General features: G+C 51.1%; 8 protein-coding genes and 2 long non-coding RNA genes across 13 annotated transcripts in view; 4 read left to right on the top strand and 6 right to left on the bottom strand.

Moving 5' to 3' along the window:
- The window catches only part of LOC128337284 (protein S100-A12-like), a 2245-nt gene extending 1228 nt beyond the window's left edge, over positions 1-1017 (bottom strand). The window contains exon 1 of the mRNA XM_053278078.1: positions 868-1017. Coding sequence (XP_053134053.1) covers positions 868-1017 — 150 coding nt within the window. The remainder of the gene's footprint in view (positions 1-867) is intronic.
- Positions 1018-3392: 2375 nt separating this feature from the next.
- LOC128337283 (protein S100-A12-like) lies at positions 3393-7692 on the bottom strand. The gene is made up of 3 exons (XM_053278077.1): positions 7561-7692; positions 6167-6312; positions 3393-3582 (listed from the first exon to the last, which is right to left on the bottom strand). Exons 1-3 carry the CDS (start codon positions 7690-7692, stop codon positions 3393-3395), a joined length of 468 nt encoding a protein of 155 aa, XP_053134052.1.
- Positions 7693-11949: 4257 nt separating this feature from the next.
- Positions 11950-22814, top strand: LOC128337282 (uncharacterized). The gene is made up of 5 exons (XM_053278076.1): positions 11950-12029; positions 13447-13905; positions 19822-19938; positions 21730-22104; positions 22256-22814. Exons 1-4 carry the CDS (start codon positions 11950-11952, stop codon positions 21818-21820), a joined length of 747 nt encoding a protein of 248 aa, XP_053134051.1. The 3' UTR covers positions 21821-22104; positions 22256-22814.
- Positions 22815-32013: 9199 nt separating this feature from the next.
- Positions 32014-37634, bottom strand: LOC128337394 (uncharacterized). Of its 2 annotated transcripts, none has more exons than XR_008312249.1 (4): positions 37449-37634; positions 34918-35034; positions 32751-33125; positions 32014-32562 (listed from the first exon to the last, which is right to left on the bottom strand). It is a non-coding gene; the product is annotated as an uncharacterized LOC128337394 (long non-coding RNA). The 2 variants fall into 2 exon arrangements; XR_008312250.1 differs by lacking the exon at positions 37449-37634 and adding an exon at positions 36179-36614.
- Positions 37635-46831: 9197 nt separating this feature from the next.
- On the top strand, positions 46832-51352 carry CFAP126 (cilia and flagella associated protein 126). Of its 2 annotated transcripts, XM_053278325.1 has the most exons (5): positions 46845-46995; positions 47875-47937; positions 48416-48496; positions 49373-49549; positions 50229-51352. In XM_053278325.1, the coding sequence occupies exons 1-5, from the start codon at positions 46969-46971 to the stop codon at positions 50877-50879; spliced, it is 999 nt and encodes a 332-aa protein (XP_053134300.1). In that variant the 5' UTR covers positions 46845-46968; the 3' UTR covers positions 50880-51352. The 2 variants fall into 2 exon arrangements, with proteins under 2 accessions (XP_053134301.1, XP_053134300.1); XM_053278326.1 differs by lacking the exon at positions 49373-49549 and having other exon boundaries at positions 46832-46995.
- Positions 51353-54021: 2669 nt separating this feature from the next.
- SDHC (succinate dehydrogenase complex subunit C) lies at positions 54022-64027 on the bottom strand. The gene is made up of 6 exons (XM_053278327.1): positions 63950-64027; positions 60698-60754; positions 59772-59873; positions 57739-57800; positions 56385-56548; positions 54022-54221 (listed from the first exon to the last, which is right to left on the bottom strand). The coding sequence occupies exons 1-6, from the start codon at positions 63967-63969 to the stop codon at positions 54117-54119; spliced, it is 510 nt and encodes a 169-aa protein (XP_053134302.1). The 5' UTR covers positions 63970-64027; the 3' UTR covers positions 54022-54116.
- Positions 64028-68918: 4891 nt separating this feature from the next.
- On the top strand, positions 68919-82144 carry MPZ (myelin protein zero). The gene is made up of 6 exons (XM_053278980.1): positions 68919-69053; positions 75075-75241; positions 76469-76682; positions 77411-77546; positions 78230-78287; positions 79197-82144. Exons 1-6 carry the CDS (start codon positions 68987-68989, stop codon positions 79299-79301), a joined length of 747 nt encoding a protein of 248 aa, XP_053134955.1. The 5' UTR covers positions 68919-68986; the 3' UTR covers positions 79302-82144.
- On the bottom strand, positions 77423-108276 carry LOC128337701 (uncharacterized). Its single transcript, XR_008312402.1, has 4 exons — positions 108130-108276; positions 107563-107767; positions 94888-95157; positions 77423-77641 (listed from the first exon to the last, which is right to left on the bottom strand). It is a non-coding gene; the product is annotated as an uncharacterized LOC128337701 (long non-coding RNA).
- On the top strand, positions 87754-107617 carry LOC128337699 (uncharacterized). 2 transcript variants are annotated; one of them, XM_053278977.1, is made up of 9 exons: positions 87754-87922; positions 92905-93039; positions 94466-94645; positions 95035-95160; positions 97345-97506; positions 98001-98099; positions 99953-100366; positions 102882-104627; positions 105728-107617. In XM_053278977.1, exons 2-9 carry the CDS (start codon positions 93012-93014, stop codon positions 106249-106251), a joined length of 3279 nt encoding a protein of 1092 aa, XP_053134952.1. In that variant the 5' UTR covers positions 87754-87922; positions 92905-93011; the 3' UTR covers positions 106252-107617. The 2 variants fall into 2 exon arrangements, with proteins under 2 accessions (XP_053134952.1, XP_053134953.1); XM_053278978.1 differs by lacking the exon at positions 87754-87922 and adding an exon at positions 92123-92240.
- A 1281-nt stretch (positions 108277-109557) lies between the features above and the next one.
- Positions 109558-136355, bottom strand: PCP4L1 (Purkinje cell protein 4 like 1). The gene is made up of 3 exons (XM_053278883.1): positions 136168-136355; positions 116202-116256; positions 109558-112087 (listed from the first exon to the last, which is right to left on the bottom strand). Exons 1-3 carry the CDS (start codon positions 136174-136176, stop codon positions 111939-111941), a joined length of 213 nt encoding a protein of 70 aa, XP_053134858.1. The 5' UTR covers positions 136177-136355; the 3' UTR covers positions 109558-111938.
- Positions 136356-138399: the final 2044 nt, after the last annotated feature.

The following is a 138399-nucleotide window of genomic DNA, read 5'->3' as shown; positions in this document are numbered from 1 at the left end:
TGGGCCAGGTCGGTTCGAATCCGGTTCAGATTTGAACCAAACCAGCCAAATGGCCAGATCAGCCCCTTAAACATTGTATTTCTGCCTCGCTCCCTGGGTTTTGCTTTACTGCCTAGGATCTGCCTGGCTGCCTGGGTTCAGTCTCACTCCCAACCAACTCTGAGTTCGAGCCTGGGCTGGGTCGGTTCAAATCTGGTTCAGATTCGAACCAAACCAGCCAAACAGCCAGATCACACACCCCCTACTCTGGGAGACTCTGGTTTGGGGGATTTAGGATAAATCATAAGACCGATGACAGGTTTAACCATTACCATCAGCTCCCAGAGAACAGGAATCTTAGCTTGATCCCAGGATGGAATAGGAATTTCATGGACTATGAGTGTTAGAGTGTAAGGCCACCAAAGAAGGAATCCAAATCAAAATGCATTTGGCTGCCTGGGTTCATCCTCCCTACCAACCAGCAACTCTGAGCCAGACCAGGCCAGGTCGGTTCAAATCCGGTTCAGATTCGAACCAAACCAGCCAAACAGCCAGATCATACATCATCAGATCATACCAGATCTGACCATCACCAGATCATACATCATACAACCTGAGACTCTGCTTTGGGGGATGTAGGATAAATCATAAGACTGATGACATGTTTAAGAAATACCATCAGCTTCCAGAGAACAGAAATCTTAGTTGATCCCAGGATGGAATAGGAATTTCATGGACTATGATTATTCAGCTGTAAGGCCACGGAGTAAAACTACTCGCACGCACACTGGAGAATGTGTAATAACAGAATCCCTAGAGGAGATATTTCGGAGAAGAATTTGGGGGAGGATTTTTTGTTTGTTTGTTTCTAGTATTTGCCACACCCACCTTGACACAGTTGGGGAACTGCTCTTCAATCATCTTCTTAAACTCCTCTTTGTCCAGGGTGTCCGTCTCCCGGTCCTTAGAGAGCTCCGAGTACTGGTGGTAGATGTCGATGATCTTGTCGCAAGCCAGCTGCATCTCGGTCTTAGACATCTTAGATGGGGTTTTGCTCCTAACCTGGAAGAGAAATCACAGAACTCCGTGGGCCACAAGCTTGCTGTGAGGCTCAAGTCCTAGGGTCGGGGAGACCCGAGTTCAAATCCCCCGTATAGCCCTGGAACTCACTGGGTGACTCAGGGCCAGTCCGCCTAGCCTGCCTCGCAGGGCTGTTGTGAGGATAAACAAAACCATGCAACTCCACTCTGGGCTCCTTGGAGGCAGAGTGGGATGTAAATGAAGTAAATAAAGAAACTGATCAATTAATTAAAATGGAAGGATGTGACAGCTCTTCAGCCATTGGCAGATGCCTACTAAAGTTCACGCTGCGGTACATCTGATGGCTTTAGGGTTTTCTTGCTGTTGAACACAGCTAAGAACACAGAAAACTGCCTTCTACTGAGTCGGACTTTTGGTCCATCTATCTCAGAATTGTCAACACTGACTGGCAGCGGCTCTCCAAGGTTTCAGGCAGGAGTCTTTCCCAGGCCTACCTGGAGATGCTGCCAGGGATTGAACCTGGGAGCTTCTGGATGCAAAGCAGATCTTCTGCCACTGAGCTAGGACCCCGTTCCTGGAAATTTCATTCAAACAGATTGCCGGAATCTGGGCAAGGAAGCCTTCCGCAAAACAGAAATGGACTTTTCTCACCCTGTCATCCGCCGGGCCTCTGGATGCGGAGCAGGGCAGAAGGAATCTTCGCTCGAAAGCCTGAACGAACTCACAGTGTCCCGGAGGGGGATGGAGGAAAAGAAAACCCTTGTCGGCCCAATACGGCAGAGACTAAGGGAGGACCTACCTTGCTCGGAACCAACCACACAAGACGGATGGGAGGGTGAGACTCGGGTTCGATTATTTATACCTCAAGATGCTCTCGGATTGCTCAACGGTTCTGCCTCGCCTCACCGATCTTTGGTCTTTTCATTCCTCCCCGCACACCCAGTACTTGTGAAGGTTTATTTCTGGCTGGATATTTGGGCCGGGTTTTTTCCCCTGCAGCACCATCCTTGTGCACAAAGGACAGCGGTTCCGTTGATGCATCACACCCAGCCTAATCACTGTGGAAGAAATGGGTGTCTCTGAGATTTACTTGCCTGTCTTCTTTGACGTGCCGAAATCTCGCAACAAACCACGAGGCTTACGCCCAGCTTTCAGCTTGAAGACGGGTGTTCAGTGAGCGGATTAGGTACACATTCCTTGGTTATTTCTACTACAAACTGTGACAAATATTTATTTGTTGTATAAACCGCTTTTCAACAACAGTTCCCAAAAGTGATACATTAGATAAATAAAAATAAACAAGATGGTCCCCTGTCCCCAAAGGGCTCACAATCTAAAAGAGAAACATAAGATGGACCCCAGCAACAGCCCTTGGATTGTTAGGGCTGGGGATGGATAGGGCCAGTTGCTCTCCTCCTGCTAAAAAAAAAATCACCACTTTTAAAAGGTGCCTCTTTCTTCAGTTAGGGTTTTTGCAGTTAGCATTCCATGTTTGACTTCCAGCTACTGGGCCATATCGTTCTGACAACGTGTGTGTGTGTGTGTGTGTGTGTGTGTGTGTGTAAAGACAGTAATCAGTCTCAGCTTTTGAAGCCTGTAATTGCAGGCTTAAAAGCTTTGGTGGCTGTTGGCTACTGGCTTGTGCATGCACCTTTTAAGCTGCGGGCCAAAGGAAGCGGTTTGCTTATTTTTATTTATTTGTTTTATTTATTCCCTGTATATGCCGCATCACCATCAACCAATTACAAAAAGCACCTTGACTGGGAACAGCCGGTATTCTGCGACGATATCTATCACAACAGCAACAACGTTGACCATAAAATTCAGCCATCCCAGGTCCTTGGGAAGGACTCGATGTCTGGATAAAACAAACCAGTCAATGACACTTGTCTGTCTGTGTAAACAACAACAACAACAACAATAATAGTAATCAGAGGATCATCGAGTGAAAGGGCCCAGAGAGGCAGCCGTGAACTTGCTGAGTCGAGAGGTTTTTGCAGCGGGCAGGATAGAAGAGAGAGCGGAGAGGAGAGCTGGTCTTGTGGTAGCAAGCAGGACTTGTCCCCATAGCTAAGCAGGGGCTGCCCTGGTTGCATCTGAATGGGAGACCTGAAGTGTGAGCACTGCAAGATATTCCCCTCAGGGGATGAAGCCGCTCTGGGAAGAGCAGAAGGTTCCAAGTTCCCTCCCTGGCAGCATCTCCAAGATAGGGCTGAGAGAGATTCCTGCCTGCAACCTTGGAGAAGCCGCTGCCAGTCTGTGAGGACAATACTGAGCTAGATAGACCAAGGGTCTGACTCAGTATATGGCAGCTTCCTATGTTTCCTATGTTCCTAAGGATGCTAGGGAGGGCGTTTCAGGGGTTAGGCGAATTAGATGTAGCGAATTAAATTTGCTAGTCTCTCAAAGCCAGGCGGGCACAGATGATTGCAAAGACGCTCTAGGGAGTTGCACAGGACCTGGCTGATCTTGGAAGATGGAGCGATCGGCAGGAGATCAAACGGGTAGGCGGCCAGGACGGCGGCGGCGAATTGCTCAGGAAATGGCCGGCGTTGCCGCAATCTGTTGAGGGGGCATGACAAATACTGCCTGATCAGTATCAGGAGCCGTTTTTTCAGACTGCTTTTGGCTCGCTCTGGGCTGCTCCCACCGCTGGCGTTTGGGCCAGCCTTCTGCATACCTCATAAAACCAGAAAAAATGCCACCTGGCCGGAAGAACAAGAAAACGTCCTTTTTCTTAGCATGAGCGAGACTGCACCCAAAGGTCAAGGAGACGTCCGGATTTGCAAGCAGGGTGGGATAAATTTCCCTTGCCTCATCCGCGACCACATGGCATGCTCCTGTGTCTTCAGCGGTTTTCTCATCAGGGATTGCTCAGCCCACACCCATGCAGAGAGCAGGGCTTTGGCACTGGGCGGGTTGCATTCTGGAAATGGTTGCATTCTGGAAAAGTGGTTGCATTCTGGAAATTGGTTGAAAAGCGGTTGCATTCTGGAAATTCACTGGGCCTCCTCGTCAGGGCTTGCAGGAAGACACGGGTTCCCTTTCCATTTCTCCACATGGTTTGTGGCCAGAGGTGGTGCCGTTCAAAAAATCAAGCCATGCCAAAGGTTGGAGGTGTGAAAAGTGACCGAAACGCAGGGTTAAAATTGAGTGGGTAGCCCAGACTCCTCTTGAACCCAGACCCTGATCCAGAGGGAGGAGTGCTGTTCTGTGGGATGCTGGCAAAGTCGGAGCCAAATGAATCTCATGGGGCGGGTAGTTCCACAGACCAGGCGCCGCACCAGAACGAGATTGCTGTGTTGGTTGTAAGGTTATAGTCTGTAATCTTGAGCTGTGACATTTTTTGTGTGTAGGCACTAAGGACCAGGGAGGAGAGCTGGTCTTGTGGTAGCGAGCAGGAATTGTTCCCTTTTCTAAGCAGGCTCTGGCCTGGTTTGATTTAGGATGGGTGACTGCATGTAAGGGCTGTAAGATATTCTCCTTAGGGGATGGGGCCACAGCTCCGCGGGAGGACATTTGTTTACTTGCAGAAAGCACCAGGTTCACTCTCTGGCAGTATCTCCAGGTAGGCCTGAGAAAGACCCCTGCCTGAAACCTTGGAGAGCTGCTGCCAGTCAGTGTAGACAATCCTGAGCTAGATGGACCAAGGGTCTGACTCAGTATATGGCAGCGACTGGGGGCAGGGGAGAGAGAGAAAGAATAGCCAAAGAAGATAATTGGTCTAATTTGGATAGTTTGCCCATCCTATCCCAACTTCTGTGCTTGCTACTGTTTTGGATTCTGGGTTGCTTTGCGTCTGGCTGATGGCATTGATTTTCTTCATTTCCATTTATACTAGTTGCTTGATTTCTTTAACCTCTTTGGACTCCACATCAAACACTGTTTTGGAAGCCTTGGGATGGAAAGCCAGCCGAACCTGTTTTGACCTCGTGCTGAGTTTTTGCCCTGCCTGCTTTCTCTGGGTGGTCTTAACGGTGGTTCGCCAAGATGTTTAATGGCTGGATTAATTTGTCTAATACTTTTGTATTGTCTCATATGAACTTTTGCAAGCTGAAAGCCAGGAGGCACCACCCCTGCTCATTGGACAAAGATGCTTCCTTTGGGATTCTGTAACCTCTTTGGGGCAGGGAACCATCGTCCGGCCTTGTTGTGGCACACAGTTTGGGAGCCCCCACCACCACCACTCACTGGACAAAAAGGCACCTTCTTAAGTGAAGGCACTCTTATATTTAGCAAGGGGACTCTATTGAACCCCAGCAGAGCGTCCCTCCCAGTGGCTGCTGCTGGTGCCTCCCTTGGGTTTCTTTTGAGATTGGGAGCCCCTTGCAGGCAGAGAACCATCTTCCGTTCCTGTTGCTATGGAAACTACTTTGGGAACCTTTTGGCTGAGAAGCTGAGTGGGCAGAGTCTAACAAATAATAAATGAGCTTTTCCCCCCCTCAGGCCAAGGTCGGCCTCGTGGAGTGGCCCTAAAGAAGCACCTTTTCAAAATGGAGGCGCTCTTGCCTTTCACAGGGGGAGAGCAACTGGCCCTCTCCAGCCCAGCATAATGTCCTTCCCGGGTGCGGTTGTTGGTATCTCCCGTGTGCTTCATTTTGGGGCTATGAGTCCCTTTGGGACAGGGGACCACCTTTCCATCCTTTTTGTTACGGAAACGTGGTGATTCCATTTTATTTATTTATTCCAAATTGAATTATTATTATTAATAATAATAATATTAATAATAATAGACAGACCTGAGCCGGCATGGTAGACCTGGTAGACCTGAGCTTCCCGTCTAAAGGGAAGCTGTGAAACGCTGCCATCTAATGGCTTAGTCTGCAGGCACATCATTTATTCTTACTTTTTTGTGTAAATGGTTTTATTGGATTCATTCCATTTGTCTTGCTGCGGCCTGATGACCAAACACAAAGAAAAGCCACTCTGTCCTGCTGAGGAAAGACGAGCTGGCACCCCAGAAACTGCATGGAAGGAACCTCCTTTACTGAAATCTCACCACACAACCTATCCAAGCTTTTCGGATTCGAGGCCAGCTCGGTCCCGGCCCGCCGCCCGCCTGCGACGCATTCACCCCTCTCTCCTTTCGTTCGCCACCTTTCCCCATCGCCTCCAATTCTCCCCCGGGGTCAAGCAGCGTCCTCACTGCCCCGGGCCGCTGTGCAGCGTGGTCTCAGTGGCAATGGTGACCTTAGTGACCATGACTATGAATTCTTCAACGCTAAGCTCTTCGTCTTGGTTTTGGTCCAGCTGTCTGAAGATTTTGTCAATGCCGGGGGGGTTGGCCTGGTTCTGGGCAGATGGAAAAAAAGAAAACCCTTAGCCACTTTGGCCCTGCCCTGCTAGGTTAGAGAAGATCTAATCCTTAGAGAAGGGATTCTCAACCTTGGGTCCCCAGATGTTGATGGACTTCAACTCCCATAATCCCCAACCAAAGGCCATTGGGGCTGAGGATTATGGGAGTTGATGTCCAGTAACATCTGGGGACCCAAGGTTGAGAATCCCTGCCTTAGAGGCTTGCTTGCTTTCTCTCTCTCTCTCTCTCTCTCTTCTTTTTTTCTTCCTCCCTTCCAAATTTTTTCATGTTCAGTCTATGTCTTTCTCTCTTTCTCTCTCTCTCTTTCTTTTCCTTCCTTCCTTCCTAATATTTTCATGTTCAATCTATGTCTTTCTTTCATTATCTTCCTTTCTCTTCCTCCCTTCCTAATTTTTTCCTGTTCAATCTATTTATTTACTTATTTATTTTATTCAATTTATATACCGCCCTTCCAAAATGTTTGTTTACAATCAGAGTTTACAAGAAGTCTTTCTTTCTTTCTTTCTTTCTTTCTTTCTTTCTTTCTTTCTTTCTTTCTTCCCACTTCTTTCCCACTTCTCCAACCCCTAAGGGTTCTTTAAGGGGAGGAAAGCTAGTCTTCTTTCTTTCTTTCTTTCTTTCTTTCTTTCTTTCTTTCTTTCTTTCTTTCTTCCCACTTCTTTCCCACTTCTCCCAACCCCTAAGGCTTCTTTAAGGGGAGAAAAGCTAGTCTTCTGGTCACAAGCATAAAATGCCCCCTTTGCTAAGCTGGGCCTGCCTTGGTTTGCATTTGGAGGGGAGATGACACGCGAGCGCTGTGAGATGCTCCCCTTAGGGCAGGGGTGTTCGGCGATGGCCTTCCAGCTGTTCTTGGCCTACAACTTGCCGTTCTGACAAGCCCTATCTCAGGGGATGGCTCCATAGCTCAGTGGAAGAACCCCTCAAGTCCCAGGTTCGAGCCCTGGCAGCATCTCCAGGAAGGGCTGGGGGAGACTCCTGCTTGCAACCTTGGAGAAGATGCTGCCAGTCTGGGTAGTCAATCCTGGGCTCCATGGACCAAGGGTCTGACTCTGGTTAAAGCAGCTCCTTCTCTCCCTAAGTCCCTTCCTACTCTAACATTCAATGAAAAGGGGTGATGTTGTATGATCTAAAAAGAAACACTGCACCTTGCCACCCTGCTGCATTACCAGCCCCTTTTCCTATCTATTTATCCACACTTCCGACTCCAGCCTGACCAGACTCACCTTTAGGAACTGAGCCAGCTCCTCCTCAATGAGCTCCTTCAACTTGTTGAGCTTGTCTGGATGGGGCGTCTGGCTCGAATATTGGTGGAAGACGTTGAGGATGGTTTCGAGTGAATTCTCCAGCTGGGACATGGTTCTGGGGAACCTGGGGAAAGGGAGATCAGAGGTGCTTAAAGGGTTAAGCCGAAAGATGTGCACACCGCCTAGAGGTGTACATCTCAGGCAGTGTAAAAATAGGATCAATAGAATCAAAATGAAAATAAATGAGCCAGTCTTGAAGTAGCGAGCCTGAATGCTAAGCAGGGTCTAGCATGCTAAGCAGGGTCTGTCTTGGTTTGCATTGGGATGAGTCACTGAACATGAGAACTGTAAGACATTCCCCCTTAGGGGATGGAGCTATCACTCCCTAGAAGAGGGTCTGCTCCCCATGCAGAAGATGCCAAGTTCACTTCCCAAGGGAGTGAACCCCAAATACAGCTGGTTCGGAGATCACATGGAAACCTGGATAAATCTCGGTTCCTGGCAACAGCTTTGAATCTTGCGAGGGACACACTTCCTTGCCCATATATGAGTCCCAAAAGAAGCCATTTCTAACCGCAGTCAGAAGTGGGATTCTTTCAACTTGGGCGCAGACAGCAGAAGGGGGTTTTCATGGCCGTTTTCTGACCCGTATGCTGAAACAGGTTTGAAGCCGGCTTGAATTTGCCACGCAGATGCGCCCTAAGATGTTGAAGTAGAATGTGGGTTCCATGGGTGCAGAAAGTGGCGAATAGGGGTGTGCATGAAACCAGTAGGCGCCAGCATGAAGAGGCCCAGAAAGGGGTGGGAAATGGCCAAAAATGGCCCATAAACCACCTGAATTGGGCTGGATTGAGGCCGGCGGAGGGAGGGGGATCTGCTGGAGACACACACCATGGCTGCTGCTGCACCCTCGGAGGCAGTGAATTCTTCTTTTTTAAAAAAAACAAGCTTTTTTTGTTAGAACTCCTGGACAAGCCGGGGGGGGGGTTCGGGCTGGCCAAGTTTGACGCCAAACCGACTCAAGCTTGAACCAATTCGCACACACATCCCTTGTAGTGAAGCAAAGAACAGCTTTAAAAAAACAACCACCACCTATTCATTCCTTAAGGCAGGCAGTGCTTCAGATGAATTCTGCTGTCACAACTTCCGGCAAAAAAATCCTGGCAACCGTTGTTTGGTGGAAGCACTGGGAAGTCACAGTTAGAGATCTGTAGCCCTGCACAGCTGAACTCCACGTCCCAGGTTTCCCTGGGCGACTGAATGGCTATTCGGCCCATTTAAGGGAATGAGCTCCATTGAAGATAGCAAGACTTCTATCTGGATAAAAATGGACAGGATTGCTCTGCGAGGAAAGTATTGGGCCGTCCAAAACCCTTCAGTTGAAGCCAAGAATTAAGATGCTTTACATTTTCACTCGTGCTCCAAAAAGCGTGGCAATTTCAAGTTAAGTTGCCCATCTTAACATCCGTCCCATATACGCTGCAAAGACTTTGTATAGTCTGGTGTACCTTCTGGCTTTAGAAATGAGGTCTCATGCATACACCCACACTTTGCCTTGGTCTTTCAGCTGGAAAGTGGCTGGGGGGGAGCAGATTCAGGTAGTTATTCAACAGGTGCAGCTTCCTCAATCACATCCTAGAGATACCCCCAGGTGAATTTCCGTCCAGTGCATCTCTACAAGGCCGAGGCCTGCTCCAAAATGTCACGCTTTTCCCAGGAGTGAGCGCCACTGAATACAGTGAGGCTTACTCCCAAGTAGATATGCCCAAGTTCAGACTGCGGATGGACGGACATTTCACTTACCTGTTCTCGGAGAAGTCGTGACGTTCTGTAACGATGCGGAGAGAAAACAGGAGCAACTCTGGTTGGCTCCAAGGGACTTTTATACCCTCCCAAGAACAGTTCCAGATAATGTTGCAATCGCTCTGATAGTGATCAGTGGTCAATAATCTGCCGGCTTATCTCACTGAAGTTTTTCCATTCATGTTCTCAGCACATGTCACCTTTGCCACCTCCACCCAGCGGAGAGGAAAATTTCTGTGGGGGATTCTGCTTCTGCAATGTGCTCCGAAACCAAGTAAAATTCCACACCCGTAAGCTCTTGCCTTTCATCTTTGTAGGCACTGAAACGCTTTCCATTTCTGAGCGAAGATCTTTGTAGACAAGGGCCCATCCTTGGGGGACCCCCAGAGGCAAGTCACATGACTGGCTCCCCCAGCCACACACCCGCCCGGGCTTCCTTCAATTGTATTCATCCTCCAAAACTGATGTGAGTGTTAAGACCTGGAGCTACCAGAATAGCATGTCCTTCTCAAGTACCATTAAATGATTTGCATTGTCCACAATTTACAAAACCTTAAAAAAAAAATTTAGGATGATGTTCTATTGTGGCACATAGGGGTGTGTGTGTGTGTGTGTACACACACACAATTTTACTATGCTTTTTGTTAAAATGGCTCTTTCATTTGCAGTAGCCCGAAAGCTGAGACGGTATGTGTTCCAACAGGTCCCACTTCTCTCGGTGGAAAGCAAAATATTTGTGGGGCAAATATTTCACTTTCCCGCTGTTTGGCTTCTTCGCTTCCCGCAGGCAAACTTTGCACAACTTTCATGGCGAAACCTCTGTTTTAAAATGCAGCCGACAGCTTTGGGAAATGCAGCTGTTATTTCTCTCTTTTAGAAACAAGACACCCTCGAGGGCAAAGAGAAACAAGGACAGTGGCTTACTGGAGGCAGATTTTGGAGAATGGGGACCTGCTGAGAGATCATTGGAGCCTATAATATCATGGCGTTGGGTGTGATGGCTCAGAAACTGCCACTTGGAACTATGCTTCCAGGCACAAAAGTGAGACTCCCTCCTGAGTAAATGTGCCCCGAACTGCTGAATTCCATGGCAAGGCTAAGCTGCCACAGAATTCGAACACAGCTCCTTCAACCACACCCGCTAGGGATTTCCCAGCATGGATTGCTAGCACCATCACACAATACAGAGTTGAACTCTAGTTTCTCAGATTATTCTGTTTTCTGCCCCAAACTGCTGAACCCCCGGACTGCTGGATTCCGTGGCAAGGCTAAGCTGCCACGGAATTCGAACACAGCTCCTTCAACCACACCCACTAGGGATTTCCCAGCATGGATTGCTAGCACCATCAGACAATACAGAGTTGAACTCTAGTTTCTCAGATTATTCTGTTTTCTGCCTTTATAGTTGTAAGGGGTTTTTGGCAGATTCTCAGCCTACACTGCACAACCGAGCAATGAGACACCTTTTTAAAGTGGCGATTCTCTGTATTGAGCAGGGGGAGAGCCACTGGACATATCCAACCCCAGTACAACATTGTCCCTCCAGGGACTGTTGCTGGTGTCTCCCTTATATTTCTTTTTAGATTGTGAGCCTATGGGGACAGGGAGCCCTTTTGTTTATTCTTATTTCTCTATGTAAACCGCTTTAGGGGTTTTTGTTGAAAAGCAGTATATAAATATCCGTCGTCTGTACAATTGGTTCATTAAGGTGTCCAGCCAAGGGCCCAGGGTGCGTTGATCACTGAGCGGCTGTGTTCCAAGGGCACAGGCCAGCTGGGACCCCTGGGGAAAGGGGGTGCCTTGGACCCTGTGGGGTGGGAACCTGCCACAGACACTGCCAATGGCTGCCTGTCACCTCGCACCTATAGGCTGCCTCAGGGCCTCTGGTTCTCAGCAGATCTGAACTGACTTTTTGCTCGCTGGGCAAAGTGGCACCTTTTTAACACAGTGATTCTCTTGTATTGAGCAGGGGGGGAGCAACTGGCCCTCTCCACCCCCAGCACAGTATATCTCCAGTGACTGTTGCTGGTGTCTATCATGGTTCTTTTTTAGATGGTGAGCCCTTTGGGGACAGGGCTCCATCTTATTGATGGATCATTTCTCTGGGTACACTGCTTTGGAAACTCTTGTTGACAAGCGGTATATAAATATTGGTTGCTGCTATTCTGCCTTTGCCGGGGATCTGTGGGAGGTCCTTGGCTTACATCATCAACTCCTTGATAGAGGAGATTAATTGAATTAAAAGGATTCCGGAACAGACTTGCCTTTCCGTGTCGAAGGGCTGTCCAGCAGGTCAGCAATCCAGTTCCTAAGCACGCAGGAGCTGTCCGCTAGAGTTGGTGCTGAAACTAGAGACTTCTCCTGGTAAGGTGTGGTGTCGTCAGCAGGCGGCCTTCAAGAGGTCAGCTTTAAAGAGGCCCAGTTTCCCACCAGTTCTTGCCACCTTGGTCCAGATCCAGTGCATGCACTTATACGCTGTCATCACCGCACGGAGCAGGCCTGTGCGGGATTGGAGTCATCTCGCTTCCATCACCCCTCTCCTCCTCTGTCCAGAGATTTGTTTTGATGGCGTTCATTGAAATTTCTGGGCATTGCTTTAGGGATGGGGACATTGCTCAGAAGGAGAGGTTCTGCTTGATCTCCAGGTAGGGCTGAGAGAGACACCTGCCTGCAATCTTGGAGAAGCCGCTGCCAGTCAGTGTAGACAATCCTGCGCTAGATGGACCAAGGGTCTGACTCAGTATATGGCAGCTTCCGATGTTCTATGACAGTACGCCTTAAATATCAACACCGAACTAATATCTGATGGGGCTGTAGCACTGTGGTAGAGGTCTATGCCCTGCATAAGCCACAGCAATAATAATAAAAATAATAATAACACCACATCTTAATAATGAAAATAATACACAGGCAGCTTAGTCGCCTGAAATAAGCAACTTGCCAGAATGTAAATGTCCTGGCTTCCGAACAACTCTGAACCACAACATAAATGTTTTCCAGTTATTTCGTAAGTGACGAGGTTTGACGGTGTTTCGGACACAATGTTCCAGGCACTGGCAATGATCATAATTAATTTTTATAGAGACTCCGCTCTGGGTTCATCCGCTGAAACAAGCAAATCTGAGGAACTCCCATGTACCTTGTTAAAACAATTTTGGAGAACATTCTGCACGTGACGGTAATTTAAAAGATTAATGTTTTGGTCTATTGTACATCAAGCTGTGTCTGTGTTTACAGCAGCTGATCTGTACATTTACATTGGCTGGTGTGACTTCAGGGATGACATCATTTCCTGCTGAAAATCCCTAACAAAACTGATATCCTGCCTTTAAAGCTGGAGGCTCAACACCCAGATCTAGCCGAAGGCTCCTTGGGGTCACCTTCCTCTTACCCACAGATCTGCTCTTTGTAGACTGAAAGACAACACCGGATAGCAACCTCTCAAGAGATTGAGGCAGCACTGAATGTCTTACATAGGCACATAGGAAGCTGCCATATACTGAGTCAGACCCTTGGTCCATCTAGCTCAGTATTGTCCTCACAGACTGGCAGCGGCTTCTCCAAGGTTGCAGGTAGGGATCTCTCTCAGCCCGATCATGGAGATGCTGCCAGGGAGGGAACTTGGAACCTTCTGCTCTTCCCAGAGCGGCTCCATCATCCCCTGAGAGGAATGTCTTACAGTGCTCACACATCAAGTCTCCCATTCATATGCCACCAGGGTGGACCCTGCTTAGCTAAGGGGACAAGTCATGCTTGCTACCACCAGATCAGCTCTCCTCAACTAAGACAATTGAGGCAGCCCCTAAAATAACTCCCTTAGAGGGATCATCTTGATCAGAACTCATAGGGTGGGACCATCACCCAGAGGTTGATCTTCTGCTTTGCATGCTGACAGTTTCTGCTTTCAGTCCCTGGAAACATCTCCAGGGAGGGCTGGGAAAGATTCCTGCCTGTTGTGCAGACTCTGCCGTTTCCTTCCTTTGTCCAGGATCTACTCAAGGTTCTTGTCTTACACTGTGCAACCTTTTATTGATTTTTATTATTTTTATTTTATGATTTTAGGGTTTTTCTTCTGCCTGCGCAGAAGCGACGCTGGGCCAGAAGGCAGGCTCGGCGTCGCCGCCTGCACTCCGCGCCGCCGCTCGGCCGCGCCCGCTACATCTACACTGAGGAGGAGGCCATCCCATCGCCGCCAGGCCAACCACCACACCAGCCACCGCCGCACTTGGCGCGGCGGGCCAGCCGCCGCCGCCGCCACTCCGTGGGTGATGCGCCGCTGCCGCCACGGCCCGCCACATCGCCGCCGCTGCGGCCTGCCACATCGCCGCCACCGCCGGCGATCTGCTGCCGCCACTGCTGTTTCCCCCCCAATATGCCACTGGAGGGTGGGGGTAACCCATCATGCAACAATCTTGTCGTGGGTGTCTGTGGCAAAAGGGCTAGGGAGATATGTAAACCGGGAACCCAGCTCTCCTCGCAAAGCCAGCTCAGCAGGGACACACCTGGGCATCAGCTGAACAGGTCAGTGTCTTTCAGTCTTTTAACTGGGGAGTCAGACCCTTGGTCCGGCTAGCTCAGTATTGTCTGCCCAGACTGGCAGCAGCGTCTGCTGTGTGAGCACTTTAAGTTATGGGGCCGCTCTGGGAAGAGCACCTGCCTGTTTGCATGCAGAAGGTTCCAAGTCCCCTGCATGACGGTATCTCCAAGACAGGGCTGAGAGAAACTCCTGCCTGCAATCTTGAAGAAGCCGCTGCCCGTCTGGGTAGACAATGCTGAGCTAGATGAACCAATGGCCTGACTCAGTATACGGCAGCTTCCTGTGTTCCTATGATCGTTTTGGGGCCCACAAGCAGAGCTCAGTTTGTTCAGGATGGTCCTGCAGGGGTCCTTTAAGAATCCTCCCTCTATAGGATGGGGATTTACTCAGGGTGTGTAAGGATCGGGTCCAGCTGTGAGTGGCTTGAGAGCAGCAGGGTTCTCAGGAGCAATGTAAGTCTCTCTTTTAATGGGTTATGTTTGATAAGGGAAGCCCTGTTCTTTATAGAAATGTAGCTGTTGATTTGTAGAGTTTTGCATACTGACTATTTAGAAAATATTTGGGTGGTGTTGCTTTGTTTGTTTTTGTAATTGATACACTGGTGGTTTTTATTTTAAATAAGAGGAATGGGAGAAAACCTTGGGGAGGGACTCTTTCTCACAAGAGTAACTTTTTCTCTGTGTGTGTGTCTGTCATTTCACCGAGATTGTAACCAGCCCACAACAGAACTGGAGCTTTCCACGCTATTCCTTCGATGCCCAGCCTAGAGGGGCAGCAGCATCGAGATGTCAGTGACTAGAGAGGTGCCACTCTGCGCCCCTCCTGGCTCGCGGCTAATGGGTACTCCCGAAGATAGGACGAGAGGAAGGGACTTCTAACGGGAGCTCCTGGCTCTCGCTTTTTGCCGGAGGTGTAGGGATGTGTATGCGCTAGCTTCACACCCTTACCTCTTTGACCTATATTGGGCCGCAGGATGCTCACGGCTCTCACTTTTTGTCAGAAGTGTAGGGATGTGTGTGCTAGCTTCACACCCTTATCTCTTTGGCCTATGTCGGGCTTTTTGCAGAAAGTGTACTGATGTGTGCGTGCTAGCTTCACACCCTTATCTCTTTGGCCTATGTCGGGCTTTTTGCAGAAAGTGTACTGATGTGTGCGTGCTAGCTTCACACCCTTATCTCTTTGGCCTATGTCGGGCTTTTTGCAGAAAGTGTAGGGATGTGCGTTCCAGCTGCACAGCCCTATCTCTTTGGTCTATAGTCAGCTTTTTGCCAGAAGTGTAGCGATCTGTGCATTCTAGCTGCACACCCCTATCTCTCTGGCCTATATTCGGCTTTTTGCCGGAAGTGTAATGTTGTGTGTGTTCTAGCTGCACACCCCATCTCTTTGGCCTATATTCGGCTTTTTGCCCTAAGTGTAGCGCTGTGTGTGTTCTAGCTGCACAGCCTTATCTCTTTTGGACTACATTCTGCTTTTTGCTGGAACTGTAGCGGTGTGTGTGTTCTAGCTGCACACCCCTATCTCTTTGTCCTATATTCAGCTTTTTGCCAGAAGTGTAGTGATGTGTATGTTCTAGCTGCACACCCTTATCTCTTTGGCCTATATTCTGCTTTTTGCTCGAAGTGTAGCGATGTGTGTGTTCTAGCTGCACAGCCTTATCTCTTTGGCCTATATTTGGCCTTTTGCCAGAAGTGTAGCGATGTGTGTGTTCTAGCTGCACACCCCTATCTCTTTGGCTTTTTACCAGAAGTGTAGTGATGTGTGTGTTCTAGCTGCAAACCCCTATCTCTTTGGCCTATATTCAGCTTTTTGCCGGAAGTGTAGGGATGTTTATGTTCTAGCTGCACACCCCTATCTCTTTGGCTTTTTTGCTGGAACTGTAGCGATCTATGTTCTAGCTGCACATCCCTATATCTTTGGCCTATATTCGGCTTTTCGCCAGAAGTGTATCATCCTGTGTGTTCTAGCTGCACACCCCATCTCTTTGGCCTATATTCAGCTTTTTGCTTGAAGTGTAGCGATGTGTGTTTTCTAGCTGCACATCCTTATCTCTTTGGCATATATCTGGCTTTTTGCTGGAAGTGTAGCGATGTGTGCGTTCTAGCTGCACACCCTTCTCTCTTTGGCCTATATTGGCTTTTTGCCAGAAGTGTAGTGATATGTGTGTGCTAACTGTACACCCTTATCTCTTTGGCCTATGTGGGGCTTTTTGCGGGAAGAGTAGCGATGTGTGCGTTCTAGCTGCACACCCCTATCTCTTTGGCTTATATTCGGCTTTTTGCCAGAGCTGTAGTGATGTGTGCGTTTCAGCTGCACACCCCTCTTTGGCCTATGTTCGGCTTTTTGCCAGAAGTGTATCATTGTGTGTGTTCTATCAGCACACCCCTATCTCTTTGGCTTTCCCGGAAGTGTATCATTGCATGTGTTCTAGCGGCACACCCTTATCTCTTTGGCTTTTTGCCGGAAGTGTATCATCCTGTGCGTTCAAGCTGCACACCCTTATCACTTTGGCTTTTGGCCAGAAGTGTATCATCATGTGTGTTCTAGCTGCACACCCTTATCTCTATGGCTTTTTGCCGGAAGTGTATCATTGTGTGTGTTCCAGCTGCACACCCCTATCTCTTTGGCCTATGTTCGGCTTTTTGCCGGAATTGTATCAGTCTGTGTGTTCTAGCTGCACACCCTTATCTCTTTGGCTTTTTGTGGTTAGTGTATCATCGTGTGTGCTCTCGCTGCACACCCTTATCTCTTTAGCTTTTTGCCGGAAGTGTATCATACTGTGTGTTCTGGCTGCATACCCGTATCTCTTTGGCCTATGTTCGGGTTTTTTTGCCAGAAGTGTATCATTCTGTGTGTTCTAGCTGCACACCCTTATCTCTTTGGCTTTTTGCCAGAAGTGTATCATTGTGTGAGTTCTCGCTGCACACCCGTATCTCTTTGGCCTATATTCGTTTTTTTGCCAGAAGTGTATCATTCTGTGTGTTCTAGCTGCACACCCTTATCTCTTTGGCTTTTTGCCGGAAGTGTATCATCCTGTGGTTCTAACTACACACCCTTATCTCTTTGGCCTATATTCGTTTTTTGCCGAAAGTGTATCATTCTGTGAGTTCTGGCTGCACACCCTTATCTCTTTGGCTTTTTCCCGGAAGTGTATCATTCTGTGAGTTCTGGCTGCACACCCTTATCTCTTTGGCTTTTTCCCGGAAGTGTATCATTCTGTGTGTTCTGGCTTCACACCCTTATCTCTTTAGCTTTTTGCCGGAAGTGTATCATTCTGTGAGTTCTGGCTGCACACCCTTATCTCTTTGGCCTAGGTCCCGCTTTTGGCCGGAAGTGAAACTCTGCGGCGGCGTCTTCGGCTCCGCCCTGTTCCTATGGCAACCGCCGCCCCTCCCAAGGGCCGGGGCGCCCAACCTTCTCTGAAGCGGAGTCGCAGAAGACCCTTCCTCTTGTTTTGGGGAGGGGGCTCGCTCTGACTCGCCCCTCCTCCGGCTGCCCGGTAGGCCCCCCGTATTCGAGCCCCCTGGCCCCCTCCCGAAGCAGCAGCGGCGGCGCGTTGATCCGGCCCTTTGCAGGGAAGGAGCGAAGGGCGGGGCGGGGGGAGGTGGCTGATCCGGGTTGATGGGGCGGGCGGGGGGGGTGATCCACGGGGGGGGGTGATTGTTGATGGGGGGGAGTTGATGCTCCACTCTGGGGCGGGGGGGGGGGGGCGAGTGGCGGGTCCTGCTGGGGTTTTGCTCTGAGCAGCTGCGTTAGGAGCCGAGTTGGCTGCGCACGCAGCACTTGGGAGGCGGAATGAAGCCCTGCTGGGTGTGTTGTGTGGTGTGGTGTGTGTGTTGTGAGACTCAGCAGAGGGGCTGGGCAGAGGTTGCCTGACAGGGCGGGGTTGTGTGGCCCCCACAAGCTGCTTCTCGCCCTTATTGGCGGGGTGGGGGTTGCTGCATCTCCCGCGTGCGCCGTCCTGGGTGCGGATCCTGGTAACAGCTTCGGGCAGGGAGGGGGGAAGCCCCTGAGACCCCCGCAGAGCTGCTGCTGCTGCTGCTACCAGCCCGTGCAGGCCACCCTTGAGTTAGAGGGGCTGAGGGCCTGACTCGGTCCCAGGCGGCTTCTGCAGCCTCCCCTTGTGTGTTGTCTGCCTGTTAATAAGCAGAAAAAGGCACTTTGTGGTGTGTTGAGAGGCAGGGCATCCTTGGACTTCACTCTCACACACAGAAGCGGCCAGCAGCCAGCCCCACATGCCAGGAGAAGAAGTTGGCAGCCATGCTGCATCTTTTAAATAAGGCAGCTGGAGCCTAGAACCACTCTGGTAAAGACTTTGTGTAACTTACTTGCTTGTGTTTGCGTTAATACCCCTTGTGGGGGGGGGGCAGGTGGAGATTTGCCCAGGATGCATCTGGCTGGAAGCGTTGTGTTGGGCTAGTTGTGACCTCAGGGGGTGGTGGTTGTCCTCCTTGTTTCCCGAGGGCTGCTTCTGGGGTGCTGCTTCTGCTCCCCCCCTCCGGTTCCCAGCAGCAAGAGCGGAGTGAGTGGGCAAACTCCTCTCCAGCCAAGCCTGCCTAGTACCACTTGGCAAAAACTCTCCTCTTGGGGGGGGGTATTTCCAGCTGCTTTTGGTGGGGGGGATTCCTGGCAGGAGACGAAAAATAGGACAAGTTCCAGCAGGACCTGCCTGGTGCCCGTGTCCAGGTTCAGCTCAAGCTCCTTGCACAGATGCAATCTCAGAGAAAACTAGCCCTCCTGCCCACCAAAAAAAAGGTAAAATATTCTGCAATATGTCTAGCTCACTCCTTGGTGGTGGTTCTTTGTTTAAAAGGTGGGTTTTTATTCCCTGCCTCCCAGTGTTGACCTGGGTCCTCCCTAGATGTTATCACACTTTCCCTCCAGCTTAAGGCAAGCTGGCTTTCCCTGGTAACTCCCAAAGTGTGTGTTTGTGTGTTTAACAAATATCTTTACTGCCCCAAACTCATGTCTCTGGCTGGTTTACAATAGAAATAGCATTAAAACAAAATTGAAATTATAGTGAGGTTCCAGTGAGATGCTGAGCAACGTTGGTGCTTGTGAAAAGGATTAAGTCGGTTTTCCAGCCCTCATTGAATGCTGGCAGGAAATGCAGAATCTCTCGGTTGGGTCTGCAACCAATAGGCTCTATTTTGACGCTTGGTTTGGCTTTTCTTTGAGTCGTTCATCCTCTTTCTCCTCACTACCCCCTGCTCTTACCGCGTCACGGACTGCTTTAACATTCATGTTAGCTTTTCATGCAGTTCCTCATACAGGAATTCTAGCTGAGGGTTTTAAAACAAAAAAACAAACAACTGAAATGCTCTTATTCGTTCAGGCTTTTACCCCTCAGGGGTTGCCAATTTCTTCTTTCCGGCTGCTCTGTTTCCTTTTTATGGCAGTTGCTTTCGGTTATGTGGTCCTGATCCATTTTTAATGGATTTTAATGTACGGACTTTTGTAAACCGCCTGGATGAGTATATAAATCGAGCAATTAGCATGATAGCTTAATGATAGATTTCAGTTAAAGTAACAATGGAGCCGTGGGTCTCTGTGACTATTAGCTTTCTGTTAAGAGGGGGTGGGAATTCTGACACACTACTGGTTAGATTTATGGCACTGACTTTCGTTTGGAGGCAAATCCCTTGAAAAGATTTCTCAAGTCAAGCCCCGTGTAATCAATGCTATGCTCTGATGCCTGCAGCTTTGTCTGTTCACGCCTGTCTATGCTGTACCTGAAGCTACAGCTCTAAAAGATTTTTGTAGAAGCTTTCTCTTGGCTAGAGGAAGCAGACGCATCTCCAAGGGAGTGGCTAACTCAGGGCTTCATGTGTTTGTTCCATTCTGTCCTCCCACAGTTCAGCAAAACGATGAAGAATCAACGCTGGTCTGCTTTTATCTTCCAGGTTAATGGGACTTCTTCTTCACCAGAAGATTCCTCACGAGAGCAAAAGCATGCAACAGAAGGCCAGCCGAACGATGTCCAAGGAGGCAACCAAGCAGAAGCCAATCTCTGCCGTCAGGTGAGGGCTTAAATCTTCATGACGGTGTGTGTGTTCAACAAGAACTTTTCAAAGCTGCTTAAGAATCAGAGAGAAGAGTGCCCTGGCCAAAGGGGTCATAGTCTTTTAAAAAAATGTAGACACCGGCAACAGCCACTGGAGGGGTGCTGTGCTGGGGTTGGATGCGGCCAGTTGCTCTCTTCCTGCTCACTGTAAAAACAACTGCCACTCTGACCCCTGCTGGCCATGCAAAGAGGCACCCTTGGGTGTTACAGATTCGCCAGTCAGGCTTCTTGTAGAGGCTTCAAGCCTGCTTTAACTGCTGACACCAAACCTAGTCTCTAAGAAGCTGCGTTCTGAGGACACTGAAGCCCCTTCGCCACAGTGACTCACTCACAAGCCCCGGCCCCCACTCTCCACAGTTAAAGCCTGTTTCTGCAGAGGCTAAGGCGATATGTGGCGGGGAGGCTGATGCTTCCTGGGAGGGGAATGCTGGGGTGGCAGAGTTCTGCACTGCCGGAGAGCTGGTCCACAAGGACGGCAGTCATCTCTGGAGATGCAGGGTGTCACTGTCCCAAGTGCTGAGTGGCAACTGGAGCTGGGAACCAAAGCGATACCAAAGATCAGAATACGGGCCTAGCTTAGTACAATAGAACTACAGAAGAGAAGGATATAAAGGGCTGTGTCAATAACGCTGCATCCAATGGCTTAAAACTCAATAAGGATTGTTTTAGGAGGTCATCATACAGTACATGGTCCTCATACATATGCTGGTTAGGTAATATTAGTTCAAATATTGTACCAGTCTTCAGACATATGTTGACTAGATCACGTGGTCTTGTGATTCCAAGTGATCTTAGCTCTTCATAAAGTCAGACGCATTTTGACCCGTCCTCCTCCCCAGCAACTTTCCACGTATTGGTCTCATGGGGGCATAGCACCTCCAGAGACTCCTTTCAATCCAAAGACATTTTCCTACTATTTCCAAGGTCCCCTTCTCACTCAGTGGCACACACGTTGCTTCTGTAGTGCTGAGCCCTGAGTATAAAAGTCTTAGACAATCAGAGCTGCTGATCCGAATACCGTGGCTTAAGGTTCAAACACCTCGTAGAGAGTGTCCAGGGTTACAGCCCGGTCACGCTACCTACCGCTCCTGCGAGTGGAAAAGAGAGTTGGGGGAAATTCTGCATCATGATGGATTCTCCCCTTTTGCCTTGATAACTCTGGAGTATGGAGTTGCCAGGGTCAAATTCAGGCAAAGAATATATGACAGGGAGCGTCAAATTGGGTGGGTGGGTCCATTTGGGCAACCAAGCTCTGAGTTTCGACCCTGCTAGATATCTGAGCTGGATAACGGTCCCAAAACATCGCAGAGCTTCGACACAGGCAGGCATGATGTAATAGAGATCCAAACAACGGCACATGTGCACTTTTATTGCCCATTTTGCCGAGATATACAGCATAACTATATAACTCCTCTTATTAACTGCCATCCAGGCTGCACAGAATCGTTTTATCTCAATTATCCTTCGTAGTTGTTTGTTTGTTATTGCTGGTCAGTGACTGAAAGAAAGATCTCTGCCTATCAAGATGTTATAATGTGGCTAGGTTCTGTTTAGCAGCCCATAAAATTTGCCAGGAGTTCATTGAGAATCATTTCTAGCCGATCTGTGTGTGTAACCCCCGTATCATATAACCTTGTTGGGTGATTTTGCTGGACTTCTGTCTGCAAACTCTGCTGGTCTGTGTCTGTACTAAAGGATGGCTGGGCTGATGGAGCTCTGTCTTGCTTTGCTTTCCCTTTGGGATCAGGTTCATCATACCCTGCTCTGTTTTGTGTGTCGGCTGGAGCTCGGAGCCCCTGTGCACGTGTGTCCGGCGTCCTCAGTTCTCCCGCGGCTGAGCAGGGCGAGAGTGTGGCTTCTCCAGGGGGCTTCTTTCTGAGCCAGACCTCCTCTCTCTAAGCGAGAGAAGAGAGCAGCATAACCGTCAAGACTGTTAAGTGCCTGGAGGGCTTCATCATCTGCGTCCCGTTCTGTCCTCCCACCGGTCCAGGGTGGCAGCTTGAGCAGAAAGATGGTCCACGCAGGCTTCCTGCTGAGCTGCGTGCCGGGTGGCAGTCTGGAACCATTTCGCCTTTCCAACAGCCCTGCGGAGCAGGCAAAGTTTCAAGACTCAGTGGAGCAGGTAAGGAGAGACAAAGCCCATTCCTTTTCCCTAACCTCTAAATACATGATATACCTTGTTCTGAACCCTGGCTTTTGAGAGCCCAAGGATCCAGAGGAAGCCAAGGTGGAAATGACAAAGCCAACTTGGGTAAAAATGCTGCTCTTAACAGAGCTGGAGAGAGCAAGGCAGCCGGGGACACGGAGGAAGTTGGGCTGCACGACACCAGTGAGGAAGTGGCCAAGCTGTGCCATGCCAGGATTGTGAGAACTGGACACGCTTGATGCTCCCCCTGTCCAGTTATGGTGTGTGTCGTCCGGGGAGAAGAATGCTGTGCTTCTTCCTGGGATCAGGACACTGGGGCACAACAGCATCCTGCATCCTGACGCTGTCTACAGAGAAAAGCTTGATCTCTGGAGCCCCACACTGCAACCGTGGGTGGTGGTAGGTGGTGCTAGGGGCCTCTCAGAGTTGGGTTAAGTTGGGACGTTACTCCGTATTTGGAAGGCTTTGTAGCTGATAAGTACTTCACAGACGGTTTCATTGCAGAGTGAGTGTGTGTGAGATCTATAAACGTGTGTATGAAATGGATAACCAATTGGCTTGAGTTTGGGGGTGAATATTTTTGTGCAAATAGTCTGAGTTTGCTGGAAACCCTCTGTATAATTGGATTTGGAAAAATAATTGTGTTTTGTGGCATTATTTAACACGTATAAACTTTGTAAAGGATGTTTTGGCTTGTGCTAGATATATTCTGTTTTATGCGTCGCACTTATAATCTGCCCAATAGAAAATCTCAGGGCGGTTTTACAATTCATACCAAACGGCAACTAAAAACGAGAAATCACGGACAGATTAAAATGACCACAAATAAAACTTAAAAACATCAAAACTAAAAACATCAAACATCAACATCAAAACTAAAAACATCAAAACTACCTTAAACTAAAACATAAACGAGATTAAATTGATCAAACCACTCTAAACATACAGAGCTAAACATCATCAGTCTGTGTGTGCTGTCCTGTGGACGAATCCCTATCTGGGAGGATATTGCAGGAGATCACTCAAGAGGAGGAGAGCTGGTCTTGTGGTAGCAGCCTGGATTGTCCCCTAGGCTAAGCAGGGTCCACCCTGGTTTGCATTTGGATGGGGAGACTACATGTGAGCACTGTCGGCTATTCCACCCTGGGAAGAGCATCTGTATGCCTGCGTGCAAAAGATTCCCTCCCTGGCATCTTCAAGACAGGGCTGACCCACACCTGCCTGTAATCTTGGCACCATTGGTTCATCTGGGCTTTTAAAAAACGTGTTGGTATCTCTTTAGCTGCAGACTTTGGTACACTGTGATCTGCTTTTCCGTGTGACATACTCAGGGAACAATTATGGGACAGCAAATAAAGCTACTTCTGAGCAAGAAACGTAGACTCTGTCCCTCCACAAAAATATTTGGAGGAGATGGGAGTCAAACGTTTGACTTTTTAAACTGTGTCTTCCTTGACTGTTGGTGTGATGGTGTGTTGCCTCTGTCTGTGTGAGCAAGCAGTGTACTTAATAGCTCTGCAGATACCCAGGGACTCGAGTGGTGTGTGTGTTTTCTTGAAATATTATACATGCTTGAAAAGTTTTCTAGTAAGAGCCTTTTCCACCTCTCTCTTCCATCTCTGCATTTGGTAAACTTCTGAACAACTTCCTGCCAGGGTTCAGAGCAAAAGGACCCTATTTCAACGCGCTTAAACACTAGAGTCTCATAGAGTCACACACTAGAATTCTATTATAGAGAGTGTGTTCATTAGACACTCTAGACACACAGAGTCTAATAGAATTCTTGGGTGTGTCTAGAGTGTCTGATGAACACACACTCTATAATAGAATTCTAGTGTGTGAATCTATGAGACTGTAGTGTGTGTGTGGAGTCTATTTCAAACATACAGTGTTTGTCTGCTGCCTGTCAGATGTTCCTTGTCGGAAGGGGAGCCGGCATGCTGACAGGCAATCTGACATTACTGCACTATGAGCACGGCTTGGGCGCCTGGGGTGGAAAAGCAGAATAAATCTTTGCTGCGGCAGGTGCTTCATGCTCTGGGGGCAGAGAGATCTGAGTGTGTTTGGGGGGGTGGGTGGGGGGGGTCAGGCAGGTGGGTCCCCTTGCATCTCTCCCAGGAGACCTCCTGTCTGGGAGAGAAGAGTCAGAATGGGCAGGATTGCAGCCTTCCGTCCACACGCTGCTGCAGGTCAGGTAAATTGCTGTGGCCTCGGCTGCGATGATCCACCCCCCGGGCTACAAAGGGAAGCAGCAGGAAGTCAGTGCGTGTCCAGAAGCAAGTGTCGAGCCTGAGCGGGAGGAAGGAGGGTTCTTGCGGGAGTGCAGAATAGAACAAGGTGCCATCCAGTCCCAGGGGCGGGGGACGCATCCCGGCAGCCTTTCCCACCCAGTGCCAGCCCCCCTCCGGCACGTGGAGGCGGGGACTGCTGCCTCTTCCTTGCAACTGGGCGTGCATCTGGTTGGGTGTCGCAGCCAGGCGGAGGGATGAGCGGGTCCGATAGGGCGGGAGACTGCCAGTCCGTGCTGGCGGCCAGCATGAAGCGCCCGCCCGCGCGTCCCTCGGAGGCGGAGCCTGCCCAGGCACGCTGATTGGCCAGGAGCCGGAAGGGGCGGGGTGGGGCGCGGCCGGAAGGGGCGTCCCCGGGCGGGGCTCCTGCCATAAGTTCAGAGCGCGCCTAAGAAGAGGAGGACCGGCGGCCCCCGCCGAGGCCGGGGGAAAGAAGGAGGCAACGGCCGGCAGCCCAGTTCCAGCTCCCGCCCTGTCGGATCTAATCGGAGGTCATCATCAAGCCGGGGCCGCTGCCGCCGCCAGAGCCAGCCAGCCAGGCGGGAGAGGAGGAGGAGCCGGTGGATGGAACTCCTGGAGACCAGAGGCGAGCAGGAAGAAGCGGTGAGGCTCCATCGTACTCTCCCCCCCCCTCCTCCCCATTTCCCTGCAGGTGCTGCTCGGGGGCTCCTGGCTGCGACCGAGAAGAGGATCCCCGCGCAGGCTGGGCTGCTTCGGGTGCTGGGGAGAGAAGAGCCGGAGTCCCCGCCTGTGGGGGCTGCTTCTCCTGATCGGTGGTGGAAATAAAGATGCTCCCCTCCCTCTCGGCTTTGTCTCCTTCTTCTTCCCGGAGGGAAATCCTCCTCGGCAGGCACCACTAGGCGGAGGGGGCTGCCTGCCGCGGCCGGCGGGACCCTTCCAGAGGCGGATCTGGTGTCTGCAGCCCCGGGATAGCCAGTCGGTGTGCTGGGCTCTGGCAGTCAGACGCTCAGGCTTGGAGAACCAGCGGCTGCAGACCTGGGTCCGCCTGTGGAGGGGCCTCCTCGACCCCAGCAGCAGCAGCCGCCGCCAAGAAGACCCTCCGACTAGTGGCGTCTGGGGAAGAGACACTTGCATAGCGGCACTTGGGCCTAGAGACAGGTAGCATAGAGGTGGGCACCAGGGTCTGTATGTAGACTGCAGGCTCTCTGTGTGTGGCCCACTAGTTGATGTCTACACACTAGCGTCTGCAGAGGAGTGTGTGTCTATTAGGCTTGTGTGTACACACACTCCTCTGCAGGCGCTAGTGTGTAGACATCAACTAGTGAGCCACACATAGAGAGCCTGCAGTCTACATACAGACCCTGGTGCCCATCTATATACAGAGAACTTAGTGTCGCTATGCAAGTGTCTCTTCACCAGAAACACACACACACACATCTATAGAGTGTGAGAGAGTATGTGTTCATTAGACTCTATTAGACACTCTAGTGTGTGAGAGAGCCTAATGAACACATATGTTTTATGACTTTGTGTGTGAAATAGACTCTCTCACGCACACTAGTGTAGTAGAGTCACACACTAGAATTCTATTATAGAGAGTGTTTTCATTAGACACTCTATACACACAGAGTCTAATAGAATTCTTATGTGTGTAGAGAGTGTGTGATGAACACACTCTCTATAATAGAATTCTAGTGTGTGTGTGGAGTCTATTTCAAACACACAGTGTAATAGATAGACACTATAGAGTGTGCTTGTGTGTGTAGAGTCTATTTCACACACACAAGCATTCTTTTTCAAGCAGTCTGTTAGACTAGTGTGTGTGTAATAGAACCACACGAGTCTAATAGAATGCTTGAAAAAGAATGCTTGTGTGTGTGAAATAGACTCTACACACACAAGGAATGCTTGTGTGTGTGTAAAGTATTTCCCACACACAAGCATTCTATTAGACTCTAGAGTGATTCTATTACACACATTAGAGTCTAATAGAATGCTTGTGTGTGTGTCTGATAGAATATGTGGGTGAAATAGACTCTACACACTAGAATTCTATTAGACTCTAGTGTGTGTGTAATAGAATCACTCTACACACAAGCATTCTATTAGACTCTAGTGTGATTCTATTAATCACACTAGAGTCTAAAAGAATGCTTGTGTGTGTGTGTCTAATAGAATATGTGTGTGAAATAGACTCACAAGAATTCTATCAGGCTCTGTGTGTATAGAGTGTCTAATGAACACACTCTCTATAATAGAATTCTAGTGTGTGTGTGTAGTCTATTTCAAACACACAGTGTAATAGATAGACACTCTATATACACACAGAGCCTGATAGAATTCTTGTGAGTCTATTTCACACACATATTCTATTAGACACACACACACAAGCATTCTTTTAGACTCTAGTGTGATTCTATTAAACACATTAGAGTCTAATAGAATGCTTGTGTGTGTGTCTGATAGAATATGTGGGTGAAATAGACTCTCCACACACACAAGCATTCTATTAGACTCATAGAATAACACAAGAGTCTAATAGAATGCTTGAAAAAGAATGCTTGTGTGTGTGAAATAGACTCTACACACACAAGCATTCTTTTTCAAGCATTCTATTAGAATCACACTAGCGTCTAATAGAATTCATGTGTGTGTGTGTGTGTAGAGTCTATTTCACACACACAAGCATTCTTTTTCAAGCACACACACACACACACACGTATTCTATTAGAGAGATATTCTATTAGACTCTAATGTGTGTAATAAAATCACACTAGAGTCTAATAGAATTCTTGTGTGTATAATAGAATTCTAGTGTGTGAATCTATTAGACTCTATATAGAGTGTCTCTCTATTACAGTGTGTTTGAAATAGACCACACACACTAGAGTCTAATAGACTCACACACTAGAATTCTATTATAGAGAGTGTGTTCATTAGACTCTCCACACACACACAAGCATTCTATTAGACACTAGTGTGTGTGTGAAACAGACCCACAAGAATTCTATTAGGCTCTGTGTGTATAGACTCTTGTGTGATTCTATTACAGCGTCTAATAGAATGCTTGTGTGTGTGTGTGTGTCTAATAGAATATGTGGGTGAAATAGACTCTACACACACTAGAATTCTATTATAGAGAGTGTGCTAGTGTGTGAATCTATGAGACTCTTAATAGAGTGTCTTCATCAGACACTCTACACACACAAGCTTTATAGAGAGTGTGTGTGTGTGTGTAGAGTCTATTTCACACACTTACACACAGAGCCTGATAGAATTCTTGTGAGTCTGTTTCACACACATATTCTATTAGACGCTGTAATAGAATCACACACACACTAAAAGAATGCTTGTGTGTGTGTCTAATAGAATATGTGGGTGAAATAGACTCTCCACACACACACAAGCATTCTATTAGACACTAGTGTGTGTGTGTGATTCTATCAGGCTCTGTGTGTAAGTGTGTGAAATAGACTCTACACACACACACACACACTCTCTCTCTATAAAGCTTGTGTGTGTAGAGTGTCTGATGAAGACACTCTATTAAGAGTCTCATAGATTCACACACTAGCACACTCTCTATAATAGAATTCTAGTGTGTGTAGAGTCTATTTCACCCACATATTCTATTAGACACACACACAAGCATTCTTTTAGACACTAGTGTGTGTGTGTGATTCTATTAGACTCTTGTGTGATTCTATTACAGCGTCTAATAGAATGCTTGTGTGTGTGTCTAATAGAATATGTGTGTGAAACAGACTCACAAGAATTCTATCAGGCTCTGTGTGTATATAGAGTGTCTAACTATTACACTGTGTGTTTGAAATAGACTCCACACACACACTAGAATTCTATTATAGAGAGTGTGTTCATTAGACACTCTATACACACAGAGCCTGATAGAATTCTTGTGAGTTTATTTCACCCACATATTCTATCAGACACACACACAAGCATTCTATTAGACTCTAATGTGTTTAATAGAATCACACTAGAGTCTAAAAGAATGCTTGTGTGTGTGTCTAATAGAATATGTGGGTGAAACAGACTCTACACACACTAGAATTCTATTAGACTCTAGTGTGTGTGTAATAGAATCACTCTAGAGTCTAATAGAATGCTTGTGTGTGGGAAATACTTTACACACACACAAGCATTCCTTGTGTGTGTAGAGTCTATTTCACACACACAAGCATTCTTTTTCAAGCATTCTATTAGACTCGTGTGGTTCTATTACACACACACTAGTCTAACAGACTGCTTGAAAAAGAATGCTTGTGTGTGTGAAATAGACTCTACACACACAAGCACACTCTATAGTGTCTATCTATTACACTGTGTGTTTGAAATAGACTCCACACACACACTAGAATTCTATTATAGAGAGTGTGTTCATCACACACTCTCTACACACATAAGAATTCTATTAGACTCTGTGTGTATAGAGTGTCTAATGAAAACACTCTCTATAATAGAATTCTAGTGTGTGACTCTACTACACTAGTGTGCGTGAGAGAGTCTATTTCACACACAAAGTCATAAAACATATGTGTTCATTAGGCTCTCTCACACACTAGAGTGTCTAATAGAGTCTAATGAACACATACTCTCTCACACTCTATAGATGTGTGTGTGTGTGTTTCTGGTGAAGAGACACTTGCATAGCGACACTAAGTTCTCTGTATATAGATGGGCACCAGGGTCTGTATGTAGACTGCAGGCTCTCTATGTGTGGCTCACTAGTTGATGTCTACACACTAGCGCCTGCAGAGGAGTGTGTGTACACACAAGCCTAATAGACACACACTCCTCTGCAGACGCTAGTGTGTAGACATCAACTAGTGGGCCACACACAGAGAGCCTGCAGTCTACATACAGACCCTGGTGCCCACCTCTATGCTACCTGTCTCTAGGCCCAAGTGCCGCTATGCAAGTGTCTCTTCCCCAGACGCCACTAGTCGGAGGGTCTTCTTGGCGGCGGCTGCTGCTGCTGGGGTCGAGGAGGCCCCTCCACAGGCGGACCCAGGTCTGCTGCCGCTGGTTCTCCAAGCCTGAGCGTCTGACTGCCAGAGCCCAGCACACCGACTGGCTATCCCGGGGCTGCAGACACCAGATCCGCCTCTGGAAGGGTCCCGCCGGCCGCGGCAGGCAGCCCCCTCCGCCTAGTGGTGCCTGCCGAGGAGGATTTCCCTCCGGGAAGAAGAAGGAGACAAAGCCGAGAGGGAGGGGAGCATCTTTATTTCCACCACCGATCAGGAGAAGCAGCCCCCACAGGCGGGGACTCCGGCTCTTCTCTCCCCAGCACCCGAAGCAGCCCAGCCTGCGCGGGGATCCTCTTCTCGGTCGCAGCCAGGAGCCCCCGAGCAGCACCTGCAGGGAAATGGGGAGGAGGGGGGGGGAGAGTACGATGGAGCCTCACCGCTTCTTCCTGCTCGCCTCTGGTCTCCAGGAGTTCCATCCACCGGCTCCTCCTCCTCTCCCGCCTGGCTGGCTGGCTCTGGCGGCGGCAGCGGCCCCGGCTTGATGATGACCTCCGATTAGATCCGACAGGGCGGGAGCTGGAACTGGGCTGCCGGCCGTTGCCTCCTTCTTTCCCCCGGCCTCGGCGGGGGCCGCCGGTCCTCCTCTTCTTAGGCGCGCTCTGAACTTATGGCAGGAGCCCCGCCCGGGGACGCCCCTTCCGGCCGCGCCCCACCCCGCCCCTTCCGGCTCCTGGCCAATCAGCGTGCCTGGGCAGGCTCCGCCTCCGAGGGACGCGCGGGCGGGCGCTTCATGCTGGCCGCCAGCACGGACTGGCAGTCTCCCGCCCTATCGGACCCGCTCATCCCTCCGCCTGGCTGCGACACCCAACCAGATGCACGCCCAGTTGCAAGGAAGAGGCAGCAGTCCCCGCCTCCACGTGCCGGAGGGGGGCTGGCACTGGGTGGGAAAGGCTGCCGGGATGCGTCCCCCGCCCCTGGGACTGGATGGCACCTTGTTCTGTTCTGCACTCCCGCAAGAACCCTCCTTCCTCCCGCTCAGGCTCGACACTTGCTTCTGGACACGCACTGACTTCCTGCTGCTTCCCTTTGTAGCCCGGGGGGTGGATCATCGCAGCCGAGGCCACAGCAATTTACCTGACCTGCAGCAGCGTGTGGACGGAAGGCTGCAATCCTGCCCATTCTGACTCTTCTCTCCCAGACAGGAGGTCTCCTGGGAGAGATGCAAGGGGACCCACCTGCCTGACCCCCCCCACCCACCCCCCCAAACACACTCAGATCTCTCTGCCCCCAGAGCATGAAGCACCTGCCGCAGCAAAGATTTATTCTGCTTTTCCACCCCAGGCGCCCAAGCCGTGCTCATAGTGCAGTAATGTCAGATTGCCTGTCAGCAGGCCGGCTCCCTTTCCGACAAGGAACATCTGACAGGCAGCAGACAAACACTGTATGTTTGAAATAGACTCCACCCACCCACCCACCCAAGAGTCTCATAGATTCACACACTAGAATTCTATTATAGAGAGTGTGTTCATCAGACACTCTAGACACATACAAGAATTCTATTAGACTCTGTGTGTATAGAGTGTCTAATGAACACACGCTCTATAATAGAATTCTAGTGTGTGACTCTATGAGACTCTAGTGTTTCAGCGCGTTGAAATAGGGTCCTTTTGCTCTGAACCCTGGCAGGAAGTTGTTCAGAAGTTTACCAAATGCAGAGATGGAAGAGAGAGGTGGAAAAGGCTCTTACTAGAAAACTTTTCAAGCATGTATAATATTTCAAGAAAACACACACACCACTCGAGTCCCTGGGTATCTGCAGAGCTATTAAGTACACTGCTTGCTCACACAGACAGAGGCAACACACCATCACACCAACAGTCAAGGAAGACACAGTTTAAAAAGTCAAACGTTTGACTCCCATCTCCTCCAAATATTTTTGTGGAGGGACAGAGTCTACGTTTCTTGCTCAGAAGTAGCTTTATTTGCTGTCCCATAATTGTTCCCTGAGTATGTCACACGGAAAAGCAGATCACAGTGTACCAAAGTCTGCAGCTAAAGAGATACCAACACGTTTTTTAAAAGCCCAGATGAACCAATGGTGCCAAGATTACAGGCAGGTGTGGGTCAGCCCTGTCTTGAAGATGCCAGGGAGGGAATCTTTTGCACGCAGGCATACAGATGCTCTTCCCAGGGTGGAATAGCCGACAGTGCTCACATGTAGTCTCCCCATCCAAATGCAAACCAGGGTGGACCCTGCTTAGCCTAGGGGACAATCCAGGCTGCTACCACAAGACCAGCTCTCCTCCTCTTGAGTGATCTCCTGCAATATCCTCCCAGATAGGGATTCGTCCACAGGACAGCACACACAGACTGATGATGTTTAGCTCTGTATGTTTAGAGTGGTTTGATCAATTTAATCTCGTTTATGTTTTAGTTTAAGGTAGTTTTGATGTTTTTAGTTTTGATGTTGATGTTTGATGTTTTTAGTTTTGATGTTTTTAAGTTTTATTTGTGGTCATTTTAATCTGTCCGTGATTTCTCGTTTTTAGTTGCCGTTTGGTATGAATTGTAAAACCGCCCTGAGATTTTCTATTGGGCAGATTATAAGTGCGACGCATAAAACAGAATATATCTAGCACAAGCCAAAACATCCTTTACAAAGTTTATACGTGTTAAATAATGCCACAAAACACAATTATTTTTCCAAATCCAATTATACAGAGGGTTTCCAGCAAACTCAGACTATTTGCACAAAAATATTCACCCCCAAACTCAAGCCAATTGGTTATCCATTTCATACACACGTTTATAGATCTCACACACACTCACTCTGCAATGAAACCGTCTGTGAAGTACTTATCAGCTACAAAGCCTTCCAAATACGGAGTAACGTCCCAACTTAACCCAACTCTGAGAGGCCCCTAGCACCACCGACCACCACCCACGGTTGCAGTGTGGGGCTCCAGAGATCAAGCTTTTCTCTGTAGACAGCGTCAGGATGCAGGATGCTGTGGTGCCCCAGTGTCCTGATCCCGGGAAGAAGCACAGCATTCTTCTCCCCGGACGACACGCACCATAACTGGACAGGGGGAGCATCAGTTCTCACAATCCTGGCATGGCACAGCTTGGCCACTTCCTCACTGGTGTCGTGCAGCCCAACTTCCTCCGTGTCCCCGGCTGCCTTGCTCTCTCAAGCTCTGTTAAGAACAAGGCACAACTAACTAGTTTGAAGTGTTGGCCATAGCAGCAATTTTACCCAAGTTGGCTTTGTCATTTCCACCTTGGCTTCCTCTGGATCCTTGGGCTCTCAAAAGCCAGGGTTCAGAACAAGGTATATCATGTATTTAGAGGTTAGGGAAAAGGAATGGGCTTTGTCTCTCCTTACCTGCTCCACTGAGTCTTGAAACTTTGCCTGCTCCGCAGGGCTGTTGGAAAGGCGAAATGGTTCCAGACTGCCACCCGGCACGCAGCTCAGCAGGAAGCCTGCGTGGACCATCTTTCTGCTCAAGCTGCCACCCTGGACCGGTGGGAGGACAGAACGGGACGCAGATGATGAAGCCCTCCAGGCACTTAACAGTCTTGACGGTTATGCTGCTCTCTTCTCTCGCTTGGAGAGAGGAGGTCTGGCTCAGAAAGAAGCCCCCTGGAGAAGCCACACTCTCGCCCTCCTCAGCCGCGGGAGAACTGAGGACGCCGGACACACGTGCACAGGGGCTCCGAGCTCCAGCCGACACACAAAACAGAGCAGGGTATGATGAACCTGATCCCAAAGGGAAAGCAAAGCAAGACAGAGCTCCATCAGCCCAGCCATCCTTTAGTACAGACACAGACCAGCAGAGTTTGCAGACAGAAGTCCAGCAAAATCACCCAACAAGGTTATATGCTACGGGGGTTACACACACAGATCGGCTAGAAATGATTCTCAATGAACTCCTGGCAAATTTTATGGGCTGCTAAACAGAACCTAGCCACATTATAACATCTTGATAGGCAGAGATCTTTCTTTCAGTCACTGACCAGCAATAACAAACAAACAACTACGAAGGATAATTGAGATAAAACGATTCTGTGCAGCCTCGATGGCAGTTAATAAGAGGAGTTATATAGTTATGCTGTATATCTCGGCAAAATGGGCAATAAAAGTGCACATGTGCCGTTGTTTGGATCTCTATTACATCATGCCTGCCTGTGTCGAAGCTCTGCGATGTTTTGGGACCGTTATCCAGCTCAGATATCTAGCAGGGTCGAAACTCAGAGCTTGGTTGCCCAAATGGACCCACCCACCCAATTTGACGCTCCCTATCATATATTCTTTGCCTGAATTTGACCCTGGCAACTCCATACTCCAGAGTTATCAAGGCAAAAGGGGAGAATCCATCATGATGCAGAATTTCCCCCAACTCTCTTTTCCACTCGCAGGAGCGGTAGGTAGCGTGACCGGGCTGTAACCCTGGACACTCTCTACGAGGTGTTTGAACCTTAAGCCACGGTATTCGGATCAGCGGCTTTGATTGTCTAAGACTTTTATACTCAGGGCTCGGCACTACAGAAGCAACGTGTGTGCCACTGAGTGAGAAGGGGACCTTGGAAATAGTAGGAAAATGTCTTTGGATCGAAAGGAGTCTCTGGAGGTGCTATGCCCCCATGAGACCAATACGTGGAAAGTTGCTGGGGAGGAGGACGGGTCAAAATGCGTCTGACTTTATGAAGAGCTAAGATCACTTGGAATCACAAGACCACGTGATCTAGTCAACATATGTCTGAAGACTGTTACAATATTTGAACTAATATTACCTAACCAGCATATGTATGAGGACCATGTACTGTATGATGACCTCCTAAAACAATCCTTATTAAGTTTTAAGCCATTGGATGCAGCGTTATTGACACAGCCCTTTATATCCTTCTCTCTTGTAGTTCTATTGTACTAAGCTAGGCCCGTATTCTGATCTTTGGTATCGCTTTGGTTCCCAGCTCCAGTTGCCACTCAGCACTTGGGACAGTGACACTCTGCATCTCCAGAGATGACTGCCGTCCTTGTGGACCAGCTCTCCGGCAGTGCAGAACTCTGCCACCCCAGCATTCCCCTCCCAGGAAGCATCAGCCCCACCCGCCACATATCGCCTTAGCCTCTGCAGAAAGAGGCTTTAACTGTGGAGAGTGGGGGCCGGGGCTTGTGAGTGAGTCACTGTGGCGAAGGGGCTTCAGTGTCCTCAGAACGCAGCTTCTTAGAGACTAGGTTTGGTGTCAGCAGTTAAAGCAGGCTTGAAGCCTCTACAAGAAGCCTGACTGGCGAATCTGTAACACCCAAGGGTGCCTCTTTGCATGGCCAGCAGGGGTCAGAGTGGCCGTTGTTTTTACAGTGAGCAGGAGGAGAGCAACTGGCCGCATCCAACCCCAGCACAGCACCCCTCCAGTGGCTGTTGCCGGTGTCTACATTTTTTTAGAAGACCATGACCCCTTCGGCCAGGGCACTCTTCTCTCTGATTCTTAAGCAGCTTTGAAAAGTTCTTGTTGAACACACACACCGTCATGAAGATTTAAGCCCTCACCTGACGGCAGAGATTGGCTTCTGCTTGGTTGCCTCCTTGGACGTCCTTCGGCTGGCCTTCTGTTGCATCCTTTTGCTCTCGTGAGGAATCTTCTGGTGAAGAAGAAGTCCCATTAACCTGGAAGATAAAAGCAGACCAGCGTTGATTCTTTATCGTTTTGCTGAACTGTGGGCGGACAGAATGGAACACACACATGAAGCCCTTAGTCAGCCACTCCCTTGGAGATGCGTCTGCTTCCTCTAGCCAAGAGAAAGCGTCTACAAAAATCTTTTTGAGCTGTAGCTTCAGGTACAGCATAGACAGGCGTGAACAGACAAAGCTGCAGGCATCAGAGCATAGCATTGATTACACGGGGTTTGACTTGAGAAATCTTTTCAAGGGATTTACCTCCAAACGAAAGTCAGTGCCATAAATCTAACCAGTAGTGTGTCAGAATTCCCACCCTCTCTTAACAGAAAGCTAATAGTCACAGAGACCCACGGCTCCATTGTTACTTTAACTGCAATCTATCATTAAGCTATCATGCTAACTGCTAGATTTATACACTCATCCAGGCGGTTTACAAAAGTCCGTACATTAAAATCCATTAAAAATGGATCAGGACCACATAACCGAAAGCAACTGCCATAAAAAGGAAACAGAGCAGCCGGAAAGAAGAAATTGGCAACCCCTGAGGGGTAAAAGCCTGAACAAATAAGAGCATTTCAGTTGTTTGTTTGTTTGTTTTAAAACCCTCAGCTAGTATTCCTGTATGCATGAAAAGCTAACATGAATGTTAAAGCAGTCCGTGACGCGATAAGGGCAGGGGGTAGTGAGGAGAAAGAGGATGAACGACTCAAAGAAAAGCCAAACCAAGCGTCAAAATAGAGCCTATTGGTTGCAGACCCAACCGAGAGATTCTGCATTTCCTGCCAGCATTCAATGAGGGCTGGAAAACCGACTTAATCCTTTTCACAAGCACCAAAGTTGCTCAGCATCTCACTGGAACCTCACTATAATTTCAATTCTGTTTTAATGGTATTTCTGTTGTAAACCAGCCAGAGACATGAGTTTGGGGCAGTAAAGATATTTATTAAACACACACACACACACACATTTTGGGAGTTACCAGGGAAAGCCAGCTTGCCTTAAGCTGGAGGGAAAGTGTGATAACATCTAGGGAGGACCCAGGTTGACACTGGGCAGTGGGGAATAAAAACCCACCTCTTAAACAAAGAACCACCACCAAGGAGTGAGCTAGACATACTGCAGAATATTTTACCTTTTTTTTGGTGGGCAGGAGGGCTAGTTTTCTCTGAGATTGCATCTGTGCAAGGAGCTTGAGCTGAACCTGGACACGGGCACCAGGCAGGTCCTGCTGGAGCTTGTCCTATTTTTCGTCTCCTGCCAGGAATCCCCCCCACCAAAAGCAGCTGGAAATCCCCCCCCCCAAGAGGAGAGTTTTTGCCAAGTGGTACTAGGCAGGCTTGGCTGGAGAGGAGTTTGCCCACTCACTCCGCTCTTGCTGCTGGGAACCAGGGGGGGGGAGCAGAAGCAGCACCCCAGAAGCAGCAGCCCTCGGGAAACAAGGAGGACAACCACCACCCCCTGAGGTCACAACTAGCCCAACACAACGCTTCCAGCCAGATGCATCCTGGGCAAATCTCCACCTGCCCCCCCCCCCACAAGGGGTATTAACGCAAACACAAGCAAGTAAGTTACACAAAGTCTTTACCAGAGTGGTTCTAGGCTCCAGCTGCCTTATTTAAAAGATGCAGCATGGCTGCCAACTTCTTCTCCTGGCATGTGGGGCTGGCTGCTGGCAGCTTCTGTGTGTGAGAGTGAAGTCCAAGGATGCCCTGCCTCTCAACACACCACAAAGTGCCTTTTTCTGCTTATTAACAGGCAGACAACACACAAGGGGAGGCTGCAGAAGCCGCCTGGGACCGAGTCAGGCCCTCAGCCCCTCTAACTCAAGGGTGGCCTGCACGGGCTGGTAGCAGCAGCAGCAGCAGCTCTGCGGGGGTCTCAGGGGCTTCCCCCCTCCCTGCCCGAAGCTGTTACCAGGATCCGCACCCAGGACGGCGCACGCGGGAGATGCAGCAACCCCCACCCCGCCAATAAGGGCGAGAAGCAGCTTGTGGGGGCCACACAACCCCGCCCTGTCAGGCAACCTCTGCCCAGCCCCTCTGCTGAGTCTCACAACACACACACCACACCACACAACACACCCAGCAGGGCTTCATTCCGCCTCCCAAGTGCTGCGTGCGCAGCCAACTCGGCTCCTAACGCAGCTGCTCGGAGCAAAACCCCAGCAGGACCCGCCACTCGCCCCCCACCCCACCCCGCCGCCCCAGAGTGGAGCATCAACTCCCCCCCCCACAATCACCCCCCCCGTGGATCACCCCCCCCGCCCGCCCCATCAACCCGGATCAGCCACCTCCCCCCCCGCCCCGCCCCGCCCTTCGCTCCTTCCCTGCAAAGGGCCGGATCAACGCGCCGCCGCTGCTGCTTCGGGAGGGGGCCAGGGGGCTCGAAAACGAGGGGCCTACCGGGCAGCCGGAGGAGGGGCGAGTCAGAGCGAGCCCCCTCCCCAAAACAAGAGGAAGGGTCTTCTGCGACTCCGCTTCAGAGAAGGTTGGGCGCCCCGGCCCTTGGGAGGGGCGGCGGTTGCCATAGGAACAGGGCGGAGCCGAAGACGCCGCCGCAGAGTTTCACTTCCGGCAAAAAGCGGAACCTAGGCCAAAGAGAGAAGGGTGTGCAGCCAGAACTCACAGGATGATACACTTCTGGCAAAAAAAACCCGAATATAGGCCAAAGAGATACGGGTGTGCAGCTAAAACACACGTGATGATACACTTCTGGCAAAAAGACGAACCTAGGCCAAAGAGATAGGGGTGTGCAGCTGGAACGCACACATCACTACAGTTCCGGCAAAAAGCCGAATATAGGCCAAAGAGATAGGGGTGTGCAGCTAGAACGCACACATCGCTACTCTTCCCACAAAAAGTCCCACATAGGCCAAAGAGATAAGGGTGTACAGCTAGCACACACATATCACTACACTTCCGGCAAAAAGCCAATATAGGCCAAAGAGAGAAGGGTGTGCAGCTAGAATGCACACATCGCTACACTTCCGGCAAAAACCCGGATATATGCCAAAGAGATAAGGATGTGCAGCTAGAACACACACATCGCTACACTTCCAGCAAAAAGCTGAATATAAGCCAAAGAGATAGGGGTGTGAAGCTGGAACACACAAATCCCTACACTCAACTTGCAGGATGCAAAGCCAGGCCCTCTTGCAGTGAACAAAGTAGCCACAGGAGGGGACCTTTCTGCCACACCAGTAACGGGCATTGCTCATTGTTATCCATATAGGAGGAAAAAACATTGCCCTTTGCCATTCATATAGCCAGGCCTCAACCTGCTGCAGTGCACAAAGTGGCCACAGGAGGGCACCCTGTTGCCAAAGCAGTAAAATGCATTGCCCATTGTCCATTGCCCATTGCAAGAGGAAAGTGCATTGCTCTTTGCCATTCATACAGCAAGGTTTCAAGTTGCTTCAGTGCAAAATTGGCCACAGGAGGGCACACTTTGCCCTTTGCCATTCATATAGCCAGGCCTCAACTGGCAGTATGCAAAGCCAGGCCCTCTTGCAGTGCACAAAATAGCCACAGGAGGGCACCTTTTTGCCACACCAGTAAAATACATTGCCCATTGTTGTACATATAGCAAGAGGAAAAGAGGAAAAAGCATTGCCCTTTGCCATTCATACAGCCAGGCCTCAACTTGCTGCAGTGCACAAAGTGGCCACAGGAGGGCTCCCTTTTGCCACACCAGTAAAGTGCATGGCCCATTGTCATACATATACAAAGAGGAAAAAGCATTGCCCTTTGCCATTCATACAGCCAGGCCTCAACTTGCTGCAGTGCATAAAGTGGCCACAGGAGGGCACCCTTTTGCCACACCAGTAAAGTGCATGGCCCATTGTCATACATATACAAAGAGGAAAAAGCATTGCCCTTTGCCATTCACACAGCCAGGCCTCAACTTGCTTCAGTGCATAAAGTGGCCACAGGAGGGCTCCCTTTTGCCACACCAGTAAAGTGCATGGCCCATTGTCATACATATACAAAGAGGAAAAAGCATTGCCCTTTGCCATTCACACAGCCAGGCCTCAACTTGCTTCAGTGCATAAAGTGGCCACAGGAGGGCACCCTTTTGCCACACCAGTAAAGTGCATGGCCCATTGTCATACATATACAAAGAGGAAAAAGCATTACCCTTTGCCATTCATACAGCCAGGCCTCAACTTGCTGCAGTGCACAAAGTGGCCACAGGAGGGCTCCCTTTTGCCGCACCAGTAAAGTGCTTTGCCCATTGTCATCTATATAGCAAGAGGAAAAAGCATTGCCCTTTGCCATTCATAGAGCCAGGCCTCAACTTGCTGCAGTGCATAAGGTGGCCACAGGAGGGCTCCCTTTTGCCACACCAGTAAAGTGCTTTGCCCATTGTCATCTATATAGCAAGAGGAAAAAGCATTGCCCTATGCCATTCATAGAGCCAGGCCTCAACTTGCTGCAGTGCACAAAGTGGCCACAGGAGGGCTCCCTTTTGCCACACCAGTAAAGTGCTTTGCCCATTGTCATCTATATAGCAAGAGGAAAAAGCATTGCCCTTTGCCATTCATACAGCCAGGCCTCAACTTGCTGCAGTGCACAAAGTGGCCACAGGAGGGCTCCCTTTTGCCACACCAGTAAAGTGCATGGCCCATTGTCATACATATAGAAAGAGGAAAAAGCATTGCCCTTTGCCATTCATACAGCCAGGCCTCAACTTGCTGCAGTGCATAAAGTGGCCACAGGAGGGCTCCCTTTTGCCACACCAGTAAAGTGCATGGCCCATTGTCATCTATATAGCAAGAGGAAAAAGCATTGCCCTTTGCCATTCACACAGCCAGGCCTCAACTTGCTGCAGTGCACAAAGTGGCCACAGGCGGGCACCCTTTTGCCACACCAGTAAAGTGCATGGCCCATTGTCATACATATAGAAAGAGGAAAAAGCATTGCCCTTTGCCATTCACACAGCCAGGCCTCAACTTGCTGCAGTGCACAAAGTGGCCACAGGAGGGCTCCCTTTTGCCACACCAGTAAAGTGCTTTGCCCATTGTCATCTATATAGCAAGAGGAAAAAGCATTGCCCTTTGCCATTCATACAGCCAGGCCGCAACTTGCTGCAGAACACAAAGTGGCCACAGGAGGGCTCCCTTTTGCCACACCAGTAAAGTGCATGGCCCATTGTCATACATATAGAAAGAGGAAAAAGCATTGCCCTTTGCCATTCATACAGCCAGGCCTCAACTTGCTGCAGTGCACAAAGTGGCCACAGGAGGGCTCCCTTTTGCCACACCAGTAAAGTGCATGGCCCATTGTCATACATATAGAAAGAGGAAAAAGCATTGCCCTTTGCCATTCATACAGCCAGGCCTCAACTTGCTGCAGTGCACAAAGTGGCCACAGGAGGGCTCCCTTTTGCCACACCAGTAAAGTGCTTTGCCCATTGTCATCTATATAGCAAGAGGAAAAAGCATTGCCCTTTGCCATTCATACAGCCAGGCCTCAACTTGCTGCAGTGCATAAAGTGGCCACAGGAGGGCTCCCTTTTGCCACACCAGTAAAGTGCTTTGCCCATTGTCATCTATATAGCAAGAGGAAAAAGCATTGCCCTTTGCCATTCATACAGCCAGGCCTCAACTTGCTGCAGTGCATAAAGTGGCCACAGGAGGGCTCCCTTTTGCCACACCAGTAAAGTGCTTTGCCCATTGTCATCTATATAGCAAGAGGAAAAAGCATTGCCCTTTGCCATTCACACAGCCAGGCCTCAACTTGCTGCAGTGCACAAAGTGGCCACAGGAGGGCACCCTTTTGCCACACCAGTAAAGTGCATGGCCCATTGTCATACGTATAGAAAGAGGAAAAAGCATTGCCCTTTGCCATTCATACAGCCAGGCCTCAACTTGCTGCAGTGCACAAAGTGGCCACAGGAGGGCTCCCTTTTGCCACACCAGTAAAGTGCTTTGCCCATTGTCATCTATATAGCAAGAGGAAAAAGCATTGCCCTTTGCCATTCATACAGCCAGGCCTCAACTTGCTGCAGTGCACAAAGTGGCCACAGGAGGGCTCCCTTTTGCCACACCAGTAAAGTGCATGGCCCATTGTCATACATATAGAAAGAGGAAAAAGCATTGCCCTTTGCCATTCATACAGCCAGGCCTCAACTTGCTGCAGTGCATAAAGTGGCCACAGGAGGGCTCCCTTTTGCCACACCAGTAAAGTGCTTTGCCCATTGTCATCTATATAGCAAGAGGAAAAAGCATTGCCCTTTGCCATTCACACAGCCAGGCCTCAACTTGCTGCAGTGCACAAAGTGGCCACAGGAGGGCACCCTTTTGCCACACCAGTAAAGTGCATGGCCCATTGTCATACATATAGAAAGAGGAAAAAGCATTGCCCTTTGCCATTCATACAGCCAGGCCTCAACTTGCTGCAGTGCACAAAGTGGCCACAGGAGGGCTCCCTTTTGCCACACCAGTAAAGTGCTTTGCCCATTGTCATCTATATAGCAAGAGGAAAAAGCATTGCCCTTTGCCATTCATACAGCCAGGCCTCAACTTGCTTCAGAACACAAAGTGGCCACAGGAGGGCTCCCTTTTGCCACACCAGTAAAGTGCATGGCCCATTGTCATACATATAGAAAGAGGAAAAAGCATTGCCCTTTGCCATTCATACAGCCAGGCCTCAACTTGCTGCAGTGCACAAAGTGGCCACAGGAGGGCTCCCTTTTGCCACACCAGTAAAGTGCATGGCCCATTGTCATACATATAGAAAGAGGAAAAAGCATTGCCCTTTGCCATTCATACAGCCAGGCCTCAACTTGCTGCAGTGCACAAAGTGGCCACAGGAGGGCTCCCTTTTGCCACACCAGTAAAGTGCTTTGCCTATTGTCATCTATATAGCAAGAGGAAAAAGCATTGCCCTTTGCCATTCATACAGCCAGGCCTCAACTTGCTGCAGTGCATAAAGTGGCCACAGGAGGGCTCCCTTTTGCCACACCAGTAAAGTGCTTTGCCCATTGTCATCTATATAGCAAGAGGAAAAAGCATTGCCCTTTGCCATTCACACAGCCAGGCCTCAACTTGCTGCAGTGCATAAAGTGGCCACAGGAGGGCTCCCTTTTGCCACACCAGTAAAGTGCTTTGCCCATTGTCATCTATATAGCAAGAGGAAAAAGCATTGCCCTTTGCCATTCACACAGCCAGGCCTCAACTTGCTGCAGTGCACAAAGTGGCCACAGGAGGGCACCCTTTTGCCACACCAGTAAAGTGCATGGCCCATTGTCATACGTATAGAAAGAGGAAAAAGCATTGCCCTTTGCCATTCATACAGCCAGGCCTCAACTTGCTGCAGTGCACAAAGTGGCCACAGGAGGGCTCCCTTTTGCCACACCAGTAAAGTGCTTTGCCCATTGTCATCTATATAGCAAGAGGAAAAAGCATTGCCCTTTGCCATTCATACAGCCAGGCCTCAACTTGCTGCAGAACACAAAGTGGCCACAGGAGGGCTCCCTTTTGCCACACCAGTAAAGTGCATGGCCCATTGTCATACATATAGAAAGAGGAAAAAGCATTGCCCTTTGCCATTCATACAGCCAGGCCTCAACTTGCTGCAGTGCATAAAGTGGCCACAGGAGGGCACCCTTTTGCCACACCAGTAAAGTGCATGGCCCATTGTCATACATATACAAAGAGGAAAAAGCATTGCCCTTTGCCATTCACACAGCCAGGCCTCAACTTGCTGCAGTGCATAAAGTGGCCACAGGAGGGCACCCTTTTGCCACACCAGTAAAGTGCATGGCCCATTGTCATACATATACAAAGAGGAAAAAGCATTGCCCTTTGCCATTCATACAGCCAGGCCTCAACTTGCTGCAGTGCACAAAGTGGCCACAGGAGGGCTCCCTTTTGCCGCACCAGTAAAGTGCATGGCCCATTGTCATCTATATAGCAAGAGGAAAAAGCATTGCCCTTTGCCATTCATATAGGGAGGCCTCAACTTGCTGCAGTGCACAAAGTGGCCACAGGAGGGCTCCCTTTTGCCACACCAGTAAAGTGCTTTGCCCATTGTCATCTATATAGCAAGAGGAAAAAGCATTGCCCTATGCCATTCATACAGCCAGGCCTCAACTTGCTGCAGTGCATAAAGTGGCCACAGGAGGGCTCCCTTTTGCCACACCAGTAAAGTGCTTTGCCCATTGTCATCTATATAGCAAGAGGAAAAAGCATTGCCCTTTGCCATTCATACAGCCAGGCCTCAACTTGCTGCAGTGCATAAAGTGGCCACAGGAGGGCACCCTTTTGCCACACCAGTAAAGTGCATGGCACATTGTCATACATATAGGAGGAAAAAGCATTGCCCTTTGCCATTCATATAGGGAGGCCTCAACTTGCTGCAGTGCACAAAGTGGCCACAGGAGGGCTCCCTTTTGCCACACCAGTAAAGTGCTTTGCCCATTGTCATCTATATAGCAAGAGGAAAAAGCATTGCCCTTTGCCATTCATACAGCCAGGCCTCAACTTTCTGCAGTGCACAAAGTGGCCACAGGAGGGCTCCCTTTTGCCACACCAGTAAAGTGCATGGCCCATTGTCATACATATAGAAAGAGGACAAAGAATTGCCCTTTGCCATTCATACAGCCAGGCCTCAACTTGCTGCAGTGCACAAAGTGGCCACAGGAGGGCTCCCTTTTGCCACACCAGTAAAGTGCTTTGCCCATTGTCATCTATATAGCAAGAGGAAAAAGCATTGCCCTTTGCCATTCATACAGCCAGGCCTCAACTTGCTGCAGAACACAAAGTGGCCACAGGAGGGCTCCCTTTTGCCACACCAGTAAAGTGCTTTGCCCATTGTCATACATATAGGAGGAAAAAGCATTGCACTTTGCCATTCATACAGCCAGGCCTCAACTTGCTGCAGAACACAAAGTGGCCACAGGAGGGCTCCCTTTTGCCACACCAGTAAAGTGCATGGCCCATTGTCATACATATAGGAGGAAAAAGCATTGCCCTTTGCCATTCATACAGCCAGGCCTCAACTTGCTGCAGTGCACAAAGTGGCCACAGGAGGGCTCCCTTTTGCCACACCAGTAAAGTGCTTTGCCCATTGTCATCTATATAGCAAGAGGAAAAAGCATTGCCCTTTGCCATTCATACAGGCAGGCCTCAACATGCTGCAGTGCATAAAGTGGCCACAGGAGGGCACCCTTTTGCCACACCAGTAAAGTGCATGGTCTATTGTCATACATATAGCAAGAGGAAAATGAATTGCATTTTATACCAGTAAAATGCATTGTTCATTGCCATTCATATAGCCAAGCTTCTACTTTCTGCAGTGCACAAAGTAGCCACAGGAGGGCACTCTTTTGCCACACCAGTAAAATACATTGCCCATTAGCTACACCTGAGCTTGTTGCAGTGTTCGTGGACAGAGAAGGGCACCCACCTGCAACAAGAGGAAAATGTATTACACATTGCCATTCATTTATTCAATCCTCAGCTTGCTGCAGTGCACAAAGCAGCCACTGGAGGGCACCCTTTTGCTACAAGAGGAACATGCAGGCCCCATTGCCATTCATACAAACAGATTAAAATGCATTGCCCATTGGCATATATATATATATAGCCTAGCCACAGCTCCCTGCAGTGCACAAAGTGGCCACAGGAGGGCACCCTTTTGCCACACCAGGGAAATGCATCCCTATTGCAAATCATCTGCTCACTGTAATGAATCCTCATCGCCACAAGATGGCATTGTTGTGCCACCCTAGGGGGGATAACCATTTTGTGTGTGTGTTTGGTTTTGTATCTCTGTCCTCAAAGCTTGCCTTGCAACCCGGTGCGCTTCCCTTTGGCCTTGCTGATGTGGGGGAAATCTCACCAGAGGCTTTCATTGCACACTCCTCCTCTTGTGTTCCCCCACCCCACCCCACCCTGGGCATCACTGCCTGGCCGGAATACCAGCTGCGATTGACAGCTGTCAAAATATACAGCTGTCAAAAGTGTTGTTTTCAAACAGTGATCGTGGTGGGTCTCTGTGCCATGCTGGGTGGCATTTTGGGATCATTTTCCTGATGGCAATTTTCCCATCCACAGATTAGTTTCGGCCTGGTCTCTCCAGGTATTGGTATCCTTCTCCAGCCACTAGGACGTACTGCCTTTCAAAGTCACCGGTGGTTGTCCTTGAAAGGTATTTTGGCTTTGGGTTGCAATCACACTTCCATACAAAGGATCCTGTAAGTGCTGAAAGACGCCCTGCTTATCATGAATGGTCGTTTTTGTTAGCGGTCATTTTTGTGGGTGGGATTATCTTTTGGGGGATGGAACCGTAGCTCAGTATCCGAGCACTTGCTTTGCAAGCAGAAACGCCCAGGTTCACTCCCTGGCAGCATCTCCAAGTAGGGCAGGGAAAGACTCCTGCCTGAAAACTTAGGAAGCTGCTGCCAGTCAGTGTTGGCAACCCTGAGCCAATTGGAGCAAGGGTCTGACTCAGTAGGAGGCAGCGCCTTACGGATCCTATCTTCTACTGTTGCCACTGCAAATATCTATATGTCGCTTTTCTGCCTTCACTACCTCTCAAAAGCACCTGGATCGAGGTTTCTTTAAATTGTTCTTATGCTGGTCCAAGAATGAAATAAAGAGCAAGGGCTCTTTACATTACACAAGGGATCGCATGTCAATATACAGGCATTTCAATTCGTAAGCAGGAGCAGTCTATCTGGTAGGCTCACCACCCCCGGCTCGACATTTTTCCAGCCGAGGTTGGATCGCCACCAACGATCTCCCCAGACACATTAAATTAGTGCAGCCTCTCCTTTCGTTTAGACAGCAGATAAGAACAAGTTTTTGAGTCTGGAGAACAACTGGTGGGGGGCTCCCGACGGGAAGAGCCGTTTGGCAGTGGAACTGCCTGCCTCATGAATGGGTGGCTCTTTCCCCCTAGAGGTTTTCTGACAGAGGCTGGGATGCTGTGACCGATTCTGAGCAGGTGGGCTGGAGTATAGAAGACCCTCTTCCAGCTCTAGCCTAGTAGGGTTGTATCTGAGGAATCCCAGCCACCCTGCCTTTAGAACTGGCTCTTTAAGCATGGACCAAGCTGGGCCCGGCCTAGGCACCTTTGCAGTGTGTTGTTATTGCCCCCCACCTGGATGTGGGGCTAGACTCCGGCCGCCTGGCACGAAGCGAGCACCGCCGTCCAACCCATTCGGAAGCCGAGGCTGTTCGCTTCGCGTATCAGCCCATAAAGCAACCAGACGGTGCCGGAAAACACACAGCCCCGCCACGCTCACGACTGGCTGCTTGGATGCTCCTTGCAAATTAATCCTCGGTGACCCGTGCAAAGCAAATGCCATTTCATTACTGCCAGCAGAACCTCAGTGGGAGAGGCCAACTGCACAGCTCCAGAGGGGGGGGGAGAGGGGGCACGGATGCCAGCGACGGAGGATCTCCCAAGTCCTCGGAGCACATCTGGGAGCAGAAGCGGCAGAACGGGATTGAGGCTGCCGGATCCACCCCCTGCAACTACAGGCAGGGGTTAAGTTTTAAAAGTAATCCCAACAGAGACTGGGAGGGACTGGGAGACCCTTTCTTACCCTAAAGCCTCGGCGAGGGAACGAACCAGGACAGGATTCTGATGCTGGGACCTCTCCGCCCTCATTAAGAACAACCACCAAAGCAAAACTTTAAAAAAAAAAAGTATTTAAAAAACAACAGCGACGTTTCTAGTCCTCAGAAAGGGAGTTTGGAGGCGTTTGTTGGTCCCGAGGGGGGCGTGGCTTAGAACTGCCTTTTGAATGGGGAGGTGGCTGGAAAGGGAGGAGCGGGTTGGAGGAGCCTGAAGGAAGCGCCGTTTCCCCATTGGCTGGAAGCTTTCTTTCTTTTCTTTTTTTGTTCTGCCACGCCCCCAACGCTGCGTTGCTAGGAGACGGCCCAAACAAAGGTGCCGAGGAGGAGCCAGCATGGCAACGCACTACAGTTCTGGCCAGGTGAGAGTTGGGGGGGGGGGATTCCCCACCCTAGAGAGCCCCCCCTTCCCTTCCCAGCAGGGATGCTTAACTGGGGAGGGGACAGAGGGGGGGAATTTTTCTGGACGGGCAGAAATCCCCCCCCCATTTAGACAGGAGGGGCTTCCCCTCCCCCCTCCCATTCATGGAGAAGAAGCCCCTCCCCCTCTTTATGCATTTCCTCCCCCCATGGAGAAGCCGTCTCCCAAACGTCATCATGCACAATGCGGGGTGGGGCTCCTCTCCACCACCACCCCCTTTCCAGCCCCCTCCTTCCAGCCAGACCCTTTGCCTGCCCCCCACCACTACTTGTAGGGAGGTCCCCCCCCATCCCTTGCACAGGCCAGGGAGACCTTGAAAAACCCCCCCACCCCAATTTAGACACCCTGGCTTACAGCCCCACCACCACCAACAGTCCAAACCCATCCCCTTAAAAGCCCCCCTTTTCCACTGCCCCCCAGGAGGAAAACCCCACCCCTCCCCAGCCCAGTTCTGCTCTGCAAGGGACTCTCCTGAAAGCCCCCCTCCCCGTTTTCCAGTCATTCTCTCTCCGCCCCCCCCGCCCCCCAGTTTTGCTTAATTGCTTCACTAATAATAGTGGGAAACGTCCCACACCCAGACGTTTTATTCAGCCTCTGGGGCTTTGTTTTCTTGCTCCCATCCCACCATTCCTTCCTCAGGAGCCACAAGGACTAGCAGCTTGGTTTTTAAAAGGCGAGATTGATTTATTTTTTATTTTATTTACAACGTATGCCTTTTGCTGTTCTGTTGAATACCTTGCTGCGCTTCAACAGCATGCCTCTGCAACGCTATGGTAGCCCTAACCATGAGTCCCCCCCACTCCCCGCTTTTATCTTGCAGTATGAGGATGCCTACGTTGCCCAGAAACTGCAAAACTGGAGTCTTCCCAGAGCTTGTAAGGAGGTAGGTTCCACGGCAGGTGAAGTCTTGCGGGGAGGTAGCAGGATCCAGGGCCCCTTGGAGCGGTGGGGAGGTCCAGGTGCGTCCAGAAGCGGAAACAACGCCACGTTCCCTTCATCGCTGCCAATTATCCCATTTTTAACCCGGAAGGGGAAATGTGCCTACCCTTACAGAGTATTGTGAGTCAGATTAATTTCCTCCTGATTTAAGACTGGGGTGGGGGTGTTGGAATCAGACAAATTCATGGATGGCAGCTGGAGCTATTCGCTAAATGAAACCTCCATGTACAAAAGCAGTCTATCTCGGGGTACCAAGTGAGCCCTGATGTTTGGCTGCTACCTTCCAGTCCTGGTTGTAAGCGCAGCAAGGCCTCTGGGCTGGCCACAGCGAGAACCTAAAGAAATCCCAGCTCCAGAGGAACAATTCCTCACCCCTTTTGTGTTGTTAGCACCGGTGCCAATTTCCCCATCTGCTCCCACAGCTCCCGTCTACCCGAGAAGGTTACACACAATTCATAGCCAATGACAGAGGACATCTGCTCCCTTCCATCCCACGTTCCAAGGTAAGGTTTTAGCGTCCCTGCCCCAAAGGGATGGGGGGGAATCAAATATGGGCCGCTTCCTTCTTTCGGGGTCCTGCAATATTGAAGCAGCCGCTTTTGAACGCTGCGCCCAAACTGGCGAAGGAGAGAAACTGTGTGCAGATCGCCTTGTAGACGGGATTCATGAGAAGCAGGGAGGCAAACCGATTCCAAACGTAAAGGCAGCTGCAGAGAGGGTTTGCCCCAGGGAACCGGAACTGAATTGGACCCTAAAATCTCTTAAGTTGCATTGAAACTGGAATAAAACCCCCAGGCAGGTGTATGTATATGAACCAGTCCAGAATAAATGATTCAATAATCAGGCAGGGGGTGTGGAGTTCCACACTGTTTTCTACACTTTCGAGTCTTTTCTGTTTGGGAAAACTTTACTGAGAATCTTTTTTAAAGTAAATCCATCAATAACTGGGCCAAGGGGCACCTTTTTCAAGCTACGGCCCCCTTATATTTCGTGTGTGGGAGGGAGGGGGGATGCCCCCCAGTTCATCTCAGGCTGTCATCCCACCCCCGGGCTGTGGCTGGCCTATTCCTTGTGTTTGGATGGAGATGGAGAGGTCGTTCAGTAAGCAGCCATCTTCTCATTCCTCTTGCTGCGTAAACCACTTTTGAGAATGTGTTGCGTGTCAAACAGTAGCATATACATATTCTTAATAAAGGGTGCGCCCAGGAAGCCAAATTCATGTCCGCCCCCCACCATCTATGACCACCAGACTTATGAAGCTGCCACCTACTGAGTCAGGCCCTTGGTCTATTTAGCTCGGTATGGCCGACTCTGGCTGGCAGCATCTCTCCAAGGTTTCACGCAGGGTGCCCCCTTCAGCCTGCTGCCTTCCCTTCCAGGCTTCCCCCTGGGGCACCTACGTGGGCACATGGGACATGCCCCTGAAGATTCCTCCAGCCCAAGTGAACCTGACCTGCCGCTCGGTGGCGGCTGCCGCCCATCTCACCGAGTGGCTCACCAAACCCACCTCCCTGAACGCCGCTTGCAACGGCCTCGTGCCAGAGATCGTTGGCAAGGTAAAGGGCCCGGACGGGGGGCGGGGGGCAGGCAGGCAGCCGCCCAGGGCAGACTGGAGCCGTGGCTGGGAAAGAGGGGAGGAGGCGGTGGCCGCATGAGGGATGGAGCTGAGGGGAAGACCTCCCGTTTGGCGGGCAGACAGTCCCTGGCAGCATCTCCAAGTAGGCCTGGGAAAGACCCTTGCTTGGGACTTCGGAGAGCTGCTGCCGGTCAGTGTAGGCTGGGTCTCTAAGACAGGGATTCTCAACGTTGGGTCCCCAGATGTTATTGGACTTCAACTCCCATCATCCCCAGCCCTAGTGGCCTTTGGTTGAGGATTATGGGAGTTGAAGTCCAATAACACCTGGGGACCCAACGTTGAGAATCCCTGCTCTAAGAGACAGCTGATGATGAAAATCCATGGCTCCAGTGGGAGAGCATTCATAAATTCTGGATCCAGCACCAGGCTCCTGTCCGGCCCCGAGGCTTCCTCTGGCCTGCCTGGCCCAAATCGGGGGCTCCCCCAACCTCCTCACCCCTCTGCATGCCAGAAAACTTTAGCGTTGTTCATCTTCAGCCGCTGAGAGCCCCTTTTTGCTCCCCGGAAGGGGTGGCGTGTGAATGGCTGAGAGCGCACCCTCGGCCCACACTTGGCACACTGGTCTCCTTACCGCGCCCCCCCCCCCTTTGTCCCGGCAGCCGAACGAACTCCCGCCCGGCGACAGCGAGGCGGCTTCGGCCAGACGCGGCCGCCCCCCAAGCAAAGGCACCCTGCCTCCTGGCTCGGCTCCCGAAATGCCCGCCCAAGGAGAAGACCCCCGCCACAGAGGTGCCGCCACGCCCAAAGGCCCGCTCTCCCGCCAACCGGGCTGCATCGACGTCCGGATGAAGGAAGATGCGCCTCCCGACGACCAGGCCTCCCCCTCGCCGGACGCTAACGAGCTGAAGCCGAAAACCCCCAGCGAAATCCCGCTCTCCCGCCAGCCCGGCTCCATCGACGTCCGCCTGAAGGGCCCCCCGGCCCCGCACCAGCCCAGCTCGGGGGAGCCAGCTCCGAGGAGGGCCATCTCGGCCGAAGCGCCACTCTCGGGCCACCCCAGGTCCCTGGAGGGCAAACCCAAAGGGGTCAGCACGCCCGAGCTGCTGGCTTCTCACCGCCAGGGATCTCTGGAAGCCCCGTGCAAGAGCCTTCTGCCCGAGGCCCTGGCCTACAGCCGGCCCGTCACCAAGGGCAGCCACGTCTCGGAGGTCCAGAAGACCCCACGGGAAACGGAAGTGGCTTGGAGCGAGTTGCCCCAAAGGGAAGGCCTGGCAAGATCTCCATCTTGTCCCGAGAAGCCATCCAGTTAAACCTCCTTCCCAAGGCCAAATCGTCCAAAATTCTATTACCCGCGACCGGAAGTGGAAAACAGCCACCCTGCCCAGCCTTCCACACTGTTCCAGGTTCTTTCCCCCCCCCCAACCACCCTTTTCTCCCAATCCTGCCTCCCCTCGGGGCACCTGCTCTCCCTTCTCTCCCCGATCCCAGCCCCCAGTTTCATTTCTCTCGTGAATCTAGGATCTCTGCAGCAAAGCACCTTCCAGTCACCCCAAGGCGGAATCGCTTCGATGCAATCCTCAGTCAGCTCTGCCCGAGACCATGCCTGGGGGCGGAGACGCCCCATGGGCCGAGGGGGGTCGCTGCCATACAGTCTGAGCTTTGCATTTAAAAAAAAGAAAATCACAGAGGCCGCAGGTGACGGGACGGTGCCGTTACACCGAAGGTGTTTTCGTGGTAATAGACACTAAATAAAAATAACCCCGAAATCATTTCGCTGGTTCAAGAGGGTGTTTTGTTTTGTTCTTAATCGGGCCACCGCTTTGGAGAAATGGTAGTCAATGAATCGAACGTTGTAATCAAGCCGCATTGGAGCACAGCCTTAAAGAAATCTCAGGCGCTTCATCAGACTCGGTGTAATTGACTAATTCAGTGAGCTGCACGGTTTTCCGAGCGGGGGCCACTCCGGCAGAAAACCTTCCAAGAGGAGAGCCATTTCCCACTGTGCTTTTCTGTTCGGAAACGCGAGAGCCCTTTCTGCACAATCCCTCTCTGGGGGGGAGCCCTCGAAAGGGCTGCACTTCCTGGCACACCTTGCAAGCCTTCCAAGATGGGGCAGGGACCCGAGAGCTCTGTTTCCCTTATAGATACCACCACCACCCTCCGCTGGGCACAGCCAAGCGCTGGACGGGGAGAATAGTGGTGCATCTCCGGGGAAATGCGCAGAGGATTCAGCTTTGGCCAGAGCTTCACACGGGCCCAATCAACAATTGGGTGAATTAAAAAATGAGAAGCACCAAATAGAGTCGCAAATGAAGAGACAAAAGTCCCACGGTGCTGTAAACTTATTTATTCGAGCCCAACGCAGTTTTGGCCAAAGCCGCCTTCGAGGGCAAAATCTTGGACTGCCAAAGTTGATGGAGCACATTTGCTGCGATCTTGCTAATGTTAAGTAAAATAAGTTTACAGCACCCTGGGACCTTTTGTCTCTTCATTTGCAACCAATCAACCATTAGGGAGCTATTCTTAGAGATGATGGCAACCACCCCGGGGTCTTACAAGGGAGAACACACTACTAATTCATCTAAACCAACTGCGTGAGTTTGGGTAACGTTTTGACTTCTTTTCTGGATGGTGCACAGACGTATGTCAGCAGGGCCCATCGAAGAAGAGGTCATCCCTCCTCTCTAAGAATCAAGGAAAAATACTTTTAAGACAAGACTTATCATCTGCAGGGTTTTTGTGTGTGCTTACATGAAAAATGATGTTTAAAAAAAAAAAATCAATGCATTCTCCAACTAATTCACAGGTACCTTTTTAAGTCAGTGTCTGGGCTGCACGTCTTCAGACCGTAGGCAGGGGTTTGCACAGCTGAATGTTCCGCCACACAGAGAAAAACATTTCCCTGCAGAAAGCAAGCTAGCATGTCAGGGGAGGGCGGGGCAAGGAGCCTTTGCCCTGACCCACTAGCTTTCGACATGCAGGGAAGCGTCTGGGGCACAGAGGGTCGATTCAATCATGCAAGGCCCCACCTGCCACAATGTCCTAGAATAATTTTTACAAGACCCCGAAGTGGCACATTGTGGGGGGGGTGAGGGGGGATGTGCTAATGGCGGACAAGCTGTCCTCCAGGGGGAACCTTCCCTTCCGAGAAGCCCCATTGATCTTGCAGCCAAGGAACCCCCAAGAAGCTCCCGAGACACTCTGGGAAACACCCTTTGAAAAAGACTCTGCTGGAAGACATTAGATGCATCACCTCTCCCTGTTTATGCTAAATATGTTTGCAAGGAGGGAGGGAAGAGACACACACCCCGGCTAATTAGGTTGGTGAATGCCAACAGAGTCTGTTCCAGGACTCACAAGGCTCCCAGCTTCATTAACAGCCGGCACATGTTGAAGGAGAGTCGACTTCAGACAGGAGGAGAGAGAGCAAACACATCCCGGGAATGAGCGCGCAGTAATGGGCTGAGCAGGAGAGCCGTCTGCTTGCCTGCCCAAGCAGCGTCTTCTTCATCCAAGCGCCAGGGCTTTTAAAGATGCCGGTGGCTGTCTCCCTTTTGATAAAAAGGCGGCATATCGCGAGGAGCTGGTGTGGGGAGAGAACCAGGTTCCCTTCCCCACCGCCGCCTCTATTCTTAGCATCAGAAACCCAGGCCCTGGGAATCGGAGGTCTGACGCGCCACATGCACACTTTGCGGCCACTCTGGCTTCAAATATTGCCCGGTGGGGCTTTGCCCGACTTTGAGAACCCCACCGGTCCGATTCGTACCCCTCACCGCCTCCACTTGGCTCAGGGGCTTTCAGGCCCAACCGAGACCCTGTCCCAGCAGCAACGGCATCACTTTCTCCCCCCTCCACCCCACCGGGGGGGGGGGGGCGGCATGCCCACCAAGAGGCCGCATTTCAAGACTTTGCAGGCGCGGGCCCAAACCCCCAACGCCGCCGGTCTGGGAATCAAGGGGTGAAGCCCAGGACGGCCGCCGGAGGTGGCCTCGGCCGGACCGACGGCTCCGGCCGCAGCCCTGGCATCAATGGGGACTGTTGTCCTTTTCAAAATATTCCCACACGCTCGCTCACACGCTGGGCGGCGGCTGCTGCTGCTCTTCCCTCCTCCGAGTCCTGTACAAAGGACGGCCTTGTCTCCAGGCTCGGGAGGACGCAAGGGGAGGGAGGCTTTTTCTAAGACCCAGCCAGAAGCTGAGAAACCTCACGGCATTGTGGGTTACCTCACAGGGCATTGTGGGTAAACCAGCATCTCAGCCAATGAGTGCTGGGCTGTTCTTGGGATTTTGTGGACCCCGGCGTACGCCTCGTCTGGGGAAAATCCCCACCACTCCCCACTATTGGCGGGCGTTAAGGAGGGACGTTTTCAAAAGGAGGCTCGGTGATCTCCCAGGAAACGGCCAAGAACGGCCTCCTTTTAATTTCCTATTCACTGTGTGCTAATTGATCAACTGCCCGACCCGACCCACCCACCCACCCCCCACTGTCTCTCTAGCCGGATGGCAGAGTTCTCCACCAGGCCTCGGTTCGCCAAACTATTCGGGGGTTCACATGGCCGCGATTCCCAAAGAGGACAGGACGGTCAGGATGAGGACCAGAACTCCGGACTGGTAGACCTGGGGGATCTTGAAGCCTTTGCCCACGTCCCATGCCTGCAAAAAGAGAGAGAGAGAGAGAAGATGCATTTCAGCAAGGCTGAGAGGGGAAGGAAGGGGAGACCAAGCCGCTTGAACAAAGGGGCCCTAAGGACTGAAGACCTGTGGGCTGTGGGCCACCTCCAGCCTCAAAGGCAGGATGCCTCTGAGTCCCAGTTGCAGGGGAGTCACAGCAGGAGGGAGGGCATGCAGAAGGCCCCAGGTTCAATCCCTGGCAGCATCTCCAGGCAAGCCTGGGAAAGGCTCCTGCGTGAAACCTCGGAGAGCTGCTGCCAGTCAGGGTGGGCAATGCTGAGCTAGGCGGAGCCAAGAGTCTGACTCAGTATAAAGCAGCTTCCTATGGGAGACACCTCTATCGGGCAGCAGCGATCTAGGAAGATGCCGAAAGGCATTATCTCATGCTGCGCGGGAGGTGGCAATGGTCATCCCCTCCTGTATCCTACCAAAGAAAACCACAGGGCTCCGTGGGAGCGCCAGGAGTCGAAATCGGCTTCACCTTTATGCCCCTAACTACAGCTTCTCCCATCCTGCTGGAGAGATCCACAGATCCAGGGAGGGGAGAGACAGACAAGACTTGCAGCCCTAGCCAACACTGCTGCCGGCCAGGGTTGTCGACAGTGCCCTGGATGGCCCAAGGGTCTGACTCCGTCGGAGGCAGCTTCACAGAACAATTTGCAAGCACGCGCACAGATCCATCCCCTGGCAATATCTTCTCACTAGCTCCCCCACGACAGCCGTTTGCGTCTCGCTGCTTCCGCGGCCTGCTTAATCATCCCCAAGGACCGAGGGACGCCGAGATGGCAAATCCATTTTTCGAGTCCAGTGCTCCCCCGATCAAGACGCCATCTCCCCGCAAGCGGCCTCAGCTGCCGCTGATCAAGTCTCCCTGCAAGACAGACCATTTGAAGCCCCGGTGGGAGGGGGATGCGTGCACCCGGGTCGGCGCCAAAAGGAGCCCAGGATGCTCATCTGGAGAGGCAGGAGGCACCCGCAAGGCTGGCAGCGGAGTCAGTCTGTAGCCTTTATGGCTTCCCGTCTAGCGGGAAAGCGACACACACAGAGCTCACGCCTGTCCGTCCCAAATCTCCGCCCCAGGCGCACGCTGAAGAGTCAGTTGCTTTCCAGAGCCCAGAAGTGAGCATTCCAAACAATTTCTTCTCGTTTTTTTGAAGAGAAGAAGAAGAAGAAGGAAGGAAGATCTAAAAGGCTGACAGATGGAATTACTTTGAAGTGTGCCAGCTCAGAGCATGGGGAATGACAGTCCGAGACGCCGACATGGTAGAGGACCCCTCCCAGCTCCCGGCGGAAGGACGCTTCCCGGGGAGGTCGGCTTGCCGCAAATCTGGAAAAGACTCCCCAGGCCTCAGAAAGCACGACTGGCACGCTGGGAAAGAGTCATTCATCTGCGGCAAGAAGGAACCAGCACTCGGCGAACGGGCCGAGGAACTTGACAAAGATGTCCGGGCCAGAAACAACTGGGTGTGGACCAGAGGTGCTCTTATCCCTGGACTTCGGGGCCAAAATCCAGGGCCTCCACAGCCCCCCGGAGGCCCCCCAAATCCTCTTTAGCCTGGCCCGGGTGGTGTGGTCGCCCGGCAGACCATGATGATGCTTAATTTGTAGGGGAGGTGAACATAGGAAGCTGCCATATACTGAGTCAGACACTTGGTCTATCTAACTCAGGATTGTCTTCACAGACTGGCAGCGGCTGCTCCAAGGTTGCAGGCAGGAATCTCTCTCCGCCCTCTCTTGGAGATGCTGCCAGGGAGGGAACTTGGATCTTAGATGCTCTTCCCAGAGGGGAATATCTGATAGTGCTCACACACAAAGTCTCCCGTTCAAATGCAACCAGGGCAGACCCTGCTTAGCTAAGGGGACAAGTCATGCTGGCTACCACAAGACCAGCTCTCCTCTCCAAAGGCCTTGAGGTCCAGGCTCCAAAATGACCGAGGTCCACCTCTGGTGTGGGCAGCCGGGACGGCTTGGGAAATCCAGGTGAACTGTTTACCTGCAAGCTGGTTCGATACATCCTCATCCGGCCAACTCCGCCCCCCCCCCCCCGCCACTTTGCAAGCTCATCATCAGTCTCCGCTGAATTTCACTGGCCGCCCAGTTCACCCCGACCCCGTGGCTGCGAAACGGCCTCCATGGCTTACTCACCAGGTGCCTGACCCCGTTCCAGGTGTGGTAGGTCAAGGGGAACGCCAAGGCGAACTTCGCCGAGTAGATGAGCGCCGGAGCCAGGCTGAGAGACTTGACCAGCTCCAGGTAGTCGGCAAAGTGTCCCGGGAGAACCAGCGCGCTCAAGCCGAAGAGCGACACCCCTAGAGAGAAACAGGGAGTCAGAACAGACACACACGGGCCACACGGGGACGTACGGGCACCCTCCACCTAGCCACGGGCTACCAGCTATGCTGCTACCAGGAAGACCCACAGGGCACCCAACCACCCCACACAGGAACTTGTGTGGGGTTTTTTTTATTGTTAAATGTATATAACCGCCTAACTTCCTTTGGCCCATCAAACTTTGCAAGTGCGGTTTTTCTGGAGCAGGAGGATCAAGGCCAGCTCTCAGCCCCAGAGGATGCGGAGGAGGCGACTTCCTTTCGCCAGCACCTGGGAGCCTAAACATCACAGGAAAATAGGAAGCTGCCTTCTGCCGAGTCTGACCCTTGGTCTATCGAGCTCAGGGTGGTCAACACAGACTGGCAGCGGCTTCTCCGCAATTTCAAAAAGGCGTCTCCCCCAGGCCGACTTGGAGATGCTGCGAGGGGCTGGATGTGGAGCCTTCCTCATGAAAAGCAGCTACTTTCCCACTAAGCTGCAGCCCCGTCCCCAAAGGGGAATATGGAAGATAATTCAATTTCTTCCTATTTAATTCCATGGATAAATTCGAAGCGACTCCCAGGCGAGTTTGTATTTTTGCACTGAAATAATTAACGATTTAAAAATAAGTAAATCTGCTGCATGATTAGCCAGGAGGCACCTCTGCAGCTGCTGAAAAGTTTCTTTCTTTCTGTCTTTCTTTTAATAGATTCATCCAACTGACTTAACGCCACAGTCCCGCCGAGGATAAATGACGCCAGGGAGAGCCGTGATAATCAAAAGGGCACTTCAAGAATGAACGGCAGAACTCCGAGCGGACAAGTCCCCGAAGCTCAGGGCGCGGGAGAGTTCCTCCTCCAGGCAAACGCCTCTCGGCAGCAACGCCATCACTAGCAGCTCAGCTAACTGGAAAAGAGGGGAGCGGGACACAGCATGGTGGGAGTGCCCCTGTTTTGCACGCAGAAGGCCCCAGGTTCAATCCCCGGGAGCGTCAATCCCAGGTAGGGCTGGGGAAGACTCCTGCCCGAAACCTTGGAGAGCGGCTGCCAGTCAGTGTAGGCAGTCCCGAGCTGGGTGGACCAAGGGTCGGGCTCAGTCGGTGGCAGCTTCCGATGGAACTTGTGGAAAGTGGACGGCTCCACCGAGAGCACAGCTGAGGATGTGGGGACAGAAGAGAAAAGGCAAGCACCTAAGCTCATGGCCACGCCGGTGCCACGGTGGGAGATGGACATCATCATAGGCAGAGACCAGCTGAAAGGAAGAAGAAAATCAGAAAATGAGAACTGAGCTCAGACAGAAAGCCCTTGACCAACCACTAACCCCAATCACATTTTCTTCTTCTCTCTCTTCCCACCGCCACTGTCCCAAATACACTTAAAAACCTCTGTTTAAAAATGACGGAGATACCATTTGCAGCCCACCTGACATGGGGAGCATCCCCTCCCGTTTGGGGTCAGCAGTCGGAAGCCAGCCACCTAAAACTGCGGGGTCGACTTCAGGCTGGTGAGAACTACTCCCCTCTTATCCCTTTGCTAGAATCCCAAGGTATGTGTTAAAAAATTTTTTTGCTGTAAACCGCCTTGGGATTGTTTTAAGGAAAGGCGGCATATAAATTATTTAACAATAAAATAAAATAAATAAATAAAGCAATGGAAGAATGTGCCTATTTTACAGGTGGGGAACCCTGAGGCTGAGAAGGAAGCAACTGGCCCCAAACCAGCCACAGCAGAAGGTTGTTATTTTTCACTTGCAGTTGTTCCTGGCTGATGTGAAACTATTTTTTTTATAGAAGAAGAAAAAAAATCTGAAACCCACTGATAGGTCTACCTTCTACACACCCTCCAATCTAACTTAGGGGTGATCTGCTTCTGTTGCTGTGGAGTCCAACAACATGCGGGGACTCAAGCAGGACAACTCCCGTTCTGAGCAATAAATGATTGATTCGACGAACTGAGCTATGGGTTCTCCCCACAAAATATGCCCCCTTCCCACTGCCTGTGTGGAACAGTATAAACCGCCCAGAGACGCGAGTTTTGGGCAGTACAGAAATGTGTTATAAATAAATAAATAAAAACATAGGAAGCTGCCTACTGAGTCAGACCTCTGGTCCAGCTAACTCAGTGTCGTCTGCACTGACTGGCAGCAGCTCTCCAGGGCACCAGGCAGGTGTCTTCCCCAGCCCTACCTGGAGATGCTGCCATGGATTGAAACTGGGACCTTCCACATGCAAAACAGATGCGCCACTGCTGAGCTACGGGCCCCATCACCAGCAGGATCAGAACTCGGAAAGGGCTCTGGACAGGAGGGGCTTGGCCATCCGCTCCCAGTTCGCTCCAGATCTGCGCTTGGAACTATGCAAGGAATCCAGCGGGTGGAGAAGGGAGGAGGCCTCTGCAGAGGCAGCTGAGGAATGAGCCCAGCACAAAGGCAGCCATCCCGAGAGGACGGCGGAGGAAGGCGCAGCAGAGTGAAAGGGACAGCACTGGGACATCGGCGCTTCCCTGCAGACGCCAAAGCGGCAAAGCCCTCCCCAAGGCCCCCAGACTGGGCACTGCAAAGCAGACCAGCGGATTCAGCTGGCCGTTTGGGAATCCCACGCGGCCACAAGGCGAAGTCGTCCAAGTGTCCAAGGACTTGGACCTGGGAGAAGCGAGTTCGAATGGCGGCTCAGCGACAAGGCTCTCTGGGCAGGAGTGCGGGCCTTGCGGTAGCAAGCAGAAAGTGTCCCCTCTGCTAAGCAGGGGTGGCCTTGGTTTGCATTTGGATGGGAGACTACCGGTGAGCACTGTAAGGTCTCCTCCTTAGGGGATGGGCCAGAGGTGAATGGTAGGCGCATCTGCTTCCAGAAGGTTCCAGACTCAACCTCTGGCAGCAACTCCCAGTGGGGCTGGGAAAGACTCCTGCCTGAAACCTTGGAGAAGAAGCCGCTGCCAGTCAGTGTTGAGAATTCTGAGCTAGCTGGACCAAGGGTCTGACTCAGTCGGCGGCAGCTTCCTCCGCGTGACTCCGGGCCAGTCACCACCTCTCAGCCTGGCTGACCTTGCAAGCGTAGCGTAAGGGTATGGGTACAACCCCGCTGTATGCCTCCCTTGAAGGAAAGATGACGTGGCTTTTAATAACGGGGGGGGGGGGCACGCCTTGATCGCCGCTCACTCCACTCCAAGCCAATCTGTACACTGCTTTCCGAACCGCATTCTCTGAGACGGAAGAAGAAGCTCTTACCTGTAGATGCTGATATGAGGGGAGAGGGGCCGGCTTGACCGGGCGTTTTTGTCCCAGAACTGGGCCATCTCCTCCTTGGCTGTCGTGGCCATGGGGACCGCCCTGGGGCAGAAACACAGAAAACGAGGAGGAGACGTAGAGGCACACGCGGTCAAGCGGTCGTCCGGCTGGGTGTGAACCTTGCCCTCTCTAAGAACCCCATGAGAGGGGCCCTGTGGGGTCAGACCCCAGGACCATCGCGGCGCCCGCCATCCTGTTTCCGACCACCACCGGCTAGATTCAACTTCTCTCCCGGAGAAGCCAGATTTCACGGAAGTCGGGCCCGCCGAGGCTACTGGTCTGGATGGCTATAGGCTACCTCCGGGTTCAGAGGCAGGAGAGCGGCCAGGCCTTCATCTCCTGCTCGGGGGCTTCCGACAGCAGCCACGGGCGGGCCCAGGGTAAGCCCGGGGAGGCTCGCGTCCAGGCAGGATCTGAACCCGGGACCCGCCACCCCGAGCCCGGCACTCTAACCGCCACGCCATGTCTCGTTTCTGCATAGCCGTACGCGGCACCGCCTCCGCCCGGGGACGCGGGGGAAGCTCTCGGCGCACGGCCCCCGTCGGGTAATGACGTGTGGAGGCAAAACCAGCTTGCCTGGCTAAACCAAAAGGGGTCGCGGAGGGTGGGCAGCGGCGGCGGCGGGGCCCTCCTCCCCAGCCCCTGCCGCCCCACCAGCGAGCGTGACGCGATTCCTGCCGCCGCCGCTACTTCCTACAAGAAGCACCCGGGGGTTACGTGCCGCGCCAATCACAGCATCCACGCCCCGCTGGGCCATCTGTTTCAGTGGTCCGCGAATGCTGGCGGAGCAGAGAGCAAAATCTTGCAAAGCTTCACGCGGGAGGAGGAGGAGGAGGAGAAGAGCTCCGCAGCTGCCAGAAACTTACCGTCGCATGGAGAGTCCCGGGCCGAGACGAACACAGAGACCGCGCCGGCCCGCGAGCCTGAAAGAGAAGCCAAAGAAGAGGGCTTGGTGAGCTGGCAGCCAGAAGCAGCAGAAGCGAAACCCCAGGGGCCTTAGGCAGGCCGACTCACTCCCAGCCTCGCCATTGGAAGGGAAGTGTGGGGTAGTGGTTAGAGCGCTCGCCGAGACATAGGGAGCTGCCATAGACCGAGTCAGACCCTTGGTCCATCGAGCTCAGGATTGTCTTCACAGACTGGCAGCGGCTTCTGCAAGGTTGCAGGCAGGAATCTCTCTCTCTCAGCCCGATCTTGGAGATGCTGCCAGGGAGGGAACTGGGAACCTCGATGCTCTTCCCAGAGCAGCTCCATCCCTTAAGGGGAATAGCTTACGGTGCTCACACTTCTAGTCTCCCTTTCATATGCAACCAGGGTGGACCCTGCTTAGCTAAGGGGACCGGTCATGCTTTCTGGCACAAGACCAGCTCTCCTCCTCTTTAGGCTACGGGCTGAACCTGGGACCTGCACAGGCTCTGCCCACAGCCTTCATAGCAATGCAGCATAAGAAAGCTGAGGGGGGGGGGCGTGGCAGCGGCGAAGACCATATTCCTCACACCCCAACCCATCCTCTCACTCGACTGTGCCACCACTGCCCGCCTGGGAGCACCGAGAGTCCCACTGAGGGCTTCTTGGATGGAAATTGAAATGATGAATAACTGTAAATAACGATATATTCTTCCCCTCTTTATCCCCGACTCTGTTTTCCACCCCTTCCTCTGTTGTCTCCAGTCTCGTGATCCGGATTGTAAGCCCTTTGGGGCGGGGACCTCATTCTTTTTAAAGCAACACACACGGCACTATATAAATCTTAATAAAATGAAGTGTGCACATCTACCCACAGGAATGCGTGAGCATGGTAAACAAAAACAAAAACCACTCCTCGCAATCACCCCAGCCTGCAAACAAACCACCATGAAAGTGACAAACCACCATGAAGGTGACCTCAGGTCTCTCAGTCCTTCCTTCTCTCTCCTCTGTTGGGGATGAGCGAGAGAGAGAGAATTAACTAGGAAATTGAGACAACCATTTGCCCATTCCAGGTCAGAGTGGATGTCTTCAAAACTAATCCTGGAGACCTAGGAGGCTGTTTTTCGATCCCTGCACTCACAAAAGCCTTGAAGAGCTCAGAAGAACCAGCCTGATAGGATAGATCAGGGAATCGTCAGCCTTGATCTACCAGGCCGGTTCTTCTGAGCTCAGTGGTCAGCTGGATCCCTCCGAGAAGCCAAACGCAGGGGCCACCCTCCTCTCTTGCTGGGGAAGGGGCTGGAGGGATTGATCCGGGAGCGGTGCTGTACATCAGAGGTGCTTGGCACGCCCCACAAGCACAGTGCTGTCGCATCCCAAAGCTGGGGGTCGCCACATTTGTCAGCGAGCAAGTGAGGAAGCGGGGGGAGAAGAAGCTGGAAGGGCAGACCCCCAAGAGAGGGGCTTCAGACACGGACTCTGGAGAACTGAGTGGGCGCCCAAGAGTACAGAAATGACACTCCCCCAGGCCGTCCAACTTTCTCCGCTCTCCAAACATACTAGCCCAGAGTGGGTGGTAAAACAGGCCCCATAAAGAAGCCTCCCAAGCAAAGCGAGCCGTTCTTTCACACGCTCGGGGTCTGAAGCGTGAAAAATGGCTTTTCTTAAGTGCGGGCGGCGGGGGGGGGGGGGCTGTCTAGAAAGAGAACGACTCCCCAAACAAACGGGCTTTTCGTTCCGCGCTTTCGCCGATGCCATCTGTCACCCTGGAAGCGCCCGCGAGATGGCAGGTCACTGACACGGCTGGCTGAGCACCTCATTTCCGTTGCAAGCCGACACCGCGGGCCAGAGGAAAATGAAAGAGTTTCGGTTTTTTATGGTCATCGGAGCACAGGCAAGGCCCCCACAGGCTGCATGAGTTATTCTGGACAGAGGCGGTGAAAGCCGCCGTCAGGCAGGCCTTCAAAGGTGACCCCCCCTTTCAGCAGGAAAAGAGATCCGTGACACTTATATGGTTTGCTGGTTTAGAGGAAGCATGTAAATGGCAGTTTCGGGGTTACACAAGGGGAGAAGCAAAGGAGAAGGGAGTCAGGAGGGGCCAGGAGGGGCTCCCACCCACCCACCCCATTAGGAGATGTCAGAATTTGAACCTGGGGCCGGCGTCTGGATGCAAAGCAGGCGCCGAACCCCCGAGATATGGATGCTTCCTATAAATATAAGCTCCCTTCCACGGGGTCAGACACACGAAGTCACACTCAGCGGCCCGACCTTGAGGCAGACCCTTGACCTATCCACCAGGGCTGCTCAATTCTGGCCCTCCTGCAGATGTTGGCCTACAACTCCCATAATCCCCGGCTACTGGTCCCTGTGATTGGGGGTTATGGGAGTTGTCCAAAAGGAGCTGGGGGTGGGGGCAAAGTTGAACGGGACTGGCCTACACGCACTGGCAGCGGCTCTCCGTCGTTTCAGGAAGGGGTTCTCCCAGCCCCACCAGGGATTTAACCAGGGGCCCTCTGCACACAAAACAAGTGCACTGCCAAAATAAGTGCAGAAATAAGTGCAATGTGTGGGCAGCCCCTCTGCAAAAGAAGCCACATAAGGCTGCCTTCTAGCAAGTCCAACCTCTGCCCCAGTACCACCTCTGCCCCAGTAGCTCAGTACCACCTGCACGGGCTGGCAGCATCTCTCCAGCGACTCAGACCCAGCTCTTCCCAGACCTATCTGGAGAGGCTTGCCAGGGACCCAACCCCCAAACAAGTGTCACTTCGTTGTCTGTGCCCCCCCCCAAACAAGTAGTACCACCAGTGCTCCCTCTAACAGGGATCCCCAGACATTGCGGACTACAACTCCCAGCATCCCCAGCTGCGACAGCCTTTGACTGGGGATTATGGGAGTTGTAGTCAACAACACCTAAGAATCCCTGTTAGAGGGAACACACACTGGCGAGTGAGCACGGAGCTAGGCATGAGCTGCATTGCATTGCTGTGCTGAGCCAGCCCCTTCGTGCGTCTGGCTCAAGGCTGCAGGCACGGGCTGGCAGCAGTCTGAGGCTTGCAGGTGTCTGCCCCCCAACACCCCCACTGGAGAGGGGCTGCCAGGGACGGACCCTGGCTTTGCAAGGCAGGCACCCACCCCCTTGAGCGCGACCCTCGCTTCCTCCCCCTGCCCCGATGCCCGCCCCACTGCCCCACTGCGCCCCGCCCCCCAGTCACCTCCAGAGAAGGGCCGCCATCTTGCCAGGAGCGAAGGCTTCCCCGACCGGAAATGTTCCCCTTGACGTCACTGCCCCACTTCCGTCGCCGAGGCGGAGAAGGGCGGAAGCAGCGGGAGGAGCAGGCGCTGCTGCCCTTTTTCTGCGTCACGTGGCCCCAAGCATCACCCGCTCCAATCCTCCAGGTGCTTACCTCGCTTACCTGGGAGCGAGGCCCACCGGCGCCCATGGGGGGCAGCGGCAGGAGCAGTCTCAAGCAGCTTCCCCTGAGCCCCAGAGAGGAAGGAGAGGCAAGCTCCGCCCCCAGGGAAGCGCGCTCAAAGGTTGGAGCTGCCAGGGTTCATGGAGCTCAGCCTCTTGTGCCGGCTGCCTCTGAGCACATACAGAGTGCCTTCCACTCTGGCATCTCCTACTGGCTACCTCTGAGCATGCACTGAGTCCCTTCCACTCTGGCATCTCCTACTGGCTACCTCTGAGCATGCACTGAGTGCTTTCCATTCTGGCATCTTCTGCTGGCTATCTCTTAGCATGCACTGAGTGTCTTCCACTCTGGCATCTCCTACTGGCTACCTCTGAGCATATACTGAGTGCCTTCCACTCTGGCATCTCCTGCCCCCTTGGGGGGGGTGGGGGCAAGTGCCTCCAAGTGCCTCTCATGCTGGCACCTCATGCCAAGTACTTTGAAGCAGAGATTTCAAATCTAGCATTCAGGCACGTGCAGAATCTCATCCTCTGACAAGCGCATTAAAAGAAACATTTTATAGACTATGCATTCTGCAGACTAATCGAAATTTTAAAAGTCCCCACACACACAACCGTTCTGCAAAAAAAGAAAGAAAGAAAAGGGGGGAAATAAGGGAGCCTGTGAGAGCTTCCCTTCCAAGGCAAATGGCAAACATCAGGGCCACGGAGAGAGACAAAAGGTGAAGACCTTAAGGTCATTTGTCACTTGACCTTTACGAGAAACAAAATAGCGACGATGTTATACCCGGGTCAGGTGCTGGGATTCTGGAGGTGGGGGGATTCACACGACCTACCAAACGGGCGGGCGGGGGAAGGGCTTCCCAAACCTTGCCTCCCCCCCCCAACGATCCCCCCCCCCAACGAAGCCTGGTGGGAACGTGCTCTGTGCTCCCACACAAGCAGCCCTGCTCCGTGGTGCAGTACGGTGGTCCGGGTCTCCTTATGGCCCACTCTAGATGCCCATCTCTGTGTGCGGCCAGGCTGGAAGCAGGTAGCCGGGGATGAGGGAGTGCTCACCCCCTTAACCGCGGCTAGCAGCTGGGCTTAAAAGCCGGGCTAGGCAGCGATTCGGCCCGATCCCAGCGGTTGTCATGTGCAGCCTAACCCAGGCTGGGTTATTGTTATTGTTATTTTTACATTTATATCCCGCTCTTCCTCCAAGGAGCCCAGAGCGGTGTACTACATACCTGAGTTTCTCTTTCACAACAACCCTGTGAAGTAGGCTGGGCTGAGAGAGAAGCGACTGGCCCAGAGTCACCCAGCTAGTTTCATGGCTGAATGGGGATTTGAACTCGGGTCTCCCCGGTCCTAGTCCAGCACTCTAACCACTACACCACGCGTGAGCCTCTGGGACGACATGGGATAAGCAGTCGTCCTTCTTGTGTAGCAGCTCCTGAAGCCTCGTGCACAAGCTGAATCGTAAGCCCTGCTCTAGAGCCCACGGATTGTGGCCCCGGGTGAACTCTTGTGCAAGCCTCGGCACAAGTACTTGTGAAACGACTCTTTCTTTTCTGGGGCTTCGGATCCAACCCGGCGTATCGAAGCCCGCTTGAGCCCCTGAAATTCTCTGTAGTCATGCTGGATATTCAGATCCCTTGGCCGTTCTGCATGCAAGTTACATGCAAGTTAGGTATAGAAATTGAACAGATAGATAGATAGATAGATAGATAGATAGATAGATAGATAGATAGATAGATAGATAGATAAAGTTAATACTGTTTTAAACTTTTTTGTTGTTCTGTTGTTTTAACTAATGTTTTACTTTTTCTGTTTTTACTTTGTTGTCAACTGCCCAGAGACGTATGTTTTGGGCGGTATAAAAATATGTCAGATAAATAATAAACAAATGCCTCTACCAAGATTTTTCCATGGGAAGTCCATCTAACCCAGTGCTCTGTTTTGGACACTTTCCAGCCAGATGCTTCTGGGAGGCTCACAGGCTGGGTGTGATGGCAACACTAGTCCTCCCCTGACGGCTGTCCCCCCAACACCTGGTATTCACAGGTACACTGCCTCTGGATGTGGAGGTTCGGTTTAGCCACTGCTTATCGCAGACCTGCTATTCAGAGACTAGTCCATATCTGTTCCGTGTGTCGTGCATTTCAGGCTCTGCCGTGCCCCTTTCTCCGCTGAGGATGGGGTATTTGATGATGGGGCACCTCTCATGAGCTCAGAGCCACCCACTTCCCACTGCTCAGCCCAGCGAGAAAACAAGCGTCTCCTTTGTCAGCCCGGACTGCCTTCTCCCGGCCGTGTGGAATGCGGTGCCCACAGGCTCCAAACCATACTGGACTCTTGGCTAGGACTTGGGAACAAGGGGATCTGAACAACTGAGACCCTCGTGTCTCTCTGGGATTGTATCCTGTGTCTGCCGACCCCTGTGATTCCCCCACAAGAAGAAAGCCCTCAAGTGTTGAGATCCAGAAACCGCCAGACACCCAAAAGACACACAGTTGTGAACTTTAGAGCTCAGGGCCTTTGCAGCTTTGTGGTCTTTCGGTCGATCCTAATCAAGGACTTGCCACTTAATAGCGCCGTGGGGAAATTTATTTATTTATTATTTATTTATCATATTTTTATACACACACACCCCCGATATGTATATCTCTAGGCAGTGTAAAGGTAAAGTGGTATAGTGAAGAGCCAGCGTGGTGTAGTGGTTAGAGTGCTGGACTAGGACCGGGGAGACCCGAGTTCGAATCCCCATTCAGCCAAGCGACTTGCTGAGTGACTCTGAACCAGTCACTTCTCTCTCAGCCTAACCTCCTTCACAGGGTTGTTGTGAGGAGGAACCTAAGTATGTAGTACACCGCTCTGGGCTCCTTGGAGGAAGAGTGGGATATAAAATGTAATAAATAAAGTGTGCCATCAAGTCGATTTTGATTCCTGACACCCACAGAGCCCTGTGGTTGTCTTGGGTAGAATACAGGAGGGGTTTACCATTGCCTCCTCCCACGCAGTATGAGATTATGTCTTTCAGCATTTTTCCTATATCGCTGCTGCCCGATATAGGTGTTTCCCATAGTCTGGGAAACATACCAGCGGAGATTCGAACCGGCAACCTCTGGCTTGCTAATCAAGCATTTCCCCGCTGCGCCACTTAAATAACAGACCGAGGCGGTGTACAAAATTTAAAATATTTCAAAGTCACAAATTAAAATACATGACAATAAAAACAATAGAATAAAATGATTAAAAACAAGTTTTTAAAATTATTAAAATTAATTCTAATTAAAAGCCTGAGAGAACAGGCGGGTCTTGAGGTTCTCCCTGAAAACAAACAGAGAAGGAGATGCTCTTATTTCAGCAGCAAGCTGATTCCAAAGCCCCGGGGCAGCCACAGAAAAAGCCCGGTCCTGGGTCACCACCAAACAAGCAGGGTTCAAATCCCCGCTGGTATGTTTCCCAGATCGGGCAGCAGCGATTTAGGAAGATGCTGAAAGGCATCATCTCATACTGCGCGGGAGGAGGCAATGGTCACCCCCTCCTGTATTCCACCAAAGGCAAAGGCTTTGTGGTCGCCACTGACTCGACGGCACACTTTACCTTTAATCAAGGTCTTAGCCAGAGGCCTTGTTCACACAACCGTTTGCATCTAGGTTTAATGTGTGTTACCAGCACTGAAGTAATTGTGCAGACCCAGGCCAAGGTGGTTGATGGGAATTCTCCAGGGAGATTCACCTGGTGCCTGTGTTCCTGTCCTTCCAATGGAGGGTTTTTATTCTCCCCAGCAGCGTTCCCTCGAACAGGGATTCCCAGATGTTGTTGACTACAACTCCCATTAATCTCCACGCAAGGGCCATTGCAGCTGGGAATTCGGGGGCGTTGTAGTCAACAACATCTGGGAATCCCTGTTCGAGGGAACGCTGCCCCACAGCCTAGCAGGAACCATTGTTCTCGGAGCTGTTTTAATCTGTGGCGAGTGGCCCGTTTTGCTTCAAACTTCGTTGTTGGGGGGGGGGGTTATTGTGCACCACTTTGCGCATTATGATGCTAAAAAATTGTTTTTATTTAAAAATCAATTGAAGGGCCTAAGAACACCTTGGAGCTGTTCCCACGATCACTAGAAAGCAGGCTAAGAGAGCCTAGCCCCCTTTCTAGGGGACTTGGGGGTAACCACCGGGCTCGCGGGCAAGCCCAGTGGCTCCAAGGGGGCTAGCCCTCCTAATCCCCCCTCCCTTTAAACGAGGTTAACAAGCACTCCGTTGACCTCATCTTTCTGCGCCGCACGAGTAGACCCCCGACCTTGTAAATCAAATCCCAAGCGCTGATGCAAACATCTGCGGGGTTAATTCACGGACTCAAAGCAATGGGATGAATCCGAGGCGAGGCCTTTTATGGGGCGACCGATACGAGGGAGACGGAGATGTTGGCTTGGGCCACGTCCCTCCGCCTCTTTGGACCCGGGCCTCCTTGGGCGCATTCCTTCTGGGGGCCGTGACATCGCCTACGGCCCAGCCGAGAATGCGGCCACACAATGGTTGCTCTCTGCCCAGTTATGTCGCCCAGGCGTGTTTATCGCCGTTTCGCGAGCCGCGGCCATAAAGGCCCCCCTTTCACTTTTGTTCCTCGCTGGTTTGCCCCCTCTCTTGGGCTCCGAGAGGCCCCCACGGAAACGGGATGCCAGGCTCCCATTGGCTCGAGGTTTCTGCCGAGCGGGCATCCTTGCGAGGCCGGCCGCCTGTTCTTAAACCGAGGGTGCCACCCTCCCAGGCATCCTTCGGCAAGGAAGAGCCAACTCCGCTGCCAATTCTTCCCCTCCATGTGGCTAGGAATTGTACAGTAACGACACGCCATGGGGGGCCCGGGCAGCTTGGGGAGGGAGAGTGCCTTCCTGCTCGCAGTGCTGGTCTCAACGATGGGTAAGTGGCTCCTCAGCGTTTGGCTATGCAAAGGTACACTGCCTCTGACCATGGAGGTTCCATCAGAGGCTAACCACCTTTGATAGGCCCGCTGTCTTCCATGGCTTGTTTGCCCCCATCTTTTCGTGTTCCAAGAAGATGCATGGCAGATCACTGGATAATCTGGTAGGCGAGTGTTCCTAGTCTTGAGGAGGCAAGTCTTTAAAATAGAGAAGAATCGCCTTGTTGGATGGGACCAAATTCCATAATTCTATTTCTGAAAGCAGGCGGGAAGCTCACAGCAGAACGTGGCAGGGATCGCCTCCTCGTTTTTGCCCCTATCATTGGGTATTTGCAGGTAGACTGCCTCCAAATGTGGAGGCTCTGTTTGCTTAGTACCTGTTGATAAATCAGTTCTCTTGCTGCTTCACACATTTGTTTTATTAGTTGTATAGTGCCATCATAGGCATCTTGTTTTCTTCTTCTGTACAAAGAGGACTGGTTTAGCGATTATGCTTTGAATGCCTGAAGCTGCCTTATACGGAGTCAGACTATTAGTCCATCTTGCTCAGGGTTTCCTGACACTGACTGGCAGCATCTCTCTAAGGTTTCAGGCAGGTCTTTCCCAGCCCTACCTGGAGATGCTGCCAGGGACCGCAGCTGGGACTTCCTGTGTCCAAGAGCAGTGAGATAAGGCTCCATTCCCAAGGTACAACTTACCTTGTTCATTTCAGCTTCTGGCACTCACAAATCTGCAGTATGGTTTAATCTGGAGAAAGTCAGGGAGTGATCCACAGAGGGTTCAGTATCGGGGCAGGGGTGACATCAGTGTGATGTGTAACGAGTTTGATCGATTCTGGTTGATGCTTAACCTGTATGTCCACATTCCGCTTTGAATCTATCTTCCCTTAGTTTGGGATGCTGGACATGCAAATAGGTATGAGAGGGAAGAGGGGATTTATGACGAGACAAAAGCACCCAAATACAAGGGCAGTTATTTCCCTTATGAAGTTCTCGGTTATTATTTGTAACTTCCAAATATAAAGAACAAGAGAATCATATGGAGGAGCATTAACAGCTGACACATGAGGGGAAAGAAACTATACAAGGGCACAAAACAGAAGCGAAGGATGACAGAGGGACCCGAGACAAATGTTGTCTGGAGAGGAGAGCTGGTCTTGTGGTAGTAAGCATGACTGGTCCCCTTAGCTAAGCAGGGTCCACCCTGGTTGCATATGAAGGGGAGACTAGAAGTGTGAGCATTGTAATCTATTCCTCTGAGGGGATGGAGTCACTCTGGGAAGAGCAGAAGGTTTCAAAGTTTGCTCCCTGGAAGCATCTCCAAGATAGGGCTGAGAGAGATCCCTGCCTTCAACTTTGGAGAAGCCGCTGCCAATCTGTGTAGAGTCAATACTGAGCAAGATAGACCAATGGTCGGACTCTGTATATGGCAGCTTCCTATGTTCCTATGTTGCCCAAGCTACGTCGGTAAAATCCACCCGACTTACAAATTCCAGGCATGACCAAATTACTTCCTTCTGAGAAGAGTCTTAGGATAAAGACATGCATTTAAATGACCCTGGGATCTCATCCCGTACATTTTCGGAGAATCAATCCGGGAGGAAAAAAAGCAAAGCGAGTTGTTTGGAAGGATGCGCCTTTTGCCTGACCTGGCAAGTTAATTCAGATTTGATCCGAGCCTCCCACACTGGGCCAATCCAGTCCCAACGGGATGGGAGGCCAACCTGCTTCCACCTAATCCGTGATTAAACCACATGCTTAGCGTGCCAGAAGGCCCAGGTCCAATCCCTGGCATTCCTAGCCAAAAACCATTTTAGATCAAAGGACTGGGAAATCGACCAAGAACTGGACTCTATATAAGCCCTCCTTGCAGCAAGGAGACTCTAACCTGGTCTCTTAACGTCCCAAGTGTGGGTGGCTAGAGGTTAAAATGTCCCCCTTTTCCCCATCCTGTCTCTTAATAAATGTCCTTGCCTGTGCATTTCTGCATTGTGGAGGGAGTCTGGAGGAACTTCCGTTTGGGGGTTTGTGTTCTATCCCCCCTTTTTAATGAGATGGCACTTAATCAATCAATCAATCAATCTTGGGCTAGGTGTGTGCCAAATTTCAGGCGTGCAAATGATGCCCTTCCATTAGTTGGGGTTCCATTCCGTACCCCCTGTTTCTACAGAGAACAAACGTCTTCCAGGCATTCCCAGTAAGCAAAGTGTCTTGGGGACACTGGAGTCTGTTTTCTCCTGAGTCAGACTCTTGATCCTTCTAATTTATGAGCATTGACAGGGTAGTTAGTTGGGTCCTAACCAGCTGTACACACCCCTGATTTTCCGGCTTAGGCAGAAGGCGGGGACCAATGTTCCCCCTAACAGGGATTCCCAGATGTTGTTGACTACAACTCCCAGAATCCTCAGCTGCAATGGTTTTTGCTTGGGGGTTATGGGAGTTGTAGTCAACAACATCTGGGATTTCGTTAGAGGGGACACTGGTGGTTGTTGCCTCTCAGGTATCAGCCCTACTCAGATTCAGTCCCCAGCATTTAGAGGAGAACCCATCCTACACAGCAGATGCCTGAGAGATGATCACACTCACAGGAACATAGGAAGCTGCCACAGACTGAGTCAGACCACTGGTCTATCTAACTCAGTCTTGTCTACCCAGACTGGCAGCGGCTTCTCCGAGGTTGCAGGCAGGAGTCTCTCTCAGCCCTATCTTGGAGATGCTGCCAGGGAGGGGACTTGGAACTTAGATGCTCTTCCCAGAGTGGCTCCATCCCGTAAGGGGACTCTCTTACAGTGCTCACATGTGGTCTCCCATTCAAATACACAGCAGGGCGGACCCTGCTTAGCTAAAGAGACAATGCATGCTTGCACCCACAAGACCAGCTCTCCTCCCCGCCTCCTACTTAGATTTTTCCAAGCACACAAGTGAAAACCAAGAATGCACACAACTCCCAAGGCCGGGTAGACACCTACCCTACTTCAGGATTGTGAGAACCAGTCCTCAGTTTTGTCTACACTGACCGGCAGCCGCTCTCCAAGGTTTCAGGCAGGAGACTTTTCCCGGAGTTGCTGCCAGGGATTGAACCTGGAACCTTCTGCATGCAAGGCAGATGCCGTGCCACTGAGTGACAGGTCCTCTTCTTTATTTTATTGTATTTATTTATTCAATTTCTATACCGCCCTTCCAAAAATGGCACTCAGGGCAGTGTACACAGAGAAAGAATAAATAAATAAGATGGATCCCTGTCTCCCAAGGGCTCACAATCTAGAAAGAAACGTCAGAGAGACACCAGCAACAGTCACTGGAGGTCCTGTGCTGGGGGTGGAGAGGGCCAGTGTCTCTCCCCCTGCTAAATAAAAGAGAATCACCACATTTAAAAGGTGCCTCTTCGCCAAGTGAGCAGGGGTTGACCATTTGTCTTGGGCCCTGGAAGCATCAGCCGTCCTCTTTGGGTCACACGTCCGTTTCCCTGAAGAGAGAGAAGTACCCATGTCCCATTGGCGAGTCTGACTATGAATCAGGATGCTTTGGGCTAGGTCTGTCAACTTCTGCTTTCTGGGTCACTGGAAAGCACTCGGACAATGTTAATGTGTGTGTGAGGTTGATCCAAGTCTCTCTCTCTCTCTTTATATCTATAAGCAAGGGGGGTTTGCTCACAGCACAGTCTGCAGTTTTCTCCAGATTTCCTTCCAGCTCGTGCCATGTATTTCAAACGTCGCAACTTGGAGGCGTCCCAATGACACCATCTGCAACATGCCAATCAAACCACAATTATGCCAACGAACATCGTTCCCCGAAAAATCACATCCCACAAAATGTAGAATTAGAGGCCTCATTTGTGTCGGTTGGCTGGCCAGATGATGAAATTTATTGTGCATTTTAAGACAGGCCTGTTCCCAGAGTCGCTGCGACGGTTCCGAACAGGCCTCCTGAAAAATTATAGCCGCCGTGTTGTAAAAAGGATGCTGCGTTGACAGTTTTTGCCTCTTTGGTTAAATATTTGTAAAGATGCAGGGCTTTATGGACCGTGCCCAATGAAATACACCCAGATATTTCAGAGCCAGTATTTCTAGGCTGTTGGAGATCATGCTTTCCTGGCCTTCCTGACTGCACATAGCGGCTACAACTTAATACGAGAGAGTCAGTGTGATGGTAGGTATAGCGTTGAGCTTATCCTGGAGTGAGCTGGGTTCAAATCTTGCTTCTTTGGGCCAGTCACTGTCTTTCAGCCTAACCCACCTCACAAGGGGCAGGGTGCACACTGTCCCAAGCTCCCTGGAGGAAGCATGGGGTGAAGATCAGATAATATATTTTCCAGTAGGTCTGAGAAAGAATCCTACCTGAACCCCTAGAAAGCCACTGCCAGTCAGGGCAGACAAGAGAGAGCAAGGTTCTGACTCAGTTGGAAGCAGCTTGAAATCCTATCCCCTAAGGAATATAACACTCTGACATGACTTTGTCTGTATGTGTCCTGGTGTGGGAGGTGGAACAGAGCTCAGTGACCAAGCACCTGTTTGGCATGAAGTAGGTCCCAAGTTCCATCCCCGGCCGGCAGCATCTCCAGGTAGGGCAGGAAAAGACTCCTGCCTGAAACCGTGGAGAGCCGCTGCCAGTCAGAGTGGACCATTCTGAGCTCGACGAACAACTTTGGCCTTCCAGCTGCTGTTTGACTACAACTCCCATCATCCCCAGCTATGGGCCACTTTGGCTGGAGATCATGGGGGCTGTAGTCCAATGACAGCGGGCAGGCCAGAGTTGTGCTGCCCTGACTCACACACCAGCCACAACGCACCCAGCACGAAGTTGCCCAGCACCGGCCAGGCCACGGGATTCATGGCTGGTGGCCGGCCCGCTGTTTGGCACGCCGCGCGGGCTGCTTTTCAAGGCGGGGTGCACAGCCCCAGGGAAAGAGCAGGAGTCAAATCTCCCAGCTCAGGGAAATTGCCCAGAGCGCTGGAATTTGCACCCGAGGGCGGCAGGGAAGGACAGGTTTGTGTGGGGTGCACAATGCTGCTTGTTGATCCCGAATGTCGCCCCCGAAGCTTCTGGGAAGTCCAGCGCTGTCCCGGGAGGTCCTGGAAGTGTTGCCGGCAGGACTCTGCTGGTGGCTGCAGAAGCTGCCGCCCACACCAGGGATGGATGCGTGAGTGGGTGTGGAGGAGACAAACGGAGTCTCACAGAGCCATCGCAGTGGGTTGTGCTCAAGACCGAATGCATTGTAGATTCTTCCTTTCGGACAAAGGAGCGTTATACACCTCCACGTCATGCTATGGGGGCTGCCCCACGGAGGTCTGCAAGGCCATCTCCTACAGGCAGGACTGGATTAAGCACACAGTGTACCTAGGCTCCTGGTCTCTGGGGCCCAGAGATCCTTTGATTCAGAACCTCAAAATCTGCAGAGGCATTTTATGATCACATTTTCAAACAGGAACCGGCAAAAGGGACATAGGAGGCTGCCGCTTACTGAGTCAGACCCTTGGTCCCTCTGGTTCAGTATTGTCTACTCTGACCGGCAGCAGCGGCTCGCCAGGGTTCCAGGCTGGAGTCTCTCCCAGCCCCTGTGTTCCTTCTACACGCAAAGCTCTACCACTGGACGACCGCTCCGTTTCCCAATTGCCTGATGCTCGTGTAAAGGTAAAGTGTGCCGTCAAGTCGATTTCGACTCCGGGCGCCCACAGAGCCCTTTGGTTTTATTTTGGCCGAAGACAGGAGGGGTTGACCATTGCCTCCTCCCACACAGTATGAGATGATGCCGCCTTTCAGCCCCTTCCTCTATCGCTGCTGCCCGATAGAGTACCTGAGCTGAAGTCATCGCATCAGATTTATTATTCATGCCCGTGATAAACGGTGAGCCATCGACTCTTGATTATTAAGGACAAACGGCAGGGAGCTAAAAGGGACAGAGTGTTGAGCCTGCATGGACTCTGCCCTGGGGGGAGCAGTCGCCATGCTGGCTCTGGGTCCAAAAGCAGAGACAAGGCCTGGGACTAACCCCCTTTCTGTTTCTCTCTCCCTCCCATGCAGTGCTAACCCCAACCGTGGCCATTAACGTTTACACAGACCGGGTGGTCCACGGCACGGTGGGTTCCCACATCCGGCTTTCCTGCTCCTTTTGGTCGAAAGAGTGGATCTCCGACGACATTTCCCTCACTTGGCATTTTCAGCCGGAATACAGCAGGGACAGCATTTCGGTGAGACGCTTTGCCCGGGGCTCCTGTGCAAAGCCTGGCTGACCCACCCCACCCCACCCCGCACCCTATCGCCTCCCTTGGCCCCCTTTGCTACAAGGCCTCTTTCAAACACCTCCCTGCGTGTCCTTCTCTGTGGTGGCACCAGAGTGGAGGGGAGGCAGACAAGGGCCTTCCCAGGCAGGTAGCTCACCTCCCCGCTGGCACAAGCTTTCTCCCCCTGAAGGAAAAAGCGCTTTTCGCATGCTCAGAATGTTTTGCTTCATTATAATGATTTATAGATCGACTTGAAACAAAACAGTTCTCTAAGCGGCTTACACACACACACACACACACACACACACACACACACACGAATAGTTCCCTGTCGCCAAAGGGCTCAGTCACAGTCTAAAAGGAGATACAAGGGAGATCCCAGCGACAGCCCCGGGAAGGGACCCTGGGCTGGGATTGGGACGGGACGGTTGCTCCTTCCCTGCTAAATATAAGGGAGTGACCACTTTAGAAGAGACCTCTTTGCCCAGGGATCAGGCTGGCCCCCCAAGCAGGGTGCCACAAAAGAGCCTGACGATGGTTCCCTGCCCCAAAGAGCTTACAGTCCAAAGAGAAACCCAAGGGAGACCCCAGCGACAGCCACTGGAGAGAAGCTCTGCAGGGATCAATGAGGGCAGCTGTTCTCCCCCAGCTAAATATACAGAAACCACCATTTCCGGAGGCGTGCCCTCGGCCAGGGAACAGGGCTTATTGTCACCAACCCACCTCTCTCTCTCTCTCTCTCTCTCTCTCGTGATTATTTATTTATTTGGCAGATCACTTTTCTACCCAACCTGCTCACAGCCGTATACAAAACATTTGCAAACAATCTGGAGCAAACTTAAAAACCACGACACAATTGTGACAGAAGCCAAAGAGGCAGCAGCGACAGATTTAGATGGGTCAAGACACAGCCAGTGGCCAGAGGGTTCCTCAAAACTATTGCTTTCCCCCCTCTTCCTTTTGTATTGGAAAACTACCCCCCCCCCTTTTAAGGACAGGCCCAATTTATGCTAGCGCAGGAGTCCTCAAACCGGGGTCCCCAGATAGTGTTGTACTACAACTCCCATCATCCCCACCCACCATGGCAATGGGCGATGGGAGTTGTAGTCCTGTGATGTCTCGGGGGCCCAATCCTCCCGGTGCTGGTGGATTGCTTACATCTATCCCTTCTCTCTCTGCTTCGTCCCACACCAGATATTCCATTATGCCAAAGGGCAGCCGTACATCGATGACGTCGGGGCCTTCAAGGAGCGCATTGAGTGGATCGGAAACGCCCGCTGGAAAGATGGCTCCATCATCATTCACAACCTAGACTACACCGACAACGGGACCTTCACCTGCGACGTCAAGAATCCCCCCGACATTGTGGGGAAGTCGTCACAGGTCACGCTCTACGTGTTCGAAAACGGTAATGTTTCCGTGTCCAGACGGAACCGCCTGAGCGGAAGTGGGAACGCGGCCTGTGGCTTCCCCGCTTTCCGTGCAGTCACCGCTGTGCCCCGTGGGCCAAACAAGCATTTTCAGATCCGTGGAGGGAGGGAGTGTGGGAGCAATGTGCAAGTTGATGCTCAACAAGGCCAACCGCATGTGCAATGCGCAGTAGCAAGTGTAGCAACCAGAACAACAATGGCCAGACTCTAGGTGGTTTGGCTTGCAGGACCCCCCAGTGAGGAGCAGGGCCTGGTGAGCAGTCAGCTGACCGGATGCTCACGCCGGCCGGTACTGCCCTGCTGGATCAGGCCCAAGGCCTAGCCAGTCCAACATCCTGTCTCACACCGTGGCCCACCAGATGCTTCTGAGAAGCCCACAGGCAAGAGTTGAAGGCCTGCCCTCTCTCCTGCTGTGGCTCCCCTGCAACTGGGATTGAGAGGCATCTTGACTCTGAGGCTGGAAGTGTGCTATAGCCCTCAGACTATAGACCTGTCCTCCATGAATTTGTCTAAGCCTCTTTTAAAGCCATCCAAGCTAGTGGTCATCACAAAACTCAGCTCAGATGGCACCACTGAACCACAGTCCAAACAGGATCTCTCTCTCTCTCTCTCTCTCTCTCACACACACACACACACACACACACACACACACACACACACCAATGGCACTTCATATGCCCTCACAGACTTTTCTTCTTCTCCTCAGTACCCACCAGGTATGGCGTGGTGTTGGGAGCCGTCATTGGGGGTGTTCTGCTCGTGGCCCTTGTTGTGGTGGCGCTAGCCTATCTCATCCGGTACTGCTGGCTCAGAAGACAAGCGACCCTCCAACGGAGACTCAGGTAAAGCATGCGGCGGGTGGGGTGAAGTGGAAGGGAGCCGAAACGGGAGTCACTCTAGCTGTTGCACCCCCTTGCTGAATAGTTTTCTCAGGGCACTGAGCATTGGGAGATTAAACATTGGACGATTAAACAAAGTTTTCACCTGGCCTGGCATACAGGTATGATATGATACAGGTACGATACAGGTACGATACAGGTACGATACAGGTACAATACAGGTACGATACGATACGATATGAAACAATAAGGCGAATATTTATATACCGCTTTTCAACAAAAGTTCCCAAAGATAGATAGATAGATAGATAGATAGATAGATAGATAGATAGATAGATAGATAGATAGATAGATAGATATGGCTCAGTGGTACAGCATCTGCTTTGAATACAAAAGATCTTAGGTTCAATCCCTGGCACTCCTGCCTGCAACCTTGAAGAGCTGCTACCAGTCAGTGTAAATCATACTGAACTAGATAGAGGAATGGTCTGACTCAGTTTGAGGCAGCTTCCACTTAGGGTCACTAAGTGGGCCCCAGGCAAGACCCCCTTGCATGAGAATCCACGTTATGTGCCCCCTTAATATAGAGGATCCCTTGCTCAGAAATTTATTCACGCTCAGGTGCTTGCAAACAGTCCGGGTCTGTCCTGGGGGAGTGACCAAATCCTGTTTTGATTTCATTGCAGTGCCATGGAGAAAGGAAGGTTGAGGCTGGGCAAGGATTCGTCAAAACGCGGCCGCCAGGTATGTGAGTGAGATAAAAGGATCGAGAGGCATGCCAGGGAAATAGGGGAAAATGGGGCGTTTCAGAGCATGACCCCAGACCATCGAAGGGGGAGGTCTATGGAAGATGGAGCTATCTTGTTCCGGGCTGGGCTGTAGGAGGCCGAACTGGAGATTCAGGTGAGACAGGGGGTCTGAGTGAAGACAAGAGTCCGAGGAGGGATTCAGAACTTGGGACAGCTCTAAGGTAGAGCATAGGACAGGCCAAGAGATCAGGACTTTGGATAGCTCCACGCAGGCGCTATTGAGCTGGAGAATAATGTCAAAGCAGGTAAGACGTGGGCCCAGCGAAGATCTGTTGCACACGGCAGGCGTTTGAGAGTGACTGGATAAGGAGGTGCTAAGCAGTAGCTCCAAGGCAGAGCATCTGCTTTGCACGCAGAAGGTCCCAGGTTCAATCCCTGGCAGCATCTCTGGGTCGGGTTGAGAAAGACTCCTGCCTGGAACCTTGGAGAGCAGTATAGTTAGATTAGGCCTGCTCAACTTTGCCCCCCCCCAGCTGTTTTTGGACTACAACTCCCATAATCCCCAGCCACAGAGACCAATAGCCAGGGATTGTGGGAGTTGTAGGCCAACATCTGCAGGAGGGCCGAAGCTGAGCAGCCCCGGGTTAGATGGACCAATGGTCTTACTCTCAGTAGAAGGCCGTTTCCTATGATAACTTCCTGTCTTTGGCCATCCACTTCCTGTTTTTCACACACCAACCTCTTCTGGGCTTTGATTGTTGGCTATGCATTTCGATCCTGCCTTTTAGCAGCACCATAACCTTTGCAAGGCAGCCAACCGCTTAAAAGCAATGAGAACATGCATTACAAACTTGTAAAACACGTCAAAACACCAGTAACGGGCGTCTCTTTTCTACCCTCTTAGCCCCCTGTCCTGTATGCTATGCTGGACCACAGCCGCCTCACCAAGTCGGCAAGCGAGAAGAAATCCAAGGGAGGCCTGGGCGACTCCCGCAAGGATAAGAAATAGCGGTTAGCCAGCAGGGAAGGTACGCAGAAGAAGGCGGGCGAGAAGAAGGTCGTCATGACCATCGAGATGGAACTGAAGAGGGACCAGCTCGATGCTGAAGGCCTCAAGCCTGCCGTCAAGTCCCCCAGCAAGAACAGCCTAAAAAATGTCCTCATGAACATCATGAAAAGCGATTCGGAAAAGTGAAGAATCAAAGAGAGAATTATCCCAGCCCTCTGCTTCCTGACAAGATAGGCCTGAGATAACGTCCTCTCGCTTCCAGTCCTCTTGGCTTTGTTTCCCGCCATGTTTATGACCCATGGTGCTTCAGTAGCCCGACCGGTCAGAGGCGGGTGGGCCTTTCCTATATATCTCTGCCCACAAGCATCTAGCTTGGCCTCCATCTCTCTGTTTACCCTACTCTGAATGGAGGGACCTAAACATAATCAGGGCACCGATGTGCATTTAACGTAATTAATAACCTCTTGGACTTTGTGCATTCATAACAGAAGGAGGCAGTGAGGAAGCATCGTCCCTGGCAAGGAATCAACCTGTGCCCCCTTCCTCAGACTAGGAGTCTCTCCTTCTGAGAAGACAAAGTCAGACCAAAGATGAAGTTAGGAGAGAGACCAGTTCAGCCTTGGGTTTCCATTGGCTTATTGAGGTCAACACCCACCTCTTTGTGCCAGCCTTATCTGACGTAGAGGTAGTCCACTGAGAAGAAATTTGGGGTCTCGGTGAGAAAGCCATAGAGAGAAACTACCCTACACCACACACATTAAACACCTTGGGCTTTGCTCTGGTGTCCTGACTCCCCCGAACTCTGATCTTCCATCTTGGATTCGGCTTCCCCCAAGCTAGAGTTAGCCAAATTCCCATCAGCCACTGGGCCCAAGACAACGCCATGAGGACTGGGTAGCCAAGTGTCCCGTCCTTCTCCCATCTGCTCTTAGGTCCCGACTCTTAAACACTGACCCAAAAAACCCCAAGCAACACCCTACAAAAGTGTGCCTTCTCCTGCTTGAATGGCTGTGACAACCCTCTTCTGCTCGGTGTCTCGAGCACAGGTGTAATTTTTATTTTTAATCCAAGGACCGAAACATATATGTATGTCTCCAAGATTCAGAAGGGTGGTTTAACTCTCCTCCTAGTTCATGTTCCTGCAGGGACTACAGCCCCTATTTGGAAAAAAATATGGATCAAACCAATCTTTTCTGCAATGCCATATATCCTAATTTGACCTCATGCACCAACACTTCTCTTTGTCCCAACCGCCACGAGCAAGCCATCGGCGTCCCACACGCCTTCCCCGCCCAATTGCCACAGAATTTCACTTCAGGCCAATTTGGAGGTTCCTACTTGGGCGAAGCATCTGAGAAATTTCAAAGGAAGCTCAGCAGCTTTCAAGAAGGCCAGTGAAATTTCTCGGGGAGGGGGTTTCGCCCGTCACTAGGATGTCAACTTTGCCCCAAGTGAAATTCGAGGCAAACGTCAAAGGTTCTCTCGCTTGCTCAAGACATCCAAAGGATTTGGAGGGAAGCGGAAAGCGAGTTTCGATCAGAAAAATGTATCAGACGAGTTTCCACACATCCCTTCACAAGAGTAGGCTGAACTACGAAAACATCTCAATATGGGGCTTCCACAATATTGATTGATTGATTGTTTGTACCATAAAGTCGGTGTCTACTCTTAGTGACCCCATAGATAGATTCTCTCCAGGATGATCTGTCTTCAGCTTGGCCTTTAAGGTCTCTCGGTGGTGCATTCATTGCTGTCGTCATCAAGTCCATCCACCTGGCTGCTGGTCGTCCACAATATGGGCTTCCACAATATTGGCTTCCACATCCCAGTTGGTCCTGCCTGCTTCTTCCCTCATGCCCTTGAGGGGAAACTGAGGGGAATTAAACCACCCTTGGACATGCCCTCCCCACAGTGGTAAAACCTTAGGGTTTTCATGATCACCAGGTTTATTATTATTAATTATTATTATTATTTTATTATTATTATTAACCACTGATATTTTTGTCTTAGTCTTTCCTCCCCTCTTCTCTCCTCCCTGTGACCGAACACCACATGACGTCACAGGGTTAGCATTCTCTCATCCTGAGGCCTCAGTCTCCCGTTTTCTCTTTTTCCGCAGGATTTTTGTTTCCTTTCTGTTTTTGTGGCAGTCTGTTCTCTTTTCTCAGATTAACTCCTGTTGCCCATGACAACACACTCCGTCACGTAGTAGGCCCAAGAAGGGCCACCAAGGGGGAATGTTCTGTACAGCACTCGCACTCGCTCCGCTAGGTGAACCAGACACCACACCGCGGAAGGCCCACCTCACTTTCCACTTGGCGCTTGGACCTTTCCGCACCTTCTCACAGGTGCTCCCTTCCCACCATGCCTCAGAATATCTCATGCCATGAAGGAGAACATCTCATATTTGTGGCATGAGTGCATATCTCATATTTGTGCTCGAAGGCATCTGGTGGGCCACTGTGGGAAACAGGATGCCAGACTAGAGAGGCCTCCTTGGGCCTGATCCAGCCAGGCTCTTCCTATGTTCTCACAGTGTGAAAGGGCTGACCTGAATTTCCCAGAAATGTATATAGCAGGCCCAAAAAACCCAAATGTGCCCTCTCTTCCTATTTCTGTATAGCATATACTGTCTGTGAGAAATCCTAGAATGCTAAACTGCATTTTTCTTTCTTCCTTTCTTTTTTAAAAATGTGATGTATCGTGGTACATTCCTTTCCATTTGTGTGTGTGTGCTGGGGGGGGCATCTATTCTCAACTTTGTGTACATTCTCTCGAAAACAGCAGCAACAACCAAAAATGACATGATTAAAAAAAAAAGTTAATAAAAAGACTGACATTTCTATACAGAGCCAGCCTCCTTTCTGTTCTAGGATCCCACAGTAAACAGACCACTGGATTGATGCTTCCAGCACAAATCGGCAACTAGCAGACATCAGGCAAAATCCGGTCACTTCAGGGCATTTCACTTGGGCCCACCCAATTGCTTGACAAGAAGCAAAAGAGATGCATTCCCCTCTCTCTCCCTCTCTCTCTCTCTGTGTCCCACTGATTCAAACAGTAAAACAATGTTTTCACAATGTTTTACCAGTGCTGGGTCAATAGTATTGGGGGACATCTGACAGTGATCACATGTAGTCTCCCCTTCAAATGCAAACTAGGGCACACCCTGTTTAGCAAAAGTACCACATCCTGATTGATTGGATGATTGGTTGATTGATTAAGTGCTGTCAAGTCGGTGCTGACTCCTAGAGACCACAGAGATAATCTCCAGGATGATCTGTCTTCAACTTGGCCTTGAAGGTCTCTCAGTGGTACATTCAATGCTGTCATCATCGAGTCCATCCACCCTGCTGCTGGTCGTCCTCTTCTTCTCTTTCCTTCAACTTTTCCCAGTATTATGGACTTCTCAAGGTCCTGCATCCCAGCTACCACAAGACCAGCACTCTTCCCCTGGTTATCGGTCTGCCTAGCCCAACATGATATGCTGTCTGCATATCATGGGACTCAAGGAGTCCCCGCCCAGATAAAAGAGCATGCAAAAATGTATGATATTCCCCTGAGGGGATGGAAGGGGAAGAGAGATTCCTGCCTGCAACCTTGGAGAAGCCGCTGCCAGTCTGGGTAGACAATACTGAGCTAGATGGACCAAGGATCTGACTCAGTATAAGGCAGCTTCCCGTGTTCCTAATAAACCATCTCTGAACATTTAAATAAAAGGCCCCCATAGCTGCTGTTTTTAGAAAGCTTATGGGGACCATGCTTGGGCTAAAACTAGGGAGCTGGGGATGAGGTCTGGGGATATGTAGAATCATAGGATGTTCAAGTTGGAAGGGGCGGCTATCAGCGGTGCACAGGTAATTTTAGAACCTATAAGGCCTTTGGAGGAACCCCTCCTGCTGCAAGCTAAGCATAATTCCCTACACACACACACACACACACACACACACACACTACACAGTATTTTTAACACGTGAGGTGTATTCATGCCAATATGCCATTGCAAAAACATTTCAACACAAAATTTAACATATCCTCATCCCACATCTTTAGGAACATAGGGACATAGGAAGCTGCTATATACTGAGTCAGACAATTGGTCTATCAAGCTCAGTATTGTCTACACACAGACTGGCAGCGGCTTCTCCAAGGTTGCAGGCAGGAATCTCTCTCAGCCCGATCTTGGAGATGCTGCCAGGGAAGGAACTTGGATTTTTCTGCTCCTCCCAGAGCGGCTCCATTATCCCCTGAGGGGAATCTCTTCCAGTGCTCACACTTCTAGTCTCCCTTTCATATGCAACCAGGGCGGACCCTGCTTATCTTTCTTTCTCCACTCCCCACTCCACAGGTCATAACCACACCCGGCTGCCGGCTGCAGTGCGGCCAGCAGCGACCACACCACCCAGAACAGACTAGAGGGCTTGTGGGGCCCCGGGGGGGGTCCCCTGACCCCCCAGCCCCGAACTCCAGAGGTAAGAATGCCACTGACTGCTGTGCCATCCCTGATGTATGGCTCTGCAGCCTCTGTTTGAAAACCTTCCGCAAAGGAGAGCCCATCTCTGCAAGAGACACAAGGCCCCCTCAGTTCCTCCACCAGTAATACAAACACTGCTTAACCAGCTGCAGCCCCAGGTCTTACTCTGAAGTAAGGGTCCAAAGCTGCCGCCTGATTCGAGAGCAGACATCAGAACAGCCCTGCTGGATCAGGCCCAAGGAAGCCCATCTAGTCCAGCATCCTGTTCCGCACAGTGGCCCACCAGATGCCGCTGGAAGCCTACAGGCAGGAGCTGAGGGCATACCCTCCCTCCTGCTGTTACTCCCCTGCAACCGGTACTCAGAGGCACCCTGCCCTTGATGCTGGAGGTGGCCCACAGCCCTCCGACTAGTAGCCATTGATAGACCTCTCCTCCATGAAGTCATCCAAACCCCTCTTAAAGCCATCCAGGTTGTTGGCTGTCACCACGTCCTGTGGCAGAGAGTTCCACAAGTGGATCACGCGTTGTGTGAAAAAGTACTTCCGTTTGTTGGTCCTAGACCTCCTGGCAATCAATTTCATGGTCAATTTCAATTTCATGGTCAATTTCAATTTCATGGTCAAATCAATTTCACAAGTCCCTGTGAACTAGAGCCAGCGTGGTGTAGTGGTTAGAGTGCTGGACTAGGATCGGGGAGACCCGAGTTCAAATCCCCATTCAGCCATGTAACTAGCTGGGTGACTCTGGGCCAGTCACTTCTCTCTCAGCCTCACCTACTTCACAGGGTGGTTGTGAGGAGAAACCCGTGTATGTCGTACATCACTCTGGGCTCCTTGGAGGAAGAGCGGGATAGAAATGTAAAAATACATAAATTAAATAAATAAATAAAGTCCCTTGCCTGCTTGTGGGTCAAGCATAGCCCTGAACGCTACTGAGATTGATGGGACCAGGCTTTCAACTAAAGCTGGTAAGGGCTGAGTTGTATGTCTGGAAAAACCTGACTGAATGTTTTCTCCTTTTTCTCCTTGGAGGCTGCAGCAGGCCTCTTGCTCTTATCTCGTGATTCCTTTCCAGATAAAATTGGAGCACTACAGACCTTCGGCTAGGTATGGAAGCATTCCTCTCGATGAGAGCTAACCTTTGAGGACATTATCATCAATGCCTAGCTGGAAATGTGGGTGGCTCAGAATTAAGTCCTGCCCAGTAAATCCACGGGATTAACTGGCTCTTCGCTGCACTTAACTTTGCAACCTAAAAGGTCTAGCAGTGGGCAGAGGGGATTCAGGAAGTTATAACCACTCTGCTTGGCAATTTATTTTTTTTTATTTTTGGAAAGGCCCCTGTGCTTTTAACCGCCGCAGGACAGGCAGACGTGTAGCAGGCTCCATTTTGCCAAACATGGAGATGGAGGAAACCTGCATCAGGTGAATCCCTACCGGTTGTGCCTCTGTTGAAGGCCCAGGAGCCCTGACCAAAAAGAAGCTGGCAACCCTAAGAGGTTAGTGTCTATATACCCAGGACCTGAGAATAACTGTTCCCCTGTACTGGCTTGCGAAGCAATGGAGGACTCCATTGAGACTTAATTAGGGCCTGATATTGACCACAAACTAATTTCCGTCCCTCCCTGATTTGGGGGGGGGCACTCGTTTTCCCCGTGACACTCTATGGATGCGAAAGCTGGACTTTGAAGAAGCAAGACAGAAAAAACATTGACGCTTTTGAACTTGGGTGCTGGAGAAGACTTTTGAGGAGACCATGGACAGCCAGGAAAACACACCAATGGAGCATAGAACAAATCAATCCTGAATTTTCACTCCAGGCACAAATGACCAGGCTCAAACTATCATCCTTTGGACACATTATGCGAAGATCCAGCTCCCTTGAGAAATCCATCATGCTGGGGAAAGTGGAAGGAAAAGAGAAGAAGAGGACGACCAGCCGCAAGGTGGAAGGACTCGGTTACACTAGCAATGGATGCACCACGGAGAGACCTTCAAGGCCAAGTGGAAGACGGATCATCCGGGGGAGAATCTAGCGACGTGGTCACTAAGAGTCAACACCGACTTGACGGCATTGAATCATAAGAACAGCCCTGCTTGATCAGGCCCACAGCCCATCTAGTCCAGCATCCTGTTTCACACAGTGGCCCACCAGATGCTGCTGGAAGCCACAGACAGGAGTTGAGGGTGTGCCCTCTCTCCTGCCATTACTCCCCTGCAACTGGTAATCAGAGGCACCCTGCCCTTGAGGCTGGAGGTGGCCCACAGCCCTCTGACTAGTAGCCATTGATAGACCTCTCCTCCATGAAATCATCCAAACCCCTCTTAAAGCCATCCAGGTTGTTGGCTGTCACCACATCCTGTGGCAGAGAGTTCCACAAGTGGATCAACAGTGACCAATCAATCACTGTTCCTGTGCTATTAGTAGCAATATGTCCCAAAGACGCTTAGCAGCAGTAGGGTTATACCAGCTTTGCTGCTGCGTTTTAAAGACAAAGAAAAGAAGAAAATGGATTTTATTCCACTCTCTCGTTTCTGGGAGTGAAAAGGAAGCAGTTTCCTTTTCTTCTGTTCTTTGTGCAGAAAGCACAGGAAGCAGCCCTGGTGGAAGAAAGCTGGTCACCCTACTCGGAACTGTCTCAGCACTCCAGAGAGCAAGAGTCTTACAATTCATCCCAATTCTCGCGGAGCCTGTTTTCTGATGATTGCTTTCTAACTCCAGCTAGCTGGTGCATGCATTTAGAGGTGCTAATAGGACACCCCTGGGCACTGAGAGGTAATCAAGTTGGTGGCCTTAAACAGCGGTTAACCAGCTCCAGCTAATTGGGCAAAGTCCTTAGCTGGTGATGAGTGAGTCAACTGGGGCTACATTTTTAAAAGGAGGAGTGTTAAGGCCAGAGAAGGATTGCTACTAGTCCCAATCGGAGTGGATTTCGCATTAATAGCCAACAGATCCAACTTTCCCTGGCATGGTGGTGGAGAGGCAGGAAACCCCTACTCAATTCCTCTGTCACACAGTTGTCAAAGCTCCAGAAGCCCTGCCTGGAAAAAATGTGGCAATCCTTTGTCAGGGAGGGACGCTGCTTAGGGAAGAAGGCATCAATCTCTCTGGCATTTCAGACTGTGTAGGCCTTGGTACTCTCCCTCCTTTTGCTCAGTTTGGGACTGAGAAAAAGACTGAGTTCTCCCCATGAAACTGAAGGCTGGGAAATTCAGGACTGACAAAAGGAAGTCCTTTTTTCACACAACGCATCATTAACCTCTGGAATTCTCTGCCACAAGACGGGGTGACAGCCAGCACCCTGGATGGCTTAAAGAGAGGTTGAGAAAAATCCATGCAGGACAGGTCTATCAATGGCTACTAGTCTGGTGGCTATAGGCCACCTCCAGCCCCAGAGGCAAGATGCCTCCAAATACCAGTTGCAAGGGAACAGCAGGAGGAGAGGAGGAGAGCTGGTCTGGTGGTAGCAAGCATGACTTGTCCCCTTAGCTAAGCAGGGTCCACCCTGGTTGCACATACGAATGAGAGACCCTTCAAGATCATCCCTTTAGCAGATGGGGCCGTTCTGGGCAGAGCAGAAGGTTCCAAGCGCCCTCCCTGGCAGCATCTCCAAGAGAGGGCTGAGAGAGACTCCTGCCTGCAACCTCGGAGAAGCCGCTGCCAGTCTGGGTAGACAATCTACCATCTATCTGGGTAGACAACCCGCTGCCAGTCTGAGCTAGGTGGTCCAAGGCTCTGACTCACAGGGCAGCTTTCTGTGTGCCTAGAGGGCATGCCGCTAAGCCTTGGCCCTGATCCAGCAGGGCTGTTCTCGGGAGATAAGCAAACGGACAATATACTGCCCTAATCCGCCCCACCCTTCTTATCTCTTCCGCAGCTAACCTAATCACGTCTGGTCCCGGCGATGATGGGTAGGTTCCCACCCCTCTGGAAGGATTGCCACGAGAACTCTCTCCACCCTTCCAACAGCAGCAGCAGCATCCGGTCTCTTTCCCACATTCCTCGACCCTTCCCTCCTTTAGGTCACACACAGGCCGGCCCGTGGCCAGTTCTGCCTCTGCCCGGAATGGGGTCGTCACGCCTGGATGTCCTGTGAACTCTCTCTCAACTCTGGCCGAGGAGAAAGTCCCATTTTCCCAACACGAGGTGAGTGGAGAAGATGCTCTTTTTCCCCCCCTCTAGAGGCCATTCGCACCCCGATCCTGGAGTTGGGGCGGCGAGGGGGGCTTTCCTGCGCCTGGTCGCAATGGGCAGGCTGAGCGGGGGGGCTCTACGAAGCCGCGGTGGGGAGAAGAAGAGGCAGCGCGGCGGGGCGTGCGCTCAGGGCGCATGGCTTGGAGAGGTGATTGAGACCCGCGCGCATCGGCTTCGGGAGGCAGCGCGCTGAGCCCAAGCGGGAGTCAAAAAGCAAGCCGGCCCTAAGCCATTTACTCCGGGGGCGGAGATGGCTGGGGGGGGGTCACAGTTAAAAATGGGTTTCGTGGCCCCCGTGCCGCGGGACTCGAGTTTTTCTTTCACTCTTTAGGAATGGTGTGTAGAATTATTGGAGAGTCCCGTTTGGATTCCGGGGCGGTTTATTGATCCCGGCCCACTGAGTAAAGAGACACGTTTTGAAGTGGTGATTCTCTTCCATGTAGCAGCCGGCCCTATCCCACCACACCACAGCACACACACACACACAGTGGCTTTTGCTGGGGGGGGGCGTGTCTGCATTCATTCATTCTTTATTCAATTTATCTCGTGCCCTTCCTAAAGTGGCTCAGGGCGGTTTACATTACAATCAAAAACACATAATTAAAGGATGAAATTTTTTTAAAGCATTTAAACCAGATTAAAATTAAAATCTTGCGTTTTGGTTCAATTAAATTGCCTTAGGTTTCCTTTTATTTATTTTTTTAGATTGTGAATCCTTTGGGGACAGGGAGCCTTCTTATTTTTTCTTTATTTTTCGATGCAAACTGCTTTGAGCAGTCTTATATACCCTGAAAAGAGTAGTCCAGAAAGAGTAGTCCTTCTATAGTGAGGACAGTAAGGACCTGGTATGAGTTGCAGAAAGAGGTGCACGTTTGGTGTGAAGATTGTCTGGAAGTCATTCTGGTTTTGGAACTTCTGCGCTCTCCCTTCAAACCCCAGAAGTAACAGTAACTATTTTTGTCTAGAAGGATGCTTTGAAAGCATGGCTTTATTACCTTATCTCATGCCCCTGGGCCCGAGTGAGCTTTAGTCTAACCTCCTGCACAGGAGTAGCACTTCCATTTCTCGGAGAGAGTGTATCTTTTAATGGGTAACGTGTGTATTTTCTCTCTCTAAAGAATGAGGACTAGAAACCTGAAGTTTTAAAACACTTTGAGATACGGTGTTCCTAATGTTTCTCTAGCAATGGATTGGTCATCCCCCCACCCCAAAAAAGTACAAATAAATGTGACTACACTTTCTTTCTGCAGGGAAAGAATTTGTGTTGGAGGGAAAGTGAATTGAGGAGGAGGGGAGAGAGGAAGAGAAGGGACCTCAAATACAGCAACATCTGCGTTCTCACTTAATGACCTTGTGGTCTGTAGGGAGTGATTCCAACAAAGGAACTGGCACTTTAGGAATTCCACAGGGACTGAAGTGGGTTAAAAGGCAGAAGACCAACTTCTTTAAAAAAAAAATCTAAAATGAAGCACGTTGTGTCAAATGCCACTGAGAGTTCTTGTGGCAAAGAGCAACACCTTTATTGTAGCATAAGGTGTTTTGTGAGCAAAAAGCTGGTGCTACTATGAATGTGAGTCACCCCGCCTGGGCATAGGAGCGCCTTCTAAAGCAGCACTCATGTTTAGCAGGAGAAGAGCAACTGTTCCTTTTCAGCCCCAGCATGGGGTTTCTCTGTAGCTGGACAGAGAACCATTTCCTTATTTCATTCCTTTGGCTTTGCAGACCACTTTGCGAACCCTTTTTTGTTGTTGTTGAAAAGCAGGATATAAATAACAGCCTTTAGGAACATAGGAAGCTGCTCTCTGCTGAGTCAGACCCTTGGGCCATCTAGCTCAGGATTGTCTACCCAGGCTGGCAGCGGCTTCTCCAAGGTTGCAGGCAGGAGTCTCTCTCAGCCCTCTCTTGGAGATGCTGCCAGGGAGGGAACTTGGAACCTAGATGCTCTTCTCAGAGTGGCTCCATCCCCTAAAAGGGGAATCTCTTCCAGTGCTCACACTTCTAGTCTCCCATTCCAATGCAAACCAGGGCAGACCCTGCTTAGCAAAGGGCACCATTCATGCAGATGACCACTGGGGCTGTTGCTCGGGTGGTAGAGCATCTGCTTTGCAAGCAGAGGGTCCCAGGTTCCCTGCCTGGCAGTATCACTGAGTAGGGCTGGGAAAGACTCCTGCCTGAAACCTTGGAGAGCTGCTGCCAGTCAGTGCAGACAATACTGAGATAGAGGGACCAAAGGTCTGACTCAGTAGGCAGCTTCCTATATTCCTTTATACCAGGGCTGCACAACCTTGGCCCTCCTGCAGATATTGGACTGCAGCACCCATCATGCCTGGCGATTGGCCACTGTGCCTGGGGACGATGGGAACTATAGTCCAAAAATAGCTGGAGGGCTGAAGTTGTGCAGCCCCACCCTAGACAAATGGTTGCGGGGAATAGGGGGGCTGACTGCATGGCTGTTAGCCATCATGGGTGGAAGCATTGGAAGCCCCCACATTGAGAGGTGGTACCTGGGAGGGCTTCTGGGTTCAAGCCCTGACGGTGAGCCTCCCAGCAGGATGCTGGATTTGTAGCCGCAAGCGTGAATGGCCCCCTGTGCCAAGCAGGCTCCACCCGGGTTTGCATTTGAATGGGAGACACATGTGAGCACTGGAAGAGATTCCCCTCAGGGGATGGAGCCACTCTGGGAAGAGCTGAAGGTTCCCAGTTCCCTCCCTGGCAGCATCTCCAAGATCGGGCTGAGAGAGATTCCTGCCTGCAACCTTGGAGAAGCCGCTGCCAGCCTGTGTAGACAATACTGAGCTAGGTGGACCAAGGGTCTGACTCAGTATATGGCAGCTTCTGATGTTCCTACCGGACCCTTCCGTTTGATCAGCAGCGCTTTCTCTGGGTTCTTAGGCATAAGGCGGGAAGGTTTAACCCCCTAGTCTTCACTCTGAGCCACAATTTAGCTTAAAAACCAGCAACACACCCTCGGTTACCCTGGCCTCTTACCCGGCTCACTCCACAAGAAGACCAATGATGCTGTCATGTAGGAACCAATTATGGATATGACAAAATATTTATATCCCGCTTTTCAACAAAAGTTCCCAAAGCGGTTTGCATAGATAGGAATAAATAAATAAGACGGCTCCCGGTCCCCAATGGGCTCACAATTGAAAACTGAAATCTAAGGTAGACACCAGCAACAGCTGATGCTGATGCTGTGCTGGGGATGGAGAAGGCCAGCTGCAGGGGCGTAGCGGGTGCCCCCGCTAACCCCGCCCCCCACTCCTGATGTCAGATGCTGGGGGCGTGGTCTGGCAGTGAGTAGTAGCTCCACTGAAGTTAATCGCTCACACCCCAAGATTTGCAAAAGGACGAATGTTTTAGCCAGTTAACATGATTGTTTCTCCTGCAAAGTGTCAGCAGATGCAGGGGAACTGCCCTGCAATTGCTCCACACGCATCAATAGTTGTCAGTAAAATCAAACTGACCTCATCATCCCAGGATGAAAAGAGCGGTCTCTCTTGTTCTTCTTCTTTCCCCTTTGTGTGTACACACACACACACTGCTTCCCCAGTATGCGCACTGCAAACCAGTATATGCCACGTCAATTGTGATGCAAAGGGAAGCTCCCCACTAAAACCTGCCTAGGCTGTGCGACATTTTAATGAATGCAAGCCAGCCTTTTTGGAGTCAGTTCAGCTGTTGAGGAAGGGAGCCTCGGGAGTTGCAGTTACAGTTCAACTTTAACTGCGAAAGGGGCTGGCATCCGAAAGGCATTCACAGGGCTTGTGGGGGGGAGAGAGAAAGGGAAGGAAAGGAAAAAGGAGAGCGTGTTCCTTCCCATCCAGTCGAGAAGCGCAGTGCTGAGAGAGGGAACTTGCATGTTGACATTACTTGGTCCGAGCAACCATCCTTTCCTGCTGACTGGCAGGCGCTGCTCCTCTGTTTCCCCACCACCACCACCACCACCACCCCTCCACACGCGAAGCCGGTGCTTGTCCAGCTTCAAGGAAAAGGCACGGAAGCAACGAGCATGGCAGCTGAGCGGCTTTAAAACTTTGGAGCCCAGGTTGTGCCAGCAGCAGGCGGTGGTCGCCCCCGCCGCGGCTCTCTGAGCACGGAAAAGGCTCGCGGCGGCAGAAAACCGGCCTTCGGGAGCCTCGTTCCCGCCCAGCCTGGCGATTCCAGAAGCCCTCCGCTCTGCTCTTTCCTGCAAGGAAGAGCCGCTCCTGGGCTGGGCTGCTTTGGCGCCTGTCTTTGAGCTAGTTAGGCTGGGCGCTGAGGGGTGGTAAATGGTCATCATCAGAGATGGGATGGGGGGAGGGAGGGATGGGGTGGGGGCGGCAGCCCTGTAGCGGAGGTGGAGAGTGGGGGATGCCCAAGACAAGTACTGCCGGCCTGCCTTTGAAATGCGTGGGGGGGAGGCAGCGGCCCCTTAGAGGCAGCGGCCCGTGTGCTTTGAACACTTTTGCACTCTGGTAGCTCCGCCAGTGGCCAGCTGCTCTCCCCACTGCTCAATCAAGAGAATCGTCACTCTACTCAGTTAGCAGAGTTTTTTGTTCGTTTCTGTAGGTTTGGTGTATATTGCCCCCTGCTCACTTGGCAAAGAGGCACCTTTGAACGTGGTGATTCTCTTTATTGAGCAGGGGGAGAGCAACTGGCCCTCTCCACCCCCAGCACAGGACCTCCAGTGACAGTTGCTGGTGTCTATCTTGTGTTTCTTTTTAGACTGTGAGCCCTTTGGGGACAGGGAGCCATCTTATTTGTTTATTATTTCTCTCTGTAAACCGCCCTGAGCCATTTTTGGAAGGGCGGTATAGAAATTGAATTATTATTATCGTTGTTGTTGTTGTTGTTGTTGTTAGCTGCTGCGTCTGATTTTATTCTATTCACTTGTTCTCTGCTTTGTTATAATGGCTTGTCTTTCACTATTTATCCCCTGAATTTTGTAGAAAGGCAAGAGAGACACCCCGCAAAGAACTGCATGTAAATCTGTGTGGGCTGCTGGTTCATGAAAGCATCCTAGAAACTCCAGCAAGCAGCCAGGGCCCAGAGCACCATGGCAGTTTATCTTCAGCCCTCGACAGGTAACCATCTTAGGCTGTGTTGAAAACGTGTGTTCTGCTTTCAAGGTTAAAAAAAAAAAGCTCTCATGGCCATCACTAAAGCAACCTAAACAACAAAACGTTGCCAGGTTTCAACGTCGGGGCAGGCATCATAAAGCACAGGAGCAGGACAGGCATAGAAACCGCTGATGTTTTTGAAAGGCGTGGGAAGTCCACCCACAGCATTTGGTGCCTGCAGGTAGACTGCCTCTGTACATGGAGTTTCTGTTTAGCCATCCACCCAACACAAGAATGCCGAGCTGTGGTCTGGAATGACAACTATGGTCCGAGAATAAATGGCCAGGAACGTGTTAAGGACACGTTGCCTGCAGAGAAAGAGGAGCAGGGGTATATCCATAACCTTAACCAGGAGGGAAGGAGTGGGTGGTTACAAGAAGAGCTGGATCCCGACCAAGGCTCCCCCTTCTGGTGCTTCTAACAGGGAGACAAACAAGAAGGGGGCTGCAAATGATGACCAGCCTTGTTTAACTGCAGCATTTGGCACTTGAGAGTCTGTCGGTTTCCCGTTGGGTCCATGGGACTCTAGACCCGATGGCCCTTCAGTCTAACTTAAACAGGGCATTTTTTAATGGGGAGGAGAGTTAAGCTTTTGGTAGCAAGCATGGACTTAGGAACATAGGAAGCTGCCATATACTGAGTCAGACCATGGCTCCGTCTAGCTCAGGATTGTCTACCCAGACTGGCAGCGGCTTCTCCAAGGTTGCAGGTGGGAATCTCTCTCAGCCCGATCTTGGAGCTGCTGCCAGGGAGGGAACTTGGAACCTTGATGCTCTTCCCAGAGCGGCTCCATCCAGATATTCCTGAGGGGAATCTCTTCCAGTGCTCACACTTCTAGTCTCCCATTTATATGCAACCAGAGTGGACCCTGCTTAGCTAAGGGGACCAGTCATGCTTGCTGCCACCAGACCCGCTCTCCTCTCTAAACTGGCCCCCTTTGCTAAGCAGGGCCCACCTTGGTTTGCATTTGGATGGGCGACCACACGTGTGCACTGTAAGATATTCTCCTTCGGAGTTGGGAGACTGCAGCTTGGTGGTAGGACATCTGCTTTGTATACAGAAGGTCCCCGGTTCAATCCCTGGCAGCATCTCCAGGTAGGGCTGGGAGAGAAACCTTGGAGAAGCTGCTGGCAGTCATTGTAGGCCATCTTGAGCTAGATGGACCGAGGGTCCAACTTCAGTATAAAGCAGCTTCTTGTGTTAAACAGGAGATGGAGGTCCCACTGAGCTTTATTGGTCTTGTGCCCTGCCATGACGGACTGAACTGCTGAGATTCCACTCCCTTCTAAGGATGGGAACCAAGAGCTTCCTTTGATGCTGGTGTGTGGATTTCTTTGTGGTTTCCCAGACAGTTGGCATTTCCTCGCTTTCTTTTAAATCCTTTGTGCAGACGGCAGCTGCCCTGCCAGTTATTTCCTCCAAAAGCTCCACAATTTAGTGGAGAGCATAAATCCTGAAGGCTCCCAGGACAAGCAGAGGGCCTCGAACCAGCGGCCTCGGATCCGGTCTCCAGCCTTCACTCAGCATGCCGCAAAAGTTCAGACAGACGTCGTTTCTCCTTGCTCGGAAGGTAAGAAACTTTCCTCCCTTTTGCCCAGGACTAGGCAACACCTTCACCACCCATCTTTGAAAAGAGTTCCTCTCCCAAGAAGTGCCCAAGACTTGTGTCTAATTCCTTTTTAAAAAAGAATCTTTCTCCCATCCAGTCAAACAGATCTATGGAATCATTGCTATAGCTATACTGAGCAAATTTTAGCACCTGCTTTGCCACAGCCGGAAGCAGAATACTGGGTTAGAGAAGGATTTCCCTACCTGGTCCACCAAGGCAGATGTTCTGTTCCTTCTTGGACTGTGAATGCTGCTGATGTGGGAGGGTGGTATCTTTGGAGGCTTTCAGGACGGAGGAAGGAAACCTTTTCCTGGAATACTCTGGGGCTTATAAATGGCTGTGCCCAACAGGGACCTCCAGAACTGGCAAGTCTGAATCTGAGCTACTCCCGGAAGCCTCTCCTACAACCTGCACTTCACTTCTCCAAGATGGCAGGACAAAGAAGCGGTCCTCATTGCTGCCACCACCTCCTGCTGGTAAGAAACCGGCATGCAGTTGACTTACTTACTTGTTTAATTTATATACCGCCTGACTCCAAAGGCTCCAGGCGGGTCACAAACACAAAGACAAACAAGACCAGCTATTAAAACAGGAATTAAAAAATTTGACACATTCAAAAAAATATACAGCAATTAAAAAATCTAAAACATCTAGAGATTACAAAAAGCCTGGCTTTAAAAAAGTGTCTTAAGGGCTCTTCTGAAGGCTGGTAAAGATGTGAAACCATGAATGTCTCTCAGGAGTATGTTCCACAGCCTAGGCGCGGCTACAGAGGACACCCATATACCTACAGACGAGCTGGTGGTATATGGAGATGGAACTCTCTCGGTGAGTTTTATGTGTGGTGGGGATCGTGTAGGAAGAGGCACTCTCCAGATAACCCAGTCCTGAGCTGTTTGGGGCTTTAAATATTATAATTGAACAAGGGGAACACACACATATGTCCCTAGGGTGTGTGATATCCGAATGGGAGTGAGAGAGAGGGCAGGCGGAGGATGTTTTTGTTTTTCACCATCTTCATGAAGGAGAGGAGAGCTGGTCTTGTGGTAGCAAGCATGACTTGTCCCCTTAGCTAAGCAGGGTCTGCCCTGGTTGCATATGAATGGGAGACTAGAAGTGTGAGCACTGGAAGAGAGTCCCCTCAGGGGATGGAGCTGCTCTGGGAAGAGCATCTAGGTCCTAAGTTCCCTCCCTGGCAGCATCTCCAAGATAGGGCTGAGAGAGATTCCTGCCTGCAACCTTGGAGCAGCCGCTGCCAGTCTGTGTAGACAATACTGAGCTAGATGGACCAAGGGTCTGACTCAGTATATGGCAGCTTCCTATGTTCCATCTACTTCTCCTGCAGAGAAAACATGGGTGGGGATGTGGGGGAGAGAGAAGGTAACAGGGGGTCTCAGGACTCACAGCAACCTTGCTATGCCCGTGGTCAGAGAACTGCAATTTTTGTGCAGCCATTTTCACAGAGGCTCGGGCAGGGAGAGGCCTGGGACCGGACCAGGTATTTCCTGATTGCAAATCATGGGGTTCTTATTTCTCGAATGCATTTTTGTACATGTGTATGTACCCAGTCCCTGAGCGAAGGGTCACTCCCCTAAAGACCTCTGTATTGCACAAGGAACATGCTGCTGATCTACCTTGGAGAATCAACTGTGGATCATCAGGATTGCCAGTTCTGATTGATGCCATTCCTGGAAATCACACACACTGGTGTTCTCTGTAAGAGGGAATCCCAGATGATGTTGACTACAGCTCCCAGAATCCCTAGCTGCAATGGTCTTTGGCTGAGCATGCTAGGAGTTGTAGTCAAGAACATCTGGGATTTTCTATGAGAGGCTGCGCACACACACGCAGGCACACACACACGCACACCCCTTTCACAATATCAGACAGACGGCTAACACCTCCAGAACTGCTTCGAAGAGCTGCCTGGAGATGGATGCTAATTCCTGGACACTCTTCTGGTCCACAGAGTATGTGGAAGAAGATCAGATTTTCTGGAGACAAGGGACAGTGTCTAAAGAGCATTTGTCAAGATTGCATCCTATACATGCATGCCATCATGTGCATTTCCCCCTGCTTTAAACCAGGCAGCCAGAAATATCAGATGCAAGGGTTTTCAGGCTAGCGATCAACTCTCCAACTTTTCCAAAGCAAGAGGAGATTGTGGGGGGAAAGATGCGATAACTTTGTCCTAGGCCCAGGGAGATGTATTTGGCATTGGATGGATGTAGATTTCATGGCAGGGCTGGTGGTACTTGAGTAAGGGAGGCCAGCCTGGTGGTGCCACATCGTCTCTCTCAGTTTGTAGAACAGGCTTTTTCAGTCATGCTTCCGAAGCTTTGGGATTCCCCAGGAGATCATGATCTGCCCTCCCTGTTCTTGCGTTTGCTTTTAACATTTCCTGTTTCAGAAGGCTTTTAATTAGCTGGCTTTTAACAGATGATTTAGACCCACTTGCTGTCTGGTTTTATTGATTGTGCAATGTTATGAATTTTTATGTGTGTGTTTTTTAAAAAATCTAACCATCTTGTGAGCATCTTGGGCTGGAAGTGTATAAATAGTCTTCCTCCTCTTTTCTTCTGAAATATACTGAAAAGCTGTTACAAGACTTGGCTACCTTACGCTCCAGTTTCACGTGCCCTCTCTTTGGCCCCCTGCAGATGCACATCTGGAATCGATGGTGGTTCCCAGAATATCCCTTGAGGTCTGCAGGAACGAACTGGATGAGCAACTGGAGGCGATAGAGCAAGAGACTGATGCCCTTGTGGCATACTGGAACTCTTCATCTTGGACAGAGGATGTGGATGAAACCAGCAGGATCAGTAGGTGACAAGAGTGTATCCATCCTTGAGACGAGGAGCAGAATATGTTCACGTTTCATTAAAAAAAAAAAAAAACAACCAGCAGTAGCCACTTGCATGCATGTGAGCTCTAGCGGTGGCCACTTTGTGCAAGTGGGCTCTAGCGGTAGCCACTTGTTTTACATATATATGTAAACACACCATATATATTATGGTGTGTTACACACCATATATATTAACATGATCATCTTGTCCTCCCTTCAGGGATCTTTGCCATATGAAAGCATTACAGCTATCATAGTGGATCCATAGAATGCCTCTGAGCATCTGTAAAGTGCATTTCTTTAACTGTTAATTTGTTTGGCTTATGGCCCCAAACAAAATGATTCTGATTCTTTAACTGTTAAGATACTTCCTAAGTCAAGGGTGACTTTAGCCTGTCTTAAAATGTGACCAAGAAAAATTAAACATTTTGCAAATAATGGGCCGCCTTTTCTTTCTTTTTCTTTCTCTAGGTAAGTGGTGCCAGAGTCACCCTCTGGATCTTAATGACGACTATATCCATGAAGATCCGAATTATGATGAGGCGCAGGTGGAAAGGGAAGCTCTGCAAGGTGAGGAGGGGGAGAGGAATCCAAAGAGAAGGCATCCTGTTCTCAGCAGGGAGAGGGGAGGAGGGATAGCAGCGGACACTCACTAAACACGACCACTTGGAGTCAATTCAACAAGCTGAGGCTGGATCCAGATAGGACGGAGGTACTTATTGTGCAGGGTCGGAACTCGGGAGATGATTTTGATCTGCCAGTTCTGGATGGGGTCACACTTCCCCAGAAGGAACAGGTACGCAGTCTGGGGGTGCTTCTGGACACAAACCTCTCCCTGGTGTCTCAGGTTGAGGCGGTGGCCAGAGGTGCCTTTTATCAGCTTCGGCTGATACGCCAGCTGTGTCCATCTCTTGAGATACATGACCTCCGAACAGTGGTACTACATTTGCTGGTCACCTCCAGACTTGACTACTGCAATTCGCTTTTTGTGGGGCTGCCTTTGTACGTAGTCCGGAAACTGCAGATAGTCCAGAATGTGGCAGCCAGGTTGGTCTCTGGGTCATCTCGGAGAGACTATATCACTCCTATCTTAAAAGATTTACATTGGTTGCCGATAAGTTTCCAGGCAAAATACAAGGTCTTGGTTATAACCTATAAGGCCCTAAACAGCTTGGGCCCTGGGTATTCAAGAGAACGCCTTCTTCGCTATGAACCACACCGCCCGTTGAGATCATCTGGAGAGGTCCGTCTGCAGTTCCCACCAGCTCCTCTGGTGGCTACGTAGGGACGGGCCTTCTCCATTGCTGCCCCAAGGTTTTGGAACACGCTCCCTGCTGAAATAAGAGCCTCCCCATCTCTGACGACTTTTAAAAAGGCAGTCAAGATGCATTTGTTCACCGCTTTTAATTAGATATTGTTTTCATTGTGTGTTTAATAGTTTTAATATTTAAAATTTTAAATTGTTGTAATCTTTTTATCTGTTTTTATTGTTTTGTTGTACACCACCTAGAGACTTGTGTTTTGGGCAGTATATAAATGTGTTAAATATATAAATAAAAATGTTGCCGAAAGAGCACAAAATGGTACAGTCTTCTGCATGATCCCATTTCAGGTGGGGAAACCTATGTTTGTGTGTTCAAACAGAAAACATCCCAGCAGGTAGAAAATCAGGGAGTCGGGGCTTTAAAAACCTCTTTTCTCTGAACGTTCTGGCTTCCTGGAAACAGGGAAAACTCCTAGATTAAAATGCAGGGGTTAAAAATGCAGTTTCTCACTCACAGCCTGAACTTGCTCCACACATCAAGGGCTGTACCTTGTTTTTAATCTCCTCTGAGCTGAGACAATGTGAGAGAGATGTCTGAAAGGTGTGGGTTTCTTTTTCTTTTTTCACTCGGTTAGAACTCAAGGTCATTCATCAAGATAGGCCAGCAGGAGATTCAGGAGAAAGCAAGATTCTCCTTCACAGAAAGCAAAATTCTCTTCTTAGAGCAACAGAGGAGCCAAGTTATTTAACATTGGCTAGGCCTTGCAGCTAGTCTCCCATTAGCACTGCCACCAAGTATACTGTGTGTGTTAATTATTTAAATTCAATTCAGCTATTTAAATTGTGCCCTGGCAGCGGACTGAAAAGTGGGGTATAAATCTAAGAAACTTCTGGTGTGGGTGGAGATGGCCGCTAGCTTTAGATACAGTACTGTATCTATCCACCGCTACTAGCCTCAATAACCGAGCCGAACTTCCACGTCCAGAGGCAGTCTACCTTGGAAAGCTAGCAAAATGAAATTAAATGGAGTTCCGCTAACATTGGGGTCCACTTCGATACTCTGATGTCAACCCTTATTAAATTGCAATGCAGTAACCCTTACACATGCGAATGGATGCCTTTTGCCTCCCTCTGAGGTCACTGTGCTTTTATTTTGCAGACTATGTGGCAGGGCTTGGCGAGCGAGAAGTAGCCGTGGCGGAGAGGCTGCCAGAAAGACTTCCCAGCCCTGCCAACGGCTTGGCTAAGATGTGTCCAGACAGGCTAGCTATTCTCAAGAAGCCGTTCGTTGCCCTGAGAAGGGTGGATGTTGCTCGCAGAGCAGAGGAGGAAGCACAGGAGGAATTGGCCAGCGCCTCCGACATCAACTCTTCCAGTGATGATGAGGCCACAGGTCTACTGAGGAAGAGGCCCAAGAGGGACGCTGTCGGCCGCCAAACGGCTAGGCTGAAGAACCAAGCCCTCCGCAGCAGCCGCAACAAGGGTGGGCACCGCAGCAAGCTCAGCCAGAAGGATTTCGCCGAAGGAAAGGCACCCAGGCACCACCCTAGCGTCCATCGGCAGCCTGGGATGGGTGAGTGTCTTCCACCTGGGCTGTGCCTCGTCTTGTTCTCCAGGATTCGCTAGGTCTTTTCTGGTCCTGCCTGGGGACGCTGGGGATCGAGCCGGGAACCTTCTGCATGCAATGCAGCGGCTCTGGCTCAAAGCCGGGGTAGGCAAACTTCACTCTTCCGATGTTGAACTACAACTCCCATCATCCCCAGCCCCAATAAATTGGAGCTGGGGTGATGGGAGGTGTAGTTCAACATCTAGAGCACCAAGGGTGCCTATCCCTGGGTTAAACAAGGGCCCTCTTCCCACATCGTGGGTAGATAGATAGAGAGATAGATAATATCTGTAAAATTAGCAGATAAACCCATTAAAGTGACTCACCGACACAAGATCTGGACTGGTCTGCCTGCCTGCTGGAGGGCATGGAAATCGGGTTTTCCTCCAGTTAAGAGGCACGTTCCTACCTGCTCGCCCGAAGGCAATCCCCACTCGCCATAGGTGAGTGGCGCGTTTGAAACCTCATTGATGCAGTGACAGCAAGTGTTCAAAGTGTGTCACGTTGCTGTGTTCCATATACCTTATTTTGTAAGGCAAGCCAGTATTATTCAGTTTGGGGAGGGGCTGGGCGGAGAAAACAAGGAGGAGACGGAGGCTAAGAGAGGGGAGCTTGACCCAGGCGACCAAGCAAAGTGGCCACCAGGGCTCCCTGTTAGAGGGATTCCCAGAGGTTGTTGACTACAACGCCCACAATCCCTGACCAAAGGCCTTTGCAGGGGAGGGTTATGGGAGTTGTAGTCAACAACCTCTGGGAATCCCCGAGAGAAGGAATACTGAGGGAACACATGATGTCGCCCATCTTTAGTCCACCTTTCCACCAAGGATATTTGATTATAGATATCCATCTGTTGAATTGATTAATACCTTTGTATTGCACTCTCAAGGTACATCCCCCTGGGGATTCAATACAAGGTTTCCCCAGTCCCACTCCAACACAGACCACTAGGCTGTGCTGGCTCACTTATTTCATTTCATTTCATTTCATTTCTATACCGCCCTTCCAAAAATGGCTCAGGGCAGTTTACACAGAGAAATATTGCCCAAGGTCCCATGAGAATCAGGCCCTGTTTTCTAGCACTCCCAGTTCCTTGGTCTTGTAGTAGCAAGCATGAATTGTCCCCTCTGCTAAGCAGGGTCTGCCCTGGTTTGCACATGGATGGGGGACTCCATGCGTGAGCACTGTAAGATATTCCCCTTTTAGGGGATGGAGCCGTTCTGAGAAGAGCATCTAGGTTCCAAGTTCCTCCCTGGCAGCATCTCCAAGATAGGGCTGAGAGAGACTCCTGCCTGCAACCTTGGAGAAGCCGCTGCCAGTCTGTGTGGACAATCCTGAGCTAGATGGACCAAGGGTCTGACTCAGTATATGGCAGTCGCCTATGTTCCCTACCTATGATCACATTAAACGTTATCTAGCTCTTGTTTGACCTTCCATTCTCCATCTGCAACTCATGAGCTCTGTGCTTTTCTTCTCACGTGGGGGGGGGCGTCCTCTTAAAATGCAGCTTTCGTGTGAGGGAAGCAATTCCCACCCACCCCAGCTCCCTTCAAGGATTCGACTTCTGTTGAGAAGGTCGTCCTGTGATGGGCGCCTAGGGTGAGAATTTGAAATGGACATCTCTTGGTCTAAGAAACGCAACTTCCTACTGGCTCAAGAGATTCTGTCTAAAAAAAAGAACCCATGGCAGGGAGTCCTAGATAGGAAAAACGGTGAGTCACTTGCTTCAAGTCTGAAACACAAAGAGGAGAAAGAGAGGAGTTTGACCCAAACTAGCTTTTATATAACCTTTTTGACGCTGTTTCCTGCAGAGGTTAGCATGAAACCCTCTCAGCTCTTGTAGAGGGTCATGGACGGTTGAAGAACGTTAAAAGCACTTTGGCCTTGGTCGTTGTTGCCTTGATATTTAAAGCTCTTAAGCCCGGGTAGTACTGAAAGAAGAGAGGAGTTTGAGTGGTTCAGGCCACCAGTGGGTTCACGCGCTTCCTTAATGCGTGGATGTGTGGTGCTATTTTTAAACGGTGGTGTTTTTATACCCTGACCCTGAGCTTCTTGGTGGAAGGGCAGCTTGTATGATTTATTATTTATTTGTTTGTCTGTTTGTTTATTTATCAGATTTGTACACTGCCCCAAACTTTCGTCTCTGGGCAGTTAACCATAGCATAAAAAAGTTAAAATATATACAAAAACTTAAAAACAATTTAGCAATTTAAAAATAGACCAGAGATTAAAACCTAAAACATTTAGGAAGAAAATTTAGGTGTTTAAAACCTTAAAAATTCAGGAATGTACACCCTTTTATCCTGGCCACAAAGGCACTTCCGATTCGGGTTGAATCGCAGTTCACAGAAAAAAGCTCTCTGAACCGATTCGGGTTCGGTTTGCCTCCCTGTACGGTGCCTAAGATTCCGCCACAAATCTTAGGCACAAATCTTGTGCCTAAGATTCCGCCACAAACGCAGACCCCTGTTTTGTTCTCATGCAGGTCCTCCCAGCAGGAGTTCGAGAGCCTCTCCCGCATCCAGCGAGAAACGGACTGCCTCAAAAACCTACAATTTCCGCTCTCAGAGCAAGATTGTAAGGTATGCTTCGGAGGAGGAGGAGGAAGAAGAAGAAGACGGAGATTCTGAGGACCGGTGGTCGCCGGATGGGATAGACACCAGTGATGGAGAGGAAGGAGAGGAAGCCGAAGGCGTGGCCATGGAGGAGGCGCCTGCTAGCCGCACAGCCCAAGGGGGCCGTTCCAAAAAGGCCGCCCGTTGCTACCCGTGTCCGGAATGCGGCCGGGAGTTCTCCAACAGCAGTAACATGAGGAAGCATCTCCGCATCCACAAGGGGGAGCTCCCCTTCGGCTGCCATGTTTGCGGCAAGGCCTACTCGGACCCCTCCAACCTGGCCAGGCACCAGATGGCCCACACGGGCGAGCGCCCCCACCAGTGCCCCACCTGCCCCAAAGCCTTCTACCTGAAGCACCAGCTGAGCGCGCATCTCCGCCACCACGAGGGCATCCGCCCCTTCTCCTGCTTGGGCTGCGAGAGCAGCTTCTGCAGCCGGGCCGAGCTGGCGGCCCACATCAAGAGCCACGCGGAGGGCCACCGCCCCCAGCCCCAGCGCTGCGAAGACTGCGACAAGACGTACTCGAGCCACAAGCAGCTCCGCCGCCACCAGCGGCGCCACGGGCACTTCGCGTGCGAGGAATGTGGCGAGACCTTCACCCTGAAGTTCAAGTACTTCTACCACAAGACTTTGCACTTGGGCCCTTGCAAGCGCTGTGGGGCCGTCGGGGCCCATTTCTGCGAAGGTGGGGTAGCGGCCAGTCAGGGTTTCGGGAGCGCGGCTGTCCGAGAGGAATCTGCACGTGGGCCTCCAAACGCAGCGGCAGACGGGCCCTCCTCAGACGCGGGCGCCAGCCCCGGCCGGCTTCCAGAACGTTCCGACGCTACCCAGGCAAGGATTCGGCCTCCCGGCTCTGACAGGCCCTCGGCCGAAGGCAGTCTCCGATACCCACGTGAGGGGGAAACTCAGAAGCAGACCAGCAGCGCAATCCAGGCACGGACTCTTGCCATACTGGAGACGTTGGTGCTCCCAGCTCCAACGGCGGGAGCACCCACGATGATCCTCGGCCCTGCCCGGGCTAAACGATCCGCTGGGATTTCCTTGGACCCTGTTCTTTTCACATTGCCACCTCCAGCCGGAGACAACCCTCCACCCTCCATGACAACGGTGATCACGACCACGGTGACTGGACCCTCGGCACCCACGGTCTCTGTCTTCCAGCAGCTTCCGGCAGGGACCCTCCTCCAAAACGGTCCCGTTCCTTGCCCTGTGAACTCGGTCCACACCGTCGCTAGACCCGTGGACACAGCTCAGTCTGGTTCCTGGCCGGGAGACCCCGTAACGCTGAGGCCCGTCTCCCAAGCCTCCATGGCTTTTCCTGTTCCAGCCGTGGCTCCCCCTATTCTGGTCCCCTTGGGAGCCTCAGACCAGGAGCCTTACATGGTCGTTCTCAACAACGCAGGGTCAGCCCTACCCTCTGGCTCAAGCCCGGTGGGAAGAGCTGCAAATAAAGATCTGATACTGTTGCACCCAGGACCGTTGCCTGCAGGCACGAAAATCATTATGGAGCTCCCAGTTCAGAAGATGGTGCCCAGCCTGATGGCCCAGATTTGCCCGTTCTGCCAGACCGAGTATGTTGGAAAGCACCATTGCAAGCTGTCCCACACTGGACCAGGTATGGTTTTTTGTTTCCTTCCTGCCCTTATTATATACCTCCCCTCTATATGATATGTGGTCCAGTTGTGGTTACCACCAGCTCGTTCGGTGGCAACCCAAAAGTGGGCCTTCTCTAGGGTTGCCCCAGGACTCTGGAACATGCTCCTCAATGAAACCAGAACCTCCCCATTTCTGGCTGGTTTTCAGCGACTCTTGAGAACGCACCTCTTTTGTCAGGCTTTTCGTTTATCCTGCTTTAAAGTTTTATTGATGGTTTTCTACGTTTTTGTTTTACGTGATTTTAGTGTTTGGAATTGTTTTTAGTCGGTGGCCGTTTTAATTGCACACTGCCTAGAGATGTTATATAGGGTGGTGTATAAATACGATCAATAAACAGATCTGTGTTTTTGTTCTAGGCAAAAGGTAAAGTGTGCCAGAGTTGAAGTCGACTTCTGACAACCACAGAGCCCTGTGGTTGTCTTTGGTAGAATACAGGAAGGGTTGACCATTGCCTCCTCCCACGCAGTAGGATGCCTTTCAACATCTTCCTATATCACTGCTGCCCGATATAGTGTTTCCCATAGTCTGGGGAACATACCAGCGGGGATTCAAACCGGCAACCTCTGGCTTGCTAATCAAGTCATTTCCCCACTGTACCATTAGGTGGCACTTTACAAAGACTAGGCCCCTCCATGTGAACCAAAATGGGGTCTGAGGTTGAGCCACCAGCCACGCCTGCTCTCGATCTATGCTTGTGTGAACTCGGAAAGCCAGGTAGAAGGAGGGAGGAGATGTCTGGGAGACACAGGCCAGGCAGGGAGGCTTTTTGTCCACTCCCGGTAGAATGCTGAGCATGGAATGTCCCCCTGACCCCGTTTCGGATTGCGTAAACAAGCCTAACAAAAGTCCCCTGCTCCCAAAGGGCTTACAATCAAGGAATAAAGGAAGGGGAAGGAAATGAAGGTGGGGTAGTTGAGGGTTGAGGGAGGAATAATCAGGGCTAGCTGCATTCAAGGACGGTTTAAGAGGCATGCAAACACAGTCGGCGGTTGTCATGACTTCCAGGATGGAAGGGGGTCCTGCTTTTAACGTAAATCCATCGTCTCCTTGTTCCCGCAGCAAGAAGGGATGAAGAGGGACCCGTTATCATTGACCTGGAGGCAGAAGAGGGTGACCTCCTGGTCCCCCAGCAACCTCCCCCGGTTCAGCAGGCTGAGCGGGAAGCGCCGACCAAGACCTACAACTTCCGCAAGGCCCGTTCCCAAGTGACGTATGCCGACCCAGGGGAAGGGGACCTGAGCGATGTGGGAGAGGACTCCGAGGACAACTGGCGAAAGGAAGATTCCAGTGCGACGGAGACGCTGAGTGAGTCGGAAGAGGACGAGGTGCCGCTCGCCGGCAGCACACAGAGGAAGCGCCTCGGGCCACCCCCGCGCAGGGAGAGGGAAGAGCGGCCCGCCAAGCGGCGCCGAGACCGCTACATGTGCAGCGTCTGCGACAAGCGGTTCGTCTACCACCGCTCCTTGAAGCAGCACATGCGCCTCCATTACGCCTTCTCCTGCAAGCAGTGCGGGGCCTCCTTCCTCCGGAGCGAGCACCTCAACTGGCACATGCACAGCCACGAGAAGGGAGCCACCGCATGAGAGGGCCGGCCGGCCCCAGCAGCAGCTTGCTGGGAGAAACTCAACGCCTTGGGTTTCTCTCCTGAGCGGGAGCGGGGTGTGCCCCCTCCGATTCTGGAAACCCGCTGTGGCTTCCTCACAAGACCACTTACTACCTCTAAAACCAACATCTCGTAGCTCAGGGAAGGCCTTTGTGTCTTGGAATGCTGGTTTTTGTTTTTGTTTCGTTTCCCCTCCCATTTTATTGGCGGCTTTTCATTGGGGTGCGGCACGCCCGCCGACAATTCGCGGATGCAAACCGAGACGTGGTTTTAACGCCGCAAAATGCTCTCGGCTTTGCTTGTTTACCGTACAGCGGCTTGTACAGCTTGAGCTACAAGCCAAGCAGGTGGTCTGTCTTGACGCTTGAAAACATAATTCCAAAATATTACCTCAGCAGCTGCCATGTGCAAAAGGCGGGCTGCACGAGGCGGGTCCGTGCTAGAAATGGGGCATTGGTTTTCCATTTGGCGATCTAACTCTTAGAGACGCGGCAGAGATTGCTGGCAACCCCGGCCATATGCACAAATGAAATGTTAAGAAGAGTTTGCCAAAAGGCAAAAACAGAGACGGGGACTGACCAGGACTAAAAACCAGAAAATAGGAACTGTCTCTCATTAACTGGGATAGTTGGTGTAGGCATGAAGGTAATGCCAAGCTGACTGAAGAGAGAAGAATCTGTACTCCTTGGCCAACTTCACACAACCATTTGTATCTAAGTTTAATGTGGGTTACTGACATTAGCTTGGTTGTGTGAACCCACGCCGAGGTGGCTTATGGCCCAAGATCAATCTGAGATTCCCACCCTGGCGTGGTTTCACACCATCATGCTAATGTTGGCAACCCACACTGAACCTAAATCCAAATGACACTATGATCTTGTTTGATCCTGGACTACTTTGGGGAAGTGTGCCTGTTCTAAGGATTGCCAGCCCTCTCAGATTGGTCTCCAAGAAGTGGCATTCATCTCTAGTAACTCTGCAAAGCAATCCTGTGGATGTTCATGCCTTGATACTGGTGAAGGGAGGAGAAACTTCAGGAATAGCTTTGGTCAACCATTAGCCTTATGGACAAAATCTCTGCTTAACAGGCACCAAAGTTTAGTGCCAGAATACTCCAAAGATATAGTTTACAAGTACGTCCTGCTGCTGATATTCTCTGGGGTTTAACTTAAAAGGCACAAATGCATCAGGTTCGGGGGTTTTAAAAAAAGTATTTAAATGCTATCCTTTGAAATTATTTAATTCTAAATATTGGCGGTGGAAGGGGCACCCATATGTTTCCATATTGTACCTCTGTTCAGGGGTGTCCTCAGGGGTTTCTCCCTTCTGCAGCATTGAGAGGGTTGGTTGGCTGCTGACTGCACCAGGCGGGCGCTGACAATATTTTGATGTTTGCTGCTTCTGAGCGGAAATCTCCATCTGTGTGAGCAGACTGGCAATGAAGTATTCGAGTTTTGCAAAGCATGTGTTTGGTGCAGGGCTGTGTCCCAGAGGGCCTGTGGGAGAGATGGCTTGCTTTAATTTTCTCTGTCACATGAAGTGCCATTCCAAGGGCTACAGCGTTGCACGCAATGAACCAGCTCTTCAACGAGGTTGGGCTGAAGATTGCATCAGTCTCAGTACTCCCTTTCCACAATACCTCACTGCCAGCGCCTGCCGTAGTCTGTGTATTGTTCGTGGGTGTTTAAAATTATGCCAGCTTCCAGGAGCCTTTTCTCCTGAGGAGGCAGTGTCAACGAAATGCCTGTTTTGCCTGGCAGAAGGGCCAGGCCACCTAATGGAGACCTGTGTGGCATAAAAACTTGCACACTTCATTTGACGGAAGTGGAGCTCCATGGACACAAAAATTGAGCCCTACCTGGCTTGCAGTCTCCTTGTTCTGTGAGGGGGCCGGAGCTGTCGGTGGGTTTCCAAGCTTACCATGCACCATGCCCTGTGTATGTGAATATGCACATTTGAATAAAGATGAATGTATCAAAAGATTATTCAATCTTCCTTCCCCCCGCTCCCCACCCCACACTTTGGACAGGGCTATTGAAGAAGTTGGCATGTTTCCCCAGGCCCTGAAATTCGGTACATTTGTCTTCCAAACCACTCCGTCTACAAAATTCTGGAGAGGGGGACAGAATATGCTTGTGCTGTCCTCCCCCAAAGGTATGGCACATCAGAGTTTAGGTCCTTCTGTACTAATAAGGAAGCAGAAAATTTGTTGGATCTGTAGTCGTTTTTTTATTGTCGTCCGGTGCCTTGAAGGCATGGTGTGGGTAATGGCTTCCCCCACTAAATAAAGTCGAATTCTTGTTTAAATGAAAACTCCTTATGGTGCATCCAGCCAAAAAGCCGGACTGGGTGGCTGGTGTGCCTAGTGTAGTCTGAAAACTGGCCACACTTTTCTCCCACAAGCCAAAACTTAGGGCATGGACATTACTCTGCAACCGAGAGGCCTACATTCCCTCGCAAATACAGCAAATCTTGGGAAGAGCGATTGTGTCTTCAGGCTCTGCATTTTGGGGAGGGGGAACTCTCACTAAGAATGTTCCTCTCTGATGAATGCAAATTAATTTAATAGCACTGCTCTTGAACCAACTGTTTCTCAGTCATCACACACACACACACACAGAGACACACACACACAGCATTTTGCAAATCTGCTTGCTCTGAGAGGAGAGGGTTACAAGTCTGAGTCTCAAGGAACGGCTGGATGCAGCTTGAATTAAAGTGAGAACTGGAGGAACCCAACAACCACACGCTTCACAAGAACATTCTTTGTTTGGAGATTATTTCCGAATGAGACCGTTTGCTATCTTGCGTCTTTGCTTTGTCTGTGTGTGTTAGCACAGGGCTCGGTGTTAACTTAATTATTCAGCCCTAACAGCAGTGAATTGTGTGCTGATTATTGTCAGAAGCTTACTTGGGTGGCTGTAATATTGTTTGCCCAATGTAGGAACCTCCTAGGTTCATCCATCCTCTTGAACTCCTCTGCTGGCCCCTCACTCACCTGCGCAACTGGGCCCTGGCCAAAGTTACAAGCTTGCAGCCTGCGTTTTGTGCCTCCCCCCCCCACCCCAGTCTGGGGATCTAGGGCAATCCTGGGTAGGGCAGGCGTTCTCAAATTTGGGTCCCAAGGCGTATTGGACTATAGCTCCCATCATCCACCGCAACAGGGGATGATGGGAGTTGTAGTCCAACATCTCCAGAGCCTCGAGGTGCCCCCCCCCGCCTGTGCCAACTGCTCAGATATGGATTCTACAAATGGAAAACCACCACCACAAAAAACAAACTTAGGCATTTTCCCCTGATTATTTTATTAACATGCTAAAAGAGTCAGTCTCTGCAACAGCTTCGTCCGTGACCCGTGGGGACACTGCGTTTTCCTCCCAGTCCCCCTTCACAGGCGGTTCTGTGGGGCAATGCCGAGGTCGGTGCTTAGAGCTGTGTGGTGATGACCTTCATGGTCTGGGCTTGCAGGAGGCTGGGTCTGGAGCAGGGGTGGGGTGGATTTGGGGAAGGGCAGCCTCCAAGGCGTTTGGGGGCTCCTCTGAGGACAGATAAACCCGGCCCCTTTGGGGGATTTAAGATGTGCATTTACAGATGGATCTGCCCTCAAACAACCCCAAGCTGCTTAATACTACTTCCTGGACCAGTAGATTATACTAACCTGGCATCAGATCTGACCTCCTTCCTCACCACTTCTCAATCTTAGCAACTCACTCAAACTCTAGCTTCTCTTCGGCGGCGATGTCATGTACCAGTGAAGTTTCCAAAGCACTGTGAACGACAGCCACGAAACGCATAGGGGTCAGGACAGCAGGAGCTGAGCTTGTGTGGCCAGGTATTCCCTAAGAGCTTAATCTGGGATGTCAGATGCACTTTGCAAAAGATCAGCTGCAAGTTTTAAGTGAGACTCGTTTCCTCCAAACCAAGTGGCACAAAGGTGGATTTGATCTTACAAGCATCTTTGGTGGGGTGGGATCTCTTGGCAAAACCCAGCTTGGCTTGCAGCTGACCTCCTGGAAAGTCTATTCTAATAGCAAAAAGATCCTCTGGAACACTGCCTTTTCTGCGTTCAATGAGCAATCGGTTTCTTATGGCAAACTTGTACTTGGGATATGTCGATTTTGTGCAAATGACCCATCCCTTACAAGAGGGGTTCCTAACCTTGGGAACCCAGAAGTATCTGGACTAAAACTCCCATCATTCCCAAAAAATACCGTTGTGGTTTGGGGATAATGGGAGTTAGAGTCCAACATCTGGGGCCCTAGGTTACGAACACCACAGAGACAGCGAAAAGGGTGGGATTCTTCTCATTCTTCAAAGGCATATCTATGGTTGGAATGAGAATCCTGAAAGGGCATTTCTAGAGAGGAGCTAATGGCAAAAAACGGGATCAGGGTCCTAGCAAAGATGGCGATTTGGAGGGCAAAAGAACAAAGAGGTTGGAGGGCAAATCTTATCCATCCTATTTATTTATTTTTTCTCTGTGTAAACCGCCCTGAGCCGTTTTTGGAAGGGCGGTATAGAAATCGAATAAACAAACAAACAAATAAAACAAACAAAAGAGCAAAAGCGTACGCCACTCCTGTTTATATCGCCTCTGGCCTAGGAAAGTTCCGACCGCAACAAATGCACAGTCTTCCAGCTAACACAGGCTTCCTCGTGCTCCCGCGGCTGGTGGAGCAAAACAGCGGCTGCTCTGCACATGGGAAACGGCAGAACCGGGTTGAAACTTGTCAAGTTTCAGACCGGTCATGTTGGCTTCAGAAAGGTCTCTGTCGGGATTCCAAAACATGCATTGAGAGGAGAGACATGGTTAGCAGCTCCTCTCTCCCCGCTTGAAGCTTTGGGCTTTTACTGTATCCCCCAATGGGTGGGGCCGAGGCGTTAAGCATTTGAGTGCAAACCTTGTCAATTAGCTGTCTCCACCCCACCCCACCCCACCTCGGGCCCCGCTTTTCCCTACAATGTGGGCATCCATTTTGGCATTTCCAATGGGAATTTTAGTTCCCTTCTGGATGCCTTTCTTTATTTATTGAACGCACTTGTCCACCGCCCAGAACTTGCGTCTCTGGGCGGTTTTTCTCTTGGAAGGGCTTGAAGGGGCCCTTTACCACCACCTCCATCACCAAGTCCCTGACTTGCAAGGTGTGTGGGTGGCTCCCTACAGCCACGCCCTGGCAAAAATCAAAGTGCAGATGCTTTGGACGAACTTAACCTATGCCGGTTCAGCAGCGGTTCAGCTCTGTGGGCTCGAGCACAAGGCACGTCCCTTAGCGTGGACCCCCCCCAGCGCATCAAGGGGCCCCCTCCAATGGCTTTCTGTGAAGGACACTGCTACACTGCTTTTGATCATGGCTATTGGAAAGAGGGGGCGTCCTTGGGGGGGGTGGCATCATGTGCAGTGGGGAAAAGCCCTGGGTTTCCTCCTTGGCCAACTCGCAGGCGAAGAGAGCTGGACCTCCGCCCTCAAAACCCAACCCACCCTTAACCGAATTGAGTACAGTACGTGCAAAAAATACTGTGGGCCCCACAGTACTGGGGAAGGAGGAGAGGTCATGGGGCAGGGCTGAGCCAGGCTGTGGGTGGGAATGTCAAGTTAGGGGAAGAGGCCAAGGGAAAGGGGAGCGCAGAGTGGGAGGGGGCAGGTGGGAAGGGGGGCGCCAGGGCTGCTCAGGAGCTGGGGTCCTTTTTCCGTTTCTGGAAGCGTCGGAATTTGCCTTGGATGGCGAGGGCGGCCTTCTCAGTCTCGGGCGCGTTCAGGTCGATGTCCACCTCCTCCTCTTCGGCTTCCACCACCTTCTTGGTGCTCCCGGCTTTGTCTGTGCAGAAAAGCAACCGGGGAGAGGGGAGTGTTTTTCATCCTTCGGCACTGCAGGAAAAGCCGGTTTCCTGTTTCGGACTGTAAGCCGCTTTGGACACCAAGGCAGGAAATCAGCAGGGTATCAATGTAACAGAGTCGGTCAACAAGCTGCCCTACAGCACTTGGGCATGCTCAAAGCCGGCGTTCAGTGGCGCTCCTGGGGCATCGCGGTGGGTCGAAAGAGAGGACGAGGGCACCCAAATTTGTAATTTACGACGGGGTATATGCCTGTTTCCTTGAGGATCCACCCCAATCTACCAAGCCTGCGGGCTCTTTATTTTAAAGACATTTCAAGGCAACAATCCTGGGGGGAAGAGGCTGCCGTGAGTCATAGAACATCTGCTCTGCAGGCCCCAGGTTCATTCCCGGGCAACATCTCCAGATCGGGATGGGAGGGAAAGACCCCTGCTTGAATGATCTGGAGAGCCACTGCCAGTCAGTGTAAAGGTAAAGGGGAAGTCAAGTCGATTTTGACTCCTGGAGCCCACAGAGCCCTGTGGCTGTCTTTAGTAGAATCCAGGAGGGGTTGACCATTGCCTCCATTATTATTATTATTTATACCCCGCTCTTCCTCCAAGGAGCCCAGAGCAGTGTTCTACATACTTAAGTTTCTCTTTCACAACAACCCTGTGAAGTAGGCTAGGCTGAGAGCGAAGTGACTGGCCCCGAGTCACCCAGCTAGTTTTGTGGCTGAATGGGGATTTGAACTCGGGGCTCCCCGGTCCTAGTCCAGCACTCCAACCACTACACCACGCTGGCCTACAACTCCCATGATGCCTGGCTCTTGGCCATTGGGGCTGGGGATTATGGGGGCCGTAGTCCACAAACAGCAAGTTGACCAGGTCGGTGTTACAGGCACTGGGCTGAAGCTAAGCAGGTCTTGGTGGGGTCAGTGCCTGGATGGGAGACCCCTGTGTACCATCTTTGGCGACAGGGCCCTATCTCAGTGGCGGGGCCTCTGCTTTTCACGCATGCTCAATCCCAGGTAGTATCTCCAGCCAGGTAGGGCTGGGAATGACCCCAGCCTGAAACTTGGGAGAGCCGCTGCCAGTCAGTGCAGACAGGATTGGGCTCGATGGGCCAGTGCCCTGACTCAGTAGGAAGCAGTGCCCTGTGTCTCTGTGTAAACATGCTGCTTTCCCAGACATTGCAAAAGACACGTTTCTAACATGCATGCCGACCGGGAGGAGCAGAAAAAGCATCACGTCCCTTAGGATGGTGAGCGATCCGGAAGGCTCTACCACAGTGCATCGTGTAGCAAGGGAAGCAACCCATCCTTCTGTGAGTGGGCACGGAGAGGGTCCCGGCCTAGCAGCCGCCCAAGGTAGCCAGGGCCCCGGTGTTGCCTAGCAACCAGCGGCCCAGCCATCCACGTTGCCTAGCAACCGTTAATGGACCCGACACATGGGAGAATGGTTGACTGGGGAGGCTGTTTGGGGAGGGGTTCTTGTAAGCAGAGGACACGCAGGGCGCCCATGGGTGCATCTACTGCATGATTTCTCCATGCCATGGGATGCAAGGGTCTGCATGGGAGGGGCGGTACGTAGAGCTGGGAGGGGCCCTGAACTGGGGGAGACCCCTGCCTGAAACCCCGGAGAGATGCTGCCGGTCAGTGTACACCATTCTGACCAAAGAGGGCTCTGCATAAGACTTTTGTGTAGGTAGCATCTGCTTTGCATGCAGGTGATCCCCAGCTGGCAGCATCTCAGGTCAGGCTAGGGAAAGACTGCTCTGAAACTCTGGAGAGCGGCTGCCAGTCTGAGAAGGCAATACCAGGCTCGATGGGCCAATGATCTCAATCAGGGTCTCTTAACCCTGGGCCCTCAGATGTTGTTGGACTACAACTCCCATCATCCCCGGCCACAAAGGCCACGTCTAGGGATGATGGGAGTTGTAGTCCAACAACATCTGGGGGCCCAAGGTTAAGAAACCCTGCTCTAAATAATAAAGACTTCCTGTGTTCCTGATCAGTATCTAAAACATGTTGGTGGGTATCACTTATGTGGTAAACTAGTCTCTCCCTTAAAAAAAAAAATTATACCAAATCAATACTCCTACTGGCTCCCAAAGGTTAAAATCTCTGACAGTTTTTTAAAAGTCTTTAAAGACGCGTCTGTTCACCCAGGCTTTTAATTAGTATTGTTTTAAGGGTTTTAGTGCTGTTTGTTTTTTTAAAAAAAATTTTAAAAATTACATTGTTGATGTTGTTTAAACTTTTTGTTTTTGTTTTAACAAATGTTTTGCTTTTTCTGTTTTTATTGTGTTGCAAACTGCCCAGAGACGTAAGTTTCTACTACAACCTCTCAAGGTGATTGTGAGAGCTGGGTTCCTGGCAAAGGCTGTTTTGCCTGCAGCCCCACAGCGGTACGGAGGACCCCTGGGCTGCCTGACTGACAGGTACCCTTCCTGTGCCTGGCCAGAATCTCCCTGCAGGCCCCAGTCTAAGCAGGGAAAGGGCGTACAGAGATGGTTTGCCTCCCTCCAGGAATCCGAGCCATTATAATGACGGGGAATCAATTATAATGATCCCCCTAGAAAGGGGGAGGTGGAGTTTGCCTGGCATCCCCCCCGAAGGAGGAGAGCGGTTGACAGATGCACAGCGGGGGCCGCTCCCTTTCTCCCAGTGCTTTGCTGCGCTTTCTGCCTGGGCTCTCGTTACGCCAATTTCCTCAAGTGGCATTGAGTGCCCTGGGCCGGACCTTGTCACTCCGTGTTTTGCGGTTCGTTAGCGCGGCAACGGCTCCCCCTTAACGAGGGGGCTCCTGCTCGGAAGCTCGGAGGCCAGAGCTAGCTCAATGGACTGACGCCACGGCATAAGGCTGCTTCCTAGGATGCCTCCTTTCGTGGGGAACGAGGCTGTCGCTTGAGGGGTGGAGCCTCTGCTTGGCACGCAGAAGGTCCCAAGTTCAGTCCCCAGCAGCATCTCCAGGTAGGGCTGGGAGAGACCCCTTCCTGATAGCCTGGAGAAGCTGCTGCCAGTCAGAGTAGACAATACTCAGCTAGATGGACCCACAGTCTGACTCAGTATAAGGCAGTTTCGTATGTTCTTATGAGGACTGCCCAAACACCGTCTGGGGGCTTGGAACACAGGAAGCTGCCACATACTGAGACAGACCATTGGTCTATCTAGCTCAGTGTTGTCTACCCAGACTGGCAGCGGCTTCTCCAAGGTTGCAGGCAGGAATCTCTCTCAGCCCTATCTTGGAGAAGCCAGGGAGGGAACTTGGAACCTTCTGCTCTTCCCAGAGCGGCTCCATCCCCTGAGGGGAATCTCTGTGTCTCCCATTCAAATACAAACCAGGGTGGGCCCTGCTTAGTGCAGGGGGCCATTCGTGCTTGCAGCCATCCCCTGTGGGGAATATTTTTCAGTGCTCACACTTCTAGTCTCCCATTCATAGGCAACCAGGGCAGACCCTGCTTAGCTAAGGGGACAAGTCAGGGGCTGCTACCACAAGACTAGCTCTCGTCTGGGACTGGGAGACACACTCCGCAGGCCCCTTGAAGAGATGGGGTGGATCTTATCTGGAGCTGATCCCAGGTGGAAGAGGCCTGGGGGGCGGGGGGACTGGGTCATTGCTGTGTCTCAGCAGGCCTACTTTGGCTGCTGAACGTCCCGGGTTCACTCTCTGGCATCTCCAGGAAGGCTAGAAAGCCCCCTGCCCAGAATCCTGAGGGGATGCTTCCCGTCAGTGCTGTCAGTCCTGAACTAGATGGACCAAGAGAGAAGCTTCCTGCTGCAGAAGGGCCCTAGATCAGTGGGGGAGCCCCCAGCTTCCGTTCCTGGCTGCATTCCCCATAGGGCTGGAAAAGGCCCCTCTCTGAAAACCTACAGAGCTGCTGCCAGTCAGTGCTGACAATATTGAACTAGACAGCCCAAGGGCCTGACTCTATATGCCCGTTTAGCCCGGTCCAGCCTCACGACGAAGGCGACGTGGACTTCAAGGGGTAGGTGGGGAGGGGCATTAAAAGATCAGGAATGGACGGTGTGTCTATTGTACTGATGTGTTTCCTTCCATCTGGGGTGGCAGAGGAGTTGGCAGCCCGGAGACAGAACGCCAGCTGTCCTCACTCACCTTGCTCCTCCCGGCCAGGAATCTCGCTGGGGGACGGTGACTCATTGGAGCTGAGCTGCAGAGAGGGAGACAAGAGGGCACACGTCAGAATTGCTTTAGAATGGAGCCCCTTCTTTGCCTCTGAGCTCCCCGTCATCCAGACGTCCCTGTGTGCGTGCGTGCTTGTCAATGTCACACAGTGTCGGGAACGGAGGGAGGCTTCTGGAGCAGCTGCCAAGGAAGAAGAGGAACTCAATACAGGGTGGGGCGCATAAATGCACGCATTGCAGGGGACACGCAGACCTCTGCCCATTACAAAACCTGGACGATTTCTCGGTTTTGTGTCTGGGAACTGTGGGCATCCTCGTCCCAGGTAGGGAAAGGTTGCAGTTCAAAGGCAGAGCTTGCATGCACATGGTCCCAGGTTCCGTCCCTGGCAGCATCTCCAGGAAGGAGTGGGAAAGACCCCTGCCTAAAAGTAGAGCCGCTGCCGGTCAGAGCAGACAATCCTGAGCTAGAGGGACCAAGGGTCGGACTGCCACAAATATAAGGTTCTCAGTCGTTGATGTAGAATAATAAATGAAATAGAATGGTTTCTTGTCCCCCAAAGCCTCATAGTCTAAAAAGAAACGTCAGGTAGGCACCAGCAACACCCACTGGAGGGATGCTGTGCTGGGGATGGATAGGGCCGGTTGCTCTCCCACTGCTGAGAATCACCACTTTGAACACCACTTTGAAAGGTGCCTCTTGGCTCCATTAGCTGGAGTCTGAAAGATCAGTTCTGAGATAGATACACCAGTCATCTCACTCAGTACAAGGCAATTTCCTCTGTCCATATATAAAGTTCATTTTTCTGGAAATTCTACTCTCTCAGGTCCCAGCTGCATTTATGGATATATGCCTATCCTGGGAGGCCAGTGGCAGATCAGGAAAGGTTGCTTCGGGTGGGGGCCACTAGGTGGATAGACACATTAGCGGGGAGGGGGCAAATCCCCCCTCCAAGCAGGACCTCTGGGCAAAGATGAATATTTTTCAAAAATGCTTCACCCAATCAAACTGTTTACACTTAAATCACTTAAATCAGTGTTTTTTATTCATAGCTGATTTAAAAAAAAAAAAAATCTCAGCTTTTTCAGTGTTGGAAAAAAATGGTTTAAAATGAAACCTCTAATAAACAGGAGCAAACATTATTTAAATACTGTCTCTTATCTCTTAAAACTGGATGCAAGACACACTGAACCAAAGGCCGGGTGTCTATGTAAAAGTGGGGGGGGGGGTTGAGAAAAAGAGTTGACTGTCAAGATAAGCGTTATAAATAGGACACAATAGACTATATGCATTAATGTAGCACATGGTGAATATTTATGAGCCCAGCAACCAGGACGCTGAATTTGCATCTCATGGGAAAGCAAGGTTCTGTCTGGTAATTGCTACCATTTAATACATACATAAATAAATTAAATAAAGCAGGTGGCATTCTGTCATGCCAAAGACACGTGGGCTGTATAGCCAGAGGTTTTGACACAGGCTCCTATGAAAGGAGCAGTAAGCAGTAGGACTCTATTTTATAGCAGTAAACCTCTGTTTATTTAGGATATTTATATACTGCTTTTCAATCATTGTCATCATCATAAACAGAGTCCCCAAAATGGTTTACGTTGGGAAGGGACTCAGAAGATGATTCTGTGCCCCCAAAGGGGCTCACATTCTAAAAAGAAGCAAAAGAGAAATTTTAACACACACACCCCCGCTTAGGGGTGCCATATTCTGGCTCTCCAAATCTGGGTGCCTAATTTGCATATTATGTATATTGGCTCACTAATAATTTGCATATGCAAATTAGCAGCTGCACTTTCCAGTTGACTTTTATTCGCTCTGGATATCTACCAACACTCATTGGGGAAGATATCTTTGCCTGACCATTTCCCTCGACATTAACAGAAGCAATGGAACAACAAAAAAATTAAAAATGCACAGCTTTTTAATTAAGGCTACAATTCTGTACACACTTATTTGAGAGAAGATCTGATTGAAATCAAGGGTGCTTACTTCTAAGTAGGCATGCACTGAACGTAAAGCCAAGAAAGTCCTTAAACATTACAATACACAGCCTGGCAGGCAGATAATGATTCACACCAAAAGCAAGCTATCCTCTCAACTGCCCAAAAGAGATTCCCCTGCTGATAACAAACAAGGCAACATTCCTCAGGGGATTACTGTACTTGTGAAAGTGAAACTGTGCTCTTCCTCTCTTAATCCAAGGCCAGCAGTTGAGCAGAAGAGTGACAGCACGTTTTGCTCCATAACTCCACTTCTACTCGGGCTAGAGCTTAGCTTTAAAAGAAAGAAAGCTAAAATCTGGGTAAGTCCAGGTGGGCCAGCAATCCGGGTGGGCTGCTTAAAATCTGGGTGATACCCGGAATTCTGGGGGGCATAGTAACCCTACCCCGGCTAAACAGAAGAAAGACCCCACCTGAAAAGGTGTCTCTTGGCCCAGTTAGCTGACTGTATGCCACAAGAGAGGCTTGAAGGTGGCTCCCAGACCCAAGGGGCATAACTAGGAGCGGGGCTGAGGGTGATGGGGTGGGGAGAGCTTGTTTATTATTTCATTCTAGAATCTGCTCTCTCGCCTTTTCAACCCCCAAAGTCCCCAAAGTGGTTTCCAGAGCAAAAGGAATGAGAAGATGGTTCTCTGCCCCAAAGGGCATACAATCTCAGACAGACTAACCAGGGTGACCCCCCACCACCACCACCCACCAGCAACAGCCACTGGAAGGGGTGATCTGGTGGGCTGAACAGGAACTTAGGAACACATAGGAAGCTGCCATATACTGAGTCAGACCACTGGTCCATCTAGCTCAGTATTGTCTTCACAGACTGGCAGCGGCTTCTCCAAGGTTGCAGGCAGGAGTCTCTCCCAGCCCTGTCATGGAGATGCTGCCAGGAAGGGAACTTGGGACCTAGATGCTCTTCCCAGAGCGGCTCCATCCCCTGAGGGGAATATCTGATAGTGCTCACACTTCTAGTCTCCACTTCATATGCAACCAGGGCGGACCCTGCTTAGCTAAGGGGACCAGTCCGGCTTGCTCCCACCAGACCAGCTCTCCTCTCCACACCAGTCTCCCGGAGACTGGTGCTTCCCCCCACTAAATAGAAGAGAGGCCTCCCACACCGCCACTGGAAAGAGTGCCTCTTTGCCCAGTGAGCGGGGGGGGATCCCCGAATGGTTGGCCCCGAGAGGGCCTGACGGTGGCTCCCTGCCCCAAAGGGGTTACAAAATCCAAAACGAAACCCAAGACAGAGGCACCAGCCACAGCCACGGGAGGGATGCTGGGCCGGGCTGGAGGAATAGTCCTGCACCAGCATAGGCTGCCAAAAACCCTCCGTTGGCTGGGACAGGACATCAATACAGGCTCTCTGCATTGAGTGCGGCGGGGCGGGGGGGGGAGATGGAAAATGCTTCCGCCCTCCCCGGATTCCTTGCATGAGTTCTGCAGGGATTGCGGCTGTGCCTGTGCGTGCGTGCCTGTGCGTGGGTAGCAAGACTGCAGCATCTGGTTCTTTATGACACCCTGGCGGGTGATTAAAGTCTAAAGCAGCAATTAAGCCCCTGCGATGCCAAGCTCAGCAATCCTGGGGAGAGGCGCAGCAGGGACCGAGCTGGAGCTGGCGGTGGGGAGGAACAATTAGCCCGGAGGGGGGGCCCGGGAAGGTGCAGAAGCAGGGAAGGGCCTCCCCGGAGAAAGGGCAGCCGGCCTGGGGAGGATCAGGGCCCCGGTGGTGGGGGTGGAGAAGGAGGCGTCCCGGTTGCAAGAAGCAGGAGGCATTGCTTGGGTTCCGGGCGCCCACTTCCCACAGCCACCCGTTGGCTTCGGGTTTTTTTATTCCGATTGATCTGCCATCCCATTCCTCTCCTGCCGCGATTTCAGTGTCAATAACCATGCATTAAAAAAAAAAAAACGCAACTGTGCATTGTTTTGAAAATAAGTCCCAACCAAGCCACTCGCCCATAAATACTGTTTTACCCCCTTTTTCTTCCCTTTATGAAGGCAAGAGGTTTTGTCTTTTGGCAACAGGGGTGCTGAACACCCAATCGTGGCAAGGGTACTTTTAGAATGTGAGCCCTTTGGGGACAGGGAGCCATCTTATTTGTTATTTCTCTTTGTAAACCGCCCTGAGCCATTTTTGGAAGGGCGGTATAGAAATCGAATTATTATTATTATTATTATTATTATTATTATTATTATTATTATTTCCCAGATTAGACCCAACGACAGACGGGGAAACTGCTTGGGCTTAGCCCCTGCTAGCTTGGAAACCCCGGCTAACTTGGCAAAGCAGCACCTTTTAAAAGTGGTGATTCTCTTGTATTTAGCAGGGGGAGAGTAACTGGCCTGCTCCACCCCCAGCACAGCATCCCTCCAGTGACTGCTGCTGGTGCCTATCTTGTGTTCCTCTTTAGATTGTGAGCCCTTTGGGGACAGGGAGCCCTCTTATTTATTTATTATTTCTCTGTGTAAACCGCCCTGAGCCATTTTTGGAAGGGTGGGATAGAAATCAGATAGATAGATAGATAGATAGATAGATAGATAGATAGATAGATAGATAATCATTTTGAAAATGATCCCCAGAATCTCAAACTCCTACAACAGGAAAATGCAGCTATTTTTCTGCAACGGATTTGCAACGTTCTAGCACTATAATGCAAAGAGAAAATCCGAAAGGCGGCACCGGAAATGTGAACGGCACCTTGCTGACAGCATAGGAACTGAAATGTCGAAACACAGGCAGTATGAAGCACACTTAGTGGACAGGAGTGACACCGTGTTAGCATGTAATCTGGAAAGCACCCAGGCGATTTCCTCTCACTTGCTTTCTTTGCCTTTCGTTCCATCTTTTCCATGAGGTTTTTGCCATAGTCCCCTTTCCCAACCCTAACCAGCCTTTAAGGATATGCTTCCGCCTTTCATTCCTTTCTGCTCTAGCCTGTGGTCGACTGCTTAAGACTGTATGCCCCTTGGGGCAGAGACCCGTCCGATTGGCCTGCGTGGCGCTATTAAGGTGCCGTACACATGGAGATGCTGAATAGAAACAATTCTAAAACCAGTCTCCAGGAATCGTCACCTCTCTCCGGGTGACTTGAAAGGAATCCTGGAAGTTTTCATGGCTTGATACTGTTAAAAAGAGGGAGGGGCAGTGGAATGGGGGGGCAGGGGAATAGGGGGGCAGGGGAAATCTCCAGAAATAGCATCAGGCGGTCTGGTGACCCCAGCTTTAACCTCCATGTCGGTCCCCCGCGGCTTCTCACACATGCACACACACGCGCACCCGGGCTCTCCGTTTCTGCCAGGCAGCTCAGCACCCCCCTAATCCGCTTAGCTGGTCTTGCTATCGCTCGGCCGAGCCGTCCAAATCCTGTTATCTACCCAGGATCCCTGCGCTGCCTCTCCAGCTGGTTCTGCAGAGCCGCGGGTGGGACACACGGAGGCCAGCCTGCTTTGCAGAAGCCCGAGATGGAGCATTTCCCTCCAAGGGTGGCTATGTCCCCCGGAATTTAGGGTAGCCTCCGGATTTTGGCTCCTCCCCCCGGCTGCGAAATTCCACCCGGATTGACACAGATTTCAAATGTGCTGCCTGGATTGCCCGGATTTTACTCTGGATCCGATCCCATGGGCGGGCAGAGAAGGAGCGGAAAGTATACAAATCTGTTGAAGGAATAAACCAACAAGATGCAAATTACTTGCCACATGATTTGCATAATATGCAAATTATTTTAACACTATGCAAAGCATTCTGCATAATATGCAATTTATTTCACACATGCAAATTATTTTACGTAATATGCAAATTATTTTACACCGCAGGCAAAATATTTCACATAATATGTGAATTATATGCAAATTATTTTGCATAATATGCAAATTAGGCCACCCAGATGTGGGGAGCTTGGATATGGCAACCCTATTCCCTCCTAGAGGTTGCCGCTAGCTGGAGCGGCAGCAGAGGCCCAACCAGACCTGGAGCACTGAGGCCTATTGCTGGGTGTGAGCATCCCACCGCCTTGACGTTCGTGTGCATGTGAGAGTTGTCATTTGCATGCGCATGTGCACTAAGGCATCACTTTGGAGGGCTGGGTGTGGCTGTGGCAGCAACAAGTTGGGACGCCCTCCTGAAGGAGGCCCAGGTAGCCTCATCAGGACATCCTTTCTGGCACCACCTGGCACTTTTCAAAAGGCCTTCAGGGAAAACCTCAAACTGATTTTATGACGGTGTGCTTGCTGCTTTCATATTCCATCATTCTCCCTCGGCTTGGTTAGCTGCTTGGAGTTCCCCGCAAAACAGGATGGATTAATGAGTTTATTCTTGATTGTATTTACTTCATCACTATACCGCCCACTACCCAAGTCTCTAGGCGGCTGGCAGCATGAAACAAACTAAGAATAAAACAAACCCAAGGATTCAACAGTTAAAACATATAGAAACCGGATTTAAAATAGCCACGAAAACACCAACTGACTAAAAAACTTGGCTGAAGAGGCGTGTCTTCAGCGGTTTCCTCAAAGCCAACAGGGATGGAGATGCTCTCATCTCAGAAGGAAGACCTTTCCACAGTCCTGGGGCAACCACAGAGAAGGCCATGCCTTTGAGTTGCCACCAAATGAGCCGGTGGCACCCTCAGACAAACCTCCCCTGAAGATCTTAATAGTTGGAGGGGTTCATACCGAAGAAGGCGTTCTCTTAAAATACCGTGGGCCCAAGCCGTTAGGGGCTTTATAGGTAAAACCAGCACTTTGAATTTTGCCTGGACACCTATTGGTAGCCAGTGTAGATTTGTTAGAACCGGAGTAATACAGTCTCTACGGGATGTCCCGGAGACCGACCTGGCAGCAGCATTCTGCACCCATCGCAGCTTCCGGACGACCTACAAAGGCAGCCCCACATAGAGTGCATTGCGGTAGTCAAGCCTGGAGGTTCCCAGCAGCACGTGCCCCACTGTCTTAAGGTCCCTCACTTCCAGGAAAGGGCACCGTTGGTGGCCCAGTCGAAGCTGATAAAAAGCACTCTTGGCCACCGCCTCCACCTGAGGTACCAGAGAGCGGGTTGAGTCAATTGCCCTCCTCTTCCAGGGATAGTGCCTCCTTCCTGGTAAGCCACTGTCCCTGTTGCTGCCTTCTTCAAATGTTGGCTAGGGGGAAATGGGTGGCGTCATCATTCTTTGGGTTCAGCTCTGGGGTGGCCAGTTCTGACCTAAGCTCTTCCTGGAGATTTGTCTCCCCAGTATTTTTCCATATTTCCAGTCCAAAGTAGAGAGGGTTTCTCCAGTAGACCAGAGATGCCAAGGGGCTGAGTGATGCGCCTGGCACCCACAAAGAATCATGGAGGGTGGTAGCGTCCCATTTTTAATGGGCATTCGGGCTGCATCACCTTGTGCCATTTTTCTAGAGATCTTTTCACAAAGGACTGCCCGCAATGAGCTATCGTGGGATCCCTTGGCCCCCTGGTTCCCGGTCAAGAGAAAGCACTGCCCCACGAGATGGATTTCCCTCGCCTCCTCTTTCTAGGAAAGGGTCCCCTCTGTTTTCCAAACACGTCCTGTTTCCAGCTCGGCTCCTTTCCATAAATAGCTGGTATTATTGTCTTTGTTTCCGTTCCGCCGGGATTTTTCTTTCCGCCGGGTCACAAATGGGCTGTCCGCACACGCACACAGACACCCAGCTGTTTTCTCCTCGCTTTTTGTCTTCTGACGGCTGCAGAGGCAGGAGCCCTGCTGAGATAACATCAGCCATCCCAAACCCATCAGTCGAGAAGAACAGGCCCACTGTAGGCTGTGGGGGAACGGGAGGGATTCGGGGGCGGGCAAGGAAAGTGCAGAGCCTGGGGGAAGTGCCATTGGCACCTACTTTTCTGCTGGCAGAGCTGTGTGGCAGGCCGCAGTTCAACAGATGGAGCTTTTCCTCTCAGTGGCATCTCTTTCATTTTTGCCTCTTGTGCTGCAGCCTGAAGGCACGGCCCTAATTGGGAGTATCAGGACTGCCCCCACAATCTTTATTATTATTATTATTATTATTATTATTATTATTATTATTATTATTATTCATCTAACAAATCCTCATCGATCAAATTGGTTTTGATCAATTAATGCACTGGTTACAATTGCAGACAATTTGCATATGACTGAAAGAATAATTATGAAGAAACACATCTTGGTTCTTTACTGTTGCACAGAGAAAGTGCTGTCTGGGGAGAAGCGTTCTCCCTGTGTGAGAATGAAGGGAGAATGCCTCTTCTAAATTAGAGGTATCCCCTCTTTTATAAAAAAACAGAATAATAAAGGAGGGAATACCTCTAGTGGACCAAGTGTACATTGAAGTGCATGGTGCTGTACAAAGTAGCTTAGAAGCATTCTTCCTGTTTCTCTCACACAAGAGGAGATATCTCTTCTCAGGTCAGGCCTGCTCTTTTCTCCTGTGCAAAGTGAGTTAATCGGATGACTAAGCAACTAAAACATATGCTATTCACCGGCTAGGATTACTTTAACCAGGCGGCAGCCTTATTGTGGGCCGGTGGGGAGGGGCATCCCATTCATGTTTGTTGTCACCACATCTTGTGGCCGTGGGTTCCACAAGCTCACAATGTGTCAAGTGGCCTTCTTTTTGCCCATCCTGAGCCTAATGCCAGTCCGTTGTCTTGGTGGCGCCCTGAATTCTCATCTCATTCTTCCCCCATCCCTGCCTTTGCCCTCATAGGAACATAGCAAGCTGCCATCTACTGAGTCAGACCCATGGCCCGTCGGCCTCAGTGTTGTCTGCACTGACTGGCAGCGGCTCTCCAAAGTTCCAGGCAGGAGTCTTTCCCAGCCCGACCTGGAGATGCTGCCAGGGACCGAACCTGCAAAGCAGATGCTCTTTCACGGAGCTACAGCAACGTCCCCTGATATCCCTGGCTTGCGGTGAAGAGAGTCCAAGCTTTCTTCCTGGCAAGTGTTCTTTCTCGTGCCTGAAAGTTCCAGGCTGCTCCTCTCTGCTCCAACGCCGCTTGCCGCTCTCTTATGCCCCCCGCCCACCCCAGACTGTGCAGAGGCCCCCAGGTACAGCAGCCTGTCAAGCGGTAGATGATTTATTTCCCACAAGACACGAATGCTGCAACAGTGCACTGCCAACTCTCTCTCTCTCACACACACACACACACTGCAGCAACCTAGCCATTCCCTGCTACCGGCCTGGGATTTTCCATCACAGGCCGAGAGAAAGAGAGAACCCCGCAGGCAGCTTTTCTCCACCCTGCAGCTGACCTTCTCTCTCTCTCTCTCTCTCTCTCTCACACACACACACACACACTCTGCAGCAACCTAGCCATTCTCTGCTACCGGCCTGGGATTTTCCATCACAGGCCGAGAGAAAGAGAGAACCCCGCAGGCAGTTTTTCTCCACCCTGCCGCTGACCTTTTCCGCTGCACTGTTTACCTCCTAGGTTGCTGACAGCCCTTGGGCCTCAACGTCCCTCTTCAGCAGGTGAGCATCCCTGGGGGCCGGCGGGCAAACCCTCCCTAACGTTCTGAGGAAGCACGCGGGGACATCCATGCAGCAGTCCCGTCATTAAGCGAAGCCTCCCTGCTCGCGACTCCCAACACCGTCACACGTTGCCCAAGGCTCTGCGCAGCCTGCTGCCTTCATCTCCTCGGCAATCGCCTGCCCTCCCAGTCTGAAAAGCGGAGCGGATATTTGCTCTTCCTGGGCAAGCTCTGTTACTAAACAACGTCATTGGCCAGCCGTTGGAAACATGCGAGCACTGCTGCAGTTTTCCTGTTCTTGAGCATGGAAACTGGAAACCCAACGCGCTTGCACATCTATGGGACCCAGCCGGCCATGAGATGTGGCATCCCAGTCCCAGGGCTGCTTCCCACGACCAGACACTGGGCAGGGCGCTTTCCAGATAATACTCTGCTCAGCAGGAAAATGCTTCGCCTTGGCCGGATCGTCTTGAAAACGTAAATCGCTTGCGCGACCCTCTCACAACAGGGGAAAACACAGCTATGGAATTGCGACGCACATGCAACGTTGCAGGGCTAAAACGCAAGGATAAAACCCGAAAGAAGGCGTCGGGAATGTGAACGGCACCTCGCTGACAGCACAAGGACTGCAATGTCAAAACACAGGCGGCACAGAAGCACATTTAACAGACACGTCGTGACACTGTTGTGGCGTGTAATCTGGAAAGCACCCAGGAGAAGTGTCCAGCCAGAATCCCAGACCTGGGCCAGCTCCCGAGAACCGGCCGTGACCGGCAAAATTTAGGGTAATTTAGGATCCAGCAGGGCTGTTCTTATGTTCTTATGTACCTGGAGTGGGGGGAGAAGAAGGAAGAGGAGGAGGACGACGACGACGACAACGACAACAACAACAACAACAACAAGTATAGTTGTTTTTCTTTGGATCGACAAATGTTCTTTGGATCTAAGAGCCAGATCAAAAATGTAGGAGCCAGACAATGGACATTTGACAGAATTCCTGGACTTAGTGACAGACATTGTGAAAGGTTAGGGTAAATGGACTTATTACTCCTTTTACAAGTTATATCCTTAGGACAGAAAGAGGGCTGCTGGGGAGAAATAAAGAACTCTGCCTCTGAAAATCCTAGTCTTGGTGCCAGAGCAAAAGTTCTAGGTGCCCTGGCTCCTTGTCAAGCCCTGGAGCCCATTAAAAACCAGGTACAAAGGTTCTCATTCTGGAAGGGTCATAATAATAACAACAGCCCCTTTTCAGATTGAATATATGCACCCAGTACCCCTCTTCCAGCCCTCTCCTGCTCTCCACAGCGCCCTCGTGTGGGCAAGGCAGGAGAGGAATTCTCCTGCCTCCTTTCTAATCCCCCGCTTCTGTCTTGAAGATGCACCGTTCGGATGATTCTTCCTCAAGGCTGGGTCTTTCCTCTGCATTTGCCATCGCCGAGGCAACCGCAGGCCATCCCATAATGATCTCAATTGCACACACACACACTGACAGACAAAAGAAGAAGAAGAAGAGAAAAAGCATATGCTCTGGTAATCTCTCAAGGAAGAAAGAGAGGCGGGCGGTGGCGGGAGGGGAGAGAATAGGGAATGGATGCCATTAAGCAGTTGAAGTAGCTTTCTCCGTTTTTTTGTCCACAGGGACTGGATTAATGCAGCAGAAGAAACCCAGCCCCAAACCCATCCGGTAGACAATTCAGCAGGAATGGGAGGCCATGCGTTTCCCCACAAGAAATGGGGAGGGCAGACAAGGCCACACACACCCCCTCCGTGGTTTGGGAGAAGCTTGTTTTCTTTCTGTCCCCACCCTGCAGTTCCCGCACACCGAGTGGCTGCGTGGCAGCCAGAAGTGCAACAGGTGCAGCGCCCACCCCTCCTCAGAGCAGAGATGCAGGGGGAGAGGAAAGGGGTGAATCTCCGCCCGTGCCCCTGATCCAAGCAGAGGGGCCGGTCCGCAGTCACAGGAGAGAAGTGGAAGACGGACAGGAGGACGCCTGTTAGGGGGGAATGTTTGCCCTGCCTTGTTAGGTCGTGGCTGTTCACAAGAGCCGTTAAGACCCTTGAGATAGCCAAAGTGCATAAAGAGTGGTTAGAAGGGTGGCGTTCCCACCCACTGGGTGCCACACGGCAGAGAACCCTATTCATCCTAACGTGGCATCAAAGTACAAGAGTCTTTTTCATCAAGACAAGAGAGGCTCTTCTCCACCCCGAGGACCTTACAATCGGAAACTTCAGCGGTGGAGGAGAAAACAGAGTGTCTCTTTCTTTCTTTCCAATTCATTTAAAATTTTATTTAAATTCTGCCTGTATGCAGAATTCTGTTCTTGATGTTTATTCTATCTACACTTTTTTGTTTCCCTTTAAGGGTGGAAGGAAATTGGTATTAGTACTATTAGAACAGGCCTGCTCAACTTAGGATCATAGGAACGTAGGAAGCTGCCATATACTGAGTCAGGCCATTGGTCTATCTAGCTCAGGATTGTCTTCACAGACTGGCAGCGACTTCTCCAAGGTGGCAGGCAGGAATCTCTCTCAGCCCCAGAATCTTCTCCTATTTAAAAAATAAATAAATCTTGTCCTATCTTGGAGAAGCCAGGGAGGGAACTTGGAACCTTCTGCTCTTCCCAGAGCGACTCCATCCCTTGAGAGGAATATCTTCCAGTGCTCACACATCAAGTCTCCCATTCATATGCAACCAGGGCAGACCCTGCTTAGCTAAGGGGACAAGTCCTGCTTGCTACCACCAGACCAGCTCTCCTCTCCTAACTTAGCCCCCCCCAGCTGTTTTTGGACTACAACTCTCATAATCCCCAGGCACAGTAGCCAATAGCCAGGGATTATGGGAGTTAGGAACATAGGAAACTGCTATATACTGAGTCAGACCATAGGTCTATCTAGTTCAGTATTGCCTTCACAGACTGGCAGCGGCTTCTCCAAGGTTGCAGGCAGGAGTCTCTCTCAGCCCTGTCTTGGAGATGCTGCCAGGAAGGGAACTTGGAGCCTAGATGCTCTTCCCAGAGCGGCTCCATCCCCTAAGAAGGGGAATCTCTTCCAGTGCTCACACTTCTAGTCTCCCATTCATATTCAACCAGGGCAGACCCTGCTTAGCTATGGGGACAAGTCATGCTTGCTACCACAAGACCAGCTCTCCTCTCAGTTGTAGGCCACTCTGGCTCTGCTGTTTACTCGAGAGCGACTTGACTTCGGCCCATGACCCTCTCTGAGCTGCTCGCTCCTTAGGCATTTAACCTCTTCCTCCTCGCCTCCTAGCCCCTTCCTCGGCTTCTCCTCCCCCCGCCCCGCCTTGTCCTCTCTCTGGCTGCCATGCCCTTCTCTTGCATCACGGCAGCTCAGCCAATGGCAACAAGAGGTCCGTCTGCTCGCTATACGTCCGTCTTCATGCCCCTTTGGCATGGGCAAGCCAACCTCCGAGAGATTTGGGGGAACGTTCCCTGGAAAAGGCAACTGCTGTGATCGTCCAGGCCACCCAGGAAAACCAGTGTTTTTGCACCGGGATCACACATCTTGTGTGAGACAAATGCTATGGTTTTCAGTGTTTATGAAGAAGATCTGATGTCCAAGGGGCGCGAAAAGGAAGCCCTCTGCACAACTCCCCGCTTCCCGGAGTCACAGGAAATCCCAGCACAGTCTTTCGACAGCGTCACATTTCTTCCGGATGAGAGCGTGCTGGAGAATATTGCCAGGGGGGTGGGATAATATTCTGTTGATTTACAGCTGTATAATTTTGGAGATTTGCAGGGGCGCAGGGGAAAAACAAGCACACTGCAGATACGACCAGATTCATAAGAAGCAGGAGAAAAACAAAAGAGGAAAAGCACCTTGTTGGAACCAAAGGCCCATCTAGCACACCATCCTGTTTCACACAGTGGCCCACCAGATGTCCATGGGAAGCCCAAGAGGTGAGGGCATGCCCTCTCTCCTGCTGTTGCTCCCCTGCAACTGGTATTTAGAGGCATCTTGCCTCTGAGGCTGGTGGTAGCCTATAGCCACTGATAGGCCTGTCCTCCTTGTCCAAGCCCTTTTGAAAGCCACCCAAGCTAGTGGCCATCACTACATCCTGTGGCAGAGAATTCCACAGATTTAATTTTGCAGTGGGTGAAAAAGTCCTTCCTTTTGTCGGTCCTGAATTCCGTCAGTTTCATGGGATGACCCCTGGTTCTAGTGTTGTGAGAGAGGGAGAAAAATTCCGCTCTGTCCACTCTCTCTACTCCTGATCATCTTGGCTGCCCTCTTCAGCACCTTTTCCAGTTCTACAATATCCTTCTTAAGATACGGTGACCAGAACTGTATGCCGTAATCAAAATGGGGCTGCACCATAGAGTTTGATAAGGGTGTTAGAATATTAATATTATAATATTAAATGTGGCCAATCTAATGCCCCTGGGAAGCCCACAAGCACAATCAGCACCTGGACAAGCTTCTACCTGACAGCTCCAGAAATTTAGAACTGTGCTTTCTCTCTCTGGCCAGGCGGAGAACTGTCTCTTCTCCAGCTCTCTTGGTCCACACCAGACTTCGGTTGAAGCTGACAGTGCTAATTTCCACCACCACCACCACCACCACCTGGTCTTCCTTTGTCGTTTCTCTGGCCCAACAAGTTGTTCAGGTTTGGGCGCTTCAACCAGAGACGACATCCTGGACAAAAGAAACGAGTGTCTGTTTACATCGGAAGAAGAAATAGATCTGGCTGTGATGTTTCTGGAAAAACAAAGACCGCTTCCAACTTCCAGCAAAGGAACCAGTTCTAAGGCCTGTTCTTCGCCCGCAGGAGGGCTGCAGTGGACCGTCCACATGGACAGAGCAAGGTTCCCCTGTTTTGATCGCACTTTGTTGTCCGTAGCTGTTGAAACCCTCTGACTGTGACTTCTCCGGCTGTACAATTTTGCCCGTGGCTGACAGTGCCAGATCCACTGCAACACCATGACAGAGCAAGGGCTTCATCCAAAACAGTCTCCGTCATGCAGCTCCAAACGTTTCCAAGAGTCTGCCAGATGCACCTAATTGGTCTCAGACCCCTGTCTCTGCTGAAAGGGAACCCCCAAAGGGAGAGGAGGAATTCCCAAAAGGTGCACAGAGGAGGAGAAGGAAGGATTGCTAGACACTGGCCTGTTTCACCCCATAGTTCAAATCTAGATTTAATATGCATCGCTGACATTTGCCTGATTGTGTGAAGCCACGCCAAGGCGGGGATCTCGGATTCATCTCGGGCCTTAAGCCGCCTTGTCCTGGGTTCACACAATCATGCTAATGTCAGTAACCCACATGAAACCTACATGCAAACAATTGTGTGAACCAGCCCACTAAGCCTTGGGATGGCAATTCAGACCTCATATGAGGAGGAGACAGAGGCAACCCATCAAGGTGGGTCCTCAGTGGAGAAACCAAGAAGAACTCTGGAACGGCTCCTTGGCGCGTGGCTATATGCCAGAGTCTTGCCTCTTTAAATTCCCTGCAACTTTGCTGTGGAGGTGGGTCTCTGGCTGGCCTTCTTTGTGGTACCTAAGGGCTTGGTTTGAGGGTTGGGTCTCCTCAAAGCAGCGTCTGCCTTTCTCAGGAGCTCTCCGTGGTCCTGCAGAGCCCAAGGCAGGGGATCTGTTCCCAGCTTCCCAGAACCTTCCCACTGCCAGATGATTCCTGATCAAGGTCAGCTTTCTCCACGCCTCAGCTATCACTTGGCTGGAACAGTGTCCAAGTTTTGTGCAAGCTAGAAGGGGGCTTTGGATAACAGGGCAGCATAAATAGGACCGTTCATATTCTTCCAGCCAGCCCAAGGGCTACCAAGGGAGGCAGAGGAGGATTGAATGCAAAGATGGTTGCAAGGCTGGCTGCTGGCACATGTCATGACCAAGTCAGGCTCTCTGTCATATCACAGGATTGCACAGTTTGGAAGCGAATGAAAAGCCAAATGTGCAGGGCCTCCGGCCGCCCACCACACCCATTCCCAAGGCACCGGTTCAATCTGGGCTACAGTCTGCTCCGAGCAAAGGGCAGGAGTGAACTGTGCGATGTCAAAGGTGCCCACAGAGTCTTTCCAAACAGCTCGAGCCAGTGAGCCAAGCCACATTTTCCTTGGGAAAGAAGGCAAACGTGTGAAGGGAACGTTCATTTTCAATGGCAAACACATATCAGAGCCAATCTTTTCACCAAGTCATGCGGTCTCTCTCTCTCTCTCTCTCTCTCTCTCTCTCTCTCTCTCTCTCTCTCTCTCTCTCTGTCACAGCTGCTGCAATCTGGGGGCGACAGCAACACTTGTGAGCCTCACAGGGTTATATCGAAATACTGTATGTGAAACCTTTGGTGCTGAAGAAAAGCACTGCATGAATTCCTCTTTAAAATTATTAATATTAGTACCATTTCTTGCTTCTGTTTTATACTAAGGGGAGTAGCCCATACCGGCGAATACCCCACTGCCTCATGTGATCTGTCACCGTTTGGACTCTGTATCCTCTGGTTTGTGTGTGCAAGATTTGCAACCTGTTGGAGAGCTACACACTTTGGCACAATTGCTCTGGACAGATGTCTACTGCGGTTCCTCTCTCTGGTCACCGTCACATTTCATCTTCCTCTTTCATTGCCCCGCAAAATGCTGAATGTCCGCCAGTATCTGCATCCGTTGCTCTTCTCACCTGCTGCTTTCTTTGCCAGAAAACTGTGTGTACTTCTGCTTCATGCAACCAGAGCTTGCTTACTTGGCAATCTTGTCTCAAGTTCCCCCACGGTTTAGTGAGCCACGTCTGCATCAGTTCAGCCTGCCCATTTTAAAAAAGGCAAGCCAACCTCAAAATTCCAGGAGGAAGAAGTGAGAAAAAGCAAAAAAAGGCTTGAAGTGAGCTTTCAGATCACACAGAACTCTTCTTCTGGTGCGGCTACTATTTCTCACACACAGAGCCGCCTCTGTGCATGTGTGTGTGACTTCTGCACCCTTCCCTCCCTCGAGCATTTTAGCCTCACAACGATCCTGCAAGGCAGGCAAAGCTAATAGACAGGCCCCCCGAGGTCACCCGGTGAGCAGCAGAGCGGAGAAGGGAATTCAACCCGAGTTCTCCCGCAGCAAAGACAACCTCCTGGCCACTGCACAGCAAAGCCAGCATATCAGCAACACTACCCATGCAGGGTGATGTTAATCCGGTCCAGTTACGTGCACTTCAAAAGACCAGAAAGGCTTAAGATGGACTCTGTTATCAGGATTATGATCAATCAAGCCTCAGTGGAGAGGTCAGGGGTCATATCCTCACACGGGAGGCAAAAGATTACAGTTGTGGATGCAGGAGAAATATCAAAGAGTTCTGTGTAGTCCATATGCGAGTTTGGCAGCCTGTTAGGATGGGAAGTTTGGACTTTTTGCTCCTTCTGATGCAGCCCCAAATTATTCACTCTCAGACTGTCTAATAGCTTCCACCCTTCAACAAAGAAGCGCTCTTAGGGCAATTCCCAAGCCTTCTCCCTTCAGCTGAGTCCTGTCCATCGCACTATACAGCACCTGGTACCACCTTGCAATTAAGTCCTCCAAGTTACTAGTCCTCAGAAAAAAAAACCCGTATATTTGTCATTTGAGACACAGTGTGTGAGCATATTGGTGTGCATGTATGTGTCGCATCGAGTACCTTTTAAAATATAATTCCTCCCAGTTTAAAAAAAGAGGCCTCGCTTGGTTGCCCAACGACGATTCTGCTCGCCATAGGCAACCAGGCGAGTGGCGATTTGCAAGCCACCTTGTGGGAAGAAATAACGGTCGCCTTGCAGGAGCTGCGGCCACAAGAGAAGCATCCCCAGCCCATGGGCCGGCTGTGGGAAGGTGCGAAGAGCTGGCCGTGCCTGGCGAGATCCGTTTTTAATCGGCCGTGTCCATCTGGAGCGAGGGCACTGGTGCCAATTCCCAGTCCAGGGCCCAAAGCACCAGCTAGGGCTCTCGCTGGCCTCTCCAAGGCAATTAACCATGATTAAGGGAATCAGGCTGGCTCGCTCACGCCTAAATGGCTCCTGTCAACTTCACTTAACTGCCGCTGGCCTCAACGGCTCCTTCCGAGAGCGGATCCCTTCCTCCGCAAAAAGAGGTTTGCAGCTGGGGTGAGGATTGCAACGCTCAGGCACACGGCCGGAGGGGGCCGGGGACTGCCCAGGCCTCACGTAAGCACCACGGGGATTGGCACAGAACGGCCGGGGAGAGGCCTGCAGAATCTGCAGGATAATGTGACAAAGAACAGCCTGGCTGGTTTGGCTTCCCGCGGAGTTCAGTGTGTCCTATTTCCCACATCAGCCAAGGGGCGACAGCCCTCGCCTGTGGTTTTAGCTCTAGCATTTGGTGCTCAGAGGTAGACTGTCCCTGGACAGGGAGGTTCCACTTCGCTGACAGCCACGTATCATCTTAAGAACCTATTAAGAGCCCTGCAGGGAGAGAGCCACGGTCCATCGTGTCCAGGATCCTATGTAAGCCCTCCCATGTGGCTTGTCCCCAGCACTGGACATTCGTAGGTAGACTGCTCCTGCCTATGGAACTCCACTTAAGCGAACATGTCTAATAGGAACATAGGAAGAGTCCAGCTGCCTCAGATCTAGTCCAGCAGCCTGTTTCCTGCAGGGGCCAACCAGATCCTTCGAAGAAGGCTGCCAACAAGGTGTGATGGCAACAGCCCACCCACCCCTGCTGTGCCCCTGCTGCTTGTTCCCAGTGATCAAAGGTACGCTGCTGCTGAATATGGAGGCTCGTTGTGCTGCCCTGTCTGATAGCCCCTGTGTAGTCCTTGCTGGATTTGCTTCATCCTTCTGCTTAAACCTGTCCGAGCCAGGGGACGTCACCACATCTGGGGGCAGTGGAGGCCCATATGTTATGCTCCTTTCCAGCGAAGCGGCTTCCTTTCCGACATTCCTAATTTCACTGCCAGTCAGTGAAACTGGACAAGCCTTGAGTTCTAATGGGGAGGGAGGGAGCGCCCTCCTGCTGAATTGGCCCCTCCTAGCTCAGCGTTGCCTTCACGGACTGGCGGCAGCAGCAATCCAGGGTTCCAGGCTCAGGGGTCTTTCCCAGCCCTACCTGGAGATGCTGCCAAGGATCGAACCTGGGACTTTCTGCCTGCAAAGAGAGGGAACTGGGGCGGGTGGGGGGGGAATTCGCTCTCGCCAGCCAGCACTCTTATTTTCATGATCTCACACCCTCCCTTTTGCCATTCAAGAGAATCCACTCCCCACACCCCAGCAATTCCCAGAACTGGTTTGCACAGTTGGATCTCTTTCATGCTTCAGAGTTAACAGTGCATGCATTTACATCAGGGTGCGTGTACACACACACACACACACACACACACACACACACACACACACAACGTGTACACACACACACACACACACACACACACACACAGAGCCAGGTCTACCAGCAGATTTTGTGGATTGCCCTATTCAGTTCGATAAACATTTGAAAATATATATACCACACACACACTTTCTCTCTCTGTCTCTGTCTCTCACTCTCTCTCAAGAGATAATCGCACCCGCAGGAGGAAGACACAATATCTTCCTCCACAGTTGAGTAGAAGAGGAATCCCCCCCACCGCCCGCCCCGTCACCGGCTTTCCGTGCAGCCTGGAGAAAAGCTGCACCCTCCAGAGTTCCCCCTCTAGAGAACCATCGCAGGCACCAGAGCCTCCCGCCCCCACCGCTTCCTCCTCCGCTTCGCTCTCTTTATTTAGATGTTGATCCCTGTCCTGAAGGCTCCCGCAGTGACCCCGCATCCAGAAAGAGCCACCCACCCACCCTGGTGGCACACGCACCCACTCCAACGGTAGAAAGAAACAAGGCTGCATCTGGTCCCTGCTCTCTCTCTCTCTCTCTCACACACACACACACACACGGACACACACCCCCCCACGCAGCTGGCTGTGTTCCTCCCACACCCACTTGGCCCTTGTTGTGTGAACACGCAGACCTCTTTCCCCTGCTCCTGCAGGGACACAGCCACAAAGTTGTGTGCGTGTGTGGTTCACGTGTGCGATTCCCCTCTCCCCCACACAGTCCAGTCCCTCTCAAGTACACACACACACACACAGAAAGCTGGCTGGCTTGTCCAGGACAAAGTGTGTGACTGAGCAACCAGGGAGCTAGCTTCCACAGTGACCAGAGTATGTGTGTGGGGGGGTCTGTCCGTCTGATGCACACACCTTACACAAATTCCACAAATTACACAACACCCCCCCCTCCGAGGTGCCCACTCACGACTCCCCAAGCCTGCTGGCCTGCTGCCCCAGCAACGCGCCCCCCCCCGCCATCCCCTGCATCACTGCCCTGCAATCTGCCAAGGGATGCCCAGTGCAGCAGAGGAGCTGCGTCTGGGCAGCAGCGGGCGCCCCTTAGGGGCAGGGAGGCAGGAGCAGCAGCCGCCGCTGCCTCCGGCCGGCCCCCAGGGGGGCTCTCCTTCCTCGGCATCCCTCCAAGCGCCTCCATCCTCCTCCTGCATCCTCTTACCTTGCTCATGGCGTCTGCCGGGCGGCTGATCGAGGGATGCTCCTCCGGCAAAGATGCTCTCTACTCTGGTCCTCCTCCTCCTCTCTCTCTCTCTCTCTCTCTGGCTCGGGCTCTCATTCACACACACTGGCCCCGCTTGCTCTCCAGCTCACTGGCATATATAGCATATGGCTGGACTCAAAGATGCCCGGCACTCTGAGTGGCAGGTGCCGGCAGCCAATGGGAGAGAGCCCTGGCTTCTGCTGCATTTGCAAACTGGGTTAATACAGCGGGTTGCTGGGGGTGGGGGGGTGGGGTAGTAAACAGATGCTTTGTGGGGAGAGGGCTGGGGTGATCTCAAAAGGATGCGCAGAGGAGGGTCGCCTCTTGTTTTTCGGGCGCCGCTAACGGCATCTTTGACTCCGTTGTGGCCTTTTGTGTGTTTCTGTTTGTGAGCGGACCAGAGAACAATTGTTATGGGGTGACCGATAAATAAAGCTTTATTGTGTTAATTATTCGTCATTATTATTATCATTATCATTAGGATATACATTGGCACGCAGCGCTTCAGGTTTAGGTAAGAACAGAGGAGAGTAGGGGAGAGCTGGTCTGGTGGTAGCAAGCATGACTTGTCCCCATAGCTAAGCAGGGTCTGCCCTGGTTGCATATTAATGGGAGACTAGAAGTGTGAGCACTGGGAGAGATTCCCCCTTAGGGGATGGAACCGCTCTGGGAAGAGCAGAAGGTTCCAAGTTCCCTCCCTGGCAGCATCTCCAAGATTGGGCGGAGAGAGATTCCTGCCTGCAACCTTGCAGAAGCCGCTGCCAGTCTGTGAAGGCAATACTGAGCTAGATGGACCAAGGGTCTGACAGCTTCCTATGTTCCTACGTAACACCTTTCAACATGTTCTAAGGACATTCTTGTTTGGCCAGAATTTTAACTCTCTCTTTTAAAAATGAAGATCTTGAAACAACTGAAAACCACAGTCCAGTTAAAAAGCTGGGGTGAAAAAGTCTTTAGAGACTTTTGACAGGTTGTCAGAGACGGGGAGGCTCTTCTTTCAGCAGGGAGCGCATTCCAGAGTCTTGGGGCAGCAACAGAGAAGGTCCGTCCCTGAGTAGCCACCAGATGGCTACTCAGATAAACCTCTCCAGATTTCCTCAATGGGCAGTGGATCTCATGGCAAAGAAGACATTCTCTTAAATACCCTGGGCCTAAACTGTTAAGGCCCAGGCCTTGGAAAGGATATTTAGATGCCGTGACGTTTCTATACCTACAAAGATGACAATCACCCGGACAATGGTTTTCCCCATGACACTCTATGGATGCGAAAGCCGGACTTTGAAGAAGCAAGACAGAAAGAGTATTGATGCTTTTGAACTTGGGTGCTGGAGAAGACTTTTGAGGACACCAAAGTCAGGCCGGAAAACAAATAAATGGGTCATACAACCAATCAATCCAGAATTCTCACTCGAGGCACAAATGACCAGGCTCAAACTATCATACTTTGGACACATTTTGCCAAGATCCAGCTCCCTTGAGAAGTCCCTAATTCTGGGGAAAGTTGAAGGAAAGAGAAGAAGAGGACGACCAGCAGCAAGGTGGATGAACTCAGTTAAGACAGTAACCAATGCACCAAAGAGACCTTCAAGGCCAAGTTGGACAGATCATCCTGGAGAGAATCTCTCTATGTGGTCGCTAAGAGCCGACACCCACTTGACGGAAGCAAGCAAGCAAGCAAGCTGTTGGGAACCCCGGGTTTCGAGGATCCTAATAAATATATTGGCTGCTTTGTCTTTTCTACACCCCACCCCCTCAATGGACTGATACTTGTACAGTTACTTATGACGTTAGTCTGTGCTGAACCACCTTGAGTATGGATACCAGGGGATGGGAAATAATCTCTCTTAGCAAAGCAAAATCCCTCCTTAACTTTGCATCTCTAACCCCTGCTAACTGAGCAAAGTAAAGTAAAGTAAAGTGTCCCCTCGGGTCAGTGTCGACTCCTGGCGACCACAAAGCCCTGTGGTTTTTCTTTGGTAGAATACAGGAGGGGTTTACCATTGCCATCTCCCACGCACTATGAGATGATGTCTTTCAGCATCTTCCTATATCGCTGCTGCCCAATATAGGTGTTTCCCATAAGTCTGGGAAATATACCAGCGGGGATTCGAACAGGTAACCTCTTGCTCCCTAGGCAAGTTACTTCCCCACTGCACCATTAGGTGGCTTTTAAAAGTGGTGGGTCTCTTT

This window comes from Hemicordylus capensis, chromosome 14 (assembly GCF_027244095.1).
Source record: "Hemicordylus capensis ecotype Gifberg chromosome 14, rHemCap1.1.pri, whole genome shotgun sequence".
In the NCBI taxonomy this organism is placed as follows: Eukaryota; Metazoa; Chordata; class Lepidosauria; order Squamata; family Cordylidae; genus Hemicordylus; species Hemicordylus capensis.
The sequence above is the reverse complement of the archived record's forward strand: the minus strand, read 5'-3'. Positions and strand labels throughout refer to the sequence as shown.

What these genes read in the sequence shown, in the direction of transcription:
- LOC128337283 (XM_053278077.1), bottom strand. Translation starts at nt 7,692, where the DNA reads ATGTCCCAGCTGGAGAATTCACTCGAAACCATCCTCAACGTCTTCCAC. An exon ending in AGCTGGCTCAGTTCCTAAAG is followed by an intron (nt 6,313 to 7,560) that starts GTGAGTCTGGTC and finishes CCATCTGCCCAG; the next exon opens with AACCAGGCCAACCCCCCCGG. An exon ending in CTGCACAGCGGCCCGGGGCA is followed by an intron (nt 3,583 to 6,166) that starts GTGAGGACGCTG and finishes CCCCCTCAACAG; the next exon opens with ATTGCGGCAACGCCGGCCAT.
- LOC128337282 (XM_053278076.1), top strand. Translation starts at nt 11,950, where the DNA reads ATGGCGTTCATTGAAATTTCTGGGCATTGCTTTAGGGATGGGGACATT. An exon ending in AGGTTCTGCTTGATCTCCAG is followed by an intron (nt 12,030 to 13,446) that starts GTAGGGCTGAGA and finishes TTATGATTTTAG; the next exon opens with GGTTTTTCTTCTGCCTGCGC. An exon ending in AAGCCAATCTCTGCCGTCAG is followed by an intron (nt 19,939 to 21,729) that starts GTGAGGGCTTAA and finishes CTTTGGGATCAG; the next exon opens with GTTCATCATACCCTGCTCTG.
- CFAP126 (XM_053278325.1), top strand. Translation starts at nt 46,969, where the DNA reads ATGGCAACGCACTACAGTTCTGGCCAG. An exon ending in CGCACTACAGTTCTGGCCAG is followed by an intron (nt 46,996 to 47,874) that starts GTGAGAGTTGGG and finishes TTTATCTTGCAG; the next exon opens with TATGAGGATGCCTACGTTGC. An exon ending in TTCCCAGAGCTTGTAAGGAG is followed by an intron (nt 47,938 to 48,415) that starts GTAGGTTCCACG and finishes CTGCTCCCACAG; the next exon opens with CTCCCGTCTACCCGAGAAGG.
- SDHC (XM_053278327.1), bottom strand. Translation starts at nt 63,969, where the DNA reads ATGGCGGCCCTTCTCTGGAG. An exon ending in CCGGGACTCTCCATGCGACG is followed by an intron (nt 59,874 to 60,697) that starts GTAAGTTTCTGG and finishes TTTCTGCCCCAG; the next exon opens with GGCGGTCCCCATGGCCACGA. An exon ending in CGGCGTGGCCATGAGCTTAG is followed by an intron (nt 56,549 to 57,738) that starts GTGCTTGCCTTT and finishes GTTTCTCTCTAG; the next exon opens with GGGTGTCGCTCTTCGGCTTG.
- MPZ (XM_053278980.1), top strand. Translation starts at nt 68,987, where the DNA reads ATGGGGGGCCCGGGCAGCTTGGGGAGGGAGAGTGCCTTCCTGCTCGCA. An exon ending in GCTCTACGTGTTCGAAAACG is followed by an intron (nt 76,683 to 77,410) that starts GTAATGTTTCCG and finishes TCTTCTCCTCAG; the next exon opens with TACCCACCAGGTATGGCGTG. An exon ending in CGTCAAAACGCGGCCGCCAG is followed by an intron (nt 78,288 to 79,196) that starts GTATGTGAGTGA and finishes CTACCCTCTTAG; the next exon opens with CCCCCTGTCCTGTATGCTAT.
- LOC128337699 (XM_053278977.1), top strand. Translation starts at nt 93,012, where the DNA reads ATGGCAGTTTATCTTCAGCCCTCGACAG. An exon ending in CGTTTCTCCTTGCTCGGAAG is followed by an intron (nt 94,646 to 95,034) that starts GTAAGAAACTTT and finishes TGTGCCCAACAG; the next exon opens with GGACCTCCAGAACTGGCAAG. An exon ending in GCTGTCCCACACTGGACCAG is followed by an intron (nt 104,628 to 105,727) that starts GTATGGTTTTTT and finishes TTGTTCCCGCAG; the next exon opens with CAAGAAGGGATGAAGAGGGA.
- PCP4L1 (XM_053278883.1), bottom strand. An exon ending in TCCTGGCCGGGAGGAGCAAG is followed by an intron (nt 112,088 to 116,201) that starts GTGAGTGAGGAC and finishes TTTTCTGCACAG; the next exon opens with ACAAAGCCGGGAGCACCAAG.